The following is a 144,179-nucleotide window of genomic DNA, read 5'->3' as shown; positions in this document are numbered from 1 at the left end:
GCAATAGCGGCGGGTGAAATCGCGATCACCCGCCGCTATTAACTAGTTAAATGCCGCTGTCAAACGCAGACAGCGGCATTTAACTACCGCATCCGGCCGGGCGGCCGGAAATGAGCGCATCGCCGACCCCCGTCACATGATCGGGGGTCGGCGATGAGTCAGGAAGGTAACCATAGAGGTCCTTGAGACTTCTATGGTTACTGATCGCCGGTGGCTGTGAGCGCCCCCCTGTGGTCGGCGCTCACAGCACACCTGCAATTCTGCTATATAGCAGCGATCTGATGATCGCTGTTATGTAGCAGAGCCGATCGGGCTGTGCCTGCTTCTAGCCTCCCATGGAGGCTATAGAAGCATGGCAAAAGTTAAAAAAAAAAGTAAAAAAAAATGTGAAAAAAATGAAAAAAATATAAAAGTTTAAATCACCCCCCTTTCGCCCCAATCAAAATAAATCAATAAAAAAAATATCAAATCTACACATATTTGGTATCACCGCGTTCAGAATCGCCAGATCTATCAATAAAAAAAAAGCATTAACCTGATCACAAAATGGCGTAACGAGAAAAAAAATCGAAACGCCAGAATTACGTTTTTTTTTGGTCGCCACGACATTGCATTAAAATGCAATAACGGGCGATCAAAAGAACGTATCTGCACCGAAATGCTATTATTAAAAACGCCAGCTCGGCATGCAAAAAATAAGCCCTCACCCGACCCCAGATCACGAAAAATGGAGACGCTACGGGTATCGGAAAATGGCGCAATTTTATTTATTTTTTTTTTGCAAAGTTTGGAATTTTTTTTCACCACTTAGGTAAAACATAACCTAGACATGTGAGGTGTCTATGAACTCGTACTGTCCTGGAGAATCATAATGGCAGGTCAGTTTTATCATTTAGTGAACCTAGCAAAAAAAACAAACAAAAAACAAGTGTGGGATTGCACTTTTTTTGCAATTTCACCGCACTTGGAATTTTTTTCCCGTTTTCTAGTACACGCCATGGTAAAAACAATGGTGTCCTTCAAAAGTACAACTCGTCCCGCAAAAAATAAGCCCTCACATGGCCAAATTGACGGAAAAATAAAAAAGTTATGGCTCTGGGAAGGAGGGGAGTGAAAAACGAAAATGGAAAAACGAAAAATCCCACGGTCATGAAGGGGTTAAATCACCCCCCTTTCGCCCCATTCTAAATAATTCAATAAAATAATAATCAAACCTACACATATTTGGTATCGCCGTGTTCAGAATCGCCCGATCTATCAATAAAAAAAAGCATTAACCTGATCGCTAAACGGCGTAAAAAAAAAATCGAAACGCCAGAATTACGTTTTTTTGATCGCCGCGACATTGCATTAAAATGCAATAACGGGTAATCAAAAGAACGTATCTGCACCGAAATGGTATAATTAAAAACGCCAGCTCGGCACACAAAAATAAGCCCTCTGCCGACCCCAGGTCATGAAAAATGGAGACACTACGAGTATCTGAAAATGGCGCAATTTTTTTTTTTTTTTTTTTTTTTTTTTTAAGCTAAGTTTTTTTCACCACTTAGATAAAAAATAACCTAGTCATGTTAGGTGTCTATGAACTCGTACTGACCTGGAGAATCATAATGGCAGGTCAGTTTTAACATTTAGTGAACCTAGCAAAAAAGCCAAACAAAAAACAAGTGTGGGACTGCACTTTTTTTTGCAATTTCATCGCACTTGGAATTTTTTTCCCATTTTCTAGTACACGACATGCTAAAACCAATGATGTTGTTCAAAAGTACAACTCGTCCCGCAAAAAATAAGCCTTCACATGGCCAAATTGACGGAAAAATAAAAAAAGTTATGGCTCTGGGAAGGAGGGGAGCGAAAAACGAACACGGAAAAATGGAAAATCCCAAGGTCATGAAGGGGTTAATCTTTAAAGAGTCCATAATAACAGGGTCTGTACCACAGAACTGGCGTATAGGAAATGTGGTGCCAATATTCAAAAAGGGGACAAAAATTGAAATCGGAAATTATAGGCCAGTAAGCTTAACCTCTACTGTGGGTAAAATCCTGGAGGGCATTCTAAGTGATGCTATACTGGAGTATCTGAAGAGGAATAACCTCATGACTAGGGTTGAGCGACTTTCATTTTTTTAAGATCGAGTAGGGTTTTGGGAAACCCGATTTTGTCCAGAGTCGAGTCGAGTGCAGTCGGCCGATTATCGCTAAAAGTCGGGGATCGACCGAAACACGAAACCCAATGCAAGTCAATGGGGAAGCATAGTCGGCAGTGAGTGGAGGCCAGGAAAACACCTACAGTGCCCATTTTAATGCCAAAAACATCCATTCTTGTTTCTGAAGCTTGCCAATCTTAATTAACTGTATAATAATAGTTGGGCATAGGGAATTGGGGGAAAGTTGTGGGGGGAGTAGGGCTGGCTCAAGTTTTTCGTGGGCCCAGGAAATGCGGACTACGTCACGGCGGTGTTGCAGGGAAAGGTAAGTATTTAAAAGTTGCAAGTGCTGTGATCCTGAGCAAGCAGGGGGGGGCCCACTCGTTCGCATTGCCACTGGCACAGGGCCCCTCAAAGTACGGCGGTGTGTTTGCATGGCGGGGGCGCCTCCCACCAGCAGCGACACTTTTGCGTACTCTGAGGGGCCCTGTGCCAGTGACGTCGCCAACGAGTATGCCCCCCCACCTGATGAAGGAACCTGCACTTTCATCTGCACCTTCCTCTTTGTCCCTGTGTAAGGTGGTATAACATGCGGGAAGGGGAACCTTACTTTCAGCAGGGTCAGATTCTGGCTGTGTAGAGTACAAGGGGAATGTAGTGGTCTAGGTCAATGTACCAGCAGACTCATTTAGCAGTGGCTGGGCAATGGGCAGGATGAGGAGGAAACAGATATAGGGCCAAAGAATAAAGTAGGCTACATGCAGTTCAAAATTGGTAACAGGACTAAACAGGCGGCATTGCTTTGTTCAGTGGAGTAGCAAACCCAAGAGCAGCAGACACTGTTTCAAGGGCCTAACCACACTAGTAGGCCAAATGCAGTTTAATATCTGATAGTATAGGACGAAAGCCAGAATGTGGAAGCTCAGCTTTGTTCAGTTGAGGACAACACCAGGGAGGGGCAGACACCTTTAGTAGGCCGGAAAAGCCTATTGCATTTTTTAAAATGGTAATTTGGAGCAGAAGGTTGAAGCTCAGCTTTATTTAGTTGAGGGCAACACCAGGGAGGGGCAGAAGCCGTTAGTAGGCCCTAACCAAAGTTGAAGGCCAAATGCAGTTTAATTTCTGATACTATAGGCCGAAAGCCAGAAGGTGGAAGCTCCGATTTAGACAGTGGAGGGCAATTTGAATTAGGGACTGCAGACAGACTTAGTAGGCTGTCCCCTGTGGACCATGCATCCACCACATTAACCCATTGCGCCGTAATGGACACGTAATCTTCCGTGGCCATGCCTACAGGTCCATGCGTCTGTTGTCAGGTGCACCTTTGCACTCACAGATTGCCAGAGTGCATGGACAATGCGGTCTTCTACATGCTGGTGGAGGGTTGGGATGGCTTTTCTCGCAAAAGAAGTGTCGACTGGTTAGCTTGTAGCGTGGTACAGCGTAGTCCATCATGGCCTTATTAATAGTAAATAAAATATATAACTAGGCTCTATGAACTTTTAAATAGGTTCCAGGGGTACACGGGCAGCATTGGTGTGGTCAGTGGAGGAGTATTGCAAGTAGGGGCTGCAGACAGGCTATCAAAGGCCTAAAATAACAAACAGTAGGCAGTCATGGCAGTTTTACATCGGTTACATGGATACACAGGCAGGCACTCCAGGCAGCATTGTGGTCAGTGGAGGAGTATTGCAAGTAGGGGCCGCAGACAGGCTATCAAAGGCCTAAAATAACAAACAATAGGCTCATTGCAGTTTTACAGCGGTTACATGGATAGACGGGCAGGCAGCTTGGTGGTGAGTGGAGGAGTATTTAAAGTAGGGACCGCAGACAGGCTATCAAAGGCCTAACATAACAAACAATAGGCTCATGGCAGTTTTACAGCGGTTACATGGATACACGGGCAGGCAGCTTGGTGGTCAGTGGAGGAGTATTTAAAGTAGGGACCGCAGACAGGCTTCAAAGGCCTAACATAAGAAAATGGGCTGGCTGTAGGCACTTTATAATTGGTTCCAGGGGTACACGGGCAGCAGTGGTCTGGCCAGTGGAGGACTAGTGGAAGGAGGGACCGCAGACAGGCTTCAAAGGCCTAACATAAGAAAATGGGCTGGCTGTAGGCACTTTATAATTGGTTCCAGGGGTACACGGGCAGCAGTGGTCTGGTCAGTGGAGGACTAGTGGAAGGAGGGACCGCAGACAGGCTTCAAAGGCCTAAAATAACAAACAATAGGCTCATGGCAGTTTTACAGCGGTTACATGGATACACGGGCAGGCAGCTTGGTGGTCAGTGGAGGAGTATTTAAAGTAGGGACCGCAGACAGGCTTCAAAGGCCTAACATAAGAAAATGGGCTGGCTGTAGGCACTTTATAATTGGTTCCAGGGGTACACGGGCAGCAGTGGTCTGGCCAGTGGAGGACTAGTGGAAGGATGGACCGCAGACAGGCTTCAAAGGCCTAACATAAAAAAATGGGCTGGCTGTAGGCACTTTATAATTGGTTCCAGGGGTACACGGGCAGCAGTGGTCTGGTCAGTGGAGGACTAGTGGAAGGAGGGACCGCAGACAGGCTTCAAAGGCCTAAAATAACAAACAATAGGCTCATGGCAGTTTTACAGCGGTTACATGGATACACGGGCAGGCAGCTTGGTGGTCAGTGGAGGAGTATTTAAAGTAGGGACCGCAGACAGGCTTCAAAGGCCTAACATAAGAAAATGGGCTGGCTGTAGGCACTTTATAATTGGTTCCAGGGGTACACGGGCAGCAGTGGTCTGGCCAGTGGAGGACTAGTGGAAGGAGGGACCGCAGACAGGCTTCAAAGGCCTAACATAAGAAAATGGGCTGGCTGTAGGCACTTTATAATTGGTTCCAGGGGTACACGGGCAGCAGTGGTCTGGTCAGTGGAGGACTAGTGGAAGGAGGGACCGCAGACAGGCTTCAAAGGCCTAAAATAACAAACAATAGGCTCATGGCAGTTTTACAGCGGTTACATGGATACACGGGCAGCTTGGTGGTGAGTGGAGGAGTAGTGCAAGGAGTGTCTGTCCCAGTACTCCCAAAATATAAATAGATGTTAATGTCTCGCAAAACAACCAAAACAAAAAAAAAGGTGGCATACTTAGGTACAGGGGTGGGCTCATCTGCTGAGTTTCTGACATAGTAATTTGGCAGTAACTATTTAATGGTGCCAATATAGGACACAGACACAGACTACTTTAAGTTGCATCGTAGATGTCTACAAATTTGTATTGTCAGTGCCAGACATTGAATGATGTCAGCGAATAGACTAAAGATTGGTGGAGCTGTGCGACATAATTTTGCATGTGGTAGAGCACATTTTGAGCTGGGGTAGGGGGGAACTCTCTAGAGGCCGGCGGGACCGCCCCAGGGCCCCTCATGTTACAACGGTGTGTCTGACGTTGGGTGTGCACCACCACCGCCAGAGACACTACATTGTACTATGAGGGACCCAGTAGCAATGCCGTCAACCAAAAGCGAGCACACCCACCTCTTCAGACAAACAGCAGTCTCACGGGTGCTTGCGCCAAGTCGCGATACCACGGCCCCGTGTGGGGAGTTTGGCCATTTAGGGAGGTGTAAACATGTCGTATGCTGTACAATCAGCTGCAGCAAATTAGACATTAGAAAAGTAATTCACAGGCAAGAGCCTTTCATAGGAAAGCTAGGTGTCGGCCGGGCAAGGTGGGGCAAAAGATTTCGAAATCCAGTTGTGGTTCATTTTAATGAATGTTAGATCGTCAACATTTTGGGTAGCCAGACGAGTCCTTTTTTCGGTTAATATTGAACCTGCAGCACTGAATACTCTTTCTGATAGGACACTTGCTGCCGGGCAAGCAAGCTCCTGCAATGCATATTCTGCCAATTCTGGCCAGGTGTCTAATTTGGAGGCCCAGTAATCAAATGGGAATGACGGTTGAGGGAGAACATCGATAAGGGATGAAAAATAGTTAGTAACCATACTGGACAAATGTTGTCTCCTGTCACTTTCAATTGATGCAGCAGTACCTGTCCTGTCTGCGGTCATAGCAAAATCACTCCACAACCTGGTCAGAAAACCCCTCTGTCCAACGCCACTTCTGATGTGTGCACCCCTAACACTCCTAGTCTGCTGCCCCCTGGAGCTCGTGTGAGAACGATCACGTGCGCTGTGTGCTGGGAATGCCTGAAGCAAACGGTCAACAAGAGTTGATTGTTTGGTTGCTAATATTAGTTCCAAGTTCTCATGTGGCATAATATTTTGCAATTTGCCTTTATAGCGTGGATCAAGGAGGCAGGCCAACCAGTAATCGTCATCGTTCATCATTTTCGTAATGCGTGTGTCCCTTTTTAGGATACGTAAGGCATAATCCGCCATGTGGGCCAAAGTTCCAGTTGTCAAATCTCCGGTTGTGATTGGTTGAGGGGCAGTTGCAGGCAAATCTACGTCACTTGTGTCCCTCAAAAAACCAGAACCCGGCCGTGACACGCAACCAATTTCCTGTGCCCCCGGGAAAGGTTCGGCATTAAAAATATACTCATCCCCATCATCCTCCTCGTCCTCCACCTCCTCTTCGCCCGCTACCTCGTCCTGTACACTGCCCTGACCAGACAATGGCTGACTGTCATCAAGGCTTTCCTCTTCCTCTGGTGCAGACGCCTGCTCCTTTATGTGCGTCAAACTTTGCATCAGCAGACGCATTAGGGGGATACTCATGCTTATTACGGCGTTGTCTGCACTAACCAGCCGTGTGCATTCCTCAAAACACTGAAGGACTTGACACATGTCTTGTATCTTAGACCACTGCACACCTGACAACTCCATGTCTGCCATCCTACTGCCTGCCCGTGTATCCTCCCACAAATAAATAACAGCACGCCTCTGTTCGCACAGTCTCTGAAGCATGTGCCGTGTTGAGTTCCACCTTGTTGCAACGTCTATGATTAGGCGATGCTGGGGAAGGTTCAAAGACCGCTGATAGGTCTGCATACGGCTGGCGTGTACAGGCGAACGTCGGATATGTGAGCAAAGTGCACGCACTTTGAGGAGCAGGTCGGAGAACCCAGGATAAGTTTTCAATAAGCACTGCACCACCAGGTTTAAGGTGTGAGCCAGGCAAGGAATGTGTTTCAGTTGGGAAAGGGAGATGGCAGCCATGAAATTCCTTCCGTTATCACTCACTACCTTGCCTGCCTCAAGATCTACTGTGCCCAGCCACGACTGTGTTTCTTGTTGCAAGAACTCGGACAGAACTTCCGCGGTGTGTCTGTTGTCGCCCAAGCACTTCATAGCCAATACAGCCTGCTGACGCTTGGCAGTAGCTGGCCCATAATGGGACAACTGGTGTGCAACAGTGTCATCTGCCGATGGAGTGGTTGGCAGACTGCGTTCTGTGGAAGAGCTGTAGCTTCTGCAGGAGGACGAGGAGGAGGAGGGGGTGCGAACGCCTACAGCCAACTGTTTCCTAGACCGTGGGCTAGGCACAACTGTCCCTAAATTGATGTCGCCTGTGGACCCTGCATCCACCACATTCACCCAGTGTGCCGTGATGGACACATAACGTCCCTGGCCATGCCTACTGGTCCATGCATCTGTAGTCAGGTGCACCTTTGTACTCACAGATTGCCTGAGTGCATGGACGATGCGCTGTTTAACATGCTGGTGCAGGGCTGGGATGGCTTTTCTGGAAAAAAAGTGTCGACTGGGTAGCTCGTATCGTGGTTCAGCGTACTCCATCAGGGCTTTGAAAGCTTCGCTTTCAACTAACCGGTAGGGCATCATCTCTAACGAGATTAGTCTAGCTATGTGGGCGTTAAAACACTGTGTACGCGGATGCGAGGATAAGTACTTCCTTTTTCTAACCAGAGTCTCATGTAGGGTGAGCTGGACTGGAGAGCTGGAGATCGTGGAACTTTCGGGTGTGCCGGTGTACATGGCAGACTGAGAGACGGTTGGAGACGGTATTGTTTCCGCCGGTGCCCTAGATGCAATATTTCCTCCTACAAAACTGGTGATTCCCTGACCCTGACTGCTTTTGGCTGGCAAAGAAACCTGCACAGATACTGCCGGTGGTGCGGAAAATGGTGGCCTTACAGTGACGGAAGGGATGTTGCGTTGCTGACTAGCTTCATTGGCCGAGGGTGCTACAACCTTGAGGGACGTTTGGTAGTTAGTCCAGGCTTGAAAATGCATGGTGGTTAAGTGTCTATGCATGCAACTAGTATTTAGACTTTTCAGATTCTGACCTCTGCTTAAGCTAGTTGAACATTTTTGACAGATGACTTTGCGCTGATCAGTTGGATGTTGTTTAAAAAAATGCCAGACTGCACTCTTCCTAGACTCGGATCCCTTTTCAGGGATTGCAGACTGAGCTTTAACCGGATGGCAACGCTGTGCTCCAACAGGTTTTGGCTTTGACACGCGTTTTGGGCCAGATACGGGCCCGGCAGATGGAACCTGTTGCGATGTTGATGCCTGCTGCGGCCCCTCCTCCACCTCCGCTTCTGAACTACTGCCGCCTGCACCCTGTTCCCCCAATGGCTGCCAATCGGGGTCAATAACTGGGTCATCTATTACCTCCTCTTCGAGCTCGTGTGCAACTTCGTCTGTGTCACTGTGTCGGTCGGTGGTATAGCGTTCGTGGCGGGGCAACATAGTCTCATCAGGGTCTGATTGTGGATCTGTACCCTGAGAGGGCAATGTGGTGGTCTGAGTCAAAGGAGCAGCATAGTACTCTGGCTGTGGCTGTGCATCAGTGCACTCCATGTCAGAATATACTTGTAATGGGCATGGCCTGTTAAATGTTTCACTTTCTAAGCCAGGGACGGTATGTGTAAAGAGCTCCATGGAGTGACCCGTTGTGTCGCCTGCTGCATCCTTCTCTCTTGTTGTAGTTTTTGCTGAGGAGGACAAGGAAGCGACTTGTCCCTGACCGTGAACATCCACAAGCGACGCGCTGCTTTTACATTTACCAGTTTCGGAAGAGGAGGCAAAAGAGCTAGAGGCTGAGTCTGCAATATAAGCCAAAACTTGCTGTTGCTGCTCCGCCTTTAAAAGCGGTTTTCCTACTCCCAGAAAAGAGAGCGTTCGAGGCCTTGTGTAGCCTGACGACGAAACTGGCTCCACAGCTCCAGACTTAGGTGGAATATTTTTATCCCCACGACCACCTGATGCTCCACTACCACTACCATCATTACCAGCTGACAATGAACGCCCACGACGACCTCTTGCACCAGACTTCCTCATTGTTTTAAAATCTTAACCAAAGTAACTTTATTTGTTGCTGTCAAACAACTTACACGGTGAGCTATAACTTCAGTATGATTTCAATATCCCTTAACAGGTTGGTGAGACCACAAGGAAAATCAGGCACAATGTTACACACTCTGTTTTCTGTGGCACAAAATCAGAGATGACACACACGCAGGACTGTCACTCAAGCACTAATGTCAATATTAATCTCCCACCTAATTTATTTATTTTTTTTTCTCAGGGAGACTTTAGAAACCAAATAATATTAAAAAAAAAAAAAAAAAAAAGGCTTTCTATGGCCCACAATTAGAGAGAGAGAGGTGGCACACCCAGGAGTCAAGACTGGCGCACAAGCTGAAAGGGCAATATTACTCTCCCACTGTTTTTTTAAGTTTTTTTTTATTTCAGGGAGACTTTAGAAACCAAATAATATAAAAAAAAAAAAAAAAAAAATAGGCTTTCTATAGCCCACTGAATGAGAGAGAGAGGTGGCACACCCAGGAGTCAAGACTGGCACACAAGCTGAAAGGGCAATATTACTCTCCCACTGTTTTTTTATGTTTTTTTTTTTTTTTTCAGGGAGACTTTAGAAACCAAATAATAAGAAAAAAAATAAATAAATAAATAGGCTTTCTATAGCCCACTGAATGAGAGATAGCACACACAGCAGTGGCACACAAGCCCTGACTGAGGCCAATATTTTTCTCCCACTGATTGATGTAGTGTTTTTGTGTTGAGGTAGATTTTAGAACACAAATCAAGGAAAAAAAAAAAATGCTTTCTATGGCCCACTGAATGAGAGAGAGGTGGCACACCCAGGAGTCAAGACTGGCACACAAGCTGAAAGGGCAATATTACTCTCCCACTGTTTTTTTATGTATTTTTTGTTTTTTAAGGGAGACTTTAGAAACCCAATAATATTTTAAAAAATAAATAAATAGGCTTTCTATGGCCCACTGAATGAGAGGGAGAGAGGTGGCACACCCAGGAGTCAAGACTGGCACACAAGCTGAAAGGGCAATATTACTCTCCCACTGTTTTTTTATGTATTTTTTGTTTTTTAAGGGAGACTTTAGAAACCCAATAATATTTAAAAAAAAAATAAATAGGCTTTCTATGGCCCACTGAATGAGAGGGAGAGAGGTGGCACACCCAGGAGTCAAGACTGGCACACAAGCTGAAAGGGCAATATTACTCTCCCACTGTTTTTTTATGTATTTTTTGTTTTTTAAGGGAGACTTTAGAAACCCAATAATATTTAAAAAAATAAATAAATAGGCTTTCTATGGCCCACTGAATGAGAGGGAGAGAGGTGGCACACCCAGGAGTCAAGACTGGCACACAAGCTGAAAGGGCAATATTACTCTCCCACTGTTTTTTTATGTATTTTTTGTTTTTTAAGGGAGACTTTAGAAACCCAATAATATTTAAAAAAAAAAATAAATAGGCTTTCTATGGCCCACTGAATGAGAGGGAGAGAGGTGGCACACCCAGGAGTCAAGACTGGCACACAAGCTGAAAGGGCAATATTACTCTCCCACTGTTTTTTTAGGTATTTTTTTTTTTTTCAGGGAGACTTTAGAAACCAAATAATATTAAAAAAAAAAAAAAAAAAAATAGGCTTGCTATAGCCCACTGAATGAGAGATAGCACACACAGCAGTGGCACACAAGCCCTGACTGAGGCCAATATTTTTCTCCCACTGATTGATGTAGTGTTTTTGTGTTGAGGTAGAATTTAGAACACAAATCACGGAAAAAATAAATAGGCTTTCTATGGCCCACTCAGTGAGAGATGGCACACACAGGGATGGCACTGTAGCAGAAATGCCAATCTTAATCTCCCACAAAAAAAACAAAAAAAAAACAGGGACTGTCCTACAATTACTATCTCCCTGCAGTAATGTAAGCCAGGTATGGCAGGCAGCAATAGGAGTGGACTGATGCACAAATTAAATAAAAAGTGTGGACAAACAAAAAAGATAGCTGTGCAGAAAGGAAGGAACAAGAGGATATGTGCTTTGAAAAAAGCAGTTGGTTTCCACAGTGGCGTACACACAGCAATACAGCTATCACGGAGCCTTCTAGGGCAGCCCAATGAGCTACAGCGCTGAGGGGAAAAAAAAAAAAAAATAGCTTCCACAGTCCCTGCACACCGAAGGTGGTGTTGGACAGTGGAAATCGCTGCAGCACAAGCGGTTTGGTGGTTAGTGGACCCTGCCTAACGCTCTCCCTGCTTCTGACGAAGCGGCAGCAACCTGTCCCTAAGCTCAGATCAGCAGCAGTAAGATGGCGGTCGGCGGGAACGCCCCTTTATAGCCCCTGTGACGCCGCAGACAGCAAGCCAATCACTGCAATGCCCTTCTCTAAGATGGTGGGGACCAGGATCTATGTCATCACGCTGCCCACACTCTGCGTTCACCTTCATTGGCTGAGAAATGGCGCTTTTCGCGTCATTGAAACGCGACTTTGGCGCGAAAGTCGCGTACCGCATGGCCGACAAGCACAGGGGTCGGATCGGGTTTCATGAGACGCCGACTTAGCCAAAAGTCGGCGACTTTTGAAAATGATCGACCCGTTTCGCTCAACCCTACTCATGACCCAGTATCAGCACGGGTTTACTAGGGACCGTTCATGTCAGACTAATTTGATCAGCTTCTATGAAGAGGTAAGTTCCGGACTGGAACAAGGGAACCCAGTAGATGTAGTGTATATGGACTTTTCAAAAGCTTTTGATACGGTGCCACACAAAAGGTTGATACACAAAATGAGAATAACGGGGATAGGGGAAAATATGTGTAAGTGGGTTGAGAGCTGGCTCAGGGATAGGAAACAAAGGGTGGTTATTAATGGAGCACACTCGGACTGGGTCGCAGTTAGCAGTGGGGTACCACAGGGGTCAGTATTGGGCCCTCTTCTTTTTAACATATTAATGACCTTGTAGGGGGCATTCAGAGTAGAATTTCAATATTTGCAGATGACACTAAACTCTGCAGGGTAATCAATACAGGGGAGGACAATTTTATATTACAGGATGATTTATGTAAACTAGAAGCTTGGGCTGATAAATGGCAAATGAGCTTTAATGGGGATAAATGTAAGGTCATGCACTTGGGTAGAAGTAATAAGATGTATAACTATGTGCTTAATTCTAAAACTCTGGGCAAAACCGTCAATGAAAAAGACCTGGGTGTATGGGTGGATGACAAACTCATATTCAGTGGCCAGTGTCATTCAGCTGCTACAAAGGCAAATAAAATAATGGGATGTATTAAAAGAGGCATAGATCCTCATGAGGAGAACATCATTTTACCTCTATACAAGTCACTAGTTCGACCACACTTAGAATACTGTGCGCAGTTCTGGTCTCTGGTGTATAAGAAAGACATAGTTGAACTAGAGCGGGTGCAGAGAAGAGCGACCAAGGTTATTAGAGGACTGGGGGGTCTGCAATACCAAGATAGGTTATTACACTTGGGGCTGTTTAGTTTGGAAAAAACGAAGACTAAGGGGTGATCTTATTTTAATGTATAAATATATGAGGGGACAGTACAAAGACCTTTCTGATGATCTTTTTAATCATAGACCTGAGACAGGGACAAGGGCGCATCCTCTACGTCTGGAGGAAAGAAGGTTTAAAGGGAACCTGTCACCACGTTTTTGGAAGATGGGATAAAAATAGCGTTAAATAGGGGCAGAGGTGGGCGTTACATTAGTGTGTTTGTTATGCGTTTATTACCCACCTAAGTTGCCGAAATACCTTTGCAAAGTCTCCGTTTTCAGGCTGGTCTGGTCAAAAGGGCGTGTTGTCTTCCCCCAGATTTTGCGTAGTTTTCCGTTGGTGGCGTAGTGGTGTGCGCATGCTCAAGGTCCCGAATCCTCTGCCAGGGGATTTAAAAGAGCGCGCTGTTCGTTATTTCATTGGTGATCGGTGGGCGCGGCCATCTTCCTTTGGCCGCGCGTGCGCAGAAGCGGCGCTCTGCTGGCCGCGGCTTCAGGAAAATGGCCGCCGCGATATCCATCTGCGCACGCGCGGCATCCCGCGGCCATATTTTTATCCCATCTTCCAAAAACGTGGTGACAGGTTCCCTTTAAGCATAATAACAGACGCGGATTCTTTACTGTAAGAGCAGTGAGACTATGGAACTCTCTGCCGTATGATGTTGTAATGAGTCATTCATTACTTAAATTTAAGAGGGGACTGGATGCCTTTCTTGAAAAGTATAATGTTACAGGGTATATACACTAGATTCCTTGATAGGGCATTGATCCAGGGAACTAGTCTGACTGCCGTATGTGGAGTCGGGAAGGAATTTTTTCCCCCAATGTGGAGCTTACTCTTTGCCACATGGTTTTTTTTTGCCTTCCTCTGGATCAACATGTTAGGGCATGTTAGGTTAGGCTATGGGTTGAACTAGATGGACTTAAAGTCTTCCTTCAACCTTAATAACCATGTAACTTTGAATCTCTTGTGATGCCCTTCAGGCTTTGTAACGCCCCTGCAACGTTTCAACACCTTGCTAATGACATTTTCAGAGATTTGTTGGACCAGTTTGTAGTGATCTATTTGGACGATATACTAATCTTTTCTGACTCTCTACAGGAACATGAAGAACATGTCAAAACTGTTTTAAGATGTCTGAAAGAGAACCATCTGTATATTAAGCCGGACAAATGCGAGTTCCATCATTCTGAGATACAGTTCTTAGGTTATATTGTGAAGGGACAAATTAAGAACGATTCTCCATTTTGTGCTTTTCGACTCCATTTTCTTGTTGCTTAAAGATAAATTCTGTTATTTAATTAGGTAAAAGGTTACAGCTGCCATGAAGTAACTTTATCTTGTTGTTTACAAGCCTGTTATTCAACTAGGCTATTGTTCATAATTGGTATAAAGTTGGCGCCCGAAAACGTGGGGCCCCAAACAGGAACGCCTCTGCCCCCCGGAGGACAACAAGACAAAGGACCCTCGAACCGGACACAGGCACTGGAAAATTGGGACTGATCATCCCCCACAACAACCACGGTAAGTAGGCAGTTATACTGTCCAGACTGACCGTTTGGTGAGGTTTTCCTGTGTTTGTTGCTGCAAAGAGGATCTGAGGTTTGTCCCCGATGGTGGGGTGATTTTTGGGTGGAATCATATAGAGGTGTAGTTCCGTTGGGAGCCCAGTGCTTGAACCGTACCTCATAAGGGACGGACACCTCGGATTGACCCGTGATGTAATTCTCTTTATAGTCAAAATATCCTGAATTCTTGATCACTGTTAGAATCAGGCGCGGTGAGGTGATCGAAGATTGGGTAGGATACGTAACTCAGGAATATATAGAAGTATACAGTATATATATCCAGAGGTGTCCGGAGGGAAGTCTAAGACGTCCTCCTCCTTTCACTGAGTACCGCATTTTTGGGCTGTCCCAGCGGGGGACAGGTAGACCCAGTGGAATAGACTATACGGCCGCTCTAGTACTATGCACGACAAAGTAAGGATATTTAGCTCTAAAGGAGAATCAGTTTCCGTGGAAGGAAAAGAAGACTTTGAATTTGTGTGATGAATCTGATATTGTTAGCCCAAAGACGGGGAAATAAATCTATCAGGAACGCAGATAAAATATTCTCAATCATGGGTTTTTCTAAGGTGTTCTGGTATGTGAATTGTGTGATGAAGGTTTTGTAGAAATTAATTAAGTCTGAGAACTGCTGTATTCCGTTTCTGTGTTTATCTCTAAAATACCCGATGGGAGGGGTCAAACAGCTGCGTTATTGCTTTCTCTGTGTTGAGGAATGCTGTGATTTTTCTTATCTTTGCTGTGCCTCTCGTATGGAGGGGGCACATAGCTACGTTCTAAGTTTCTCTATATTTTCTGTCGCGCTGGGAGATTTGTGTTTAAACAATATTTGGAATATGGTACCTAGTTTTAGAAGGAAATTTGTAAGAGATTGTTTGATTATCAGTGTAATTGAAAGATTGGTAAAAGATTCACCTGCTTCAAGTTGAGTGGTTGATATATAGCAAATTGAGGATCAACAGAGGAAGTGAATTACGTTGAAAAAAGGAAAGTTGTCTATTACTATGACAAAAAGCTGGATGTTTTGTGGTGCAAGAAGGAACTGAGAAAGTGACTGAGATTAATGTGTCGGTAAAGCAAACAATCAAAAATTTGGGACAGGGGGTCTCCCTGCTAGATAATATGGTCCCTCCCCAGGAAATTAAGCCTCTACTCCCGACTGTAAGCCCTATGCCCCTTAACCCCATAGCACCAATATATCCTGGACTGCCGAGAAGTTCTATGGGCGTCTTATGGTAGTATTTTAAGATCTGAGATTCTCATTGTAAAATAAAGCCCATTCACACATTTTTGTGGCAGTTTTAATGTTCGACCTTAAATCTGAATTGAAAGAGGCAATAATGTCAGTTAGACCTGATATCGAGACTTCCACTCTGGATGTTGCATTAAAAGTAGTAAAAAAGGTTTTCAAAAGAATTTAGCCCGTTCTGCATCAGCAGGGAAATTAAAGGTTAAATCAGTGGCCGCAGTGATTCCTACTCCAATCTCAGCCCCCCACAGCTGCAAGGACACAGCTCTGTTCCTTATCAGTGGCCCATGTAACAGACTTCAGCTCCTGCCCTCCCCACCTTACACAAATCCAATATTTCTTTTAACCCTATGTCTGAGAATCTCACTCCCCAGCCCCGTCATGTCAATTCTCAGACCAAGAGCTTGTTTTAATCGGTGTAGATGGCAGACTTAATAAATATACTCTTATAAAACCCATCCCATTGGGACCTTTCCCTGAAGTCACGGCTCAGTTCGTAATGTCTCCTATATGTCCGGTAAATTTACTGGGGGCAGATTTATTATCACAGTTCCGCTCCAGAATATAATTCCAAGATGATGGTCAGATGGTACTTACGTTATATAACCCCTATGCAGATGAACACAATGAGATCTGTATCCTACACGCCCTTCCCACGGTTATGATGGCCCTGATAGGCCCAGATCCACCCCCAATAATGCCTGTAGAACCAGTAAAAGTGTTTCTCAAACCTTGTGCCCCTTTTCCCAAAGTCTATCAGTACCCTTTGAAACATGATCAGGAGCAGTGCCTCAAGGGGCAAATACAAACGTTTCTCGATAATGGTGCCCTGGTACCCTGTGTTTCCCCATGTAACACGCCCTTGTTTCCATTAAGAAAAAGCCACCACCCGGCCAACCCCCTGTGTACCGGCTGGTACAAGATCTATGGGCAGTTAATGCAGCTACTGTTCTGGAATCTCCGGTGCCTAATCCACATACTCTTTTGTCCCAGATACCTCAGGATGCTGCTTGGTTCACAGTCATAGACCTCGCCAATGCCTTGCCAGTTTCTGTTTGCATTCACTTATCAGGGACGACAATTGACGTGGACAGTTATGCCACAAGGGGCCCAAAATAGTCCCAATCAGTTTGCAAAAAATATGGGTGAGTGTCTTTTTCCCTGGCAGTTAGATCACCGCTATGTTATGCTGCTTCAGTATGTGGCTGATCTTTTGTTGTGTGCACGAACAGAGCAGGAAGCCATTGTTGCCACTGTTAGCCTCCTCAAGTATCTGGCAGATCTGAACTGTCGGGTTTCGGCCTCGAAACTTCGGTTCTGCCTTGGTCAAGTGATATTTTTGGGTCACTGTCTCCTTCAGGGTGCCAGACACCTCACAAAAGAAAGAAAAATAGCCATCAGCTCCCTTCCTTTTCCAAAAGATGAGACTGAACTCTTGCGTTTTCTTGGACTATGTACTTATTGTCGTCAGTGGACACCGGACGCATCCCGCATAATGCAACCTCTCTACAATGCCCTGAAAGACGGTTCAAGATATGCTGATGATTTTGGCAGATTCCACCCCGGATACGCTGTTACTACGGAAGACACTGTAGTGCACGGAGCTGCACTCCCTCCCTCACTGTCAGCACAAGAAGCAGAACTTCAGACTCTGTCTACTGCATGTGTTCTGGTCAAAGACAGGCGGGCTAATATATACATGGACTCACAGTATGCATTTGGTATTGTTCACGATTTCGGAGCCCTATGGGCCAATCGAGGGTTTATTACCACCGCTGGAACTCCAGTGAAAAATGCTGAAGATGTTAAAACCCTCATGGACTCAATCAAATTACCAAATAACCTACAAAGGTGGCCATTATCAAGGTCAAGGCGCACGGTCCTAGGAAAAGTCCACACACTGTTGGTAACATCTTTGTGGATATGCAAGCAAAAGCTGCTGCTCTCCTACCCATTGAACTGACCATACCAACTATGGTGACCACACGCTCTCAGCGTAAACAGTTACAAGAAACACTGACTCTACAGGAACCTGATGATCTACGCCAGACTTAGGTTTTCTGCCGGACCCCGCGAGACCGCTTAATGACGATGCAGAGAATGTCCCCAAAGGAAGAAGTGAAGCGGTGGAAGGCTGATGGAGCATGTATGGACAATGGTCTCTGGAAAAAGGACCAACTTGTGTGTCTCCCTAAGCGGATGTACCCTGCTATTGCCACGTGGGCACATGGGCCCACACATCGAGGAAAAAAATGTACAAAAATTCTACTGGGCTCCAGGTATTTCTACAGTCCTGACAGCACTCAACCATGCATGTAATATCTGTCAGACCTGCAATCCCGGTCAATTTCAATATGTATCCCCGAAGCACCTTGCTAAGCCCGACTATCCTTTCCAAAGGCTCCAAGTGGACCACATCACGTTGCCTAAGTCTGGAAGGTATGAATATTGTCTGGTGGTTGTCTACATGTTCTCCACTTGGCCAGAAACATTCACTGTTACCAACATGACTGCAAAGACTACAGCGAAGAAACTGGTGATAGAAGTTATATGCAGATATGGTCTTCCAGAAGTCGTCGAAAGTGACCAAGGCCCGGCCTTTTCTTCTTATGTGTATCAGAAGGTTTTGACAAGGTTTGGATCCACTGTAGCCCTCCATACTCAGTACTATCCACAATCTAGTGGGAAAGTTGAGAGGCTGAACGGCACACTGAAGGGACAATTGACCAAAATGATGCAGGAGACTACGGCTCCATGGCCAGGGCTCCTACCCATTGTACTGTACCACATTCGTACTACCCCTAAGGCAAAATATGGCCTGTCCCCATATGAGATATTATTTGGTGCTAGGTCCCCAGTTGCAAATTTCCAGTCTCAACAGTTATTAGAAGAAACTGACCGTGCTGTTTATTATCTTATTCAGCTTAGTAAAAATCTTGCTAACACCCATGTTTTAGTTTTTTTCTTCCTTTCCAGATTCAGCAGAAACCGACACTTGTCACAACTTTAAAGTCTGGTGGTTTCGTGGTCGTGAAAAAGCCATGTCAGAAAACACGGACTAGAACCCTTGTATGATGGTCCCTACCAAGTCCTCAGTATCACTCCTACGTCAGTAAAGCTGGAAGGAAGGTCGACGTGGATCCACGCATCGCACTGCAAGCTGGTCAAACAAACTAGTAGCAAATAAGGGGACATAATGTTTTGGTTTTTCGTATTTCCATATAATAATATTGGTAACCGCATGAGACAGCCTAAATTCCCCAATATCCTTGAGTAATAAGTTTGTACAATATCATGAAAGATTAGTAGTACAGATGGGTATAGCCAATAAAATTGTCAGTTCTGTTTTCATTTACCCTATGATTACACAAATGTGGGATAAATTGTTTAGGGCCACAGATTTTCTAGATGATCAAATTTGGGATATATTGGATATACTTAATACTACTGTAGCTGTCCAAAACCAACTTTTCATAGTCACTAATTAATATACTGTAGTACTGGATTATTTAACAGCAGCACAGGGTGGTATGTGTCAGGTTATTGGACCAGCTTGCTGTCATTATATAGATCCCAATAGCACTATGAAGTTAAAGTTAGAGGATATTCAAAGACTCAGAGACTAATATGATAAAGACAATGACCGTAATAAGGACAGTTGGTGGGCAGACACCTTCTCCTTTCTTAATCCAGCCAATTGGTTTGAGGGACCTGGGGGCTGGATAACTGAAATCTTTTAAAATTTGTTGTATATTGTTGCCTTTATCCTTGTTATGTATGTAATACTAAAACTTGTTCTTTGGTGTATTTCTGTATGTATTAGGAAATTCTGCACTAAGACAACTAATGATGAAACCAAAATCGTTGCCACTCCTGCTCTTCTCTACACCAATTTCACAAAGTTACCTGATGAAGATGTTGAAGCCAAGCGCATGGCTATCTTCAAAAGATCCCCACCATTGTCATCAACAATTGTTATTCGTAAATTCTAGTATACAGGGGGGACGGGTACGCCGCAACAGCCATGGCTGGTAACATGGCACCAGTCATGTGAAGACCAGTACCCCTCGAGCTTAGAGCTTGGGATAGTACCTCTGATGCTGGACATTAATTAACAAAATTTATCTAGGTGGGAATGTGAAGGGACAAATTAAGAACGATTCTCCATTTTGTGCTTTTCGACTCCATTTTCTTGTTGCTTAAAGATAAATTCTGTTATTTAATTAGGTAAAAGGTTACAGCTGCCATGAAGTAACTTTGTCTTGTTGTTCACAAGCCTGTTATTCAACTAGGCTATTGTTCATAATTGGTATAAAGACCTTGAGTCTTCTGACACAAGCCAGATAATAGATTCGGGGGTGTATCGCTATACAAGACTGAGGCACCTGTTAGAAAAACATACTATGCCAAGAAGATATGACCATATATGTAGTTTCTGGTTTTTCTGTATTCTCATGGGGTAAGTTTTTCCTGCATTCTTATAGGTTAAGAACTGTGAGCGTGTTCTTAATGCTGATTGGTTGAAGTATAATTTCTCTGATTATGAAAAGTGATATAGAATAAAACGGGGGCCAGAGATCTGCTCGATCCCCCATACAGAGACACACGTCTCCGTCTGGTCATTTTCAGTTGCCGGCAACGCCCTGTAGATTAATTTGGAAATCACTGAGTTAACCGTGAAGGATCAATTTAGATCCTCCCTCAACAATATCATCTCTCCCCAGGGGCTGAACATGGAATCTGGTAAGATTCAGGCTATCCTTGACTGGCCAGTACCCAAGAACGTTAAGGAGGTTCAACATTTTATTGGTTTTGCAAATTTCTACAGACGCTTCATTTGAAATTTTTCTGATATTGTCCATCCCATTACTTCCTTGACAAAGAAGGAAAAGCCCTTTAAGTGGTCATCACAGGCTCAAGAAGCTTTTGATCGGCTTAAGATCTGTTTCACATCAGCACCGCTGTTGATACACCCAGATCCAACACTTTCTTTCATTGTGGAGGTGGACGCTTCTGATAATGCTTTGGGGGCTATTCTCTCCCAAAGAACTGGAGAGAAGGGTCTGCTACATCCTTGTGCTTTCTTTTCCCATAGACTAACCTCAGCAGAGAAGAATTATGACGTGGGAGACAAGGAATTGCTGGCTGATATTGCGGCTTTCAAAGAATGGAGGCATCATCTGCAAGGAGCTGAACAACAGATCATAGTGCTAACTGACCATCGCAATTTAGAGTTCCTTAGATCCGCTAGATGTCTTTCTCCTCGTCAGGCTCGGAACTTATTTTTAAATCAATTTAACTTTGCTATCTCGTACCGTCCAGGTTCTCGTAATGGGAAGGATGATGCTTTATCCCGAATCCATGCTGTGGATTCCGTACCTGGAGCCCCGTCCAAGACCATTCTATCTGATGCCAATTTCATTAGAGTTATCCACAAACAGGACTTGTGGAAGGAGTGCAGGGAGGCCTATGACGGTGATGTATTTCTGGCCAACCCACCTGTGGATATTAATCTTGTCTTTAAGGGTGGCATGTGGTTCAGAGATCGACGTATCTACGTCCCTGAGGTGGTCTGTCTGCAGATCCTCAAGTTGGTACATGACTCCAAGTTGGCTGGTCACAGGGGGGTACAGAAGACACAAGAGTTCCTGAGCCGATTCTTCTGGTGGCCAACTTGCCTGAAGGATACCAAGGACTATGTTCTCTCTTGCGAGGTATGTGCCTGTTACAAGACTCCTCATGTGGCACCTACAGGTCTTCTACAACCATTACCTGTTCCGTCCCACCCTTGGGGGTCTATATCAATGGACTTTATTGTGGAGCTGCCTACATCGGGGGGCATGAATACAATCATGGTGGTAGTTGATCGCCTGACTAAAGCTGCTTATTTTGTTCTGTGCACCGGCCTCCCCTCAGCTAAAGATACAGTGAACTTGGTTATACAGAATGTCTTTCGGTTGCATGGAGTTCTGGATGAGATCATCTCTGACCGTGGAGAGCAGTTCACTTCAAGATTCTGGAAGGGGTTTTGCTCTGCACTCAATATTAATGTCTGTCTCTCTTCCGCTTACAATCCCCAGACAAATAGTCAGACTGAGCGTACGAACCAGACGCTGGAACAATATCTAAGATGCTATGTCAGCCATCTCCAGGATGATTGGTTGGAGTTGCTGCCATTAGCCGAAATTTCATATAACAATTCTCAGAGCGCCTCCACTAAATTTACACCTTTCTTTGCCAATCTGGGTTATCATCCATGTATCTTACCTATGTCTCCAATTAATTCTCCGGTTCCGGCAGTGGAGGAAATGCTGAATGCGATGAGGCAAAATCTGGAGGTTCTGAAGGAACTGATAGATTCCGTAAACCTGCACCCATGTTCAAGGTAGGAGATTAGATTGGTTAGCAACTAAGAATCTGAAGTTAAACGTTCCTTCACAAAAACTTGGACAGAAATTCATCGGCCCTTTCAAGATCAACAGTATTGTGAGCTCTGTGGCCTGCCGGCTGAAACTGCCTAGGACTATGAAGGTACACCCAGTTTTTCATGTATCTTTACTAAAGCCTGTATCTCCTAATACCTTCCAGGGACGTGTTGTGCCACCTCCGCAGCCTGTGGTGGTTGATGGGCAAGAACAATTTGTGGTGGAGGAAATTGTTGATTCCAGGATTCGCAGGAATCGGCTTCAATATCTGATAAGATGGCAGGGATATCCCCCTGAGGAAGACTCTTGGGAACCTGTGGAAAACATCAATGCCCAACAGAAGATTTCTCGTTTTCATCAGAGATTCCCTGAGAAACCAGGTCCAGGATCGTCCTGAGGCCACTTCTAAGGAGGGAGTAATGTCAGGACTCTGAACATTTTTTATTACTTTTTGTGCATTACTGCCCTTTTCCAAGATGGCGTCTTTGGTCTCATGTGCACTGTCTTCCTGCTATAAAACTCCACCCCAGCCTTCAGTCTGTGCTAGAGTATTCCGCCTTGCATCCAGCTCCTGACATCTGGTGACTCCATGGCTATATACCTGCTCCTGTGAACCTGTGGGGTTATCCTGCTACTCCTCTCTGAGTTCCTACTGCATACACCAGTTCCAGTAATCCTCCTTCATCTGCTGCTCGTGTTTACTTCCATCTGCATTCGCTGGACATGTAAGCTGTTGCTGCTCTGCAAGAACCTGAGACTGTTACCAAGGCCTCCCTGGTTGAGCTAAGATATTATTTGAACTGCCTTATAAGCATATCTATCTGTGTTTTGGACTAAGCAAGGACTAATTTGTGTCAAGTATCCTCAAGAATAATTGTGCTTCATAGACTTTCTGCGTGATTGCATTTTCCTCTGAAGTTTCCTATAGACTGCTAAGCTGCATTTAATATTTACTCTAAGTGTTGTGGACTTGAATTTCTCTCTGCACCTGTTTGAATCACCGTGTAATAATATAGACTTTACCACTTATAAAACTGTGTCCTGTAGTTGTCTTGTTCCACGCAAAGAGTCTCCTGAGTTATCCCCTATAATTATTACACTCTGCCATGCTCCCAAACAGTGGTCCCCACCCCACATATGGAGTATCAGAGTACTCAGGACAAATTACACAACAACTTTTATGGTCCAATTTCTCCTGTTACCCTTGTGAAAGTAAAAATTTGGGGGTGAAAGTATAAATTTTGTGGAAAAAATATGATTTTTTATTTTCACGGCTCTACGTTATAAACTTCTGTGAAGCACTTGGGGGTTCATAGTGCTCACCACACATCTAAATAAGCTCCTTGGGGGTCAAATTTCCAAAATGGGGTCACTTGTGGGGGGTTTCTACTGTTTAGGTACATCAGGGGCTCTGCAAATGCAACATGACGCCCACAGACCATTCCATCAAAGTCTGCATTTTAAAACGTCACTACTTCCCTTCCGAGCCCTGATATGTGCCCAAACAGTGGTCCCCCCCACATATGGGTTATCGGCATACTCATGACAAACTGGACAACAACTTTTTGGGTCTAATTTCTCCTGCTACCCTTATGAAAATAAAAAAATTGCAGGCTAAAAAATCATATTTGAGGAAAAAAAAGGATTTTTTATTTTCACGGCTCTGCGTTATAAACATCTGTGAAGCACTTGAGGGTTCAAAGTGCTCACCACACATCATTAAGGGGTCTAGTTTCCAAAATGGTGTCACTTTTGGGGGGGTTCCCACTGTTTAGGCACATCAGGGGTTCTCCAAACGCGATATGCTGTCCGATCTCAATTCCAGCCATTTCTGCATTGAAAAAGTCAAACGGCGCTCCTTCCCTTCCGAGCTCTGCCGTGCGCCCAAACAGTGGTTTACCCCCACATATCGGGTATCGGTCTACTCAGGAAAAATTGCACAACAACTGTGGGGGTCCAATTTCTCCTCTTACCCTTGTGAAAATAAAAATTTGGGGGGCGAAAAGATAATTTTTGTGGAAAAAATAAGATTTTTTTATTTTCACGGCTCTACATTATAAATTTCTGTGAAGCATTTAGGGGTTCAAAGTGCTCACTAAAATCTAGATAAGTTCCTTAAGGGGTCTAGTTTCCAAAATTTCTCCTGCTACCCTTGTTAAAATAAAAATTTGGGGGAGAAAAGATCATTTTTGTGGAAAAAAAAATATTTTTTATTTTCATGGCTCTATGTTATAAACTTCTGTGAAGCACTTGGGGATCTAGTTTCCAAAATGGCGTCACTTGTGGGGGTTCAGGGGCATCTCCAAATACGATAATACGATCTCAATTCCAGCCAATTCAGCATTGAAATAGTCAAACGGCGCTCCTTCACTTCCAAGCTCTGGCCTGCGCACAAACAGTGGTTTACCCCCACATGTGGGATATCGGCGTATTCAAGAGAAATTGCACAACAACTTTTGTTGTTCAGTTTCTCTTTTTACACTTGTGACAATAAAAAAAAAGGTTCTGAAGTAAAATGTTTGTAAAAAAAAAGTTAAATGTAAATTTTTTCTTTCCACATTGCTTCAGTTCCTGTGAAGCACGTAAAGGGTTAATAAACTTCTTGAATGTGGTTTTGATCACCTTGAGGGGTGCAGGTTTTAGAATGGTATCACTTTTGAGTATTTTCGGTCATGTACACAAAAAAAAATGGTTTTGTAAATTTTGTTGTAAAAATTAGAAATCGCTGGTCAACTTTTAACCCTTATAACTTCCTTTTTTTTTTTCAAAAATTGCGCTGATGTAAAGTAGACATGTGGAAAATGTTATTTATTAACTATTTTTTGTGACATATCTCTCTGATTTAAGGGCATACAAATTGAAAAATACAAATGAAAAATTTTAAAACTTTTTGCCATATTTCCGTTTTTTTCATAAATAAGTACGCAAGTAATATCGAAGTAATTTTGCCACTAACATGAAGTACAATATGTTACGAAAAAACAGAATCAGCGGGATCCGTTAAAGCGTTCCAGAGTTATAACCTCATAAAGTGACAGTGGTCAGAATTGTAAAAATTGGCTTGGTCATTAAGGCTACTTTCACATTTACATCTTTCTGCTACCGTCGCAATACGTCCATTTTTTGAAAATGCAGGATCCTGCAAAACAATTTGCAGGATCCTGCATTTTCCCATAGACTTGTATTAGCGACGTATGGACTCACGTTTTGTCCGCCGTGCACTGGATCCTGCAAAATGTGACGGCCCCTCTTTTGCAAAAAACGTTCAAGGGAACGTTTCTCTGTACGTTGTATCCTGTGTTTCCGACTGCGCATGCCCGGCAGGAAATCTCGCTCTCTCTCTCTTTCCTCCACGAGACTTTAGACTGGACAGCGGACGCGTTAAAAAACTGTGTCCGCTGCTCACGATATACACTATTTCACAAACGTCCGTCGGTACGTCGCGCCAACGCTTTTTGATGGCCGACTACCGACGGAAATGTGAAAGTAGCCTTAGCTGCAAGTTGGTTCCGTCACTAAGGGGTTAAGTACCATATGTCTCCCATGTATTGACTGGGGACATCTTAGGAGTGCACGCATGATCTCTTTAAGAACCAGGAAATTCCCGCTTGTGCACCCTACGTATGCTGCCAGGAAACATGCCGAGCAAGAAGAGGACACAGAGCTAATAGCATGCTAAGGAGTGGTGAGTACGCCGGCTTCCCTGCCAGGAGGAGGCATGCAGGGACGCTGGAATTACAATGAGGCTGATCACTCTGTCTTTCTAATAGTGAAGATTCTAGGGGTGCTGTTTATGAATAGGCTGCTCAAAATGTCTCTCAGCTCTAATACTGGAAAAACAAGATTGTTAAAGCATGCAAAGGCTACACACTCCGCCACCCACCTTTTTTTCTGATCTAATACTGGAAATTTCTGGTCTTCTATGGTAAGAAGAGGCTGCTCACACAGCTTTCCACCCTATCTTTCTGATCTAACAGTGGAGATTTCATGGGTACTGGATATAAGAAGCTGCTCAAATTGCTATCAGCCCTATCTTTATGATCTAATACTGGAGATTGCAGAGGTGCTGTGGTAAAAAGAGGCTGCTCCCTCTGCTGTCCATCCGGTTGTTTTGATCTAATACTGGAGATACCAGGAGTGCTGATGTAAGAATATGATGTTCACATTACTGTCCACCCTGTCTCTCTGCACCTCATGATGACCTACACTATGTATTATCAAGCTACCTCCAGGTGACAGCAGCGCAGGTTCCTACTACACATGCCTCCTGTCACATTAACAATCTTGTGAGAAGCCATTTTAATGTTATACACTGATTAACTTTGCATTTAAAACAATTGCTAATTAAAGGATTAAAGGTATTTAGGAGCTTATATGTAAGAGAGTTGAGCAAAAAAATTAGCGCTGCCCTGGTTCAGCCTCTAGTTCTGTCCTCGGAGGCAGCTGAACCAAGGCAATCTGTATATTTGCAGCCAGCACTCTTGTGCCAGCATCTCGTGTGCCTCATGCGCTTACTAGGCCCCTTCATGCCATGACTCATGAGTCACCCGGCTTTGCGGTGCTTAGTAAGTGCAGTAGGTTCCCAGGATGCCAATGCTGGTGGTAGGAGTGAAGACTGCCCTGGTCCTGCTGTTATGGAAGACAAGACTGGACGATGGTCAAGGACAAACCTTTTTGCTCAACTTTAACTTATAATGACATTTTTTTTTATATTTTTCTATTGGTTTTGAAACTTCCTGGTATTTTGCTTTCACAGATTTTAAAGTTATAGTCATATGTGGATTACTTGCATTTTAGTATGTCTACACAGTGGAAATGCACTGAAGTCTCAAATGAATTTCTTTAATTGCCAATCTTCTGCTTCTGATGCAGTTCTACGGTGAAAATCTGCATATAAAATAAGGCTTACCCACAAGAGAAGTTGACATATTGTAATTTTCAAGGTCAGGTTAAGCAGCATAAATAAAAGCACAGTGAGCAGGAGATTTCTGTAAATCCTAGCCTCTTTTCTGGAGCTGTAAGACACTGCGTTTTCTGCTTAATGAAAATAATCAGCGTCAAAAACTCATTGTAGTAACTTAACTATACACACCTGCTCACAGTGAAATATTAAAAAGAAAACACAACCACATTCTTGGTATTGATTTTTTATAAATTATGTACAATATAAGAGTAATAATGAAAACTAGGACAAATACAAGGACATTGACATAGTTCTTAAAGGAAGTATATCTGCCAAAACTGACTATAAACTTATAAACATAGCCTTATAGACTTTGGTGTTCTAATTGGTGCCTTGGTCCTGTAGAAACTGAGGCAATGAAATATCCTAATTAAGCTGCTCAATGCACGCTTGGCATAGTGCCCTGATTTGCCCACTAGCTTTGTATGACTTCTCCTTCCTCACTGGTGAAAGACAAACCAGTGGTCTGAAATTTGCACTGAGCCTGTAGGCCACACTGGGTGCACTGAGCACCTTAATTAGCATATTAGTACCCAGCGATTAGTATCCTATGTGCGCAGTCAGTTGGCCATATAACATGGACGACGATCACATTGCAAAGCTCTGACTGGCTGGCGGCTCTCCTGACCCGAGAATGACAGCATGTATTTCTATGCAGCTGGCATGCTTGGGTCAGGAGAGCCGCCAGCCAGTCCGTGCACTGCGATGCGATCCTCACCCGTGTTATACACGCTAAAAGTGAGAATTTCTTTATAGAGGCTATATTCCCTACATGGCTACTTGTATGTACATAGTTTATACTGTCAGTTTGGGCTGACAGATACGCTTTAAAAAGTGGTTTTCAGAAACCCCCCAATAAAAGCATAAAAAGTCACATTTATAAATAAATGTACAAAAACAGACCAATAAACATCTCCCATAAATAGACAGAAGAACATATGTATTAATAAGAGGACTGTTCACTTCCAATAATCTTTTACCTCATTTACTGTAATCTATACATGTACTGATACATAAAGATCATATCAGTTGTCAGGTGCAATGTGCATTAGAGGAGCAAGCGATGGGGACCACATGGGCCGCACAGCATTGCTTATGTACAATACAATGTCCAAAGCAACTTATAAAAAGTAGTATTGTATGATTGGAAGGGGGCTTGTTAGAAAAGTTTAGACGTTACAGCAGTTCTTCATTTGTGTCGGCTTTTTGGTAATGGCTCCCGAAAGGTTGGTTACAGATCCTCTGTCATCTTCATTATCGCTGCGCTTTCTTACTTCCCTAAACAAACAGAGACAATAGAAAGTAAATCTTCCAGCACACAGGGCTGCAGACAGTCCCCAATGGTTAGATCCCAGCAGCGGCCCACTCAAGAGTGCGCGCAGTATTTCAAACCAATGTGGAGGCTTACATCATAGGAAATACCTATTGCTAATAATGCCCTTCACCCACACTTTGTCATTGTATTGCTTTATTGCCAGTGCACGCAATGACCCAGTTTACCTTGAATGGTTTATGTTAGCTCCTGCTGTAATCTTCACACTGTTGTAAGCAATATACATACCGTGCAAGATGAAGGACGGCCTCCACAATATTTGATCCTTCTTTGGCACTAGTTTCACAGAATAAAGCTCCATACGTCTATATGTGAGAAAGAATAAAAAATTGCTGCATGAATCCAAAATTAGATTACAATGTTGTTAAGTCCGTATCTCTTTTTTTCTTTTTAAGTTTTTTTTAAGACGTTTTTAACAATAGTGATATAAAGAATAATACACCACTGTGTACCCCAGTAAACAACTTTGCAGGGGTTGCACAAGAATACTAGTACACTATATTATCACTTGACATGAAATCTGTAAAATAAGAATTGACAACGATACATGAAGCTTGTGTAATTGTAATGCAACAAAAATGTTAAATATTTCAGTATGACTGACAATCCATTCATACAGTTACACATAGGAATATTCTCACACACTCCCTCCCATGAACACAATAGAGTATGAAACTTGAGACTATTCACCAGCCGCCCAAGGCTCCCATAATCAGATTACTGGGAGTCCATGGCATTGTTGGATATCCATTCCACCCAGATTTCGTTAAATTGCTGTGGGCACTTAGGAATCATATAAAATATCTCATAGCATGCCAGTACAGGGTGCCAGTACAGGGGTAGCACTGCTGCAGCCAGGCATGTCCTCTGAAAGCCGGAGGAGTGACTGCTCCAGTAAGGAGGGAAAAAGGAGAGCAGGGCAGGCCAGACAGGTGCTGGTAGTGGGGGACTCAATTATTAGGGGAACAGATAGGGCAATCTGTCACAAAGACAGGGATCGTCGGACGGTGTGCTGCCTACCTGGCGCTCGAGTCCGACACATCGCTGATCGGGTGGACAGATTACTGGGAGGGGCTGGTGAGGACCCAGCGGTCATGGTGCACATTGGCACAAATGACAAAGTTAGAGGTAGGTGGAAGGTCCTTAAAGATGATTTCAGGGAATTAGGCTGCAAGCTGAAAGCAAGGACCTCCAACGTGGTATTTTCCGAAATACTGCCTGTACCACGTGCCACGCCAGAGAGGCAACGGGAGATTAGGGAGGTTAATAAGTGGCTCAAGAATTGGTGTAGGAAGGAGGGGTTTGGGTTCCTGCAGAACTGGGCCGACTTCTCAGTTGGCTACAGGCTCTACGCTAGGGACGGGCTGCACCTCAATGGGGAAGGTGCAGCTGTGCTGGGGGAGAAAATGGTTAGAAGGTTGGAGGAGTGTTTAAACTAGGGATTGGGGGGGAGGGTATTCATTTTATAGGAGGGGAAGATAGTGCAGATAGAGACCTGGGCACAAATAAGGAAGTTGGGGGTGGCGGTGGCATGGGGGGTGGGGTTAGAACAGTTAGTAATTTAAGAAAGAATAGAGGTACAGAGAGTAACATCAAGTGCATGTATACTAATGCCAGAAGCCTCGCCAACAAAATGGACGAATTAGAACTAATGTTGTTGGAACATAATTATGACATGGTGGGGATATCTGAGACGTGGCTGGATGAGAGCCATGACTGGGCTGTTAACTTGCAGGGCTATAGCCTGTTCAGAAATGACCGTACAGATAAGCGAGGGGGTGGGGTGTGTCTGTATGTAAAATCGACCTTAAAACCCATCCTGCGTGATAATATAGGTGAATCTAATGAAAATGTAGAGTCTCTGTGGGTGGAGATAAGGGGAGGGGGAAAAAATAATAAATTACTGATAGGGGTTTGTTATAAATCTCCAAAACTAATGGAAGCAATGGAGAATATTCTCGTAAAGCAAATAGATGAAGCTGCGACTCAAGGAGAAGTCATTATTATGGGGGACTTCAACTACCCTGAAATAGATTGGGGAACAGAAACCTGCAGTTCCAGCAAAGGTAATCGGTTTTTGACAACTATGAGAGACAATTACCTTTCACAACTGGTTCAGGACCCAACAAGGAGGGGGGCACTGCTAGACCTAATATTAACCAACAGGCCAGACCGCATATCAAATATAAGGGTTGGGGGTCACTTGGGGAATAGTGATCACAAAATAATAAGTTTTCATGTAACCTTTAATAAGATGGGTAGTAGGGGGGTGACAAGGACACTAAACTTCAGGAGGGCAAATTTCCAACGGATGAGAGAGGATCTTGGTGCAATTAACTGGGACGATATCCTGAGACACAAAAATACACAAAGAAAATGGGAGACGTTTATTAGCATCCTGGATAGGACCTGTGCACAGTATATACCGTATGGGAATAAACATACTAGAAATAGGAGGAAACCAATATGGCTAAATAGAGCTGTAAGGGGCGCAATAAGGGACAAAAAGAAAGCATTTAGAGAATTAAAGAAAGTAGGTAGTGAGGAGGCATTAAATAAATACAGAAAATTAAATACATTCTGTAAAAAGCAAATCAAGGCAGCAAAGATTGAGACAGAGAAACTCATTGCCAGAGAGAGTAAAAATAATCCCAAAATATTCTTTAACTATATAAATAGTAAGAAACTAAAAAATGACAGTGTTGGCCCCCTTAAAAATAGTCTGGGTGAAATGGTGGATGAGGATGAGGAAAAAGCCAATATGCTAAATGACTTTTTTTCATCAGTATTTACAAAAGAAAATCCCATGGCAAACAAAATGACTAGTGATAAAAATTCCCCATTAAATGTCACCTGCTTAACCCAGCAGGAAGTACAGCGGCGTCTAAAAATAACTAAAATTGACAAATCTCCGGGCCCGGATGGGATACACCCCCGAGTACTGCAGGAACTAAGTACAGTCATTGATAGACCATTATTTTTAATCTTTAAAGACTCCATAATAACAGGGTCTGTACCACAGGACTGGCGTATAGCAAATGTGGTGCCAATATTCAAAAAAGGGGCAAAAACTGAACTCGGTAATTATAGGCCAGTAAGTTTAACCTCTACTGTGGGTAAAATCCTGGAGGGCATTCTAAGGGATGCTATGCTGGAGTATCTGAAGAGGAATAACCTCATGACCCAGTATCAGCACGGGTTTACTAGGGACCGTTCATGTCAGACTAATTTGATCAGCTTCTATGAAGAGGTAAGTTCCGGACTGGACCAAGGGAACCCAGTGGACGTAGTATATATGGACTTTTCCAAAGCTTTTGATACGGTGCCACACAAAAGGTTGTTACATAAAATGAGAGTAATGGGGATAGGGGAAAATATGTGTAAGTGGGTTGAGAGCTGGCTCAGGGATAGGAAACAAAGGGTGGTTATTAATGGAGCACACTCAGACTGGGTCACGGTTAGCAGTGGGGTACCACAGGGGTCAGTATTGGGCCCTCTTCTTTTTAACATATTTATTAATGACCTTGTAGGGGGCATTCAGAGTAGAATTTCAATATTTGCAGATGACACTAAACTCTGCAGGGTAATCAATACAGGGGAGGACAATTTTATATTACAGGATGATTTATGTAAACTAGAAGCTTGGGCTGATAAATGGCAAATGAGCTTTAATGGGGATAAATGTAAGGTCATGCACTTGGGTAGAAGTAATAAGATGTATAACTATGTGCTTAATTCTAAAACTCTGGGCAAAACCGTCAATGAAAAAGACCTGGGTGTATGGGTGGATGACAAACTCATATTCAGTGGCCAGTGTCAGGCAGCTGCTACAAAGGCAAATAAAATAATGGGATGTATTAAAAGAGGCATAGATGCTCATGAGGAGAACATAATTTTACCTCTATACAAGTCACTAGTTCGACCACACTTAGAATACTGTGCACAGTTCTGGTCTCCGGTGTATAAGAAAGACATAGCTGAACTGGAGCGGGTGCAGAGAAGAGCGACCAAGGTTATTAGAGGACTGAGGGGTCTGCAATACCAAGATATTTGGTTATTACACTTGGGGCTATTTAGTTTGGAAAAACGAAGACTAAGGGGTGATCTTATGTTAATGTATAAATATATGAGGGGACAGTACAAAGACCTTTCTGATGATCTTTTTAATCATAGACCTGAGACAGGGACAAGGGGGCATCCTCTACGTCTGGAGGAAAGAAGGTTTAAGCATAATAACAGACGCGGATTCTTTACTGTAAGAGCAGCGAGACTATGGAACTCTCTGCCGTATGATGTTGTAATGAGTGATTCATTAATTAAATTTAAGAGGGGACTGGATACCTTTCTGGAAAAGTATAATGTTACAGGGTATATACACTAGATTCCTTGATAAGGCGTTGATCCAGGGAACTAGTCTGATTGCCGTATGTGGAGTCGGGAAGGAATTTTTTTCCCCATGGTGGAGTTACTCTTTGCCACATGGGGTTTTTTTGCCTTCCCCTGGATCAACATGTTAGGGCATGTTAGGTTAGGCTATGGGTTGAACTAGATGGACTTACAGTCTTCCTTCAACCTTAATAACTATGTAACTATGTAACTATGTATAGCATGGTACATATCGGTAATCAGATTAAGCCACTGGGACAGGGTAGGGGTGTTAGGTTATGTCCAAGCCACAATCACTATTTTCTAAACACAAAAGAGAAGAAATCTAAGAACAAAAATCCTCTCATGTGCTTGAAACAATGATGTCTAAAACACCTAGAAAAAAGGTTTGTGGGGATAACACTTGGGAAATCAAAATGTGTATTGAGGAACCTAAAAGCAGAGGAGCAAAATGGGAGGATCATGGGACAGGACCACTGAGTTGAAAAAGAAATCAGTAAAATCCTCCCAGTCATCATCGGAAAGATTCAGCATGGTATCCTTCTACCTCTGGTGTGCCTTTATAACTAGAGCAGGCCAACAGACTGTAAAAGACTATATATATTGGAGAAGGGTTTAGAAAAATCTGATATACACACCAGGAATTCTACCTGGACCTCCAAAGGACCAAATTCTGACTGGGTAACATGCCCAAGTTGTAAATGCTGGAAAACCTGGATTTAGGTACAGTATATGGTATACAGTAACCACTGCATTCCCAGGAAAGAGGGAAATCTAGATTAATTAGGAAATAATTGATCACGACATCTGATTCCATAAGAGGTCCAAAAAGAAATACCATCAAAGTTATAAATGTGGAAGGTTTCGATTAAGCCATAGGGGAGGTTTAGGACACACTGCATGGATTGAAACAAATCAATTCCCAGGCCATTGTTCCAACTCTCATGGGGCCTATTTCAGAGACACGTAATGGAACTGGAGCGGGACCAGGAAAGAATGAAAATGGCGGCTGGTAAGCATAAGACTTGGGTCAAGCAACTTAGATTAGCAGCACCACTCCAGCACTGAAATAAAGAAAAGCACTGGAGTGGTGCTTTAAACAGCTTATTTCAGTTTTTCTTTGTTTTTTTCTTGTTTTGCTTTTGACACTTACCATGGATAGCTTCTCTCCATAACTGGTTGGTACACATTTATGACCTTGTTCTGAGAGTGTTTGTCGGAGATCAGCTTTATTCCCAACCATCATGATAGGTATACTATCATTTGTTGAATCCTGCAAAGCAACATGACAGCTTAAATGATATAAACACCAATAGTGGTAATTAAAATAAAATACATTTGACAACAGACACTCCAATCATTCAGCATAAATACATAAGGTGCACATTACCACAAGACTGGAACTATCCCTTTAGACATCCAAAACATATGGTAAAAGTAACACAATCAGGATTTGAGAAACACTGTCACGATTTTTTTCAACACCACACATGTAAAATAATTCAGCAGAAAATTCATACACGTGACGTGAATAAACTCGTTGAGCCTTCTGGGCCCTATTCATCATTTGCATTTTTTTTAAGTCATTTGGTTTTCATATGTGTTGACGACCAAATTCTTCAAACTACCACAAGTGATTCCTAAATTTGGCGCATTTTTAGCACAAAAAGTTGGATGTTCAGGTAAAAGGTCACAAAGTTTTGGCAAAAATGGCGGGCGCTCATAAAACCACTCTGGGGGAATGGATTGCAATTGTGCAAAAATATGAAATAAACGGGTGCAAATTGAAAGAAGCAATAAGGTGCAAATGAAAAACAGTTGAAATACACCAAAAATGAGACAAAAAAAGCACAAATGCAATAATGAATCAGGCCCTATGTTGCAAGTCCTGGTGCATTACTTTTTCTATGTTTTGGACTTAATTGGCGAAAAAAAATTTAAATGCCTTGGATGACTTTTATAAACATACATGTTTGTAAATTTTTCAGATTTACTGTTGTGTAAAAGTTAATGCCACAATTTAGTTGAATAATGCATGTCTATTTTTACTGAGTCTGAAAAACCTTTAACTAAAAAGGAATCTGATTCATGGTGACCGGTTGCACAATTGCAGCCAGTTATATTATTATCCCCGTGACTGACAGGTTTCTACCTATGTACATGTCAGGAAGAGACCTGTTGAGCACCAGCAGGAGCGCTGGAAGAGTCAGTTGGGGGTTGCGCCTGACTAGTTTCATCTCCAGCTATGCCCAATGGCCAGATCTTTAAAGTATACCTTCTCTGAAATGCAAGAGCGCATCAGTGAAAACTATACAGTTTATATAAAAATTCTACACACCCAGGTTTTTCTCATGTAAAAAATATCATACTAATAAGTATGGTTTCCGAATTTTTTCCACCTTTAATGTCACCAATAATCTGTACAAATCCATTGGGAAACAAACTGAAATTATTTTGAAGGGAAAAATTAAAATATCAAAACTAAAATAATGTGATTGCATAAGTGTAAATGTAAACACCCTAGTATAATTGGGGATGTGGTGGTATTCAGAAATAGCCACTCACATTTACACTCATGCTAAATAGCAGTCAGTACGCAGCTGCTATCATTTACTGTGATGCTGATTAACACCATATAAAATTATAAAATTTAGCCAGGTACGAGAAGAAGAAATAGAAGTGGCACTCACCCAAATGTTCCTGTAATTCAATGTCCTTTATTCATGTTATGAAAAAACAGACATGGTGTGGAGAGGCGGCTCGTGAGAGTTGCGGTGAGGGGAGGAGGAAAAGGACACCGCAACTCTCACCAGCCGCCTCTCCACACCATGTCTGTTTTTTCGTAACATGAATAAAGGACATTGAATTACAGCAACATTTGGGTGAGTGCCACTTCTATTTCTTCTTCTCATACCTGAGTATTACTTGGCGTTGAGCACCACTCGCACGTTACTGGTCTATATGTGCTGCATGTGTCCTAATTAGGATCCTACGTCTGCTATTGAACCGCTTGTAGCCATGCTGCCTAGTGCCGTTCATACTTCAAGCTTCTTTTGTGCTACATATACTATGAAAATTTAGCCGTTTTCTAGGATTTTACTCACATTTTCTTAGTTGCATTTTACTGCAAAATCAATCATCTGTACACAGCTTACAACACAACAAAAGGATCTCATTGTTGAAAGTTATCAGTCAAGAAAATGGTACAAAATAATTTCCCAGGCATTAAATATGCCATGGAACACTGTGAATATAGTCATCACCAGTGGCTTAAATTAGCACAACAGTGACATTACCCAGACCTGTACATACCTCAAAAATTGACAAAAAGACAAGAAGAAAATTGGTTGATGAAATTACCAAGAGGCCTACAGCAATAATAAATGAGCTGCACTAATTTCTGGCAAGTACGGATGGCGTACTGCAATTGACAACAATCTCCGTATTTTTCATATGTCTTTCCTATAGGGTAGGGTTGCAAAACTGAAGTCTTTTCTGACAAAAAAACCATCCAAGTCCAGCTATATTTTGGCAAAACCTACAAGTCTGCCAAAAGCATGTGGGAAAACATGTTATGGGCTAATGACAACAAAGCTGAACTTTTTGGTCATAATTGCAAAAGGTATGTTTGCTGCAAAGCCAACAATGTACATCTTCAAAAAAAACACCATACCCGAAGTGAAGCATGGCGGAAGCCGTTTTTTGTCAGCTGGAACTCGGGCTTTAGTTGAGCTGGAAGGAATCAGGAACAGTTCCAAATATCAATCAATTTTGCAAAAAACTTTCAGTCCTTTTCTAAAAGATGAAGATCAAGAGGAATTTCATCTTTCAGCATGACAATAAGACAATGACCCTAAACATACCTCCAAAGCAACAAAAGAATGGCTTTGCCAGAAGAAGATCAACGTTTTGGAATGGTCCAGCCAGAGCCCAGATGTGACTCCAATTGAAACTTTATGGGTTGATCTGAAGTGGGTTGAACATAGGAGATGTCCTTGCATTCTGACAAATTTGGAGTGCTACTGCAAAGAATGGGCAAAGGCTGACAATTCTAGATGTGCCATGCTTATAGATTCCTACCCAAAAAGACTGAAATATTTTCAATTGAATTGTACAGATTATGATTGACAATAAAGGTGGAAAAACATTTGAAATTATTCTTCTTAGTATGATTTTTTAACATGGCAAAAACCTAGAATTTTAACAGGGGTAAGTAGACTTTTTATATCTACTGTGCCTGGCTGCAATTGTGCAGCCAGTATCTGATTACTGCTGCCTGTGGTATATGCAGCATGACATGTTACATTTAACTTTAGGTTCAACTATACATCTGTACATAAGGGTGTACATGCCTATTTATATTATGCCGCTAAGATATTACCTCAATCATATCTATCCATTCCCTCACATTCAAGAAGCTCTTCTCACAAGTCACGTCATAGAGAAGCAAAACTCCATCTGCTCTTCTAAAGTAAGACTTTGCAATGCTCCTAAACCTGAAACAACAAAGTTGGTGATTTTGTTATTGTTAATACTAATAGTTGGAAATCTAAATTGTTTTCCAAAGTTGTATAATAAAATGTAACCTGTCAATTACTCAGGATTACTGTATTTTTTGGACTATAATATGCACCTTTTGACTTATACCAAAAAAAATAATCAACATCTCTCCTACTAATTGCAAATTGTCTCTTCAGAGAGGAAGAGGACTAGAACTCGAGTGCCAACTATTGGAAGAAGCAATCCTAACAGTCGATGTTGACCCTTTAACGAGCCTTGTCACATGACTTAGGATAAAAGCCAAACCAGAATCTCAATTTGCAGACACTGTGTTTCGGGGTACTGCCCCTCGTCAGTGCAAAGTGGAGATCTGGTTTGGCTGATTGAGAGGTGTCTGACCGGGATCCAAGAAGTATCGTTTCTCCTTGTGGAGAGTGACATGTTAAGCATGTCGAGGTGAGGAGGCTTAAAGCCGCAATGCTCCTCTGGGAAATATGCAAATTGTCTCTTCAGAGAGGAAGAGGAGAGGAGCATTGCGGCTTTAAGTCTCCTCACTTCGACAAGATGTGTGTCAGCTGCTGTTGCAGGACATCCCTCCTTTAAAATGCGCCATACCAAAACACCCAACCAAGTAGTGAAGATAGAACTCTCCTAGTCTTCAAAGTTCATACTAATCTTCAGCAGTAATCTCCAGGTAGTGGCAGTTGTAGATAAAGCTGACATCACTGTGACCGCCCTGTGATGAGTTCTGGTCTCTGGTAACCCATTGCTTCTTCTCTTGGTTACTGATATCTTAATCACTAGCACTGTCGTCCAGCCGGTGGGACACACGCGTCACTGGCAAACCAAGTGTCTGACCTGACTATAAACGAACTGTAAGAACCACAGTTTTAATCAAGATTTATTCTTGTGAACAACGGCGTCTTAGTGTCCGAAGAATACGGTACTTAATAAATTAAGAATAACAAAACAATAAAGTGGACACTGTGGACTGGATCTTTGAAATAAATAAATATAATGAGCTATAGCCATAAAACTTTGGATGCTTCACCTTTCTTGACCTGCTGTATCCCACAATTGAAGTATTGCCGGTTCCCCATCCACCACCAAAGTCTTCATTTGAAAATCAACGCCTAATGTTAGAAAAGAAATTGAAAAAAATTGAAGTTATTTCTTGTAAAACAGAAAAAAAAGCGTCCTTTTAGTTTTTACTCCTTGAATCAATATTACATGTGAAAATAAGAGACTTTGCAAAATATCTTATCAGAGAAATCTGCTTCTTTCTCCTTCTGGATTGATCTTTCACTCTCAAATAATGGGTAAAAGCTGTAACATCTGTACTCAATTAACACAGATTTTCCCATTATTGAGATAAGAGATGACAGACAGCTAGTGCTTTCAAAGTTCTATGGAAGGGAAATGGGTAGGGAGTGATGAGCAAACATGCTCAGGTGTTACCCCAGCATGCTTGGAAGCTAAATGATGGTCTTCAGCATTCTCGAATAATATGTTTGAGCCCCCGCAGCTGCATGTCTCGCGGCTGTTGGACAACCGCAACGCGTGAAGGGATTGTCTAACAAACAGGCAATCCTCACGTGCTGCGAATGTTGAACAGACAAGAGACATGAAGCCGTGGTAACATATTTTTCGAGCACACCGAAGCACACAAGCATGCTTGGATAACACCTTATCACTAGTAGGGAGTAGTTAGAGAAGGCAGACATTCTGCTGGAAGGTCTCATAAAACTAAAGTTACAGTTTTTCATATAACTTTATGAGCACCAACTCTCATCTAATATCTCAGTTTAGGGAAAATCTGTATTAACTAAAGACAAATTTTATCTTTGACTTCAGAATTTTGAGAATGAAAGATCAGTCCAGGAGGAGAAAGAAACAGTACTATCCAATAAGATATATTACATGTTCATGTGTACTATTGATGAATGGGAAAAAAATAAAATGACAGTTACTCTTTAAGCCTCTATATTACTATTTTCTTCTGTTTACAACTACAGCAAAGGATGGAAACGACAGCAATTTTTTGATCATCACTGCCTTCCTCAGTTCAAGCAGATACCAGAAACAAGAAGTGTGGTGGAACTTTGAACAATATGTGATATAGTGTTGAATTACACTACTGGTGGCAAAGTGTGTGGCGGGTAAGTGACAGCATGATCAGAGAGGAGTGGTATCTGAAAGTGATTAGCTTGAGACAGGCCGATATTGCTCAGGGGATTTGCAGAGGTGAATACAAAGTGCTTCAGTCTCTGTAGAGCATCAGGCACTTTACCAATAATTTCTTCACTCTCCTAGACCACCAGCATAAATACCATTAACCCCACCATTATTTAGGCATTCTCCAACAGTAATATCCATTCACTGATCGGCAGTTTTATTTGTTATTCTATTAGAATGAATTGAAGTTTTATTAATTATATCGCAGTATACAGAATAATAAACACTATATCTTAGTATTACTTGGATTTGGCAGTGTTATTTAGACATTGTATGGTGGTATTTTGAGGCGTTAAATAGTTGCGTTGAGTGTGTGTTGCATAGTCATGTTACTTGGCATTGTATGTCAGAATGCACTCTAAAATTAATGAATTAAATGAATTTATTTTTTCAATAATCATTAAGGAGGTTTTCCACTACTACAGTAATTTTACTAATTTAACCCATAATCATATATCCTAACTATCACTTTTCTAATATACTCTTATAACATGCCCTGCTCCTGTAAGCTTATCTGTATGTGGGTCATCTAGCCTTCTGTTGTGATTCTGGCTTTGCTACTTCCGAGCTGGAAACCAGAATTGGACGTACTCAGTAATGCATGTCATTGGTGGGGAAGGCACTACCTCTGTGAGTGACAGTAGTCTGAGCACACATGACAAGCTGACAAGCTCTGCGATGTGCTGCTGATCATTAGAAAGATGGGATAGGTGAGATGGCATGGAAAAGTATTGGCAGAGTCAGTCTGCACAACGCATGACCGAGCTCAGATCAGGCTTTGCTCTCCTCTCTGCTTGGGTCCTGCAGATGCTTTCAAGTGCCATCCCTTCAACTACAAGCTCAGTGATTTCCTTTCTAATAGCAAGCAGCACATCGCAGAGCTTATCAGCTGAAGGCACGGAACTCCAAAACATTGGCAGGATCTGTGCAGAGGAAGGGAGCGAAGTATGATTTGAGCATGCGTGCTCAGACTACTGTAACTCACACAGAGATGAACTTACCAGAGCAGGGCAGGTAATTAGAAAAGTGCCAGTTAGGACATATGAAACGGGATTAAGTTAGTAGCGGAAGACCTCTTTAATTATTTATTAAAATACTCATTAAAATAATGAATTACAGAAAAACTAATAAGAAATGATGAGAGAGTGGGAAAATTTTGCTTGTTGTCCTGGGCTTCATTTTCTATGTCTCTGAACTACATTCATAAACTCATTGCAGTCTTACCTACCAGAGCTCCGCTACAGTTACAATACATCGTCTGGGTGTAGTAACATACCTAGTGTTGCACTTGTGTTGCCTCGAAACTCATTTTTACAAAGTCTCATGAGAAAACTAGACTTCCCGACGGCAGCATCACCAGCGAGGACTATCTTGTACGCTTTCTCTGTGTTGGAAAATTTGCTTACATTATCTTCAGTAGTATCTGCCTGGAAGGAGAAAGAACATTTTATTCAATGCTAAAATATTTTTTAATAAAAAGATAGAGGAGACACTTATGCCTGTTCTTTTATTTCTACATTAAAATAAGCCCTGGGAACTATATACTGTATTCTTCTTCACTTGGGGAAATCTGAGTAAATAGAGTTGAGATGCGAGGTCAAATTTTTAGGATCCTCATGTCTTGGCTTGAAGTGAGAATTGCAATTAGAGTGTCTAACTCTTGAGGACCTGTCCTGTCCTGAATTACACAGACAACACAGTGACTTGAGTGAGAACTATGAAATACGTAAAAGGGTGCCATCAAGTTTGAAATTTATCTCTCCAAAGAAGAGGGGATAACTTTTTGAGCGCTGGGTGTCCGACCGACATTGCACCCATCGATTTAATGAAGTGGGGGTTGACCATGCGCATTTTAAAGTGCTGCACTCGGCAAACTCTAGCGCTCCCATTCAGAATGAATATAAGGGTAGGGCACATGAAGCACCTCTACTCAATTTGTCGTCTCTCTCTACCCAGCCCTATAAGGCCCTTTAATGGGAACGTGTGGACTATTGTCCAGAAAAAAAATACCAAAAAGTACCACATTTCTGTACACCAAACTGGGTGTGCCACATACATAATTAGATAATGTACTACTATTTTATAAAGAAAATACAACAGTTTACTATACAGCTCTGGCAAAAATTAAGAGACCACTGCACAGTTTTATAAAAATCAGCTTCTCTACATATCTGACAGTCATTCAGTCTGTCAAGTGCTAGTAATATCCCAAAAGTAATAAGAATGAAAAAATAACTTTTAAACATGCCAAAGGAGTTGAAAAGAAAAGTCTTGAGTGAGGAAAAGTAGGGCTTAATTGTGGCATTACTAGCAGAGGGACACAGTGAGCATCATGTTGCCTTCATCCTTAAAATTTCTAAGACAGCAGTCCATTACAACAAGGTCAAGCAGCAGACATTGGGGACAACAAAGCTACACACCGGCAGAGGGCAAAAACAACTCTCCACTGACCGGGATGACCATCATATCTTATTCGAATGTCACTCAGCAACCGCAGGATGACATCAAGTGACCTACAAAAGGAATGGCAAATGGCAGCTGGGGTGAAGTGCACAGCAAGAACAGTTCGTATCAGGCTCCTAGAGGCAGGACTCAAGTCATGTAAAGCTAGAAAAAGCCTTTCATCAATGGGAAGCAAAGGAGAGCCAGGCTGAAATTTGCCAAAGACCATAAGGATTGGACCATAGAGGACTGGAGTAAGGTAATCTTCTCTGATGAGTCTAATTGCTCAACAACTGGTCGTCTAATGGTTAGACGGAGACCTGGAGAGGTGTACAAGCCACAGTGTCTTGTACTCACTGTAGAATTTGGTGGAGGATCGGTGATGATCTGGGGATGCTTCAGCAAGGCTGGAATTGGGCAGGTTAATCTTTGCGAAGGACGTATGCATCAAGCCGCATACAAGGTTATCCAGTTGATTCCTTCTGCTCAGGCAATGTTCCCCAACTCTGAGGACTGTTTTTCCAGCAGGACAATGCACCATGCCACACAGCTACCAAGATGTGGATGAAGGACCACCACATCAAATCCCTGTCATGGCCAGCCCAATCTCCAGCCCTGAACCCCATTGAAAACCTCTGGAATGTAATCAAGAGGAAGATCAATAGTCACAAGCCATCAAACAAAGAAGAACTGCTTGAATTTTTGTACCAGGAGTGGCATAAGGTCACCCAAAAGCAGTGTGAAAGACTGGTGGAAAGCATGCCAAGACGCATAAAAGCTGTGATTAACCCCTTTACCCCCAAGGGTGGTTTGCATGTTAATGACCAGGCCAATTTTTACAATTCTGACCACTGTCCCTTTATGAGGTTATAACTCTGGAACGCTTCAACAGATCCTGGTGATTCTGACATTGTTTTCTCGTTACATATTGTATTTCATGATAGTGGTAACATTTCTTTGATATGTCTTGCGTTTATTTGTGAAAAAAACAAAAACCCTAACCCTAATCCCAACCCTAACTTTAGCCCCAACCCTATCCCTAACTTTAGCCCCATCCCTATCCCTAACTTTAGCCCCAAACCAAACCATATCTTTAGCTCTAACCCTAACTTTAGCCCCAACCCTATCCCTAACTTTAGCCCCATCCCTAACCCTAACTTTAGGCCCAACCCTAACCTTAACTTTAGCCCCAACCCTAACCCTAATGGGTAAATAGAAATAAATGCACTTTTTGGTTTTATTATTTTTCCCTAACTAAGGGGGTGATTAAGGGGGGTTTGATTTACTATTTGTAGCGGGTTTTTATAGCGGGTTTTTATGTTTGGCAGCTGTCACATGTTAAATGATGCTTTTTATTGCAAAAAATAGTTTCTGCACCACCACATTTTGAGAGCTATAATTTTTCCATATTTTGGCCCACAGAGTCATGTGAGGTCCTGTCGCTTTTTATTAAGATTTTTGGGAGGCAGAATGAACAAAAAAACAGCAATTTGTGAATTTCTTTTGGGTGGGGCGTTTATACCGGTCCACGTGTGGTTAAATTGATAAGGTAGTTTTATTCTTCAAGTCAGTGTTTTGGCACTTTTATACAATAAAAACTATTTTATATAAAAAATAATTGTTTTGCATCACTTTATTCTGAGAGCTATAACTATTTTTACTTTTTCGCTTATCACGCTGTATAGCAGCTCGTTTTTTGCGGGACAAGATGACATATTCAGCAGTATTCAGCCACGTTTTGTTTGGCGGTATGATGATAAAGCATTGCTTTTTGCCTCAGTTTTTATTTATTTTTTTTACAGTGTTCACTGAAGGGGTAAATAGAGGGACAGTTTTATAGGTCGGGTTGTTACGGACGTGGCGATACTAAATATGTGTACTTTTATTGTTTTTTTTTATTTACAGAAAGAAATGTAGTTATTGGAACAATTTTTTTTTGTATTTATTTAGGAATTTTTTTAAATATATTTTTACACAGTATAATATTTTTTTTTTACTTTTTTACATTGTCCCAAGATGGAATGCAGCGCCCCAGAGTCCTGGTCGTTGCAGTACTGTGGCTCCGCCACTATGGGGAGCTACGGTGCGTCCGATGGCACTGAAGGAGTTCATCTGATCAGGTATCACAGACACCAATACATTTCACAGCCGGGCCTCCGGGGGGAGCTAAGGGTTCTATTCATTAGGCCACTCCCCACCATAGTGGGTAAACTGGGGGTCAGGCAGGAAGTTAGATCAGAAAGCTGACTGGATTGGACGAAGCAACACCTAGTGGCAGAGGGTGTTGTGGAGGAAGAGACAGTAGGGTCTCTGTCAGGGGTGGGATCCTGACAGAGGCTTGGCATTGAAAAGAACGTAACGGGTCCGCGCCAGCTCCGGGAAGCGGCGGGACCCAAGAAAGGACTAGAAGCGAGATAGATTGTGCTGAGTGAGAAACGAGATCAAGCAATAGGAGAATTCCAGTAGGGGTCGTGCTGTAAGACCGGAGCAACACCCTACTGAGGCGCACTACCGGTGGCCGGAACGCCGAGGGAGTATTATAACATTCAGCTTCAAGCAATACTCTAAACAGCGGCAGGACAGTCAGTTTAAGGCGGGCTGTCTAACACATATCACCTATGAAGTCTTGGGAGGCAATTGCGGGAGAGGGGCGTCTCTAGGGTCCCGGAAGAACTCCAGGCCTATCCGACAAACGGGTGCCGTTCTAACTGTAACATCAGGAAGGGACGGAAGATTAGAAGAACATCATTTAATCGAGTTGTGAGGGAACTTAAGAAACAGACACAACGGTTGTGGGGTACTTTCCGTAAGCACAGCAGGGAAGGACTACAACACATAGCGCTAAGAAGGAAGGCACCGATTTCCACCTGTGAAGTGAACTCTGGAGGTGCCATTGGACCGGCCGGACTTGCGCAGCCTGGTGAACCGTATTCTGGACTGAGGACTCAGAGATCTCCAGTAAAGAGGTAAAGAGACTGCAACCTGGTGTCCTCGTTATTTACCGCAACCTGCACCCCACAACTGCACCACCAACATCCACACCTATTATTTACTGTGCGCCCCACGGCAGGGTCACGGACCGGGGCCTAGCCGCCGTGACAACCCCCAGAAGCAGAGACTCGTAGGCCCGGTACCGGGTACCCCTCGGCCCTGCGGCGGTGGGGGCGCTACAAACTTGGCGTCACGAACAGGATCTACTTAAGCCTGAAGAATCAGGTCATGTGTGCCTTGGAACTGTGATTTGTCGTGCTTGGACTGTGCTTTATTACAAGGACTGTGTGTTGCCACTTGCCGCCAGAAGTTCCCGCCAAAACCGCCGCCATTACAGCGCTAAGGAGAGCGCAGGAGAAGAAGAAGGGCGTGGAAGTGGGCGTGAACAAGCCGAAGAGCGCGAAAGACAATGGCCGCCCAGTCTAAATATCTCGGCCCCTTGAGGACGTGTCCGTCAGCAGCCGAGATCCGCCTCCTGATCCTTAATGGTGGGCAGAGACAACGAAAACGAAACCGCCCACGAAGAAGAGAGCGGGAAAAGGACCAGGAAGAAGGTGCGAGCGACATGGAGGACGCCATGGCGAGCCGCCCGGAGCCGGAGCGTGGGGTCGGAGCAGAGGACTCCCCCAGCCATCCGGAGGGGCACCGCAACCAGGTCTCCACCGCTGATGCTGAATTCCTGCAGGCCGGAGTGGACGAGCTCAGCGACCGACCCCGGCGGACGCAGCTGAGCACTGAGGCCGGGCGGAAGAAGGCAATCATCAGGAGCCTCACCGGACATCTGTCGGCAGCCTCATCTGGTCCGGAGCAGGGAAGAAGTCCCAGCGCTCCGAAGCTGGAAAGCAAGGCCCTGCCGGAAAGGGGTATGCTGCAAGCAGAGATGACAATGTCGCAGCACAAGGCCCTGCAACCAGCGTTCCAGACCCCAGCGGAGGCAGAGCAGACCGGCACCGGAGGGACCGCATCTGAAGCAGGTATGAAAGACGACCCTGCCCTGACGACCGACACCACTCCAGTGACTGCTAGTGCCACAGCTGCTGACTCCGTTCCAGTGACTGATCTTGCAGTGGCCGCTACCTCTGCTGCAGCAAATGCCCATACTCAAGCTGCGCAGACCTCCATCGCTGCGCATGATTTAACCATACATGAAGGACGGATTAACGGCGTTTGTCCAGCACTGGGTGTAACCCTGGACCTCACTTTGCCCAGGCCAAGAAGGGTTAAGTGCCAGGTGCAGCCCTGGAAGCCGTCCAACTAAACCTCGGAAACCTGAAACTGTAAATAGTTAACTGTTTATTTCCTTGCTGTTTTGCTGCTAAAACCCGTCCTGGGTTAACTCTTAAAGGGATCCCTTTGGTTACCCGGGATCCCTATTGCTTTTTATTTTTGCTTTCACTTTCATTTTTGCTTTTTGGTTCACAATGTTATAAAAACTGCTGAATCATGAACAGTGCATGATACAAACTTCTTGTAAATAGTTTGCACCTTCTTAAAGGCGCTTCCTACTGGTCTTACTTGGAAAGAGACTCTTTGCGAAGATACCATACCAGAGCCTTTGCTGAGTATGGACTGGTAGCTTGAGAAGATATGCTACCTCACAGAGACTTGGTCCCCTCTTAAAGGGGATGTTCATTTGCCGCATTTTGATAGTAATATTGCTTAAGACACGTAGCAATAATGTTGATGAAGAGAAAAGTGATGATAATGTTTATATGAGAAAAGTTATATGTGTTTAACTGGTTAAATGTGAAGAAATATTGATAATGTGCTCTGAGAAGAAAAAGGTGAAAGATAGAAGAAGGATGAAGTGGACCCGTAGAGATAGACGTGGTGTCCAGCATGCATAGTAGACAGAAAGATAATGAGAAGGCTAATGTTCGATAGAAAATGTTTTTTGATAATGCTGATGGATAGTTAATGGGGATAGAAGGTAAACCCTGAGTTCTCATAGGAGTCAAGAAGAGATGGCTCAGTGCTCTAAAACTGAAAGTAATGTTATGTTCTATACTGTGTATAGTAGTTGAAAAGGCAGTAGGCCCTGGCTGAACGGGGCGGTCCTGTAACTGAAAGGAGAGGCAGTAGGTCTGGTGCTGATAGGACAGGCGGTCCTGCAGATTTAAAGAAGGAGAATGAAAAAGTTAAAATACCTTATAATGTGATTATAGGAAGGTCTTTAGTGGACTAAGAGTGTATGTCCTTAAAGGCGATGTTAAATTATTGTCCAACAATTTTGCACTTAGTAGAATACCCGGTTGGGTAACAGGAGTTATTTATAGCCTGTAATTTATAATGTTAACCATGTTTGTAACGTTCAAGTGTCCTCACCTCCCATAAAGGGAAGCCTGTTCAAATATGCCTATTGTTATTGCACTCAACAAAATTGTATGTCTTTTTGCTAACTTGTATTGTTGTTTTCTTCCCAGTCCCGGAGTACTGTGTTTAACCAGGGGGGAGTGCAGCGCCCCAGAGTCCTGGTCGTTGCAGTACTGTGGCTCCGCCACTATGGGGAGCTACGGTGCGTCCGATGGCACTGAAGGAGTTCATCTGATCAGGTATCACAGACACCAATACATTTCACAGCCGGGCCTCCGGGGGGAGCTAAGGGTTCTATTCATTAGGCCACTCCCCACCATAGTGGGTAAACTGGGGGTCAGGCAGGAAGTTAGATCAGAAAGCTGACTGGATTGGACGAAGCAACACCTAGTGGCAGAGGGTGTTGTGGAGGAAGAGACAGTAGGGTCTCTGTCAGGGGTGGGATCCTGACAGAGGCTTGGCATTGAAAAGAACGTAACGGGTCCGCGCCAGCTCCGGGAAGCGGCGGGACCCAAGAAAGGACTAGAAGCGAGATAGATTGTGCTGAGTGAGAAACGAGATCAAGCAATAGGAGAATTCCAGTAGGGGTCGTGCTGTAAGACCGGAGCAACACCCTACTGAGGCGCACTACCGGTGGCCGGAACGCCGAGGGAGTATTATAACATTCAGCTTCAAGCAATACTCTAAACAGCGGCAGGACAGTCAGTTTAAGGCGGGCTGTCTAACACATATCACCTATGAAGTCTTGGGAGGCAATTGCGGGAGAGGGGCGTCTCTAGGGTCCCGGAAGAACTCCAGGCCTATCCGACAAACGGGTGCCGTTCTAACTGTAACATCAGGAAGGGACGGAAGATTAGAAGAACATCATTTAATCGAGTTGTGAGGGAACTTAAGAAACAGACACAACGGTTGTGGGGTACTTTCCGTAAGCACAGCAGGGAAGGACTACAACACATAGCGCTAAGAAGGAAGGCACCGATTTCCACCTGTGAAGTGAACTCTGGAGGTGCCATTGGACCGGCCGGACTTGCGCAGCCTGGTGAACCGTATTCTGGACTGAGGACTCAGAGATCTCCAGTAAAGAGGTAAAGAGACTGCAACCTGGTGTCCTCGTTATTTACCGCGACCTGCACCCCACAACTGCACCACCAACATCCACACCTATTATTTACTGTGCGCCCCACGGCAGGGTCATGGACCGGGGCCTAGCCGCCGTGACAACCCCCAGAAGCAGAGACTCGTAGGCCCGGTACCGGGTACCCCTCGGCCCTGCGGCGGTGGGGGCACTACAGGAACATCACTGTATAAAGTCAGATCGCTGATCTGACACTTTGTACAGCACTGTGTCAGATCAGCAATCTGACAGGCAGTGAAGGAGGCTTTTCAGGTCTTGCTCTCCCTGTAGGACCAGGAAGGACTCCATGGCCATCTTGGATCCGAGGGTCTGCAGGCAGGGAGAACCTCAGAACAACGCGATCACATCGTTCTGAGGGAAGTACAGAAGGAGCCCCCTCCCTGCGCGTTGCTTCTCTATGCCACCGGAACACTGCAATCTTGTTTGATTGCAGTGTCCCGGGTGTTAAAGTGACCGGCTGCGATCGGTCACGCTCCCCCATGAGTGCAGCTGATCGCACGTCACATACTATTCCGTCCATGGGGATTAAGTCCCAGGTCACATGGACGGAATAGTACGTCGGATGGCAGAAAGGGGTTAAAAATCATGGTTATCCAACAAAATATTGATTTCTGAACTCTTCCTGAGTTAAAACATTAGTACTGCTGTTTCTAAATGATTATGAACTTATTTTTTTTTGCATTGTTTGAGGTCTGTAAGTAATGTATATTTTTGTTATTTTGACCATTTCTCATTTTCAGAAAATAAATACAAAATGTATTGCTTGGAACTTCGGAGACATGTTGTCAGTAGTTTATAGAATATAAGAGCAATTTTCATTTTACTCAAAAATATACGTATAAAGAGAAAAATCAGACAAACCGAACATTTTGCAGTGGTCTCTTGATTTTTGCCAGAGCTGTATATTGTATTCACATGGCCAGGTAGGGAGAGCCGACGATAAGCAAGGGCGTCATTTGCGTTTTAAAGGGTGGCACCCTCCATGGCAAGGTAGGGATACTATTGCTATTTATCAGGGTAAGCACAGTCCCTATTATTTTGTATGTGTCCAGACAAGTATATTTTATCGGCTAGACATTTTTGTGTTTAATTCACTTCCGAAGATTTTAGAAGTTCATAATAAAAATGATGTTTTATCATAAATATTTTTATATAGTGCTAAGGTGGTGAATTGGTATATGAATTTCTTGCACTAATCTGACCTTTAGTCGCTGAAAAAAAATATGAAGAATCAGTTGTAGTAAAAAAAAATGAAAATATTCATACATGGTCTATTTTTAAAATTAAAGATCAATATCTCACAACGGTTCTGATCCGATTCTTCACTTTACCCACAGAAACAGATAACCGTCATGCCAGTAAACATGCGGATATATCCAAGGACATGCTGATGTGTTTCCTACTTCAAGAGCTCTGGCTTGCACATCGCCGCCTTTAAAGAAGAAATGGTTCAACCATCTAGTACTCTATCTTTAAATATAATTAGACAGGATTACATTTAAAACATTAATCTTAATCTGAAGGTTTGTAAGCAGTCAAAGACACTTACATTTGTAATGCGTGCAGGCAATGCTGAGATACATTTTCTCGATGATGCACCTGAACTGCTCCTGCTGACTGGTCGCGATGGTTTCCAATCTAGAAATGAGCCACCAGATTCAGGAGCATAGGATTCTTCATCACGAATTTCAGGAACCTGTGGAGTTAACATAGAATACATACTACATTAGTACTCACTGCACTGCAAAATATATCACCCAGATTCATGTTGAAAATAGGCACAGTTAAGTTTACAACAGTTGTGGGAGGAACCCCTTATGTATTTGACTAGTACTAGTCAGGATTGAGTTATACCAGCAGAGCTCCTACCCACACCGCATGTACCTGTATTTTATATGAGAAGTCAAGTTGCTGAAAATTCAAGTAGAAACGCTCTAATAGAAGTAGAAGGCTACTGTATGTCGTATGGATGAAAAAGAACCCCAGCTAATGGTATTGTTGGATGCAAGATATGCATCATATGAGACTCATAAATTGGCCAAATTCCATGCAGATCTGTATGGAACAAGGTCTGTTTAGGCTGATTACAGAAAAATGCTTGTGCCCACAAGTAATGGGCCACTCAAAAAAGAGATGTCTACTCTGCAAATATGATTCAGTCATGCCCAAGAAGAAAAAAATGTCTATGCTATAGAAGAGGCTGCAAACTTCCTTAGGGTAAGGAAGGTGATAGTGATAGGATAGTAAGAGGAAGATGAAAGACACCAGACCCAACAATGCAGACGAGCTGAAGGCTGCTATCAAAGCAACCTGGGGTTCCATAACACCTCAGCAGTGCCACAGACTGATCACCTCCATGCCACACCTCATTGATGCAGTAATTGATGCCAAAGGAGCCCGACCAAGTATTGAGTGCATTTACTGAACTTACATTTCAGTAGGCCAACATTTCGGATTTTAAAATCATTTTTTCAAGCTGGTGTTATAAAGTATTCCAATTTACTGAGATAATGACTTTTGGGTTTTCATTGGCTGTAAGCCATAATCATCAACATTAACAGAAATAAACACTTGAAATAGATCACTCATAATATATGAGTTTCACTTTTTGTATTGAAGAACTGAAATAAATTAACTTTTTGATGATATTCTAATTTTGTGAGATGCACCTGTATATCAGACAAAAATGGGCCAACGAAAAGTCGTTCAATAGAAGAAAAAGAAAAAACATTTTAGACTGGATTGGCCTTCATGGATTTTTTCAGCCAATAACGTAGCCAGTGTTTATCATCGGCCAAAAAAAAATCAATATGCCCAACCAGTAATTTGAATGATGATGAGTATTTGAGGGTCGATCACTGATCGAAAATGAACAATTATTAAAAACAAAACAGCTGACGATCTTTCGTTATGGTCAAACTTGTCCATCTTCTAACGAAACGTCTTGTATCTAATGTGTGTGGGTACCATAGCAGTGGCTGTCAGAATATATTCAGTGTCCAATATACAGTAGCAAGTTATATACATACTGTATGGGCCTAAAATAAATGTTTCAAATCCTGCTGCACATGTTTTTTTTCACTAAAAATGCTGCAAAAACTGATGGCAATGTTTTTTGCTGCATTTTTGCACTTACTCATTGCTTTCTGTGAGTGAAAAAAGCAGCAAAAACAGTACAAATACGCTGAGAGAAGTTGTATGCTGCAGTTTTAACAAATAAAGCAGCAGTTTCCCATTTCAATCAGGAAAAAGAAAGCTAGCGTGTGCATGAGACTTCTGCAAAGACAATATTTACAGGGCTGACCTTTAATTTTCAAGACTTTTTCAATTTGCTCTGACATGCTGGATATAAGCTCCTGGGCCAAATCCTGACTGATGACATTACCAACTCATTCTGGTCTAAGCAGTATTTGTCAATAAAAGTGTAAAACTTATGAAATTCTGATAATTGTATTTCAGTAATCATAGAAACATCTGACTAAAGGATCTAAATAGACTAAGGCTACTTTCACACATCAGGTTTTTGGTTTCAGGATAAATCCGCCAAATTTGCAAAAAACGGATCCGGCGTAAATTGTGAAAAACTGATGCACCGGATCCGTTTTTTAGCTGGATCCGGCTTTCTTTACTGCGCATGTAATTTTGACTTCCTGATGAGAGAGTGAGAGAGAGAGAGATATCCCATGGCAGAATCAAAAACAAAGCTTCTGGGCATGCTCAGTATACAAAAAACAGATTTGGTAGCCGGAACTGTTCATTCACACATCCGTTCCATGCGTTTATTGCCGCAAACGTCCCTTCAGGCTTTTTCGCCGAACAGAATAAACGTTGCAGGGGACGTTTTTCGTGTCCGGCAAAAAAGCCTGAAGGGACGGATCCGGCACAAAACGGATGAAACGCATGTCCTTCAGGCACAATCCGGCGCTAATGCAACTCTATGGGAAAAAATCGGATCCGGCGTGTAAAAAAACTGGATCTGTTTTTTTCAAAAATTGCCGGATTGTGCCTGAAACAAAAAACCTGATGTGTGAAAGCAGCCAAAGGCAGCAAACAGTGTGAAAACCAAAATTTGAGGCAGTCTTAACATTTTTGGCATGACTGTACATCATTGTTCACGTGAATAGCTACTTGCATTTTGCCGACGTGAACTCCACCTTGACAAAACCCTGCAGTCACGCCTGTATATAATATTATTAACAGAGATGTACAATGGTATTCCACACAGCCGAGGGAATACATTCATATTATAGATATAATTAATCCGTCTTTATGATTCAGCTCATCATTAGATATAAAGAGATGAAGAACAACAACACATATGACTCCTGTGGAAGCGCTTACTGGAAAAACTCTATAAGCATGGCCTCTACATGGGAAAGTTAGTAAGCCCCCTTTAAAGAATCGTCTGTTCTGCTGCAAGTACTCACATCTGTATCTGAAGCATCACCACCATAAACTTCATGAGTAAATCTTGACCGCTGAAAGCTCCTCGGAGGCCTGTACTCCACCTCTGAATCATATTCATTGGAGTCTCTCAGAGTGGACAGTCCACTGTCTATACAACTTTCAGGAAGGCTGTCAACCTCACAGTTTATTCTCTGCATGGGATCACACACTGCCAAAGTATCGTAGTCCTCATCTAAGTAGGATGATCTAGGAGACCTTGCCAAGAAAATGGTTATCATTAGGAAATCAGTGACATATTAGTTACATATTTTCAAAGTACTACAGAGGCAAAGTAAAACTACCATTTTTTTCTAAATAGATCCAAAATGTTATGCTGATTGAATTAACGCCATTTCTTTTCATGATTAGAGCTCTTTTTGTAATGATAGAGATCTTATAATCCCCTACTTCCCTTCCCAAGGTGCTGCAGTTAACTACTAACATGTCTGTTTTATTAAAGGAAACCTGTCATATGATTTCTGCTGAATGAGCCAGAAGCAACAACGGTCAGAGACAGCTACATTATTACAGCCTGTCAAGATGCTGACTCACACGGTTTGTAATTGCCGTCCTACTCACTGCGTGCAACGCTCTGCTCCTCCTAGTGTCAGGCCATCTCGCTGAGCTTCCTCAGTACTGCTACAACCTCTGTTTGCTGGAGAGTCTCTACTCGTGTATAGTGCAGCACGGCCTGACTTTGAATGAATTTAAAAGCACTGTGTCGTGCAGAGTTTTGTTTCTCTGGCCTCTCACCTGCCAACAATGGGTTTGTTAGGCCGCTCTACCATCCACACTTTACCTGACCTTAAGTTCTATTTTGCAGTCATTCTCTAGTAACCTGTCTAAGTGCAATGTTGTTTTGTCTCTCCTGTTACTGACCTGGCTCATTTACTCATATAGTCTGATCTCTCTGCTCCTGCCCACGCCTTCGTATTTTGAACCTGTGCTGCCCACCCCAACCTCAGACTGTTTGACCACGTCTCTATCTTCACCCTCTGTGCTATATATTTGTGCCTCTGACCCCTTAGTCAGCTAATGCAGGTCCAGACACTGACCTGCAGTGGCACCTAGTGTCTACCCTAACGCCCAAGCCTATCCTCATCACCAGAGGCTCAAGTGAACACCAGATAGTCACGCCCCTCCAGGGTAAGCCAGGCTAGGTTCCACACCCACCGTCGTCTCACAGCCGTGTATGTTTCAGACAAAACATACTTTATAACGTGGGCCGAGAACAATACAACTACAAAAACTAGTCCAAGAGACAGGTCCCCAACAACTTCTCCTCTCCCCGCTCTCCTTTACTCACAGGACTTATACATACCCATAGGACGAGACCTACCAGACTAGTGGAGCGGGAGAAGAAGCCACCAGGGACCTACCTCTGGCTAGTCATACTAGTTGCACCATCCTCATCAGCATAATAACATAGCTGCGATAATGAAGCCGGTTTGGACAAATTCCCTTTAAATGCTTGCATTCCCCTTGGATAACAATTCTGGAGCATCTTTTCTCATAACTCTGAGTTGTGCCTCTTGTCTGTCATTTCTTCTGAATATATATAAATAAATAAACTGGCAACTACGTGTTATGATTACACCACTACACAGCCTAACACTGTCAGTACTGATTGCACAGTGCCACATTGTGTAGGGTCCCCCATCAAATAGTAGATTTCTAGACAGAATTACAGAGGAACAGCGCAAATTGGTGTTCTAGGAAAAGATTCTCCAGAATAGTTATTTCTTGAAGAACACAAAACATAAAAATAAAAAGCAAACACATCAGGAATGGTAATAGGTTTCTAGTAAATAACGGTAGGATTTACAGCGGGTGAAATAAGTATTGAACGTGTCACCAATTTTCTAAATAATATATTTCTAAAGGTGGTATTGACATGAAATTCTCTCTAGATGTTGGTAACAATCCATAATCCACACAAAGAAAATAAAACCATAAATGTCCATAAATTAAGTTACCGTATATACTTGAGTATAAGTTGAAATTTTCAGCCCATTCTTTTAGGCTGAAAGTGCCCCTCTTGACTTATACTCGAGTCATTGTCCCAGGGGTTCGGCAGGGGAGGGGGAGTGGCAGGAGTGGCGGCTGTCACATCATACTCACCCCGTCCTGGCGAGGTCTCTGCTTCTCCAATTGTCTCTGGTGCTGGCAGCTTGTTCCTGTGTTCATCAGTCACGTGGTACTGCTCATTAAAGTAATGAATATGGACGCGACTCCACTCCCATAGGCGTGGAGCACATATTGATTACTTTAATGAGCGTTACCACGTGACCGCTCAACACTAGAAGGAGCAGCCGGCCCGGGGATGAAGCAGGGAAGTGCAGAGACCGCGCCAGGAGCGTGAGTATAACGGGGAGGGTTAGCCATGCGATATTCGCCTGTCCCCGTTCCACCGCCGGGCTCTGTCTTCCTCATCCTCTGGCTCTGACGTTCAGGTCAGAGGGCGCGATGATGTATTTAGTGCACGCCCTCTGCCTGAACAGTCACTGCAGAGACCCGGAAGACACAGCGGCGCACGGCGATGGAACGGGGACAGGTGAATATCACAAGTGTCGGGGGCCTGAGCCAGTGGCGACTCTGGCACCTGGCCCCCCATAGCGTGCCAGTGTCCCCGCCTGCTCAGGACACCGGCACCTGGCCAGGTGAGTATGTCATTTTATTTAATCGCAGCAGCAGCATACGGGGCATATTATTCTATGGAGCATCTTATGGGGCCATCAACCTTTATGGAGCAGCATATGGGCATATTATTCTATAGAGCATCTTATGGGGCCATCCACCTTTATGGAGCAGCATATGGGGAATATTATTCTATGGAGCATCTTATGGGCCATCAACCTTTATGGAGCAGCATATGGGGTATATTATTTTATGGAGCATCTTATGGGGCCATCAACCTTTATGGAGCAGCATATGGGGCATATTATTCTATGCAGCATCTTATGGGGCCATTATTAACCTTTGTGCAGCATTATGTAGGGCATTTTATACTATGGAGCATCTTATGGGGCCATCAACCTTTGTGGAGCAGCATATGGGGCATATTATTCTATGAAGCATCTTATGGGGCCATTATTAACCTTTGTGCAGCATTATATGGGGCATATTATTCCATGGAGCATCTTGGGGCCATCAATTTTTATGGAGCATCATATGGGGCATATTATTGTATGGAGCATCTTATGAAGCCATCATTAACCTTTTATGCAGCATTATATGGGACATATTTTAATATGGAGCATCTTATGGGTCCATTATTAACCTTTGTGCAGCATTATATGGGGCATAGCTTTTCTATGGAGCATCTTATGGGGCCCATCATGAACTGTATGGAGCATTATATGGGGCTCCTGATTCAATATGGATATTCAAAAACATTTAACCTAATGATGTCTCAATTAATTTACCATTAGCTGCTGCATTTCCCACCATAGGCTTATACTCGAGTCAATAAGTTTTCCCAGTTTTTTGTGGCAAAATTAGAGGTCTCGGCTTATACTCGGGTCGGCTTATACTCAAGTATACACGGTATGTATAATAATGAGAAATGACACAGGGAAAAAATATTGAACTCGCATCCTGAAATGTATTTAATACTTCCTACAAAAGCCTTTGTTGGTGATGAGAGCTTCAAGACGCCTCTTGCGTGGGGAAACTAGTCGCATGAATTGCTCAGGTGTGATTTTGGCCCATTCTTCCACACAAACATTCTTTAAATCTTGAAGATTCCATTGGCTCCATCTATGAACTCTGAGCTTTATTTCCTTCCATAAATTTTCTATTGGATTCAGGTTAGGCGATTGGCTCGGCTGTTCTAGCATTTATTTATTTATCTAGCTTTATTTTCATTTTCTGAAACCAATTGAGAGTTTCCTTGGCTGTGTGTTTGGGATCATTCTCTTGCTGAAATGTCCACCTTTCATCTTCACCATCCTGGTAGATGGCAGAAGATTTATATCAAGAGTGTCTCAGGAGATTTGTCCATTCATCCTTCCTTTAATAATATGAAATTTCCCAGTGCCCTACGCTGAAAAACAGCCCCACATCATGATGTTCCCATCTCTAAACTTCATTGTTGGTATGGCATTTTTGGTGTGATATGCAGCGCCTTTTGGCCTCTAAACATAGTGTGTATTATGGCATCCAAAGAGTTCAGTTTTGGTCTCATCTGACCAGACTATATTCTACCAGTATTTCACAGGTTTGTCTAAATGTTGTTGAGCATACTTTAAATGCATTTGAACATGCTTTTCGTTCAGCAATGGAGTTTTGCGTGGTAAGCGTACATTCAGGCCATGGAAGTTGCATACATTACTTATACTTTTCTTTGAAATAATTCCAGGTCTTTATGTAGCTCTCCACAGGTGGTCCTTGGCTCTTAGAAAATTCTACTCATAATTATTTTCACTTCCCTGTCTAAAATCCTGCAGGGAGTATCTGGTCTTGGTCGGTTTATGGTGAAATTATGTTCTTTCCTCTTTCGGATTATGGCCCCAAGAGTGCTCACTAAAACCTTCAGTAGTTTAGAAAATCTTCTGTAACCAATGCCATTAGCATGTTTTACAACAATAAGGTTGCAAATGGCTTGAGACAGCTCACTGGTTTTACCCATCATGAGATGTTTCTTGTGTGGCACCTTGGTAATGAGACAACTTTTATAGGTCATCAGTTAAACCAGCTAATATTATTTTTCACTAAGTGACAGGATTGCTTTCTAATTACTGATAGATTTCAGCTGGTGTCATGACTTTCCATGGCTTTTTGCACTTCTCTTTCCTCATGTGTTCAATACATTTTCCCTGTGACATTTCTCATTATTACACATTACTTAATTTATGGACACCTATGGTTTGATTTCTTTGCCTGTGTAGATTGGGTGGGTCATTACAGAGTTATGAGAATTTCATGTCAGTAGCACCTTTAGAAATATATTTACTTAGAAAATTGGTGACGCTTTCAATACTTATTTCCCATTGAGCTCTCATATTTACCTTTTGTGAATACATATAAAATGAATTTAAAAAAATCAACCAGGATCGATTTTACAGAAAATATGGCCATAAATATTAAGGTCTCCTGCACACTATATCTATTTCTTGTATTTCTAGAAAGTTAGAATCTATTTTAGTAATCTATAAAGTTATTAATAAAAACTAATACCCCCATGCATTATCCAAACAATACTAACGTATAGTGTCTCTATACCACTCTCTTATAAGCCATATTACTTCAATGGCCAAATAATTCCCATACAGTCTCCAGACAGTATCACCATACCATAAATAGATAATATTCCTATATGGTATTTCAATGCTTATACCACTTACACAGTACCACCAATATAGATCAGTGTAAAGAAGAAGACAGAGAGGGCTGCACAGTACTCTATTGTTGGGTGCCCAGTTTCCTGGCTACTGGAACTCACATTGAAGCACAATGGAACCCCGTTCTATTCTACGGTTAACCCTAGTAGTCCAGTTCTTGGGAGCTTTCTACGTATCGATGGCCCAGTTTATCAGCCCACAAAACCAACCTTGATCCAACCATAGAATAGTAATAAAAAAAGAGATATCATTAAACATGATACTGACCGGTCATATGGAGAGTTACATCTGTTCATCTTGGGACTGTGGCGAGAAAGTGTACTTCCTGGTGAAGTGTTTTTTGTGCTCTAAATAGACAAAGTACAACCTGCTTTACAAATCTGCCATGAAAAATTAGCTAGTGGGTGGTTGGACATATCGTAATACGATTTTGCATTGAAACTTTACATTGAAATATTTTAAATTACAAAATTTCACAAAAAGTGACCCTATTCCTCCCAATGCAGAGAGGTGTGCCTCTTAATGTATAGCCAGACCCATACCCAGATATATTAGCAGATAAAAGCAAGATTCAAAAATTGCAACTGAACAGCATTGTGTGAACGTAGCCAAAAGATTACTTTAGAAAACTGCACAAAGGTCAGTATTTTGATATAATGACATTATCTTTTTTATTCCCTTATCCATTGTTATTTGGCCACAGCGTGTGACTGCAGAATACAAGCTATCAATCATGATTCATTGTATACTGCCATTAGCTGATAAAACAGTCTGCTGCAAAAAAAAGGTGGGTGTACACCAGTCGATGATGGTTACTACATGTTTGCCAATCAGCGGTCAATTAATAGCCTGTTTTGAGCAATAGACTTCCCATGCTCTCAGGAGTATTGGTTGTGTTCACATAACCTGTCATTATATTCGGCAGCACAGGGTTCTATATGCAGAGGATGATGTGCTGCCGAGGACAATGATTTCTAAGCAATTTAAAATATCGTTTCAGCCAATAAACAAGCTCATTTGGCTCGTTCGTCAGGTGATGTGAAGCCTGATTATCATGAAACGAATGGCCTGAGAATGCTTGTTCCCGATTGGCCAATATACAGTAAATACAGCCTTAGCTTTGCCTTCTAGCAGGTTTTATTAGTTGGCCTAAAATTCCTTCAATTTCAATAGTCGCGAACTTGCTTTATTATTAAAGCTGATATTACACAATTGCAAAGGCCAATTTGAGCAAAAAAGTGCACTGATGAAAAGAATAAACCAAGAAACAAACTTGTGCCATTTCTGTGTGTTGTGAACATTACCGATTGGCTTTTTTTAGTTACGGTACTTTTCTTTTTTGTCGTGAGATATTTGTTCTTTTTTGCACCAAATTCTTTAAAATGGCGCACGCAGTTCATGAATTTTGCGCAATGTAAACAATGTTTCTTATTTTTGTCTTCGAAGAGTAATCGTCATTTTAATTTATATTTCATAAATCAATAGACAGAAAAAAGCAACTTTGTAATATATCTTATCAGAGAAATCTGCTTCATTCTCTGCCAGGACTGATTATTCATTTTCAAAATTCTCAATTCCCAGGTAACATCTGTACTCAGTATAGACAGATTGTTATGTTACTGAGACAGGAGGTGACAGTTGGTGCTTATAAGATTCTATATAGACTGGAGGAAATCTCTCTCTAGCTCTTCCTCCCCTTCACCACCTCTCTTCTACATAGAATGTTATCAGCACCAACTGTCGCCTCCTGTCTCAGTAATGGGAAAGTCAGTGTTCACTGAATACAGATTTTACCTGTGAATTGCGAATTTAAAAAATGAACAGATAGGTCCGAAGTGAACATAAAAGCAAATTTCACTAATAGATATATTACAAAGTTTCTTATTTTCATGTGTCATTCATTGATTTATGAAATAAAAATTAAAACGCCAGTTACACTTTAACCTTCACTGCGATTTTTTAATGCAAAAAGTTGAACATTTTGCAAAATTGAATTAAAAAATAATGCCAAAAAAACAAACGTACATAAAATTACTCCAGGGAAGGACAGGGGTACAGTTGCAAAAAAAATTCTGCAACTTTTCCTAATAACCGCAAATAGTGAATGAGCCAAAAACTTCTTATACCCTAAACTTTGCTCACAATGTTGAACATTAAAAAAAACTGACAAACACAAAAAATAGACTTTAAAAAAGGTGCAAATGGAAAGAAAAATATGGGGCAAACAAAAAAATGGCAAAAAAACCACTAAAACTTAATAAAAAAACAGGCACAAATGGAATAATGAATCGGGTCCAGTGTTTGCATGTTGTTATGGGGGTTAGCTTCTCGTTCTATAGTTTTTTGTTTTTCTTTTATTAGTTTTTTATGTTCCCCTGTATCCAGAAAGTCTGATCATTTAGCACCTTCTATGTCACATTTGAAACAATTTTTCTCTATTTAGTGAGTTCTATATTTCAATTTGGAATAGAAATGACAAGGCTCCTAGCAAAGATTGGGGGCAGAATTGTGCGGCAGCCGTATAAAGCGTCTTAGACTGAAGATAAACTTGTTCTTCACGTAATGATATTTTTCCTTACTGCTGAGAGAAACCAGGAGAAAAGATGAAACTTTGATAAAGATGTGGCTGCCCTAAGCCGTGCTCATGTTCTCAGGGCAGCGCTGTTATCCTAGCGGGAAGCGCATCATTACACACAAGAGTAGCAGGAGCCGGTGCCAGGAAAAGGAACGTACCAGTGATCTGTTGTACTTTATCAGACTGTTCTCCAGCACACTCCGCAGTCCATCATTACTGTCATGCAGCTTTCTATTAGCTGTCCTGTAATCAGAAGGTAGAAAACATCAACTAAAGAAACACCCGAAGATCTTTTCTGCTCCATTTAGGCAGTTTAAAACCTAATTATAAACTAACATTTCCATCTTATAATTAAATCTATGGAAGCAGTGTCTCCTCAATTAGCGCACGTACACTTACACACAATGGAACGGTGCTCGGGTAATCTTTTTCCACTTTGTCTAGTGATAATTGTATATTTTCTCCTTACAGAATGATTTAATTCAGTGGTATAGTATTAATGTAAAGAGGTCTGCAGGCACTGTATTAATGATGCAGTTTTCATGGATCCCAGCTAGCTCGCTCCGATAGCTTTTGTTAGAGATTGGTACTGGCTGTATAACACTTCAAAGGCCACGTTCACACGTTTAGTATCTGTAAGCCAAAACCAGGAGTGGGTGATAATACAGAAGTGGTGACGTGTTTCTATTATACATTTCCTCTGATTGTTCCACTCCTGGTTTTCTCTTAGGCCGGTTTCACACGTCAGTGATTCCGGTACGTGAGGTGACAGTTTCCTCACGTACCGGAGACACTGACACACGTAGACCCATAAAAATCAATGCATCTGTTCAGATGTCATTGATTTTTTGCGGACCGTGTCTCCGTGTGCCAAACACGGAGACATGTCAGTGTTCGTGGGAGCGCACGTTTTACACGGACCCAATAGAGTCAATGGGTCCGCGTAAAACACGGACCTCACACGGACATTCTCCGTCTGGGGTCCGTGTGCGTGCAGGAGACAGCGCTACAGTAAGCGCTGTCCCCCCCACATGGTGCTGAAGCCGGTATTCATATCTTCCCTGCAGCAGCGTTTGCTGTAGAGAAAATATGAAGAATAGTGTTAAAAATAAAGATTTAGGTGTCCGCCGCCCCCCCACCCCCTGTGCGCCCCCCCCCCCCCCCCCGCTGGTCAGAAAATACTTACCCGCTCCCTCGCTCCTTCCTGGTCTGGCCGCGCCTCCTACTGTATGCGGTCACGTGGGGCCGATCATTTACAATCATGAATAGTCGGCTCCGCCCCTATGGGAGGTGGAGCCACATATTCATGACTGTAAATGATCGGCCCCACGTGACCGCATGCAGGAGAAGCCGTGGCCAGACCAGGAAGCAGCGAGGGAGCGGGTAAGTATTTTCTGACCAGCGGGGGGGGCGCACAGGGGGTGGGGGGGGGCGGCGGACACATGGATCTTTATTTTAAACACTATTCTTCATATTTTCTCTGCAGCAAACGCTGCTGCAGGGAAGATATGAATCGCAGCTTCAGCACCATGCAGAGTGGGTACCACACGCTCCGTGTGGTACCCACTCGCCATACGGGCGGCACACGTGTGCCGCACGTATGGCCTCCGTGAGTTCCCAGGCACACGGACACGGATAACTCCGGTACCGATTTATTCCGGTACCGGAATTATCTGGACGTGTGGGACAGCCCTTACAGATACTGAGGTAAAATACTGACCAAATACTGATAGTGTGAGAGTAGCCTTAGGCCACGTGCACATGTTGAGTATTTGGTGAGTTTTTTACCTCAGTATCTGTAAGCCAAAACCAGGAGTGGGTGATAATACAGAAGTGGTGACGTGTTTCTATTATAATTTTCCTCTGATTGTTCCATTCCTGGTTTTCTGTTACAGATACAGAGGTAAAATACTGACCAAATACTGATAGTGAGAGCATAGTCTTAGGCCACGTGCACACGTTGAGTATTTGGTGAGTTTTTTACCTCAGTGTTTGTAAGCCAAAACCAGGAGTGGGTGATAATACAGAAGTGGTGACGTGTTTCTATTATACTTTCCCTCTGACTGGTTTTGGCTTACACATACTGATAAAATACTGACCACATACATCACATGTGAACGTGGCCAAACTCTCACGTATGTCACATATATCACATGTTGGGCCTGGATTAAATAGGTCATCCTACTATAGTACAAAGGATAAATTAAGCTAAGACCTCTATAATTCCCACTATGGCTGCATTACTTACTATAAGCCCCAAAGGGGGTGTGTAATTACAAAAACATACCTAAATATGCTTAGCATTAGTGATGAGCGAGTATACTCGTTGCTCGGGTTATCCCGAGCACGCTCGGGTGGTCTCCGAGTATTTGTGACTGCTCGGAGATTTCGTTTTTGTTGACACAGCTGCATGATTTATGACTGCTAGCCAGCCTGAGTACATGTGGGGGTTGCCTGGTAGGGAATCCCCACATGTAATCAAGCTGTCTAGTAGCCGCAAATCATGCAGCTGTGTCAACAAAAACTAAATCTCTGAGCAGTCACAAATACTCGGAGACCACCCGAGCGTGCTCGGGAAAACCCGAGCAACGAGTATACTCGCTCATCACTACTTAGCATAGCAAATTATACAACTTATTGATACAGATCAGTGATCAAGTTGCCCCGATCTGTCTGGATATCCGCTCTGCACTGTAGATCCTTAGCACAGTCTTACTGCTTTCTAACCTCCAGAAATACAAACCCTGGTACTACTCCCTCCCACAACTCACTGAACAGCAGACATGGAGCCCCACAATTCTGTGCCCTCTGCACTTAAAAGGGAACCTGTCACCATGAAAATGCAGTCATCATGTTATAAAGCAGGGAAAGCTGAGTACATTAATTTATAGTTTGTGAGAAATGATACAGTCTAATCTGTGTTTTCATCATTTAACCTCTGCTCTTTCTGGGACGTTTGGTCCGGTGGGCGGTCCTATCAGTGACTGTCAGCTTCCTCCCTATGCACTATTATACAAAGATAGCTGTCAGTCACTAATAGGACCGCCCACCGGACTGAAAAATGAAGGGTTTGTACCAAGTTATACTTAGAGTCACACATCTTTTCAATATTGTTATTTTAGACTAGCTTGTCCCTCTTTGCTATGTGAAAATTTACTACTTAGATCACGAAGTCCGCATTATCTGACTGAGTGCATAAACATTTTCTGGAATTGTAAGATGTATGAGAAAACCTGAACAATAAATACATACTGAAGTATTTCAATTTGCCGAGCCAAATTCTCCCGTTCATCTGTATATTCCCTGATAATTTCCATATCTCTGGAAGGGAGAATAAATCAGTACTACATTCCATCCATAAATTTTATTAAAACATTTCTCAAGAAGGAACACTGGTTATATACCTTTCAGAACTCAGGCTTTGATCCGCATAATCACTTTTCAGAGCATCCAGCTCACTCTGGAGGAAAGAGATGCTGGTTTGAGCCTCTAGGAGATCCTTTTTAAGTTTTTGATTTTCCTGGTAGAAAGGTAGAGTCACATTTTTAAAGCTTAATGAAAAACCTGGAGATACCACACATTATTTTGTAAAAATGTATGCAATGTATTTATAAACAAATATTATTTATGTTGTATTTATTTGTAAATATATACATTTTTAAGATTGATAAAAGTGCTATGATGCATCATTTTATCAGTAGTCATCAAAGTGGCTTGTATGACTACTTGTCTACCCAAGACAGCGAGATGCCAGGACTTGAGGATTCACTTGATTAAAATTATAGTTTAGCGCTAAATATTAGCACCAATTGTTGTTTTTTTCTTTGCTCTTCCAAAAGTGAAAACTCACCATGGTCAGTTCATGCAGACGTGTCTTCAGGGCAGCCACATCTTCTTTTAAGCTTATGTTCTTTGACTGTTCTTCCAGCTAGGTAATGACACAAATTAATATCATAGATTATCCAGACTTACATTAAAGGGAATCTGTCATCAGGTTTTTACCATTTAATCTGAGAGCACCAAGATGCAGGGAAAGAGAACCTGGTTCCAGTGATCTGTCACTTACTGGGCTGCTTGCTGTAGTTTTCATAAACTCAGTGTATTATCGGCAAGTCATGAACACTAGAGGACTAGATGTCTCATGTCATGTAGTCCTGCTTTGTGCAACTCCGGCCCATACCACTGATTGGCAACTTTTCGCCTATGCACAGTGTACACAAAAAGCTGTCAATCAGGGTTACACAGAACTCAACATTTAGAGAACTGCTAGACCAGCAGAAGATAAAAAATGGATATTAAGTAGCCCAGTAAGTGACACATTGCTGCATTCAGGGTCACTACCCCTATATCATGCTGCTCTCAGATTACACAAAAAAACAGGGGACAGATTCTATTTAAATCTTTCACATATATTACAATGTAGTGAAGCACATATTACAAAACGCATGGTTAAACAATAATACAAAAAGTGGAGCAATTGCCCACACCAGTCAGTCACTTCTCAAATAGTCCCAAGCATTTACTTATTGCATTAAACAAATATCTACATAAAATATGTCTATTAATTTATGCAAATTGTTATCCATTGTCAGCATTTTATTCATTCTCTTCTGCTTAGAAAATATTATATAGTAAGTGTTTGATCTGTTAGTCACAGAAGGAAACAGGGAAGTTTAAGTGCAGTCAATAGGTAAAGTTGATTGTATTTGCCACATGAAATATTTACCGGATATCTACAGTACACAGCATCAATTGGACTAAAAAGAGCCAAATACATTGTACACAAATGCTCACACATTCAAAAAATATCCACAAATCTGTGTACGTTTTATCTACAGCTTGTGTACGGATTTTTGCCAAACCCCATTCACATGCATTGTACTTTACTCTGGAGAAGAAGTCTTTGCTAAAATTCCAAAGCTAATTTGTTTCATGTGAACCAAGTTTTCAGAATATCCATGGATAACAAGCTGAGATAAAGCAGCCAGCGCCAGTTTATTGACACACTCAAAATGCACAGGCTCTGCTCATGACCACAGGACATGGCTATACATGTTTTTCAACTATGACTCAAAGGAATTCATTTTTTATGAACTTTTTGGATTCATAGTTTTCTCTAGTCAAATCACAAGTGATATTGTGTCCAGTATACACCAGATAGCACAGAAAAGTAGCTGGAGCACCAAGAAAGGTTGGTTAAATTGGGAAGAGTTAATCAGGAGAAAAATTTGATAGGGGGTGACCTAATCAATACGTGTTCTTCGTTAAAACAGAGGTAAGTTAGTAATATCTTTAAACATACAGTGGGTACGGAAAGTATTCAGACTCCTTTAAATTTTTCAGTCTTTCATTCATTGCGGTCATTTGATAAATTCAAAAAAGTTTGTTTTTTTCTCATTAATGTACACTCTGCACCCCATCTTGACTGAAAAAAATAGAAATGTAGTAATTTTTGCAAATTTATTAAAAAAGAAAAACTGAATTATCACATTGGTCATAAGTATTCAGACCCTTTGCTCAGTATTGAGTAGAAGCACCCTTTTGTGCTAGTACAGCCATGAGTCTTCTTGGGAATGGTGCAACAAGTTTTTCACACCTGGATTTGGGGATCCGCTGCCATTCTTCCTTGCGGATCCTCTCCAGTTCCGTCAGATTGGATGGTGAAGGTTGGTGGACAGCCATTTTCAGGTCTCTCCAGAGATGCTCAATTGGGTTTAGGTCAGGGCTCTGGCTGGGCCAGTCAAGAATGGTCACAGAGTTGTTCTGCAGCCACTCCTTTGTTATTTTAGCTTTGTGCTTAGGGTCATTGTCTTGTTAGAAGGTGAACCTTCAGCCGAGTCTGAGGTACAGGGCACTCTGGAAAAGGTTTTCATCCAGGATATCTCTGTACTTGGCCGCATTCATGTTTCCTTCAATGACAACCAGTCGTCCTGTCCCTGCAGCTGAAAAACACCCCCATAGCATGATGATACCATCACCATGTTTCACTGTTGGGATTGTATTGGGCAGGTGATGAGCATTGCTTGGTTTTCTCCACATATGCCACTTAGAATTATCACCAAAAAGGTCTATCTTTGTCTCATCAGACCAGAGAATGCGGGCTTTCATATGTCTTGCACTGAGGAGAGTCTTCCATCGGGCCACTCTGCCATAATGGCCAGACTGGTGGAGGGCTGCACTGATAGTTGACTTTGTGGAACTTTCTCTCATCTCCCTACTGCATCTCTGGAGCTCAGCCACAGTGATTTTGGGGTTCTTCTTTACCTCTCTCACCAAGGCTCTTCTCCCACGATTGCTCAGTTTGGCTGGATGGCCAGGTGTAGAAAGACTTCTGGTGGTCCCAAAACTTCTTCCATTTAAGGATTATGGAGGCCACTGTGCTCTTAGGAACCTTTAGTACTGCAGAAATTCTGGCCAGATCTATGCCTTGCCACAATTCTGTCTCTGAGCTCCTTGGCCAGTTCCTTTGACCTCACGATTCTCATTTGGTCTGACATGCACTGTGAGCTGTGAGGTCTAATATAGACAGGTGTGTGCCTTTCCAAATCAAGTCCTATCAGTTTAATTAAACACAGCTGGACTCCAATGAAGGAGTAGAACCATCTCAAGGAGGATCACAAGGAAATGGACAGCATGTGACTTAAATATAAGTGTCTGAGCAAAAGGTCTGAATACTTATGACCATGTGATATTTCAGTTTTTCTTTTTTATTAAATTTGCAAAAAATTCTACATTTCTTTTTTTTTCAGTCAAGATGGGGTACAGAGTGTACATTAATGTGAAAAAAATGAACTTTCTTGAATTTACCAAATGGCTACAATGAAACAAAGAGTGGAAAAAAAAATGTAAAGGGGTCTGAATACTTTCTGTACCCAAAGTACCATACATGTAATAACTGATGCAAGGGGACATCCATTTGAGATTTCATTACTGTACGATCGGTTTGAATATATTGTTAAATTATTTTACATGAGGACAATCAACAACTGTCAGAAAAGTCCACCACTGAGATAAACTCCTGATAATATCTAGTGTGTAAGGACAAAACCTTGGAATCCAATCTGCCGTCTTCATTTTGCATAAAAATCCTTACAGAAGCACTCCTCCTCCTCCCATCAAAGTTTCTATCCTCTTAATATATTGCAGCCATCATATTATATGGCACTGTGTACTTACAATTGCTCATTTTGTCCTTCTACCCATCTAATTGTTTTCTTTTCCATTTGGTCTATGTCATCACAAATTTAACCCCTTCATGACCCAGCCTATTTTGGCCTTAATGACCTTGTCGTTTTTTGCAATTCTGACCAGTGTCCCTTTATGAGGTAATAACTCAGGAACGCTTCAACGGATCCTAGCGATTCTGAGACTGTTTTTTCGTGACATATTGGGCTTCATGTTAGTGGTAAATTTAGGTCGATAATTTCTGAGTTTATTTGTGAAAAAAATGGAAATTTGGCAAAAATTTTGAAAATTTTGCAATTTTCACATTTTGAATTTTTATTCTGTTAAACCAGAGAGTTATGTGACACAAAATAGTTAATAAATAACATTTCCCACATGTCTACTTTACATCAGCACAATTTTGGAAACAATTTTTTTTTTTTGCTAGGAAGTTATAAGGGTTAAAATTTGACCAGTGATTTCTCGTTTTTACAACAAAATTTACAAAACCATTTTTTTTAGGGACCACCTCACATTTGAAGTCAGTTTGAGGGTTCTATATGGCTGAAAATACCCAAAAGTGACACCATTCTAAAAACTGCACCCCTCAAGGTGCTCAAAACCACATTCAAGAAGTTTATTAACCCTTCGGGTGTTTCACAGCAGCAGAAGCAACATGGAAGTAAAAAATGAACATTTAACTTTTTAGTCACAAAAATGATCTTTTAGCGAAATTTTTTTTATTTTCCCAAGGGTAAAAGGAGAAACTGGACCACGAACCTTGTTGTCCAATTTGTCCTGAGTACGCTGATACCTCATATGTGGGGGTAAACCACTGTTTGGGCGCACGGCAGGGCTCGGAAGAGAAGGAGCACCATTTGACTTTTTCAATGAAAAATTGGCTCCAATCTTTAGCGGACACCATGTCGCGTTTGGAGAGCCCCCGTGTGCCTAAACATTGGAGCTCCCCCACAAGTGACCCCATTTTGGAAACTAGACCCCCCAAGGAACTTATCTAGAAGCATAGTGAGCACTTTAAACCCCCAGGTGCTTCACAAATTGATCCGTAAAAATGAAACGGTACTTTTTTTTCACAAAAGAATTATTTTAGCCTCAATTTTTTCATTTTCACATGGGCAACAGGATAAAATGGATCCTAAAATTTGTTGGACAATTTCTCCTGAGTACACCGATACCTCACATGTGGGGGTAAACCACTGTTTGGGCACATGGTAAGGCTCGGAAGGCAAGGAGCGCCATTTGACTTTTTGAATGAAAAATTATCTCCATCGCTAGCAGACACCATGTCACGTTTGGAGAGCCCCTGTGTGCCTAAACATTGGAGCTCCCCCGCAAGTGACCCCATTTTGGAAACTAGACCCCCCAAGGAACTTATCTAGAAGCATAGTGAGCACTTTAAACTCTCAGGTGCTTCACAAATTGATCCGTAAAAATGAAAAAGTACTTTTTTTTCACACAAAATTTCTTTTAGCCTCAATTTTTTCATTTTCACATGGGCAACAGGATAAAATGGATCGTAAAATTTGTTGGGCAATTTCTCCTGAGTACGCTGATACCTCATATGTGGGGATAAACCACTGCATAGTGAGCACACTTATAACCCCCAGGTGCTTCACCGAAGTTTATAACGCAGAGCCGTGAAAATAAAAAATAATTTTTCTTTCCTCAAAAATGATTTTTAGCCCAGAATTTTTTATTTTCCCAAGGGTAATAGGAGAAATTGGACCCCAAATGTTGTTGTCCAGTTTGTCCTGAGTACGATGATACCCCATATGTGGGGGTAAACCACTGTTTGGGCGCACGGCAGGGCTCGGAAGTGAAGGCACGCCATTTGGCTTTTTGAATGGAAAATTAGCTCCAATCATTAGCGGACACCATGTCGCGTTTGGAGAGCCCCTGTGTGCCTAAACATTGGAGCTCCCGCACAAGTGACCCCATTTTGGAAACTAGACCTCCCAAGGAACTAATCTAGATGTGTGGTGAGCACTTTGAACCCCCAAGTGCTTCGCAGAAGTTTATAACGCAGAGCCGTGAAAATAAAAAATAATTTTTCTTTTCTCAAAAATGATATTTTAGCCCACAATTTTTTATTTTCCCAAGGGTAACAGGAGAAATTGGACCCCAAAAGTTGTTGTCCAGTTTCTCCTGAGTATGCTGATACCCCAAATGTTGGGGTAAACCACTGTTTTGGCACACGTCGGGGTTCGGAAGGGAAGTAGTGACGTTTTGAAATGCAGACTTTGATGGAATGCTCTGCGGGCGTCAGGTTGTGTTTGCAGAGCCCCTGATGTGCCTAAACAGTAGGAACTCCCCACAAGTGACTCCATTTTGGAAACTAGACCCCCAAGGGAACTTATCTAGATGTGTGGTGAGCACTTTGAACCCCCAAGTGCTTCACAGAAGTTTATAACGCAGAGCCGTGAAAATAATAAATGTGTTTCGTTTCCTCAAAAATATTTTTTTAGCCCAGAATTTTTTATTTTTGCAAGGGTAACAGGAGAAATTGGACCCCAAAAGTTGTTGTCCAGTTTCTCCTGAGTACGCTGATACCCCATATGTGGGGGTAAACCACTGTTTGGGCACATGCCGGGGTTCGGAAGGGAAGTAGTGACATTTTGGAATGCAGACTTTGATGGAATGGTCTGCGGGCATCATGTTACGTTTGCAGAGCCCCTGATATGCCTAAACAGTAGAAACCCCCCACAAGTGACCCCATTTTGGAAACTAGACCCCCAAGGAACTTATCTAGATGTGTGGTGAGCACGTTCAACCCCCAAGTGCTTCACAGAAGTTTACAACGCAGAGCCGTGAAAATAAAAAATCATTTTTCTTTCCTCAAAAAAGATGTTTTAGCAAGCAATTTTTTTTTTCTCAAGGGTAACAGGAGAAATTGGACCCCAATATTTGTTGCCCAGTTTGTTGTGAGTATGCTGATACCCCATATGTGGGGGTAAACCACTGTTTGGGCACACGTCAGGGCTCGGAAGGGAAGTAGTGACATTTGAAATGCAGACTTTGATGGAATGGTCTGCGGGCGTCACATTGCATTTGCAGAGCCCCTGATGTGCCTAAACAGTAGAAACACCCCACAAGTGACCCCATTTTGGAAACTAGACCCCCCAAGGAACTTATCTAGATGTGTGGTGAGCACGTTCAACCCCCAAGTGCTTCACAGAAGTTTACAACGCAGAGCCGTGAAAATAAAAAATAATTTTTCTTTCCTCAAAAAAGATGTTTTAGCAAGCAATTTTTTATTTTCACAAGGGTAACAGGAGAAATTGGGCCCCAAATGTTTGTTGCCCAGTTTGTTGTGAGTACAGTGATACCCCATATGTGGGGGTAAACCATTGTTTGGGCGCACGTCAGTGCTCGGAAGGGAAGTAGTGACATTTGAAATGCAGACTTTGATGGAATGGTCTGCGGGCGTCACGTTGCATTTGCAGAGCCCCTGATGTGCCTAAACAGTAGAAACACCCCACAAGTGACCCCATTTTGGAAACTAGACCCCCGAAGGAACTTATCCAGATGTGTGGTGAGCACTTTCAACCCCCAAGTGCTTCACAGAAGTTTATAACGCAGAGCCGTGAAAATAAAAAATAATTGTTCTTTCCTCAAAAATTATGTCTTAGCAAGTAATTTTTTATTTTTGCAAGGGTAACAGGAGAAATTGGACCCCAACAGTTGTTGCCCAGTTTGTTCTGAGTACGCTGGTACCCCAAATGTGGGGGTAAACCACTGTTTGGGCGCACGTCGGGGCTTGGAAGGGAGGGCGCACCATTTGACTTTTTGAATGCAAGATTGGCTGGAATCAATGGTGGCGCCATGTTGCGTTTGGAGACCCCTGATGTGCCTAAACAGTGGAAACCCCTCAATTCTAACTTCAACACTAACCCCAACACACCCCTAATCCTAATCCCAACTTTAGCCATAACCCTAATCCCAACCCTAACCCCAACACACCCCTAACCACAACCCTAACCCCAACACACCCGTAACCCTAATTCCAACCCTAACCCTAATCCTAACCCTAATCCAAACCCTAACCCTAATCCCAACCCTAACCACAACTGTAACCCCAACACACCCCTAACCCTATCCGTAACCCTAACCACAAGCCTAATCTTAACCCTATTTCCAACCCTAGCCTTAATTCCAACCCTAACTCTAATTCCAACCCTAACCCTAAGGGTATGTGCCCACGTTGCGGATTCGTGTGAGATTTTTCCGCACGATTTTTGAAAAATCTGCAGGTAAAAGGCACTGCGTTTTACCTGCGGATTTACAGCAGATTTCCAGTGTTTTTTGTGCGGATTTCACCTGCGGATTCCTATTGAGGAACAGGTGTAAAACGCTGCGGAATCCGCACAAAGAATTGCCATGCTGCGGAAAATACAACGCAGCGTTTCTGCACGGAATTTTCCGCACGGAATTTTCCGCACCATGGGCACAGCGGATTTGGTTTTCCATAGGTGTACATGGTACTGTAAACCTGATGGAAAACTGCTACGAATTCGCAGCGGCCAATCCGCTGCGGATCCGCGGCCAATCCGCTGCAGATCCGCAGCCAATCCGCTGCGGATCCGCGGCCAATCCGCTGAGGATCCGCAGCCAAATCCGCACATGCCATAACCCTAACCCTAACCCTAACCCTACCTGTAACCCTAACCCTACCCCTAACCCTACCCGTAACCCTAACCCTAGTTCTAACCCTAGTTCTAACCCTAACCCTAGTGGAAAAAGAAAAAAAAAATATTTTCTTTATTTTATTATTGTCCCTACCTATGGGGGTGATAAAGGGGGGGGTTTATTTATTATTTTTTTTATTTTGATCGCTGTGATAGAACCTACCACAGCGATCAAAATGTACTTGTAATGAATCTGCCGGCTGGCAGATTCGGCGGGCGCACTGAGCATGCGCCCGCCATTTTGGAAGATGGCGGCGCCCATGGAGAAGACGGACTGACACCGGGAGCCTCGGTAAGTATAAGGGGGGAGATCGGGGCACAGGGGGGGGCGTCGGAGCACGGGGGGGTGACATAGGAGCAGGGGGGGAGCGGACAGGAGGACGGGGGAGCGGAGCACAGGACGGAGGGGACCGGACCCCATAACGGAGCACTGGGGGGGCGATCGGTGGGGTGGGGGGGGGTCACTTCAGGTTTTCCAGCCATGGCCGATGATATTGCAGCATCGGCCATGGCTGGATTGTAATATTTCACCAGTTTTTTAGGTGAAATATTACAAATCGCTCTGATTGGCAGTTTCACTTTCAACAGCCAATCAGAGCGATCGTAGCCACGGGGGGGTGAAGCCACCCCCCCTGGGCTGAAGTACCAGTCCCCCTCTCCCTGCAGATCGGGTAAAATAGGAGTTAACCCTTTCACCCGATCTGCAGGGATGCGATCATTCCATGACGCCACATAGGCGTCATGGGTCGGATTGGCACGGGTTTTCATGACGCCTACGTGGCGTCATGGGTCGGGAAGGGGTTAAAAACTGAATAGCTGAATTTTCTACGCTCTATGTACAGATGGTTAGTTTTCCCTATATGAGTCACTGCTAAAGTCCCCGGCAGGGAGGAGAATGGAGCAGCTAGGTCAGGAGGTGAAGCGAGGAATGATTAATGCAAGGACAAAATACTTCCTGTTTCTATATAGAGCAGAAAAAAGAGAATAATTAGTTGGGTAGAAAGGCAAAATGAGCAATTGAAAGTACACAGTGCTATATAATATGATGATTGCAATGCATTAAGAGTATAAAAACTTTGACGGGAGGAGGAGTGCTTCTTTAAAGGGAACCTGTCACCTGAAAAAAAGGTTTTAACATGCAGATATGGCGAAGCTGCCCGTCGCCAGCATTTAGACCCACCCTGCTGGGAGGAAATTAACTTTATTCCTCAAGGCAGCATTCTGATTTCAGTCTTGAGGGCGGCACCTTTGCTGGTTCAGTCACTGCTCACAGTAATGATCTCATGAACTATTGCTCATAGAAAACCCTCACGGTTATTGCTACATGTTAGGGCTTATATAGACACCAGTTTTTCACATAAAAGTTCGATCAGTGTATTTTTTCACGTTGAGTGGTCCGCACCAAAAGACGGAGACATGTCCGATTTTGTTTTGGATCATCGATCATCAAATTCACCAATCTAAAAAAAAAAGATGGGACATCACTCGGATGCCATCTGTGTGTTGTTCGTTCTCACTGATAGAAGCTTAAGAAACCGCCATCAGTTTTTTTTGCATATGAGAAAAACTGAAGAAGCTCTGATGGTAAAAACTGACACACTGACCAAACACTGATAAAAATCTGATCCTAAACACTGACATTGGTCAATTGTTTTGTATACAACGGATGGTGACAGCATTCACGGTACAAACCATTCCTGTATCCTTCCATCACCAGTACAGGGGAGACAGGCCACGCTTCAACCTCGAAACATACAGTAGGTCTTTTTCACGCCTTATTTTCTCTGTTCGATACGCTGCTTGTCTCCCCTGTATTGGTAATGGAAGGAATTATTTTTGAACCATGGATGTTGTCGCCATCCTTGTCTCTCGTTTGGATTTGATTTTGGTCTGGGGGTCTTCTTGCCTTTTGGGGTACGTGCGTGCCATGATTCTATACAAGTGCAGGAGGTTGTTGTGATCCTAATTGATTGTTGACAAGTTTTTTTGCATACGAGAAAAAATCAGTGATGTCTGAATGAGCCTTAACACCAGCATCAGCTTGTCGGCAATTTTTTGCCTGGTGTACAGGGAACCATAGCTATTACCAGGCCAATGACCCTTATCTAAAAGGCATAAGATGGCTGATTGCATTATCTGCAATTATCTGGCTTTTAAAGTTTGTTCTTGATAAGATGCAGAATAGCTGGTCTTTCTTTGGTATATGTCTACTTGGAGCCTCATCTCCAGCTCCTCTGCACACAAGTGGATTTTCCACCTTGTGAAATGGCAGCTGACTAGTTTGACAATCGAAAGATGTGTTAGGATATGTGCACACGGTGCGCTTTTTATGCATTTTTGCAGCTTTTTTCCGAGCGGAAATGGGCCAAAGACACTATGGAAGCTAATTCAATTACAACCCTGAAGTGTTGTGCACATGATCAGTAAATTTCCTTTGAGTATTTGCAGTGTGTTTTTTTCTGCAGCATGTCAATTCTTTTTCACCTATTGACTTCAATTGAGTCAGTCAAATCCGCAGCAAAGATGCAGGAATAAAAATGTTTGCAGATTTTCTGAGTTTTTGTTCGCGTTTTCACATGTTTCATCATCTGTGTGACAGCATGGGAAACACCGGAGTGGAGGTTCTTATCAGCGGTAATGGAGATGACACTAAACTCTGCAGGGTAATCTACAGAGGAGGACAATTTTATATTACAGGATGATTTATGTAAACTAGAAGCTTGGGCTGATAAATGGCAAATGAGCTTTAATGGGGATAAATGTAAGGTCATGCACTTGGGTAGAAGTAATAAGATGTATAACTATGTGCTTAATTCTAAAACTCTGAGCATAACCGTCAATGAAAAAGACCTGGGTGTATGGGTGGATGACAAACTCATATTCAGTGGCCAGTGTCAGGCAGCTGCTACAAAGGCAAATAAAATAATGGGATGCATTAAAAGAGGCATAGATGCTCATGAGGAGAACATAATTTTACCTCTATACAAGTCACTAGTGCGACCACACTTAGAATACTGTGTACAGTTCTGGTCTCCGATGTATAAGGCCGGGGTCACACATGCGAGTTTTACGGACGTAAGAGCGCAGAAACTACGTCCGTAAAACTCGCATAACATACAATTATTCTCAATGGGGCTGCTCCTATTAGCCGTATATTACGGTTCAGTATTATACGGCTTTCTACGGCCGTACAAAATCGCAGCATGCTGCGTTTGTCAGCGTATTGCGCAAAAAAATCGCCAATGAAAGTCTATGGGGGCGAGAAAAATACGGATTCCACACGGACCTGCAGTGTGACTTGCGAGAAATACACAGCGGTGTTAGTGAAAAGTCGGTAATTCAATTGCCGGCTTTTCATTTCTCCTGCACAAACCCGACAGGATATGAGACATGGTTTACATACAGTAAACCATGTCATATCCCCTTTTTTTTTTGCATATTCCACACTACTAATGTTAGTAGTGTGTATGTGCAAAATTTCAGCGCTGTAGCTGCTGAAATAACGGGTTAAATGGCGGAAAAAATTGGCGTGGGATCCCGCGCAATTTTCTCCGCCAGAGTGGTAAAGCCAGTGACTGAGGGCAGATATTAATAGCCAGGAGAGGGTCCATGGTTATTGGCCCCCCCGTGGCTACAAACATCTGCCCCCAGCCACCCCAGAAAAGGCACATCTGGAAGATGCGCCTATTCTGGCACTTGGCCACTCTCTTCCCATTCCCGTGTAGCGGTGGGATATGGGGTAATGAAGGGTTAATGTCACCTTGCTATTGTAAGGTGACATTAAGCCAGATTAATAATGGAGAGGCGTCAATTATGACACCTATCCATTATTAATCCAATTGTTTGAAAGGGTTAAAAAACACACACACACATGATTTAAAAGTATTTTAATGAAATAAACACAGCGGTTGTTGTAATAATTTATTGTTCTCTCAATCCATTTCCAGGCCCTCGCTTGGCAAAATAATAAACGCACAAGATACATACCTTCTGATGTCAGATCACTTCCCATGATGTAATCCATCTGAAGGGGTTAATAATTTTACAGGCACGAGCCCTGCTAATGCACTCGCTCGTGCCTGTAATTCCCCGGCGAATGAATGAAATGTAGGTCATTGACCTACATTTCCTTCAGTCGCGGTGATGCGCCCCCCTGGTGGATGTCCTCATATGACCTGGAGCGTGGGAAAAAGTTCCCAGGCTGCAGTTCATGAGAATATCCAGCAGGGGCGCATCACCGCGACTCAATGTAAGTACAGATCCAGCTTTCCTTTCAGCACCCGGGGGATTACAGGCACGAGCGAGTGGTTTATCGCAGCTCCTGCCTGTAATATTAGTTAACCCCTTCAGATGGATTACCTCGTTGGACGTGATCTGACATCAGAAGGTATGTATCTTGTGCGTTTATTATTTTGCCAAGCGAGGGCCTGGAAATGGATTGAGAGAGCAATAAATTATTACAACAACCGCTGTGTTTATTTCATTAAAATACTTTTAAATCATGTGTGTGTGTGTATGTGTTTTTTAACCCTTTCAAACAATTGGATTAATAATGGATAGGTGTCATAATTGACGCCTCTCCATTATTAATCTGGCTTAATGTCACCTTACAATAGCAAGGTGGCATTAACCCTTCATTACCCCATATCCCACCGCTACAGGGAGTGGGAAGAGAGTGGCCAAGTGCCAGAATAGGCGCATCTTCCAGATGTGCCTTTTCTGGGGTGGCTTGGGGCAGATGTTTTTAGCCACGGGGGGGCCAATAACCATGGACCCTCTCCTGGCTATTAATATCTGCCCTCAGTCACTGGCTTTACCACTCTGGCGGAGAAAATTGCGCGGGAGCCCACGCCAATTTTTTCCGCCATTTAACCCGTTATTTCAGCAGCTACAGCGCTGAAATTTTGCACATACATACTACTAACATTAGTAGTGTGGAATATGCAAAAAAAAAAAGGGGGATATGACATGGTTTACTGTATGTAAACCATGTCTCATATCCTGTCGGGTTTGTGCAGGAGAAATGAAAAGCCGGCAATTGAATTACCGACTTTTCACAGATATCGCGCTGAATGAAATCTAAATACAGAATATATATATATGTGTCTCAATGACATATATATATATATACTGTATATATGTTTTCCCTAACATTTGAGCACATAAATCCATTAGATGTCGGTTTTGCAAGCCTGCGCGAAAATCTCGCAGTACGGATGCCATACGGATTACATACGGAGGATGCCATGTGCAAAATACGCTGAAACACCCTGACTACGGATCAATATTTTGGGAACATTTCTCCGTATTACGGCCGTAGTACGGACGTATAATACGTGGCGTATTGTCTTACGCCAAGTGTGACCCCAGCCTAAGAAAGACATAGCTGAACTGGAGCGGGTGCAGAGAAGAGCGACCACGGTTATTAGAGGACTGGGGGGTCTGCAATACCAAGATAGGTTATTACACTTGGGGCTGTTTAGTTTGGAAAAACGAAGACTAAGGGTGATCTTATTTTAATGTATAAGTATATGAGGGGACAGTACAAAGACCTTTCTGATGACCTATTTACTCGTAGACCTGAGACGGCGACAAGGGGGCATCCTCTACGTCTGGAGGAAAGAAGGTTTAAGCATAATAACAGACGCGGATTCTTTACTGTAAGAGCAGTGAGACTATGGAACTCTCTGCCGTATGATGTTTTAATGAGTGATTCATTACTTAAATTTAAGAGGGGACTGGATGCCTTTCTTGAAAAGTATAATGTTACAGGGTATATACACTAGATTCCTTGATAGGGCGTTGATCCAGGGAACTAGTCTGATTGCCGTATCTGGAGTTGGGAAGGAATTTTTTTCCCCAATGTGGAGCTTACTCTTTGCCACATGGTTTTTTTTTGCCTTCCTCTGGATCAACATGTTAGGGCATGTTAGGTTAGGCTATGGGTTGAACAAGATGGACTTAAAGTCTTCCTTCAACCTTAACAACTATGTTACTATGTTACTATATTACCGCCAGTAGGACCGTCAGTCAAAGCGCTGCGGGGTCATGCTGTCAGATGTCAGCTTAACCCCGCAGCTGTGACTGTGACCCGCGGTAACGCTACCGCCAGTAAGACCGTCGGACGTCGTACTGTGGGTTCAAAACTAAAATAAATACATATTCAAATTAAAAAAAAATTGTACTCACCTAACACCAAATCCCCGATGCCCTCGTCTCCTAGAAAAAAATTTAAATAAAAAAACAACAAATACTCACCTTAACACAGAATCCCCGATGCCCTTATCTCCTAGAAAAAAAATCAAAATTAATAAACCACCATATACTCACCTGCCTGCCATAGTCCATGTAATCCTGAGTGTCCCACGGCGATCTCATGTGTAGAACAGTCACATCTGGAGATGTGACCGCTCTACTAGGCCGCCAGCTATACACTGACAGGAGGTAATCACTCCCACAGTGTATCACTGAGAACCGAAGCTGATCAGCTGATGAACTCCGGTGAACTCTCTCACAGCAGCTCAGTGATACACTGCGGGAGTGATTACCTCCTGCGAGTGTATCGCCGGCTGTCTTTGAGAGCAGTCACATCAGTGACTGCTCTCACAGTGATCAGGTTCATCGTGTGACATTAAGGGTTATCTTCTCTGTGGACAGGTGAGGAATATTGTGGTTTATTATTTGATTTTTGTTGCAGGAGACGTTGGCGTCAGTTGATTAGGCGTTCGGTGAGCATGGTTTAATTAATAGTCATTAAAAGAGTCTGTGTCATTGTTTCAAATAAAGGACTTTATTCTAGGTGTGTGTTTTTTATACAACATCACTATGGGGTTACTAATGGATAGGTGTCTTATAGACGTCTCTCTATTACTCACCTGTGGGCTTGATGTCACCTGACAATACAAAGGTGACATCAACCCCACAAATATAAACCCTACTAGCCACCGCTACAGGGCAAGTGGGAAGAGCAAGGCTAAGCATCAGATTTGGTGCATCTTATAGATGTGCCTATTCTGGGGTGGTTGAGAGCTACTGTTTTTAGTCTGGGAGGGGGCCAATATCCATGGCCCCTTCCTAGGCCATTAATATCAAGTCAGCCTAGGCTTTGCTGGTTAAATGTTATAGGGGGACCCTATGTCAATTTTTTTCTGGGGTCCCCCTGTAAACTAGCTGGTAAAGGCTTAGCAAACAGCTGTGAGCTGATATTAATAGCCTGGGAACCTTTATGGTTATTGGCTTCTTCCCAGAATATTAACATCAGCCCTCAGCTGTCGGCTTTCCCTCTGCAGGTTATTAAAATTATGCGGGAGCCCATTTTTTTTTCTTTTTTTTCTTTAAAATTAACAGTTGCTGTTTGGTTGCAGCCTATGTACGTTTGTTCTGGTAACGCTCCTGCATAGGATGGTGACAATGTGTGTTTGTGAGTGTGTTTGTGTTTACTTACCAACTTAGTAATGGGGGTGTCTGGTTGACAGCCTAAAGGCTGAGTCACACATAACGATATCGTTAACGATATCGTTGCAACGTCACACTTTTGGTGACGTAGCAACGATCCCGCTAACGATCTCGTTATGTGTGACAGCGACCAACAATCAGGCCCCTGCTGGGAGATCGTTGGTCGATGGGAATGATCAGGACCTTTTTTTGGTCGCTGATCACTCGCTGTCATCGCTGGATCAGCATGTGTGACGCCGATCCAGCTATGTGTTCACTTGTAACCAGGGTAAATTTCGGGTTACTAAGCGCAGGGCCGCGCTTAGTAACCCGATATTTACCATGGTTACCATTGTAAAAGTTAAAAAAAAAAACAGTACATACTCACATTCTGATGTCTGTCACGTCCCCCGGCGTCCACAGGGTTAAAACTGCTTTCGGCAAGAGCGCTGCTAATATGCACGCTCTGCTGCCGAGAGCTTCCCTGCACTGACTGTCAGCGCAGGCCGTAAAGCAGAGCACAGCGGTGACGTCACCGCTGTTACTGCCGGCGCTGACACATTCAGTGCAGGGAAGCTCTCGGCAGCAGCGCGTGCATATTAGCAGCGCTCTTGCCGAAAGCAGTTTTAACCCTGTGGACGCCGGCGGGGGACGTGACAGACATCAGAATGTGAGTATGTAGTGGTTTTTTTTTTTTTTTTACTTTTACAATGGTAACCAGGGTAAATATCGGGTTTCTAAGCGCGGCCCTGCACTTAGTAACCCGATGTTTACCCTGGTTACCCAGGTGCTGCAGGGGGACTTCGGCATCGTTGAAGACAGTTTCAATGATGCCGAAGTCGTTCCCTGATCGTTGGTCGCTGGAGAGAGCTGTCTGTGTGACAGCTCTCCAGCGACCACACAACGACTTACCAACGATCACGGCCAGGTCATATCGCTGGTCGTGATCGTTGGTAAGTCGTTTAGTGTAACAGTACCTTAAGGCTTGGTGTCAACAGCAGCTGCTGACACCAAGCCCTAATCCCATTACCCTGATGCCACTGCATCAGCATGGAAAAGGTGGTGTTGAACCAAGAAATTACATCACAAAACTTTTTTTTTTAAATATCTTTATTTAGCTCAAAAAAACATTCATTGCTGTACAAAAAATGCAAGCAAAAACGTATGCAATAACCGCAGCAACAAATGCGCGTTTTGCAGCAGTGTCAAGAGATGCAAAAACCTTGGAGAAATTTCTGCAAGCAAATACTCAACATGCGCACATAGCCTTACATGGATTTTTCATTCTTCTAGACAAACTTGGCATCTAGGTCAAGCTAAGATGAACTCATGAATATTGTTACAATTATGATGGAGCTCGCGATAGCATTACTTGACCTTTCAGGGCACATGAGTAGAAAGCAGTTAGCTCTATAAATACCGGCAATAATAATGGTGAGATAATGATTCCATTAGCCAAACATCAGGCAGCCAACTGCTTTCCCAAAAGATTAATCATCTACACAAATGCTATGTTCACTTTATACCCAGCTAGAAAAATGTCTGTCTGTCAGCTTTATCCACACCAACCCTCCTTGCAGTGCTGAAGTTACCTTTTTTAGCTTTTTAATTGCGACCTGGAGTTCAGCTACTTCTGATTCATGTTGGCGCTTCAAGTCATTGAGGGCTTCCTCTGCCTTTCTCTTCTCCTAGAATAGTAAAAAAAATTGAAATGTATTCTTGTTCTCGTTAGGGTTTTGCTGCATTATAAGTGAGAAACCATAGCAGACGGGATATATTTGATTGCACTGCTGTCCTTCCCAGTGGCACAGCATGAGTGGTCAGTGCCCTGGACAGGCAAGTATTCTGAATCTTCTAAGTAGTGAACTATTAGCACTTCCTGAGTCCATGCCATCAGTCCAATGATGAACGCCTTTTTTCACCAAGCACATTTACTGTATTTTTTACGAAAATACTGATGTAACTAAAGTAAGGCTAAGTTCACACTGACGTACATTGCGCTTGTCTGTTAATTTGTATCAGCTATGCAACCATAAGCAGTGTGGCCCCATTGATTATTATGGGTTCTATTTTGTGCCAGTTTTAAGAATGGACTCAAAAGAGAACCCAAACATCATAATAACCATAAACCCCTGCTTACGATTTTATCATTAATGCTACAGATCCTTTTTCATATGAATTCCATTTGTGTGTTCCTCGGGGGCCATACAAATTGCAAGCCAACTCCGCCCACAAATTACGTCCTGACACTGGCATTGGTGTCAGGATGTAATCATTCACTGCATGCGCCTCAGCGTTTAATAGTGAACACTGCTTGCTCTGGTCACAGAGCAAGAACAATTTAATGGGCCGGTCGCCGTCAAAATACAGCTGAAGGCCCAAGCATTGTGGTCTCTGGGAATCTGCCTGGGTGGGCGGATAAAAGGAGATTGCCGAAATTGGCCATAGGGCCTGAGGTTCCCCACCCTTGCTTTCCCTCCAGCCCAACACCAACCTAACCACATTTCTAGTCATTGCAGTCCTCCTGCCCCGCAGTCTCTATGTATAGACTGAAATCTATTGCACAGAAATCATTGGCTGCTCTGCACGTGAATACTCAGTGTGCCCTAAGCTTATTTCCCTGATTGCGTATATAGCTAATGCCCTGAGAATAGTGCCCGCTGATCCATTCACTGTTGTCTACAGTATCCACTCTTAGTTTTTATTTGAAAGAGCTATAGAGCTTGTAATACAGTAACTCTGTTGCTGCCTATGCAGAGTGCAGCATTCAAGCTGTTGTGTGTTCTGCATAGGCAGCAACCGAGGTTAAAAAGCGCTCAGTATAACGATTACACTGCCTAAGGCAAAATTATATCTACCGTTGTGCTTTCCTGTGATCTGCATAGGTACTGTAGTTGCATGCAAAAAGGTTGCATTATTCTGGAAAGTGCTTGCTGGGTGCCAGACAATCACTGCTCCCATGTGCTTTTAGTAGAATCGGCGCTTGCTGGTGGCTCAGTGGAGATTCCTTATAGGCTGGTCTTGCCATTCTGGATCATCTTGAACAAGGGGCGGATTCTCTAAATTGACACCCAGGGCATCCACCCCTATGGCATTACGATACTGATCAAGAATAGAAAGTGCTTGATTCAGGAGTTCATATGCTTATCATATCATCTAAAAAAATAAACCCCAAAGTGTCACATTAAATCTGTATGCATTCTATGCTCATGACATATCCGATACCAATGCTGCAAGTTATTAGAATATTAATATGCAAGGCTATGGGCTGAATGATTTATACTACAGAAAACCAAATTCCCAACACTGTACAGTCTGGTTGCTGCAGAACCTCTTGATTAACAAGAAGCTCAGTGCAGAGTGAGATCTACAGTACATCAGTGAGGTGTGCATTATACTGCCAGCCAGAGTGGCTCAAGCCACAGTGCAGGGTGGAAATATTGCCTGCCTCCGGGTCAGGATACATTGCAGAAATATACAGCATTCAATGCAGCAAGCAGCGCTTTTTATATATATATAAACTCCGCATAAAGACACATCTGTTATGGCAGTGTGCACACCCCATGTTTGTGACACCCATATTCAGAACCCATGTGATAAGAATCCTAAATAACCTGATGTGTATGAGCCCTTATGTCTGATACACTGTTACTGCACAAATCCTTCAGTCTACGCTGCACATACTATTCTCCACTAGGGGGTGCTACAGGCGCATTTTGGTTTTAATCAGCAGGGTTTTTTTGATGAGCAGATATAAAAGCTACAAAGGAAACTGCATATATGCAAATCTGCAGAAAAACAAATATACTTTACATACATTGGTTCGTTACAGCAGCAACACTCACATTAACACAGTATGTGCGATTGTCTTATAGAAACATGGCAAAAGGTTAGAGAACATTTGTAAAAAGGATCAGTACGGGGTTTTTAAATAACAAAATGGAAGCACTATTATTATTATTATTATTTATTTATATAGCACCATTGATTCCATGGTGCTGTACATGAGATGTGACATGCAGCACGTTCCTGAACATGTTGCATGAACCTACATGAATTTCTCCCTTTTTTGCAGTTTTTATGACTGGTCTGACATGAGGATATCTGATATAGGCAGGCAGACAATATATGTCACTGATTGGCAGCTTTCTGCCTATGCAGTGTACACAAAAGCTGCCAATCAGTGTTGTGGGCGGGGTTATACAGAGCTCAGCATTCAGAGAGCTGCAAATAAAACAGTGATTTTATTAAAACTGCAGCAAGCATTCCAGTAAGTGATATATAGCTGGAATCAGGATCTCTGCCCCAACATCTTGCTGTTCTCAAATGCGATAGCAAAAACTTGCTTACAGATTTCCTTTAATGTTTAAAAATATTTAAAACGGAACATTAGGGGGATTCCAAAGATGAAAGTATAAAGTGCAAAACTTTTTTCCTTAAACCCCATTCGTTATGTAGGACACGGTATTGTATTATAACGAATGTGACATGACAAGTCTGCGGTCACACTAGCAGTATTTGGTCAGCATTTTATCTCAGTATGTGTAAGCCAAAACCAGGAGTGGAACAATTAGAGGAAAAGTATAATAGAAACATATGCACCACTTCTGCATTTATCACCCACACCTGGTTTTGGCTTATAAATTCTGAGGTAAAATACTGACCAAATACTGCTAGTGTGACGGCAGCCTAATTCTGAATACACTGGATAGCGAGTAAACGTTGAGAACAGGGGGTGCAGGTTATTCCATCACAACTTTCCTTAGACTAACTCATTTACTTCTACTCTATAAATGGTCTCCTCACATTTTACATAACCGAAGTGACAAAGAAAAGCCAAAATCCAGGGGAAGCCTGTGAGGCCAAAGCTCCTGCGTGCTGGAAACACCTCCTGAAGTGACCAACCTCCGTGCATCTAGAATCAGACACGTCACGGTCAGTACAAGGCAGCCATGCATAGCTAAACCAATTCACCTGAGAACATAGCAGGCCATGGAAATGTTGTGCTGTTTCTGTGTGAGCAGGACCCTTGTGGGGAAAGTCGTATACAGTTATTTCTCATGAGACAAAAACCTCATCCAAGCAGTTCTACCCTCAAATCAGCCAAAAAGCAGCAGCAGTCCATCAGTGGCAAAACGCTGGTTTACTCACCCACATTGTACAAATGTACGGTATATCACACAGCTTCACAGAATTCCATAAATCACTCATTATATTTAAAGAAAGTGACGCATTATGTTGTTAAAATCTAAGACTTACCAATCTGAGACACATTTGTCGGACCTTAGACTGTTTCCCATTTTATGCCACCTCTTGACGCACACTAGTAATAAATCTGCTCAATAAAGGCTATATTCTCGCACGGTTTCTGTCTGAATACCCCAAAAACTGTATTCCAACGGGAAATTCAACAGAGCTATTAACTTGGCTGACTACCTGTTTGTGCATGTCTTAAAAAGATGAATATTACCAGGACAAAGGCCAAACTGTGCCCACAGTGATCCCATTGGCTTCCTTCCATAGAATGGTTGTATCAGAGGTTCCCCTTGGAAAACAATTCATCAAGGATTGTGACAAAAACCCAAATTAGTGCTCTGCGGAGACCACTATATTAATACGACCCTAGCCACAGACAGGTCCCATTTTATTGACAATTTTACACTGTGTCTGGCAAGGTTCATCATTCCTAATAAATATGTCGAAAATCATGACAATGATCTGTGCACAAATTTTGGTGATACAAAAGCTAGAATTCTGGTGCAATGGTAACATTGTCAGGGGAATGTATCAAAGTATGGAGATCTCACAACAGTAGTGGGTGGACTATACAGTGGAAAAACAGCTGTGTTATATGTAAAGATGTGCCAAATTTAGGAAACATTGATACATTTGTTGGAAATAATGGTAACACGGTCAGATGCAAAACTGACTTTAAAAAAATCGTCATATGGCAATGTCCCCTTGCGTCTTGGCATGAAAAGTATTATTCTTCCATGAAAGGTTCACCCAAACACAGGCAACATTGACCCAAACACAGGTAATGTGCCACAGCTACATCGTAGCATAGTGCAGCTGAATGGGATCTTTACACCGCGCACACTGCACACCGTGAGGATTCTTCAGTGTCGGCACTGGGAGCGGGCTTTCATGCATACAGTACTTCCAGCCACATTCCAACTAGACATACTTGCAATGAGCGAGGTCATGCATGTCTAGTAGGCATGTGAGCGCATGTATGCAAATCACATACATGCGGTCACGTGCCCGCCACACCCAGCACCAGCACCGGATAATTCTCACAGCGTGCAGTGTGAGCAATGTGAGAATTCATAAGTCTGCAGTCATATAAAGTGATGGCAGACTTGTAGCCTAAGACCAGACAACGCTTATAAATGATTTGTATATTGTATGTTAGCAGTTTCTCCCCACAATAGAAACCTCAGTGGTTTCTCCATATGCCTTTCTACATTTGTTTCCCTTCAACTTCAACTACCAGATTGGGCCCTATTTTGGAATTGGGCCTCAATAGCGGTACTGCCCTGAAGAAGACCCTTAATTGGTGATCCAAATACATCCATACATCAATGGTATTTTCTAGACCTCTAATATAACAATATATAATTAGTATAAAATTGTGCCGTATTTTAGTTCCCATAACGTGATCAATAATGCTATCTAGAAGCCTTTCATTGTAATTTTAGTTATACCACTTCATCCCTGAAAAGAGCACATAAAACATGTGGTGGGTAAGAACAAATAAAATGGATTGTTTAATGGTATATACAGTATACAGTGATCCTGAAAATCCAACATACGCTGTATCTTATGTAATCTAGCAACAGTTCTTGTGTTTTTGTATAAGAGAGGAGTTTCCTAGGCTCACACAGATGTGCAGCGTATTATCAGCCCACAAAGTAAAGACTAAGCAGGCACGCAGAATTTGCCTTATAGGTGTATTTGTTTATTCTAAGAAATGTATCTAGAAAAAACACCTTTTCTAAGCAAAGCCTCTGACACTGCTGTTCAGGTACTCATCCTACGTCATAGTGATTCAAAGAGATTTTCCTCAACATTGCCAATGGACATGGCATGGAAACTGGCCATCAGTGGACAGTCTATAGTTGGTCTGCTAGGTTGAGATTGCTCAACTCTTTCCAGACAGCTAGAAAATATATTTTTACACATTATCTCACTTTATCTTCAAATCTGTCTCCTAAGCTCAGTATATTATTAAAAGAAAGAAAGGAGTCATTTCTCTTGGTATACCAGAGATTGGTGAAACCATGAAAAAAACTGTGAAAATGATCGCTTCCTTCAAAAGTCTCTCCAGCCCTGACTCAACAACTGGGGGCATCTCAGTAAAGATTGACAAGCATGGTGTCATCATGGAGCATGACGGATTTGCTCTGTAAAAACAAAATTGCAGGACAATTTATGTGGACATCTTAAATGGAACCTGTGACCAGAAAAACTGCTATAGACCTGCAGATATGGGGTTAATCTGCAGGTTATTGTGTTATTATGCTGGCTGACACCTGCACTTAGGTAGAAAATGAGCTTTATTCTCTGTAATAGCCAATCGGATGTGTACTGAACCGTTCAAACCAGTGCACCCTATTGGTGGCCGAGTAGTTCAGTGCACCTTCCCACCTACTTGTTTTTATCTATCTCCACCCTCCTCTTTCTTGACTGACAGCTCTGGCTTTATAGGAGCGAGTAGAGGGCGGAGACAGATGAAAAACTAATATGTGGGATGGTGCACTGAACTGTTGGGCACACCAAGGGCGCACCAACTTTCATCTACGCTTTGCCGCTGTTCTCTTGCATAGTGAGGGGTAACAGGTACCACTGTACAGTGAAGAACATTGGAGGAACCACAGCTCTGAATCAGCCCCTTCCTTCACATCATCAGTGCCAATCCCAGAGGTTGATTACCATTTCCCACCCACCAATCACAAAATAATGCCATATTCTAGAAACATGCCACCTTCTCCCATCGATGCCCAAGCAATGCTCTAATATGATTCTGTTTACCTACATTGCATCTTCATCGATATGGAGTCGATCAGTAAGTGACCGTCACTGTTATGATATGTTTTATGACCCGTTGTTCTGTATTTGGTCTAGTTTTCTATCTTACGCATGCCATCACCTTTTTGTCCCAAATGCCTTCTTGTTTGCTGTGGTTTGTAGCCAAAAATAAATGGAGCATATGCAGAAAAGTACCAAAGACACTGCCCTCAGCACATAGCAACTAGTAAATTGTTTGTGTTCATAGAGGTAACAAAATTCGCAATTCTGCAGATGCAGTCAAGCAGGAACTCCACATTCAGGGATGTTTACCTTCTAGGCAGATTTCTGTATGCTTGTTGTCTTTGGATGCACCAGCAGTTACCCATCTGGGTAAGATGGAATGACTGTCTATCCTATGAGTACAAAATGGCAATAAAGACATATAGACTATTGTGTACAAATAAATTGGAACATATTGTTCATTTTTATGTGCACACAAAGCAAATGCACAGTGGGTTTTTCATCCAGATTTTCCTGCGTATTACACTACCTGCATTGTGGGTGAGTAGCACATTAACATGTGCTGTGGATTTTTAAAATGCAACATGTCAATTTTTCCTGCAGGCCCATCACCATAGAATTCACCCTTTGCAACGGACAGGGTGACAGCGGCGTCCAATCCTGCAGCATTTTTGCAACAATAATTGAAATAAAATCCACTAAATTTAATCTGGATTTTGCCACTGTGGAAATTCAGCAGTAAAATAAGTTCCATGTGGCCATGACCAAAGGATATCCCTACTGTAAATAGGAATTCCATAAGGAGTATTTGCCATTTCAGATATTTTCAAAACAAACTCTCCTGTGTGTGTACATGATGTGAATCCTGCTTTTTTCACCAGTTTTCCCACGACAGGCTCTGTCTTTAATTTTCTGTTCTCTCTTAGCTGATGAGTGAAGACTAGTTGTTATGATGTCTCCTATAAACGGTGTACAGAGAGAGATTCCTACTCTTGTTTTTCTTTAGCACATGAGATAGAAGCAGCATTGTCATGGAAGATAATCTACAGTACTACAGAGCAGTGTGGCTGTGAATCCAGCACTGAAGTGAGATAAAGCAATTGCTCAAAGCTGCAGCTCTATCTGCCTGTGTTCTTGTCTTTCACTGTGCTGAGTACTCTTCACTCCTTGTCGATCGCCCATTAACAACCGAAGTACTCAGAGGAAGCCCATTCCAACACCAATGCATGTAGACAGTGGCTTAGTTGCTGTGGAATGAGCCAGAACATTCTGCATGTGATGTTATAAAGAATGCTGTCCATATTTTTACTCGATTAAATTCACAAGTGTCTGTTGAGATCATAATGATCAAAAATCTTTATGGTATAGCTATTTAGCTGGGTTTTTTATTTTTTTGGCCGTGATTTTCATAAACCCTATTTTTTATGCTGCAGTTATGTCATAATTATCAAAATCTCTGCAACAAATAAAGAAAGACGTATGGAAATACACCGATAATGCCTAGTTCACCCCAAAAAATTTACTGAAAGCCAAATGTAGTAGAAATATATTAGGAAATCCTTTTGTGAACACGAACAATTGAGGATTAAAAATTGGAAATGGAAGAGGTAGAATCAAAGACTCATCTGGTGTGGGAAAGATGTCCTAGATAACAGGACATTGACCATTACACCCAGTGACCTAGTTGGCTTTCAAAGAAGCTGACACAATCTATCTTGGTTCAAGGAACTTCCAAATTGGAGATCGCTGTTGTAGACCCAATATCAAAAAAGTTGGGTTGGGGTGGATAGCGGTATAAAAATGTGAAAAGGAAATACTAGTGCCCAGAGGTAGAAAATTTCTAAGGTGCCATGAGATATGGGGATGTACAACTGGATGCACATTGACCTACACTCCTTATAATAATATAATAATAATTTTTATTTATATAGCGCCAACATATTCCGCAGCGCTTTACAACTTATAGAGGGGACTTGTACAGACAATAGACATTACAGCATAACAGAAATCACAGTTCAAAATAGATACCAGGAGGAATGAGGGCCCTGCTCGCAAGCTTACAACCTATGAGGAAAAGGGGAGACATGAGAGGTGGATGGTAACAATTGCTTTAGTTATTTGGACCAGCCATAGTGTAAGGCTCGGGTGTTCATGTAAAGCTGCATGAACCAGTTAACAGCCTAAGTATGTAGCAGTACAGACACAGAGGGCTATTAACTGTATAAAGTGTATGAGAACATGATGCAAGGAACCTGATGTGTTTTTTTTTTTTTCTATTTTTAATAGGCCACACAGGGATAGTTAGGTTAATGCGTTGAGGCGGTAGGCCAGTCTGAACAAATGCGTTTTTAGGGCACGCTTAAAACTGTGGGGATTGGGGATTAATCGTATTAACCTAGGTAGTGCATTCCAAAGAATCGGCGCAGCACGTGTAAAGTCTTGGAGACGGGAATGGGAGGTTCTGATTATTGAGGATGCTAACCTGAGGTCATTAGCGGAGCGGAGGGCACGGGTAGGGTGGTAGACTGAGACCAGAGAGGAGATGTAGGGTGGTGCTGAGCCATGGAGTGCTTTGTGGATGAGGGTAGTAGTTTTGTACTGGATTCTGGAGTGGATGGGTAGCCAGTGTAATGACTGGCACAAGGTAGAGGCATCGGTGTAACGGTTGGTGAGGAATAGGATCCTGGCAGCAGCATTCAGGACAGATTGGAGCGGGGAGAGTTTGGTAAGAGGGAGGCCGATTAGTAGAGAGTTACAATAGTCCAGACGAGAATGAATAAGTGAAACAGTAAGAGTTTTTGCAGAGTCGAAAGTAAGAAAAGGGCGAATTCTAGAAATGTTTTTGAGATGCAGATAAGAAGAGCTAGCCAGTGATCGGATGTGGGGGGTGAATGAAAGCTCGGAATCAAGGATGACCCCAAGGCAGCGGGCATGTTGCTTTGGAGTAATGGTGGAACCGCACACGGAGATGGCAATGTCAGGCAAAGGTAGGTTAGTAGAGGGAGAGAACACGAGGAGTTCAGTTTTTGACAGGTTCAGTTTCAGATAGAGGGAGGATATGATGTTAGAGACAGCGGTAAGACAATCACTGGTGTTTTCTAAGAAGGTCGGAGTGAAAGCAGGAGAAGAAGTGTATAATTGGGTGTCATCAGCATAGAGATGGTACTGGAACCCAAATCTACTGATTGTTTGTCCAATAGGGGCAGTATACAAAGAGAAGAGGAGGGGGCCTAGGACTGATCCTTGAGGAACCCCAACAGTAAGGGGAAGGTGAGAGGAAGAGGAACAATGCCACTTATCACCCTGAAGGACAAATAGTCACACCATCCATGTTGAAGACACTTGCAATGTACGGTATGTGTGTCCTCCCAAGAAATCATAAGCATTCTTTCACACCCAGACTGCCCTTACAGTGAAACTTGTGTCTTCGAGGGTCTTACTTTACAATGAATATCTACAGGATAAAATGACCTGCCAACCTCTTTCTTTATTCTGCTCTCGGCAGCCTGTATCCGATGATCCATCTCTTCTTCTAGCTCACTCAGCTGCATGGCTGCTTTGTCCTGGGCTCTACAATTGAAAATCAAAACCATCAGCAAACAAAAACTGTCAGATTCTTCCCATACTTTCATTTATTGACAGAAAAGAGGGCACAAAATGGGTTTTTTTTGCAATGTAACTGGATATTATTTTCTCAATGTAATACTGTAGCGCTCACTGTGAGGTTACAGAGGGTGTGAATACAAATGCTATCAGGGAGACAGAAAACAAAATCAGGACCATAATACTACCAGCCCTTTAGTGTAAATCCAAGGATTTGCCTACGTTACTCCATGGGCATGTTAAATTTGGGCACCATGAACCTTATTTTGGACAGGTCCACAGGTTCACCTAGCAATAAAGCTGGCACCTTAATACTTTTAATAATAGCTATCCATGCTATCATACATACATTACAGGGATGTGCGTGAGTCCTCCATTTACACACCGGGCCCGATTCATCATTGCATTGCCACCAGTTTTTTGGCGTGAACGCCTCTCAATTACTAATTTTGGATTCACGAAGATTTGCGCCTTTTTAAGTTGTCTTTTGTGGTTTAGTTGGTTATTTTATATTTACGTGAATGTGGCTTCTAGATATTTTAGACAGATGACTGAAATGTGACATTAAAAAAACACACCAATTTAGCAGAACTATACTCCAGAACCTCCTCCCCGCCCAGCCCAAGTGATCTGCATGGCAGTTATTTTGGCATATTTTTAGTGTCAATTTATGAATGTGCAACTTTTGTAACTTTCTCTGTCGGGCTGTAGAAATACCACTACAAACTTTGCCCCACAGTTTACTCCAGAAAAAATGCTTGGAGTGATTTCTGATAAATCTTTAAAAGCTTCCCAGTCTTCTTAATGTAGATAGGACTGTCTAACAATGACAGAACTCATATGATCTCTTTAACCCCTCAACAACCACTGCATAGTCTTTACTACAGCAGCCCATAAGGGGTATTATTCTGAAAGCTCTCAGTTCCACATGTTGCACAGTCCACATGCTGCTCAGTCCACATGCTGCTCAATCCACATGTTGTACAGTCCACATGCTGCACAATCCACATGCTGCTCAGTCCACATGTTGCATAGTCCACATTTTGTACAGTCCACATGCTGTTCAGTCCACATGCTGCTCAGTCCATATGCTGCTCAGTCCATATGCTGCACAGTCCACATGTTGCACAGTCAATATGCTGCTCAGTCCACATGCTGCTTAGTCCACATGCTGCATAGTCCACATGCTGCTCAGTCCACATATTGCTCAGTCCACATGTTGCAGTCGATATGCTGCTCAGTCCACATACTGCTTAATCCACATGCTGCTCAGTCCACATGCTTCACAGTCCATATGCTGCTCAGTCCACATGTTGCAGTCGATATGCTGCTCAGTCCACATGCTGCTTAGTCCACATGCTGCACAGTCCACATGCTGCTCAGTCCACATGTTGCACAGTCCACATGCTGCTCAGTCCATATGTTGTACAGTCTACATGCCGCACAGTCCACACGTTGTACAGTCCACATGATGGTCAGTCCACATGTTGCACAGTCCACATGCTGCTCAGTCCACATGCTGCTCAGTCCACATGCTGTACAGTCCACATGCTGCTCAGTCCACATGCTGCACAGTCCACATGCTGCACAGTCCACATGCTGCTCAGTCCACATGCTGCTCAGTCCACATGCTGCTCAGTCCACATGTTGTACAGTCCACATGCTGCTCAGTCCACATGCAGCCCCCCAGAGTCCTGGTTCCTGCAGTAATATTATTCCTCCACCAGGGGGAGTGATATTACGTCTGAAGGCAATAAAGGAGATCTGTCCAGGTATCACAAACACACCACACACTTCACACTCCAGTCCACTCCACTAGGGGGAGCAAAGGGTTCTATCTACTAGGCCACTCCTCACAGTTAGGTAAAACTGGTGGGTTGGTTAGAAAGTTAGAGAGTTCCTGGCTGGAGATTGAGAGAGAAAGGTCTCCAGGCCGAGCTGTCTGGAGTGACCTCCAGCAGGTCCAGACTTCGGTCTGAGGAGGATGAGGGTACACAGAGCTGCGCCTGCACCCCATGCGGCAGCATCCTAGGAAAGAAACATTGAAAGGAAGCGTGTTCTAGTGAGTGAGAAACGAAGGCATAGCAACAAGTGGACACCAGAGAGGATAGTAGACGTGAGGAGCTGCATTCTTCTGGTGCACGTTCCGGTAGCCAGGATACCGAGGGAGTAAAGTGCTCTACGCCATTGCTTCAGAGACTGGCAGGACAGTCAATTCCAAGTTGGCTGCCCGACCTAAAATACCTAAGAAGACAGGTGGCAACTTGTGGGGGTCGGGGCGTCTCTAGGGTCCATATAAACAAGCCTCAGGCCATCAGTCATACGGGTTTTGTTCTATCCGACCACGGGGAACAGAGAGAGAAGAGTAATAACAGTGAGGACTTCATTAGAGCTTAAGCAAGTGAGGACCTACTGTGTTACTGTGCGCATAGGAAGGCTATTGCATTCCACCTGGATAAGGAGACTCTGGATTTACCTTCAGACCGGCTGGACTCTGCCTACCCTGTGATTCGGCGCCCAGGACTGTGGACACTGAAGCCTTCAGTAAAAGGTAAACAGACTGCAACCTTGTGTCCTCGTTATTCACCGTGCCTTACACCATCACCATCTACACCTCTGGGAAGCCCTGGGGATACACTCCACCTGTGGGGAGGTATACCATCTAGCTGCCATTCCATCACCCCAGCGGACCCCTAAGCAGCGTCGGTCACCCTGACCGAATACCACAGGTGGCATCACGAACATCATACAAACTTCACCTTTAATTGGACACCCCTCAAAGGGCCACGGACCGGGTCGGGTCACCGTGACATTCCCCAGAACTGAGAAGGACCCGGTACCGAGTACCCCATTGCCCTAACGTGGGGGCGATCCATCTTTGGCGTCACGAACAGGATGTAGTTAAGCCTGAAGAATCGGGTCATGTGTGCCTAAGAACTGTGCCCGAGCTGTATTTGAACTGTGTTTCATTGCTGAGCTGTGTATCGCCATTACCGCAAACATTCCCGCCAAAATTGCCGCCATTATAGCGCCACGAGGAGCGCAGGAGAAGAAGAAGGGCGTGCCATGGGAGGAGACTACCAAAGCGGCGCCAAGAGTGACGACCGCCCCCTCCGACTACTGCTACGGGATGACAACGTGCTCAAGAGCCAAGGAGGACCGCCCCCTGATTTGCAACGGCAGGAACCAGGGCAAGAAGGAGCTCCACCCCGAGAAAATGGAGAAGCAGCGTGCGCGTGTGGCCGCAGAGAACTGGTAGTCAAGATGGCAGAGGGAGGTGAGCAGACCCCGGAGCGTGGGATGGAGCACGAGGACTCTCCCAGCAAGGGCCTGCAAGAACTGCACCCTTCACCGACGATGAATCCGGACCTCCTGCGGATAGAAGAGGAAGAACGCACCTGTCAGCTCGTGCGCCAGGAGCTGGAAGCTGTGGCCGGGTGGAAGAAGACCTTCATCGGGGGCCTCACCAGACATCTGTCGGCAGCCTTGTCTGTTCAGGAGCAAGAAAGAAGTTCCAGCGCTCCGAAGCCAGAAAGCAAGGCCCTGCCGGAAAGCAAGATGTTGCAAACAGAGATGACAATGCCGCAGCACAAGGCCCTGCAGCCAGCGTTCCAGACCCCAGCGGAGACAGAGCAGACTGGCACCGGAGGGACCGCATCTGAAGCAGGTATGAAGAACGACCCTGCCCTGATGACCAACACCACTCCAGCGACTGCTCGTGCCACCGCTACTGACTCCGTTCCAGTGACTGATCTTGCAGCAGCCGCTACCTCTGCTGCAGCAAAAGCCCATACTCAAGCTATGCAGACTTCCATCGCTGCATATGATATGACAATTCACGAGAGACAGACCAATGGGGTATATTTGGCACCGGGTGTGACCCTGGATCCTACCTTTCCCAGGCCAAGAAGGGTTATGTGCCAGGTAAAGCCCTGGAAGATATCCAAATAAACCTCGAAGAAACCGGCCATAAAATGTAAATAGTTAACTGTTCTTTGCTTTGCTGCTAAAACCCACCTTGGGTTAACTGTCATGATTCCCCAATGGCATGGGAACATCAGAAGCACAAAATAACAGACTAGCTCTCGGGTGATGGAAACTCAAGCTGACCGTGACCTAAATCTACCACACAACTAACAGTAGCCAGGGAGCATGCCTACGGCTGCCTAAATGCCACGCGCCAGCCGGAGAACTAACTACGCCTGGAAGAGGAAGGAACAGACCTGGCTTACCTCTAGTGAAATTCCCCAAAGATGATAGTAGCCCCCACATATATTAACGGTGAGTTCAGAGGAAAAGACATACACAGTATGAAGGTAGATTTAGCAAAGCGAGGTCCACTTACTAGATAGAGGAAGGATACAAAAGAGGACTTCACGGTCAGCTGAAAAACCCTTTCAAAAACCCATCCTGAGATTACTTTAAGACTCCTGTGTCAACTCATGACACAGGAGTGGCAATTTCAGTCCACAAGAGCTTCCAGTAACAGGGAATGAAAAAACTGTAAACTGGACAAAAAATACAAAACAAAAAGGACAAGAGTCCACTTAGCTGATCAGCAGACTAGTAGCAGGAACATGCAACTGAATGACTCAGGTTACAATGATGACCGGCAAGGAAGTGACTGGAGAGCAAGGCTAAATAGGGAACTCCCAAAACTGATGGAAACAGGTGAGCTGAGGGAGAAAAGCACACACAAGCCTCCAGTACCACCAGCCACCACCAGGGGAGCCCAAAAAGTGGATCACAACAGTTAACTCTTAAAGTGATCTCTTTGTTTACCCGGGATCCCTGTTGTTTCAAGTTTTACACAAGTTTTCTATTTCTCCAAAAGAACATTTGAATCATGGACGGTGAATGATTCACAAACTGTCCCTGTATATAGTTTGCACCTTCTTAAAGGTGCCCTCTACTGGTTTTACAAAGAACAGCTTTTTAAAGAGACTGTTTCAGATGACATCGTGAAAGTTCTTGCTGTTTTACAAGTTAATGATTGACTTGCAAATTGAATGTTTGCACTACCTCAGAAGAGACTTGGTTTCCTCTTAAAGGGAATGTTAGTTGTTGCACTTCGCCTAAAAGTGATAATGTTGCCTTAAATAGATAGATAGTAATAATGTTTTTACATAGTGATAGTATGTAGCCGAGAGTAAAATGTTTAATGATGTACTTTGAATAAAATTGAAGTTAAAGTAATTGCTAGGTTTTATAGGAATAAACTGAAGGAAAGATGCAGTAGGCCCGTGAGGGGTAGACAGATAGTCCTGCATATGTAGAAGAAGTGAGAATCAGGTGCACTTTGAAGTTTTATAGTACACCCTTAGAGGGTATTTGCACTTAAAGAAAGAAAGATACTGTTTTGTACTTGCACTTAGTAGATAGCATACCTGTATGGGTGATAGTCGTTCATAGTCAGTTAGTTAATAACTGTTAATTACTTAATTTAAAGTCATACGCACAATATAAATATGTTCTTAATTGTTTGCAGCGTTCAAGTGTTCTCACCTCCCATAAAGGGAAGCACTGTTATGTTAATTTCTTTTATAGCATTTCAAAAATTTTGTATGTCTTTTTTTTGCTAATGTATTTAATGTTTTGTTTTCCCAGCCCGGGGGTGCTGGATTTAACGGGGGGGGGGAGTGCAGCGCCCAGAGTCCTGGTTGCTGCAGTAATATTACTCCTCCACCAGGGGGAGTGATATTACGTCTGAAGGCAATAAGGGGGATCTCCTGTCCAGGTATCACAAACACACCACACACTTCACACTCCAGTCCACTAGGGGGAGCAAAGAGTTCTATCTACTAGGCCACTCCTCACAGTTAGGTAAAACTGGTGGGTTGGTTAGAAAGTTAGAGAGTTCCTGGCAGGAGACTGAGACAGAAAGGTCTCCAGGCCGAGCTGTCTGGAGTGACCTCCAGCAATCCAGACTTCGGTCTGAGGAGGATGAGGGTACACAGAGCTGCGCCTGCACCCCATGCGGCAGCATCCTAGGAAAGAGACATTGAAAGGAAGCGTGTTCTAGTGAGTGAGAAACGAAGGCATAGCAACAAGTGGATACCAGAGAGGATAGTAGACGTGAGGAGCTGCATCCTTCTGGTGCGCGTTCCGGTAGCCAGGATACCGAGGGAGTAAAGTGCTCTACGCCATTGCTTCAGAGACTGGCAGGACAGTCAATTCCAAGTTGGCTGCCCGACCTAAAATACCTAAGAAGACAGGTGGCAACTTGTGGGGGTCGGGGCATCACTAGGGTCCCTATAAACAAGCCTCAGGCCATCAGTCATACGGGTTTTATTCTATCCGACCACGGCGAACAGAGAGAGAAGAGTAATAACAGTGAGGACTTCATTAGAGCTTAAGCAAGTGAGGACCTACTGTGTTACTGTGCGCATAGGAAGGCTATTGCATTCCACCTGGATAAGGAGACTCTGGATTTGCCTTCAGACCGGCCAGACTCTGCCTACCCTGTGATCCGGCGCCCAGGACTGTGGACACTGAAGCCTTCAGTAAAACGTAAAGAGACTGCAACCTTGTGTCCTCGTTATTCACCGCGCCTTACACCATCACCATCTACACCTCTGGGAAGCCCTGGGGATACACTCCACCTGTGGGGAGGTATACCATCTATCTGCCATTCCATCACCCCAGCGGACCCCTAAGCAGCATCGGTCACCCTGACCGAATACCACAGGTGGCGTCACGAACATCATACAAATTTCACCTTTAATTTTACTCCCCTCAAAGGGCCACAGACCGGGTCGGGCCACTGTGACATTCACCAGAACTGAGAAGGACCCGGTACCTAGTACCCCATTGCCCTAACGTGGGGGCGATCCTCACATGCTGCTCAGTCCACATGTTGTACAGTCCACATGCTGCACAGTCCACATGCTGCTCAGTCCACATGTTGCATAGTCCACATGTTGCACAGTCCACATTTTCTACAGTCCACATGCTGTTCAGTCCACATGCTGATCAGTCCATATGCTGCAGTCAACATGTTGCACAGTCAATATGCTGCGCAGTCCACATGCTGCTTAGTCCACAAACTGATCAGTCCATATGATGCAGTCGATATGCTGCTCAGTCCACATGCTGCTTAGTCCACATGCTGCTCAGTCCATATGATGCAGTCGATATGCTGCTCAGTCCACATGCTGCACAGTCCACATGCTGCTCAGTCCACATGCTGCTCAGTCCACATGCTGCTCAGTCCACATGATGCAGTCGATATGCTGCTCAGTCCACATGCTGCTCAGTCCACATGCTGCTTAGTCCACATGCTGCACAGTTCATATGCTGCTCAGTCCACATGTTGCAGTTGATATGCTGCTCAGTCCACATGCTGCTTAGTCCACATGCTGCACAGTCCACATGCTGCACAGTTCACATGTTGCACAGTTCACATGTTGTACAGTCCACATGCTACTCAGTCCACATGCTGTACAGTCCACATGTTGTACAGTCCACATGCTGCTCAGTCCACATGCTGCACAGTCCACATGCTGCTCAGTCCATATGCTGCACAGTTCACATGTTGTACAGTCCACATGCTGCACAGTCCACATGCTGCTCAGTCCATATGCTGCACAGTCCACATGTTGTACAGTCCACATACTGCTCAGTCCACATGCTGTACAGTCCACATGTTGCACAGTCCATATGCTGCTCAGTCCACATGCAGCACAGTCCACATGCTGTACAGTCCACATGTTGCACAGTCCATATGCTGCTCAGTCCACATGCTGTACAGTCCACATGTTGCACAGTCCATATGCTGCTCAGTCCACATGCTGCACAGTCCACATGCTGCACAGTCCATATGCTGCTCAATCCACATGCTGCACAGTCCACATGCCTTGGCTATTTCTAAAAGTCCTGGACATCAGGCACTGGTCAGAAACCAATAATGATCATTTAAAGGGGTTGTCCACTCCTGGACAATCGAACCTGACTGCCGATCTATGGGCAGCAAGTATTAGGTAATGGATGTATGATTTCAGCCATGTATAACTCTGAAACACTGCGGAATATCATAGAAAAACAGTTTAAAATCAGCTAGTTAGACAGGCGGATCCCCGGCGGCTTCTCCCCGCCCACTACCCTGGAGTGATAGGTCTCTCCCTCTCTCAGCCTGGATGTAATGTAAATAATGCATCAGGTGTTGCTCAGAACAGATCAATGGGGGGTAAATCACTGAGTACGGAGGAGCAGCAATAGTCTGAGAGATAAATATGATTTAATTTTTTTTTCACCTTCATGGCCACATTAAGGATTATCTATTATTGAATAACCATATTAAAACTTTAATGGTCATGGTCTATGGTGGTATCTAAATTGTTTCACAGAAGAAGGAGCCTCACTGTGTCAACCAATTGCCCCCTTTGCAAAGTGATTATGGATGCTTTTCTATGGCAACCGGGGGCCTATATATAATATTCCTGCCTTAAAGCAAATCTATCTCCTGGTCTGTATTCTGAGAGCAACATCATTTTGAGATGGAGATCCCTTACTGGATTGTTTGCTGTAGTTTTGACAAAATCTGTATTATCAGCAAAAAGTTTTCACTTGGAAACAGTGCTAGAGAAACATCGCTGGAGTAGGGCACCATAATTAGCATACATATATGTATACATTGAATTTGATCATTGAAACATTGTATAAAACACATCATTAACGTGTCACTGCACAGATCTAAAAGGAAACGAAAACAATGGTCACCATCAACATGGTTCATATACAAGAAGGTCACGACAGCCACAATATCAGTTTCCATTCACAGCAATTATTTATTGTGGTAGAAAAACATATTTGAAACACAGTTTGAAGGAGCAAAAAGTACCTTTTAACAGCAATAGCCAAATTCTCCATTTCTGAGCTTTGAAGTCTGATCTCCCGAACAAAGTTTCTGATGACATGTTCGTATTGCTGAATTAGGAGAGGTTCTACGATGGTGATGTTCTGGTACAGCACATTGGCTTGTTCTTTCCTGCAGAGTAAAAGAAACCTCAAGTAATTCCAATACACAGTATGGTCGGCCATATCCACCCTCACTGAATATAAAGAAAAATCTGTTCCTGGACAGTAGAAGGCTTATATAGGGTGCAATAACGCTGGAGTGGCCAAGCTGGAGAGATCAATACATACAGTAAGTTATTTATATAATCCTAATAAATGCTTGGTGGCCGGACGTCCGCCGCATCATACTAAAGCCTTGTCCACTGAGCACAGATAAAATTTAAATGTCATGAAGGAGCCGGGAGTTCTCTATTCGTAGCATCTCCATTCAACCTACAAGAAGGGGGATTGATTATAGGCTATTGCACAAAGGGGTCCTAATTAGTGATGAGCAAGTGTGATTCTTACTCGATTTTTCTGAGCATGCTTGGGTGTTCTTCGAGAATTTTGGGTGTGCTCAGAGATTATGTTTGAGTCCCCGCAGCTGCCTGATTTGCGGCTGCTAGACAGCCTGAATACATGTGGGGGTTGCCTGTTTGTTAGGGAATCCCCTCATGTGTTCAGGCTGTCTAGCAGCCGCTAATCATACAACTGCGGAGACTCAAACATAATCTCCGAGCACGCCTAAGATACTCGGAGAAGACCCGAGCATACTCGTAAATCTTGAGTAACGAGCATACTCGCTCATCACTAGTCCTAATTATTGTATAGAAGCACAAGCGAGATCATTATTACTGCAGGCCATTAAGGGGCAATTATGACCCCCCACCTACCCAACCACACCTCTTCCTGCTCCCTCTCTCCTCCCCCCAGATGGCTTGGTTATAGTCACCCTACTAAATGCAATAACCCTCGCTGGATTGTTACTTTATTTGTTTATCACACCCAGACTTTGGCTATCAATTACTGTCCAAAGTAAAGAAAAGATCTATCATAAATGAAAAACAATTCTTTATTGATGATAATAATAATAAAAAAAATCAGAGTGCCTCATGTAGGGGACGCTGCTGTAACCTGACAAAGATAGTATTATTTTACTGCTGATATAAAACAAAGTGATTTATCAAAGATAGGGTGCTATATAGACAGAGTCAAGTGACGCACTCATTAGAGTAATCATGAGTAACAAATTATTTATATCCTATGTACCTTATAAGCTAAAATGTGCACATGTAATACCAATTGGCCATTTTCGCGTGTCCCTGGTACACTGTATATTATTATTATTATTCATTTTTATTACAGCTCTATTTATTCCATGGCGCTTTACATGTGAAAATAGGGGCATACATAGACAAGTACAATAAACATGAGAAATACAAGGCACACACAAGTACAGAAGGAGAGAGGACCCTGCCAGCGAGGGCTCACAGTCTACAGTGGATATGTGGAACCCTAGTCACTACTTACAGACAAGCCATGTGGCAGGTTAGTCAAGAGGGCCGGAGTCATGGTCCACCAGTTACACTGACTTTGGGGTCCACTTTTCAATATGCAAATATTACATTAACCTCATTCACAAATTTACCTTTGCCTCTATATATTAATAAAGTGTGTTTTTCAATTGAATGATGAGTTGCTTCCTGTCCCGACATAATGAATCAAGTGAATTGTGCCAGCTACACATATAGGTGGAGTAGAGGGCCCACCCCTGCACACGGGCCCACCGAGGGGCTTCACCTAGTCCGCTGTTGGCCAGTCTAAGCCTGGAAACATTGTAACAGCCAATCTCCTCCTACTAGCTCAGAAACAACTGAAAACTAGAGAGAGACTAAAATAGGAGAACACTGGTAAAAAAAAAAGCAGGGTACAGGTCATACAATGGCCAGCGATAGTACTATTCTGCAAGTATACACATATAACAGCTTATTGTGAACAGTTACCCGAAATGACAAGTTTGCTTTCGCGTATTTTATGGCCGAGTGCTATCCAATGTTTTATCGGACAGCACTCGGCCCAATGTCCTACCATGGGGCAGTGCAGTTCTGCGATTGTTTTCTCATGCCGATTCATCATGAGGAAAAAAATCACAGCGAGCTGCAAGGGCCTCTGGAATTCGGATCACGAGCACCCATACAAGTCCATGGGGGGCATGGGCAAAATCGGACTGCACTCAGATGTCATCCAAGTGCAGTCTGACATCCACGGACTCAAACAATGGAGAAGATGTGAATGTGTACACATGGCCTGTCAGTAGATAAATACATTGATGCTTCATATACAGTTGTGCTCAAAAGTTTACATACCTCTGCAGAATTTTAGCTTTCTTGGCCTTTTTTCAGACAATATGAATGATAACACCAAAACTTTTCTCCACTCATGGTTAGTGGTTGGGTGAAGCCAAACTACCGTGGTTTCTCTTTTTAAATCATAATGTCAACCCAAAACATCCAAATGACCCTGATCAAAAGTTCACATACCCTGGTGATTTTGGCCTGATAACATGCACAGAAGTTGACACAAATGGGTTTGAATGGCTACTAAAGGTAACATCCTCACCTGTGACCTGTTTGCTTATAATCAGTGTGTGTGCATAAAAGCTGAGTGAATTTCTGGGATCCAGACAAACTCTTGCATCTTTCATCCAGCCACTGACGTTTCTGGATTGTGAGTCATGGGGAAAGCAAAAGAATTGACAATGGATCTACTCGTAAAGGTAGTTGAACTGTATAAAACAGGAAAGGGATACAAAAAGATATCTAAGGAATTGATAATGTCAGTCAGCGGCGTTCAAACTGTCAAAAAATTGTTCTGGATGCAAAGAAAAACCCACAAATAACATCAGCTGAAATACAGGACTCTCTGAAAGCACAATAAGGAGGCACTTCGAGAAAAATGGGCTGCGTGGTCGAGTTGCCAGAAGAAAGCCATTACTGCGCAAATGCCACAAAGTATCTTGCCTATAATACGCAAAACAGCACAGAGACAAGCCTCAAAACTTCTGGAACAAGGTAATTTGGAGTGATGAGACCAAAATTGAACTTTTTGGCCACAACCATAAATGTTACATTTGGAGAGAGGTCAACAAGGCCTATGATGGAAGGAACACCATTCCTACTATAAAGCACGGAGGTGGATCACTGATGTTTTGGGGATGTGTGAGCTACAAAGGCACAGGAGACTAGGTCAAAGTTGAAGGAAGGATGAATGCAGCACGTTATCAGCAACTACTGGAGGCAAATTTGCAATCATCAGCTCAGAAGCTGTGCATGTGAAGGACTTGGACGTTCCAACATGACAATGATCCAAAATACAAGGCCAAGTCGACCTGTCATTGGCTACAGAAGAACAAATTGAAAGTTCTGGAGTGGCTAATATCATTGAGCCACTCTGGGGAGATCTCAAGCGTGCAGTTCATGCTAGACAGCCCAGGAATTTAATGTAACTGGAGGCTTTTTGCCAAGAAGAGTGGGCAGCTTTACCATCTGAGAAAATAAAGAACCTCATCCAAAACCAACACAAAAGACTTCAAGCTGTCATCGATGTTAGAGGGGGCAATACACGGTATTAAGAAATGGGGTATGTGAACTTTTGATCAGGGTAATTTGGATATTTTGGGTTGTCATTATGATTTAAGAAGAGAAAACACAGTAGTTTGACAATAAATGGCTTCACCTAACCACTAACCATGAGTGAAAAAAATGGTTTGGTGTTATCATTCATATTCTCTGACAAAAGGTCAAGAAAGCAAAAATTCTGCAGGGGTATGTAAAATTTTAAGCACAACTGTATCTTTCAGCGTGTGCTGAACCATTATAACATACGTTGATACAATCACCCCTCAGACAAGCACCGTTTCAGCAATGTAAAGCCTATGTCTGCCATCACTCACATGATATTGTTGCATCACTTTAGCGTTGCAGATCGCTGATTCCTTCCTTCAGAAATGACTGTTCTGTCTGGGGTTTTTTTCAATTTACACTTGGGGCTATAGCATTTAAGAAGGGGATATCTAAGTAGTGGACCACGCTTCCAATTGATCAGAAAAGCTGCAGTTTACTTACGTGTCACAGCTTAGAAACTTTGCTGAAGATAGCAGACAATTGCCTGTAATTATGGACTCCATGTGACGGCTCTGTAATTAGCGCTAATGACTATGGTAGTAAAATTAGTGGATGCCTGCATAAGGAAGGATGGAGGACGGGGTGCTAAGGTTGACCAGAGTAGATTATCTCCTTCTCTGCCCTCATTAGTAAATGGCAAGGCTATTAAATCTGCCCTGTTTTACTAAATATATGAAGTTGTTACTTGAAGAATAGCTGTAACGTTTTGAAACCAATAAGAAAGATTTGCCCGCCACTCTTGGACCACTCTAATTTACTCTCCCACCTATTATAATCCTAAATCCAATGTAAATTCCTAGAGGCATTGTAAGTTCGTGATTGCGCAGAATGACATTTTAGGGCATCCAAGGTGGCCACAAGGTCCTAATGAGCTGACATTGTGGAGTATTGTATCCATCCATTGTCTATTACTGTAGAGTGGAGAGTTCAGTTGGTCTCAAACATTACAGAATAAAGCAGATATCATAATTAGGCTGGACTTTCTAAAAGTATCCCACATATGTTCTCTATTACCGTATATATGGCTACTCTTACAATTAAGTATTAAATTACAGGAACTGTCGTGGTGATTTCCAGATCTGATGTTCTGGCATTCCAGCTACAATACTACATCACAATGATCACCTGTTTGTTCATTTGACATATGATCCTGTGAACTTGCAGATCACATATGCTTGCCTACTTTGGTTTCATTGTTTTAACAATGGTACGTAAAATGAAATGAACGCATCTTCTGAAAGTACTTTGCTTATGAAAGCTCCATTGATGTCCCATTGCAGATGGGACATCACTTGACCATGCTGTCCCAGCTGATTCATGTCTGAGCCACGGGCTTCCGAATCGGAGACCAGCTCCTACATACTAATCGCATATATTTTATACTAAATGGATGCTCCGTTTCAGAAAAATAATCAGCTGAAAGTGTGTCTGGGAACGAGATGACTAATCCAGGAGGGAAGACTCATCTGGCATAGATATTTAGAATATAGGAGCCTGTGGCATGAATCAGATGGCGGGTTCTGTTGTGAATTCCGTTCTCGGACTCCCTCCTGTGGTCAGGAATGGTATTTTGGTTAGTTCTGCTCTTGGACTCCCTCTGGTGGCTTCGAGCGGAACTGCTGGTCAGAGGTTGGCTTTATCAGCTGCTCTCGTTTATTGCTATGCGGGCTTACCTATTTAACTCCACTCAGATCGTTACTTCATGCCAGCTGTCAATGTATCAGTATTGGCTCAGATCTCTCTTGGACTTCTCTGAGGACCTGTCTACTCCAGCAGAAGCTAAGTCCCTGCTAGTTCATTTGTTGTACTGCTGCCTGAATATATTTCTTAGTACTGCTAAATTCTAGTCCAGCTTGCTATCATGATATTTCCTTGCTAGCTGGAAGCTCTGGGGTGCAGTGTTGCACCTCCACACCGTGAGTCGGTGTGGGGGTCCTTTTGCATACTCTGCGTGTTTTTTGTAGTTTTTTGTGCTGACCGCATAGTTTCCTTTTCTATCCTCTGACTATTTAGTGAAGTCTGGCCTCCTTTGCTGAAACCTGTTTCATTCTTGTGTTTGTGACTTTCCTCTTAACTCACAGTCAATATATGTGGGGGGCTGCCTTTGCCTTTGGGGAATTTCTCTGAGGCAAGGTTAGGCTTCTATTTCTATCTTTAGGGGTAGTTAGCTCTTAGGCTGTGAAGAGGCGTCTAGGGAGAGTTAGGTACGCTCCACGGCTATTTCTAGTGTGTGTTGATAGGAGTAGAGTTTGCGGTCAGCAGAGTTCCCACTTCCCCAGAGCTAGTCCGATTTTGAGTTTACTCATCAGGTCATTCCGGGTGCTCCTAACCACCAGGTCCATAACAGTACAGCTGGCCCATAAAGTGTTAATTCATCTCAATAGAGGGATAAGAGAAGTTCTGAACCCATTTTTTTTTCTTTGCAGTGTGTTTTGTCTCTCTTTTCCCCTTAACCTCTGGGTGGTTCAGGACTCAGGTTTAGATATGGATATTCAAGGTCTGTCCTCTTGTGTGGATCATCTCACTGCAAGGGTACAAAGCATTCAAGATTATGTAGTTCAGAATCCGATGTTAGAGCCTAGAATTCCAATTCCTGATTTGTTTTCTAGGGATAGATCTAAGTTTCTGAATTTCAAAAATAATTGTAAACTGTTTGTTGCTTTGAAACCCCGCTCCTCTGGTGACCCCATTCAGCAAGTAAAAATTATTATTTCTTTGTTGCGTGGTGACCCTCAAGACTGGGCATTCTCCCTTGCGCCAGGAGATCCTGCATTGCTTAATGTAGATGCGTTTTTTCTGGCGCTTGGATTGCTTTATGACGAACCGAATTCAGTGGATCAGGCAGAGAAAATTTTGCTAGCTTTGTGTCAGGGTCAGGATGAAGCGGAGATATATTGTCAGAAGTTTAGAAGATGGTCTGTGCTTACTCAATGGAATGAGTGTGCCCTGGCAGCAATTTTTAGAAAGGGTCTTTCTGAAGCCCTTAAGGATGTTATGGTGGGATTCCCCACGCCTGCTGGTCTGAATGAATCAATGTCCTTGGCCATCCAAATTGATCGGCGTTTGCGCGAGCGCAAAATTGTGCACAATTTGGCGGTGTCCTCTGAGCAGAGGCCTGAGCTTATGCAATGTGATAGAACTTTGACCAGAACTGAATGGCAAGAACACAGACGTCAGAATAGGCTGTGTTTTTACTGTAATGACCCCACTCATGCTATCTCTGATTGTCCTAAGCGCACTAAGCGGTTCGCTAGGTCTGTCACCATTGGTACTGTACAGCCTAAATTTCTTTTGTCTGTTACTCTGATTTGCTCTTTGTCATCCTACTCGGTTATGGCATTTGTGGATTCAGGCGCTGCCCTGAATTTGATGGACTTGGAGTTTGCCAGGCGCTGTGTTTTTTTCTTGGAGCCTTTGCAGTATCCTATTCCATTAAGGGGAATTGATGCCACGCCGTTGGCCAAGAATAAACCTCAGTACTGGACTCAGTTGACCATGTGCATGGCTCCTGCACATCAGGAAGATATTCGCTTTTTGGTGTTGCATAATTTGCATGATGTGGTCGTGTTGGGTTTGCCATGGCTACAGGTTCATAATCCAGTATTGGATTGGAAATCAATGTCTGTGTCTAGTTGGGGTTGTCAAGGGGTACATGGCGATGTTCCGTTGGTATCAATTTCTGCTTCCACTCCTTCTGAAGTCCCTGAGTTTCTGTCAGATTAACAGGATGTATTTGATGAGCCCAAATCCAGTGTCCTACCCCCTCATAGGGATTGTGATTGTGCTATAAATTTGATTCCTGGTAGTAAGTTTCCTAAGGGCCGACTTTTCAATTTATCCGTGCCAGAGCACGCCGCTATGCGGAGTTATATAAAGGAGTCCTTGGAGAAAGGGCATATTCGCCCGTCTTCATCACCATTGGGAGCAGGGTTCTTTTTTGTGGCCAAGAAGGATGGTTCTCTGAGACCCTGTATAGATTACCGCCTTCTCAATAAAATCACGGTCAAATTTCAGTACCCTTTGCCTCTGCTGTCTGATTTGTTTGCTCGGATTAAGGGGGCTAGTTGGTTCACCAAGATAGATCTTCGAGGGGTGTATAACCTTGTGCGTATTAAACAGGGCGATGAATGGAAAACAGCATTTAATACGCCCGAGGGCCATTTTGAGTACCTGGTAATGCCATTCGGGCTTTCAAATGCTCCATCTGTGTTTCAGTCCTTTATGCATGACATCTTCCGAAAGTATCTGGATAGATCCATGATTGTATATTTGGATGATATTTTGGTCTTTTCGGATGATTGGGAGTCTCATGTGAAACAGGTCAGAATGGTATTCCACGTCCTTCGTGCTAATTCCTTGTTTGTGAAGGGGTCTAAATGTCTCTTCGGAGTTCAGAAGGTTTCCTTTTTGGGCTTCATTTTTTCCCCTTCTACTATCGAGATGGATCCTGTTAAAGTTCAGGCTATTTATGATTGGACTCAACCTACATCTGTGAAGAGCCTCCAGAAATTCCTGGGCTTTGCTAATTTTTACCGTCGCTTCATCGCTAATTTTTTTAGTGTGGTTAAACCTTTGACTGATTTGACAAAGAAAGGTGCTGATGTGGTGAATTGGTCCTCTGCGGCCGTTGAGGCTTTTCAGGAGCTGAAACATCGTTTTTCTTCGGCCCCTGTGTTGCGTCAGCCAGATGTTTCGCTCCCTTTTCAGGTCGAGGTTGATGCTTCTGAGATTGGAGCAGGGGCTGTTTTGTCTCAAAGAAGTTCTGATGGCTCTGTGATGAAGCCATGTGCCTTCTTTTCTAGAAAGTTTTTGCCTGCTGAGCGTAATTATGATGTTGGCAATCAGGAGCTGCTGGCTATGAAGTGGGCATTCGAGGAGTGGCGACATTGGCTTGCGGGAGCCAAGCACCGTGTGGTGGTCTTGACAGATCACAAAAATCTGACTTATCTCGAGTCTGCCAAGCGGTTGAATCCTAGACAGGCTCGATGGTCGCTGTTTTTCTCCCGTTTCGATTTTGTGGTCTCATACCTTCCAGGTTCTAAGAATGTGAAGGCGGATGCCCTTTCTAGGAGTTTTGTGCCTGATTCTCCGGGAGTCCCTGAGCCGGCTGGTATTCTCAAAGAGGGGGTAATTCTGTCTGCCATCTCCCCTGATTTGCGGCGGGTGCTGCAGGAGTTTCAGGCTGATAGACCTGACCGTTGTCCAGCGGAGAAACTGTTTGTCCCTGATAGATGGACTAGCAGAGTTATTTCTGAGGTTCATTGCTCGGTGTTGGCTGGTCATCCTGGGATTTTTGGTACCAGAGATTTGGTGGCTAGGTCCTTTTGGTGGCCTTGTCACGGGATGTGCGTTCTTTTGTGCAGTCCTGTGGGACTTGTGCTCGGGCTAAGCCCTGCTGTTCTCGTGCCAGTGGGTTGCTTTTGCCCTTGCCAGTCCCGAAAAGGCCTTGGACGCATGTTTCAATGGATTTTATTTCAGATCTTCCTATCTCTCAAAGGATGTCTGTCATCTGGGTGGTTTGTGATCGCTTTTCTAAGATGGTCCATTTGGTACCCTTGCCTAAATTACCTTCCTCCTCTGATTTGGTGCCATTATTTTTTCAACATGTGGTTCGTTTGCATGGCATTCCGGAGAACATTGTGTCGGACAGAGGTTCCCAGTTTGTCTCTAGGTTTTGGCGGTCCTTTTGTGCTAAGATGGGCATTGATTTGTCCTTTTCTTCGGCTTTCCATCCTCAGACAAATGGCCAAACCGAACGAACCAACCAGACTTTGGAAACCTATCTGAGATGCTTTGTTTCTGCTGATCAGGATGATTGGGTGACCTTCTTGCCATTGGCTGAGTTCGCCCTTAATAATCGGGCTAGTTCGGCTACTTTGGTTTCACCTTTTTTTTGCAATTCTGGTTTTCATCCTCGTTTTTCTTCGGGGCAGGTTGAGCCTTCTGACTGTCCTGGTGTGGATTCTGTGGTGGACAGGTTGCAGCAAATTTGGACTCACGTAGTGGACAATCTGACGTTGTCCCAGGAGAAGGCTTAACGTTTCGCTAACCGCCGTCGTTGTGTTGGTCCCCGACTTCGTGTTGGGGATTTGGTTTGGTTGTCTTCTCGTTATGTTCCTATGAAGGTTTCTTCTCCTAAGTTTAAGCCTCATTTCATTGGTCCTTATAAGATTTCTGAAATTCTCAACCCTGTGTCATTTCGTTTGGTCCTTCCAGCTTCTTTTGCCATCCATAATGTGTTCCATAGGTCGTTGTTGCGGAGGTACGTGGCGCCTATGGCTCCCTCCGTTGATCCTCCTTCTCCGGTGTTGGTTGAAGGGGAGTTGGAGTATGTGGTGGAAAAAATTTTGGATTCTCGTATTTCGAGATGGAAGCTTCAGTACCTGGTTAAGTGGAAGGGCTATGGTCAGGAGGATAATTCCTGGGTTGTTGCCTCCGATGTCCATGCTGCCGATTTAGTTCGTGCCTTTCATTTGGCTCGTCCTGATCGGCCTGGGGGCCCTGGTGAGGGTTCGGTGACCCCTCCTCAAGGGAGGGGTACTGTTGTGAATTAAATTCTCGGACTCCCTCCTGTGGTCAGGAATGGTATTTTGGTTAGTTCTGCTCTTGGACTCCCTCTGGTGGCTTCGAGCGGAACTGCTGGTCAGAGGTTGGCTTTATCAGCTGCTCTCGTTTATTGCTATGCGGGCTTACCTATTTAACTCCACTCAGATCGTTACTTCATGCCAGCTGTCAATGTATCAGTATTGGCTCAGATCTCTCTTGGACTTCTCTGAGGACCTGTCTACTCCAGCAGAAGCTAAGTCCCTGCTAGTTCATTTGTTGTACTGCTGCCTGAATATATTTCTTAGTACTGCTAAATTCTAGTCCAGCTTGCTATCATGATATTTCCTTGCTAGCTGGAAGCTCTGGGGTGCAGTGTTGCACCTCCACACCGTGAGTCGGTGTGGGGGTCCTTTTGCATACTCTGCGTGTTTTTTGTAGTTTTTTGTGCTGACCGCATAGTTTCCTTTTCTATCCTCTGACTATTTAGTGAAGTCTGGCCTCCTTTGCTGAAACCTGTTTCATTCTTGTGTTTGTGACTTTCCTCTTAACTCACAGTCAATATATGTGGGGGGCTGCCTTTGCCTTTGGGGAATTTCTCTGAGGCAAGGTTAGGCTTCTATTTCTATCTTTAGGGGTAGTTAGCTCTTAGGCTGTGAAGAGGCGTCTAGGGAGAGTTAGGTACGCTCCACGGCTATTTCTAGTGTGTGTTGATAGGAGTAGAGTTTGCGGTCAGCAGAGTTCCCACTTCCCCAGAGCTAGTCCGATTTTGAGTTTACTCATCAGGTCATTCCGGGTGCTCCTAACCACCAGGTCCATAACAGGGTTCCCTTTAAAATATATTACTAAGTTATAGAAATTTTATTTTTAAACATATCTGGGGCCATTTTCATTCAGCAAGGCAATCCTTAAACCTTTGTTAGTTCGTGAACATAGGACTTGTTTATATTATGGGTTTAAACAGAATAATTAAGAGAAAAAGCAGGGATGGATGATGTGAACATATAAGTACAGTATATCTGGTGCAAGAAAAATACTGGTCATACATTGGCCATATTACCATCTGTTTGTAGCCAGAGAATGGAATTAGAACTTCTAACTTTACTCTACGTTACATGTTGTATATCCAGGGATATTCACCAGGCCGGATTCTTTGTTACCTGAGAGGATATACAATAAAATAGCGGTTTATTTTTTCCTGGATGCGTTAGTGGTCTGGTATTGACTTTAAAAAGTTGTTGAAGCGCTTACTTAGTGCTTATGTCATAGTTATTGCTACTTTAATGGTAGGGCGCACAAGCCCCAAGATAAATATTCTTCCACCTCCCATAAACAGAAATATAGGAATTAGCATCAATGTTACCTCTGAGCCTGTGTAACAGTTATGGAAGCAGTTAGGGACCTCACATACAGTAATTGAGCATCCTAAAAGCGTGCATTGGGGAGCTATTTGTCTATATACCTTCCATTTTTTTACTCTATGGAATAGCATAGTAGCTTTCTAGATATTCCATAAGGAGGCTTATACAGTTGCATATGTCGGAGTCTTCTGTCAGAGGTATACGCCATGATATATTCCCAAATCACAACATACCTCCAATGGAAGCCAGTGTTGCAGTACTGTACGAAGCTGCTCTGCCCAATCATTATTGTTGGGGGATACTCAGAAAGACAGCACAGGAGCAGAATTCCCTGATCAGAGACAGCTTGTAGTGTCACTCTTCAGATCTGATGAACTCACATCCGGTGGGGAAACGCGTCTAGATGCGGAGGTATCACATCCATCCAAGGATGAGTAGCATGACTGGTTTACTTGTCTTCTATCTTTACTTGTACCATATATATAACTTAAAAAATACGGAGGACACTGATGCTTAGACTGCTCCCTCTCACAGCATATGCATCATATCATTAGGTATTAGAGCCTGACTCTTACCTGTGCTCCCCTCTGGGGGGGGATATACATTTTTGTTTGGTGCTCTTGGTGGCACAATTTGCACTACTGAATATTATTTGTAGTGAAGAAATAAATGTGATGCTGTATGGGCAGACTTTCAGGATTGATTACTGTGCCTATCTTTTTTAACAGATCTATATATGAGATATTATTATGGCGCTTTATATCACTGTCTATAAGAATCTGTTTTTGTATATATGATACAACAGTGTGTCGGTATGGACGCCCATTACGGAAATATAGAGTAACTGTATTTCTCTCAGTGACAAACTGATACACCCTGCAGTGTTTATATACGGTATAGTGAACTAGGGAGCGTTGATCTCTGTCCATCTTTGACCGGGGTATTACAGGGAAGCCCAGGGAAAGACGACGTACGAGTGGAGGCGCCACTCAGGCTTATCTCTGCAGGCTGCCAACCTCCGCAATAGGAAGGCATGCAGTAGGAAGCAATAGGGAGAGAGCACGCCGATATGTATAGGCCTATGCATATAGCTCTAGGATCGTGCACTGGTTCACTTGTTTGCAAATGCATCGTATGTACTATTTTTGTCTGGTTTTGATTGAACAATTTTAGGGTTTACCGAATAAAGGTTATATTTTAATAAAGTTTCTCCTTATTAGTCTGGGTTACAAATTATGTCAAAGCCTAATGGAATCTATAGCACATTAAATTGGTGCGGTTCTCAAAGCCAAAGAGATCCTCCTCCACGCTAAACTATTACTATCTCTAGTACTTGTACTGGGACAGCTATTACTCTAATAGGAGAACCTGGGACATATTTCCTTTTTGTCTTTATTTTACCACTGAAATCAATAAGCAATTGTAATCTGATGTGCAAAACTGAACTCAAACCAACACATAAAATAGTAAGGATTGCCGATTTACTGTCACCGCAATGTCACCATTCTAGCATTATGTGCTTTGGCTCCTGTGCAAGAATCACATGGCACTTACGTCATGTTGCGTTATCAAGTACTAAACATGATTGTGTGTTATCAGGTTACTGTAATTGCTCTGCAACTATTGGGCTGCTGCTAAAGTGCTTATTGCAATCATCTGTGAAGATGCCTGTGAACAGGAACCATACCCATCTAATATTACAGGCCACAGTTACATAACAAGCCTCTCAACGGACTACAGCTATGTAAGGATTAGAGTTTATCAAAATGGTTTGTAGGACTCTGGTCCAGCCATGATGGTAATCCATGGCCACAAGACCAGAGCTATGGAACTTCCTACCAGTGAGATCCCTGACATTCCTTCTGAATCCTTCAAGACGTCATTACACTGTGGCGCAGTCTATTACAGTGTTGTGGTGGCCTATAGTCAGATGCCGGTTATCGTAGGAGGAAGTTCACAGTGCTCCAGTCCAGTGGCCTTAGAGTACTGATGTGGTTGGTGCACCCGGGCCAAAAGTATCAATTTGCTCAAAGTTGAGTTTATCTGTCTCAGCCACACTTCCCGCAAATAGGAGCATAATAGGTTCACATTGCGTTAGGGCAATCCGTTAAGCAATCCGATCTGCGCTAGAGAGGAACGGACCTCGGGCGCACCTCGGACGCTGCAAGCAGCGTCCGAGGTCCGTCAGAAAATAACGGCACATCGCTAGCGCGTGCCGAAAATGGCATGCGCTAGAGATCAGATTCACATTGTCGTCAATGGGTGCGCTACACGGACCCGTTGCATGGCGTTAATTGCGACAATTTCGCCATGCAACGCAGTCCGTTAGCGTTAACCCATTAACGCAATGTGAACCTAGAAACTCTCCATAGACAAACGCTGATAGTAGTATGGGTTGTACTGCAGAAGTTAATGAGGTAACCTAAATTGTGGCACTGTCTGCCAGATCTTCCGGAGTTGACTGTCAATAACACTGCTGGGAAGATTGAGAAAATTGTCCACTATCTTGAATGTTTTCCACTTATGAATAATCATTCTCACTGTAGAATGATGGACTACAAATTGTTTAGAAAAGGCATTATAACACTTTCCAGATTAATGGACAGCAACAACGGCTTCTCAAAAGGTCTGTTTGCATGGCTGGACCGGTAGCACGAAACAACCACCGATCGGTAAACTTTCAGCAATCAGATTTGAATTATTTTTTTTTGCACTGCACAAATGGTCATTTCACGAGATTAGGTGAATGGTAGGCTGCTTACACGGCAAGATAATTGTGAAACAAGCATTATGTAACAACGCTCGATCACAATTATCTTGCAGTTTAAATGTAGCTTTACATCATTGCTGACGTATTTCCTACTTGGCATTGTGTTGACACCTGACTGTATGCTCCAAAGCAGCAAACTAATAAAACTTCTTCCTTTTTAAGGAGTGGTTATATTTGCTAAAGAACAATTAATCAAGGCCATATGAATAGCAGCACTTTACTGCTACTTATCCTTGTAATTCCTATGGAATCAGTAAAGGTGTACTTAATTTTTCATACACTGCTTCTGCATTTCGGCCTAGTTTTTGCTAAAGAAAATTAATAACGGTGTTATTTGCCATGTGATCTTGTTCATCTGAGGTTGCATTTACCTAATTTTAAACAGTTCCAAGGACGTCAAAGAGGGGGAACTTAGTTTTTTTTAAGACTGTAATTACAAAAGGGGGCCAAACTGGATTTGGAGTGTTATGGTGCAGAGTCCACATCCAGCAAAAGTACTAAAAATCTAACTTATTAAAATGATGTTTCCTTTACCAAGTGAAGGCAATCAACTATCTAGAGGCCTCATACACATCTTCAATGGATCTTTACTAAATCAAGAAGATCTTCGCGGTAAAATTAATGTAAATGTAAGTCTTATATCCCACTGGGCTCATTCAGAAGTCAGCGTTTTCACATTCAAGAGAATCAGTCCAAGGAACATTAGTATTTGTCTATCAGAGTTTGTTCAGTGTCATTTTTTACCATCAGAGTTTGGTACAAGTTTCATTACGAATTTTATTGGATGAGAAACCCCCCAAAAAAATTTCACAACCTTTTCTTATCTAGTAGTCTATGAAAAATCGACGGCACTAGGATGGCACCCGAGTGCCAAGTTTGTCAATTTCCAATATAATCCAATATGAGCACATGTTGTGACAGCCACATAGTTGACAACAAATCATGTCCATTGAAATGTCCCATTTGCTAGTATTGGTACGAGTACTCACCGTGAAAAAACACTTCATGCTGAATTGCTGAATTTGATAATCCCATCCCTCGTCCCCCATAACTCTGCCCATATTGCTTCAAATTGGCGTGAAAATGACAAAAGTTGCAAAAACATTGCACAACTGCCTGTTGCAAAAAAAATAGAAACTGTCTAAATTGTTTTACAACAGTTTTCTGGCATAACATCTTTGATCAATTGGGAACAATATATTCTTTTTCTGCACTTTCTATGTATTAGTCCTGCTATTTTTAGGTTGGGGAGGTCAATATCCATGGCCCTTTATCAACCTGAGAATACCAGCCCCCAGCTGTCAGCTTTAGCAAGGCTGGTTGTCAAAAACGGGGGGGACCCCCTTACTGTTTTTTAAAATTATTTCAATAATTTTAAAAAAACAGCGTGGGGACCCTTCTATTCTTAATAACCAGCCTTGCTAAGGCTGACAGCTGAGGGTTGCAGCCCCCTGTCAGTTTTGCCTGGCTGGTAAAAAAAAATACAAGGGAACCCATGTCATTTTTTTTCATTTATTTATTTATGCACAGGCAGCGGGTGATGAATACTCCCATCAGCTGCTCCTGCCGTTACTGTTATTAGTGGCATCAGGTGTAGGCTGATGGGAGTAATAGTCCCATCAGCCGCTGCCTGCTGTCATTGTTATCACTTGAATATAACTTTCATCATTCGCCCCTGTTCACGCTGATACCCGACAGAGCACGAGGGAATAATGAGAGCCATCTTCAGCACCCGGCACTGGGGAACAGAGCTTACTGTACCGCTCCTTCCCTGGCACCCGTGTGTGTGGTACTGATGTGTCACACTGATGTGTCACATGGTTTCCACACTTGTGCCACAAGTATTACACACACAGACGCACGGACACTGACATTTCCGGGACCAGAAATATCAGGATGTTTGAAACCAGCCTAAAAAAAATAAATTCATAATTTAAAAAATGACATACGTTCCCCATATTTGTATAAGGGAAATCAGGCTGTGAGCTGATCTTATTATGATTGGAATAAGCCAATATCCAAGGGCCTTCCTTGCCTGTTAATATCAGCCTGCAGCTGTCTGCTTTGCCTTTGCTAGTTATTAACAACAGGGAGGACCCCACATAGTTTTTTTTCTTTTATTTATTAACCAGTACAGTAAAATACACACTCCTCCTCTTGGAGCTCTGCATCCTGGTTCAAGATTATTATTTTTTTTTTTTATTCTATGTTATTTTAAGTCATTTTCCTATTCACATTTGTTTGTAGGGAAATTCTCCTGCTCTTATCCCCATTTTGTTTCCTGTTGCAGCTACCTAACCCTTGCAACGACCATTTTACAGCACCAAAGTTTGGGTCCCCATTGATTTATATGGGGTTCAGGTCTGGAGTCAAGTTCGGGTACCCGAACCAAACTTTGGACTCAAGTTCAGCCGAACCCAAGCTTCCACGGTTCTGCTCTTTCCTAGTTATGTTTCAATTTTCTGGAAGAGAGAAGTGGAATGTAAAACGCTAGTGTGAACCCAACTCTGCTAAGCTTTTGCACTGTAAATATTCTTAGCAATGGTACAGTTACAGCTTTTGTTGGCAGAATGTGAAGACCTTTGAGAGATATTTTTCTTGAAGCAGCCATTACAAAGGAAAAATATAGTATTATATGTATTCTCGCCATGCTCAGGCACATGGTAAGGGAGTGATGGAAATGAAATAGAAGTGTAATGGCAATTAAGTAAGTTGTACTAATTTATTTGCAACTTTTGTCGTAGTTTTTGCCTTTGAAATCAGAAGTTTAGTTTCTGCTCTTAAACACAATACAGAGCTAGTTTTTCCTTCTTCCTTATTTAGTGAAGGTTGCATCAGCCAACAGAACACTGCTGGGAGTGAAAATATTATCAGACAGAGATAAGTCATATTTGCCTGAGTTAAAACCTGTGGAAAATGAAACCAAAATACTGATCACCTTTAATGCCTCTGATAAGTTTTCACCAGGTTTTCATGTGTGTTTTTTGTTCAGTATAAACTAAGGGAACTGGATAAAAAATGCGAGGCATGTTACCAGGAATCTCATAGCGGGCATCTGTCAGTAGGATCAACCCTCCTAAGCCGACTATATGAGCATGTTGGCCATAGGAAGTTGTAGAAGATGATATCTTGAGATCTGCAATCCAATGTTTTATTCCACAGAAATCTATTTTTTCTGTATGTAAATCAGCTGTTAAGATCTATGTGCCAGACACAAATCTCCCTGAGAATCTGCCTCCAGGACAAATTTTAAGTGAAAGGCATGTAATAACTGACAGTCTGCTCTACTTATCTACACGTCTCACACTAGTAATGGCCTCTTTGATTATTAACCCCTTCATCACCCAGCCTATTTTGGCCTTAATGACCTTGCCGTTTTTTGCAATTCTGACCAGTGTCCCTTTATGAGGTAATAACTCAGGAACGCTTCAACGGATCCTAGCGATTCTGAGATTGTTTTTTCGTGACATATTGGGCTTCATATTAGTGGTAAATTTAGGTCGATAATTTCTGAGTTTATTTGTGAAAAAAACGGAAAATTTTGAAAATGTTGCAATTTTCACATTTTGAATTTTTATTCTGTTAAACCAGAGAGTTATGTGACACAAAATAGTTAATAAATAACGTTTCCCACATGTCTACTTTACATCACCACAATTTTGGAAACAAATTTTTTTTTTACTAGGAAGTTATAAGGGTTAAAATTTGACCAGTGATTTCTCATTTTTACAACAAAATTTACAAAACCATTTTTTTTAGGGACCACCTCACATTTGAAGTCATTTTGAGGGTTCTATATGGCTGAAAATACCCCAAAGTGACACCATTCTAAAAACTGCACCCCTCAAGGTGCTCAAAACCACATTCAAGAAGTTTACTAACCCTTCAGGTGTTTCACAGCAGCAGAAGCAAAATGGAAGTAAAAAATGAACATTTAACTTTTTAGTCACAAAAATGATCTTTTAGCAACAATTTTTTTATTTTCCCAAGGGTAAAAGGAGAAACTGGACCACGGACGTTGTTGTCCAATTTGTCCTGAGTACGCTGATACCTCATATGTGGGGGTAAACCACTGTTTGGGCGCACGGCAGGGCTCGGAAGGGAAGGAGCGCCATTTGACTTTTTGAATGAAAAATTGGCTCCAATCTTTAGCGGACACCATGTCGCGTTTGGAGAGCCCCCGTGTGCCTAAACATTGGAGCTCCCCCACAAGTGACCCCATTTTGGAAACTAGACCCCCGAAGGAACTTATCTAGAAGCATAGTGAGCACTTTAAACCCCCAGGTGCTTCACAAATTGATCCGTAAAAATGAAAAAGTACTTTTTTTTTCACAAAAAAAATATTTTAGCCTCAATTTTTTCATTTTCACATGGGCAACAGGATAAAATGGATCCTAAAATTTGTTGGACAATTTCTCCTGAGTACACCGATACCTCACATGTGGGGGTAAACCACTGTTTGGGCACATGGCAAGGCTCGGAAGGGAAGGAGCGCCATTTGACTTTTTGAATGAAAAATTATCTCCATCGTTAGCGGACACCATGTCGCGTGTGGAAAGCCCCTGTGTGCCTAAACATTGGAGCTCCTCCACAAGTGACCCCATCTTGGAAACTAGACCCCCCAAGGAACTTATCTTGAGGCACAGTGAGCACTTTAATCCCTCAGGTGCTTCACAAATTGATCCGCAAAAATGAAAAAGTACTTTTTTTTCACACAAAATTTCTTTTAGCCTCAATTCTTTCATTTTCACATGGGCAACAGGATAAAATGGATCCTAAAATTTGTTGGGCAATTTCTCCTGAGTACACCGATGCCTCATATGTGGGGGTAAACCACTGTTTGGGTGCACGGCAAGGCTCGGAAGGGAAGGAGCGCCATTTGACTTTTTGAATGGAAAATTAGCTCCAATCGTTAGCGGACACCATGTCGCGTTTGGAGAGCCCCTGTGTGCCTAAACATTGGAGCTCCCCCACAAGTGACCCCATTTTGGAAACTAGACCTCCCAAGCAACTAATCTAGATGTGTGTTGAGCACTTTGAACCCCCAAGTACTTCACAGAAGTTTATACTGCAGAGCCGTGAAAATAAAAAATAATTTTTCTTTCCTCAAAAATGATTTTTAGCCCAGAATTTTTTATTTTCCCAAGGGTAACAGGAGAAATTGGATGACAAATGTTGTTGTCCAGTTTGTCCTGAGTACGATGATACCCCATATGTGGGGGTAAACCACTGTTTGGGCGCACGGCAGGGCTCGGAAAAGAAGGCACGCCATTTGGCTTTTTGAATGGAAGATTAGCTTCAATCATTAGCGGACACCATGTCGCGTTTGGAGAGCCCCTGTGTGCCTAAACATTGGAGCTCCCCCACAAGTGACCCCATTTTGGAAACTAGACCTCCCAAGGAACTAATCTAGATGTGTGGTGAGCACTTTGAACCCCCAAGTGCTTCACAGAAGTTTATAACGCAGAGCCATGAAAATAAAAAATAATTTTTCTTTTCTCAAAAATGATTTTTTAGCCCACAATTTTTTATTTTCCCAAGGGTAACAGGAGAAATTGGACCCCAAAAGTTGTTGTCCAGTTTCTCCTGAGTACGCTGATACCCAATATGTGGGGGTAAACCACTGTTTGGGCACAAGTCGGGGCTCGGAAGGGAGGTAGTGACGTTTTGAAATGCAGGCTTTGATGGAGTGGTCTGCGTGCGTCACATTCCATTTGCAGACCCCCTGATGTGCCTAAACAGTAGAAACCCCCACAAGTGACCCCATTTTGGAAACTAGACCCCCCCAAGGAACTTATCTAGATGTATAGTGAGCACTTTGAACCCCCAAGTGCTTCACAGAAGTTTATAACGCAGAGCCGTGAAAATAAAAAATCATTTTTCATTCCTCTAAAATTATGTTTTAGCAAGCAATATTTTATTTTCGCAAGGGTAACAGGAGAAATTGGACCCCAATAATTGTTGCCCAGTTTGTCCTGAGTATGCTGGTACCCCATATGTGGGGGTAAACCACTGTTTGGGCACACATCGGGGCTCGGAAGGGAGGGAGCACCATTTGACTTTTTGAACGCAAGATTGGCTGGAATCAATGGTGGCGCCACGTTGCGTTTGGAGACCCCTGATGTGCCTAAACAGTGGAAACCCCTCAATTCTAACTCCAACACAAACCCCAACACACCCCTAACCCTAATCCCAACCCTAACCCCAACACACCCCTAACCCTAATCCCAACTCTAGCCATAACCCTAATCACAACCCAACCCCAACACACCCCTAACCACAACCCTAACCCTAATCCCAACCCTAACCCTAATCCCAAACCTAACCCCAACCCTAACCACAACTTTAACCCCAACACACCCCTAACCCTAACCATAACCCTAACCACAAGCCTATTCTTAACCCTATTTCCAACCCTAGCCCTAATTCCAACCCTAACTCTAATTCCAACCCTAACCCTAAGGCTATGTGCCCACTTTGCGGATTCGTGTGAGATTTTTCCGCACCATTTTTGAAAAATCCACAGGTAAAAGGCACTGCGTTTTACCTGCGGATTTACCGCGGATTTCCAGTGTTTTTTATGCGGATTTCACCTGCGGATTCCTATTGAGGAACAGCTGTAAAACGCTGTGAAATCCGCACAAAGAATTGACATGCTGCTGAAAATACAGCGCAGCATTTCCGCGCGGTATTTTCCGCACCATGGGCACAGCGGATTTGGTTTTCCATAGGTTTACATGGTACTGTAAACCTGATGGAACACTGCTATCAATCTGCAGCGGCCAATCCGCTGCGGATCCGCAGCCAAATCCGCACCGTGTGCACATAGCCTAATTCTAACGCTAACCCTAGTTCTAACCCTAAACCTACCCCTAACCCTAACCCTACCCCTACCCCTAACCCTACCCCTAACCCTAACCCTAGTTCTAACCCTAGTGGAAAAAAAAAATATTTTCTTTATTTTATTATTGTCCCTACCTATGGGGTTGATAAAGGGGGGGGGTCATTTACTATTTTTTTATTTTGATCACTGTGATAAGTTTACCACAGTGATCAAAATGTACATGGATCGCATCTGCCGGCCGGCAGATTCGGCGGGCGCACTGCGCATGCGCCCGCCATTTTGGAAGATGGCGGTGCCCAGGGAGAAGACGGACCGACTTCGGGAGGCTCGGTAAGTATGAGGGGGTGGTGGGGGGGTGGATCGGAGCACAGGATGGGGGGATCGGAGGACGGGGGGAGCGGACAGGAGCACGGGGGAGCGGACAGGGGGACGGAGGGGGGTACCGGACAGAACGGAGGACTGGGGAGGAGATCGGGGGCGGTGGGGGGGGGGCAGAACATGATTTCCAGCCATGGCAGATGCTACTGCAGCATCGGCCATGGCTGGATTGCAATATTTCACCATTTTCATAGGTGAAATATTGCAAATTGCTCTGATTGGCTGTTGCACTTTCAACAGCCAATCAGAGCGATCGTAGCCACGTGGGGGCAAAGCCACCCCCCCCTGGGCTGAAGTACAACTCCCCCTCTCCCTGCAGATCGGGTAAAATAGGAGTTAACCCTTTCACCCGATCTGCAGGGACGCGATCATTCCATGACGCCACATAGGCGTCATGGGTCGGATTGGCACCGACTTTCATGACGCCTACGTGGCGTCAAAGGTCAGGAAGGGGTTAAGAAAAGCATGGATTTCTCTGGAATAAGACATCAGATCACAGATATCAAGATACAATTTTATTCAGCTTTCTATGACCTACATGCCCATATAGACGGCTTAGGAGGGGTGATCCTACTGACAGATTCCTTTTAACAACTAATCCCCGCTCAAGCAAAAGTCTATTCTTGTGCAGACTTTTAGAGTGCTCCTCTTCAAGGAGTTTCACAAGTTATTCAAAACATGTGACCAAAACAAGGAATAATCATAATTTGTCACAACAAATCCATTTTATTCCGGATAATACAAGCACCACGTCTCCGCATACCATGCCATACCATGTGGTCCCCCATCACTGTGAACTGGTTATGAGGGAGGAAAAGGATGCTGCTTGCCGTGGGAGTATGAAGAAGTAATAATCTGGGTTGGAGGAGAATCAATATGGGGAAGAATATTCAAGGGGCCAGAATGGGGGACATTATTAGATAAAGGTGCCATGATGGGGGATGTTATTAAAGGAAGCAGCCCGGTATGGAGGGCAGTAATTAATGAAGGGGTGTGGATGGATGACATTTTTAAACAAACAGGCCAAAATGGGAGACATTATTAAAGGAAGGGGCTCAGGTTGGAGGACACTATTAAAGGAAGGCACCCAGGTTTGGGGACATTGTTAAAGGAAGTGACCCGAAATGGAGGACATTATTACAAGATCGGTTCGGGATGGAGGAAATTATTACAAGATTGGTTCAGGATGGAGGACATTATTACATGAAGTGGCCCAGGATGGAGTACATTATTACAGGAATGGGCCAGGATGGGAGATATTATTATAGGAAGAGGCCCAGGATGGAGGACATTATTCCATGAAGGTTTCAAATGGAGAACATTATTAAAGGAAGATGCCCAGGAAGGAGGACATTATTCCATGAAGGTTTCAAATGGAGAACATTATTAAAGGAAGAGGCCCAGGATTGGGACATTTTACAGGTAGGGGCCTAGAATAGGGAACATTACTAAAAGACGGTGACATTGTTAAAGGATGGTTGCTTTGGGGGCTCCAAGTACCCAATTTGCATATAAAGTTAAAGAAGGTTTTCTACAATGTTTAATCTAAAGGTATAGCTGTTTATAGTACACTGTCAACTAAATGCACAAGATTTCAGAAAAAAAAACAGATTCACATTCAAATTTTTTACACTGATAAAATAAAAACTTGTTAAAAAAATAATATATTTTCATTATCTGGCATGTGTGATACATTACTTTTAAACATGCACAGTCTTTAAGAAAAATTAGGTACAACCTGTTTGAATTTCATGATGTTACATCAGGACATAATGAAAGAAACATCTAGACCCTAATACAACCTCAGATGAACAACACACAACAAATTACACCATATCATCATTTATTTAAAAAAAGCCAGGCCAAAACACAGAAGAAGAGGGGAAAATTAAGTACACCCTTACTGCTGCCAGAGGAATTAATTATGACACAGCATTTCAACTAGGTCTAGGTCTGGACTATGAAGACCTTGATTCTTTTCTAAAACATGTGACCAAAACAAGGAATAATCATAATTTGTCACAACAAATCCATTTTATTCCGGATAATACAAGCACCACGTCTCCGCATACCATGCCATGCCATGTGCTCCTCCATCACTGTGAACTGGTTATGAGGGAGGAAAAGGATGCTGCTTGCCGTGGGAGTATGGAGAAGTCATAATCTGGGTTGGAGGAGAATCAATATGGGGAAGAATATTCAAGGAGCCAAAATGGGGGACATTATTAGATAAAGGTGCCATGATGGGGATGTTATTAAAGGAAGCAGCCCGGTATGGAGGGCATTAATTAATGAAGGGGTGTGGATGGATGATATTTTTAAACAAACAGGCCAAAATGGGAGACATTATTAAAGGAAGGGGCTCAGGTTGGAGGACACTATTAAAGGAAGGCACCCAGGTTTGGGGACATTGTTAAAGGAAGTGACCCGAAATGGAGGACATTATTACAAGATCAGTTCAGGATGGAGGAACCCTAGACCCTAATACAACCTCAGATGAACAACACACAACAAATTACACCATATCATCATTTATTTAAAAAAAGCCAGGCCAAAACACAGAAGAGGGGAAAATTAAGTACACCCTTACTGCAGCCAGAGGAATTAATTATGACACAGCATTTCAACTAGGTCTAGATCTGGACTATGAAGACCTTGATTCTTTTCTCTTCAAGCAATTCTGATGTGGATATGCTGGTGTGCTTGGGATCACTGTCCTGCTACATGACCCATAACAGTTTCAGCCAAGCTTTAGCCTTAGTATAAATACTTTGATATACCGAGTGGTTCATGGTCAACTCAATCAAGTTCTGTGGCTGCAAACCCGCCCAAATCATGACCCCTCTAAGGCCTCGTTCACATGTCCGTGTTCTGTTTTTTTCACTAACCCATTTATCTCTATGGGCCTATTCACACGTGCATGTTTTTCACAGACTGTGTGTGCATGCAAAACTCTCCAAGACATATCCGTTTTTTTTCCGGTATCACGGATAAAAAGGGCCAATACAAGTCTATGGGCCTGTGAAAAACACATACAGCACACGGATGGCTTCTGTCCTGTCCGTATGTAATGTTGCAAAGGATAGGAGAAGCTTTAGCGTTTATTTATCTATACCTGAAAAACACTGACACTGATGTTAAAAACAGAGACACGGATGACACACAGATAATATAAATGAACACACTGATGACACGCTAATGGTAAAAATGGAAACACGGACCGTACACTGATGCAAAATACTGATGACTCCGGTACCATTTTTTCACAAACGCGTTTAACCAGGGACATGTGAATAAGGCATAACACCATGCTTGTTATGAGATGTTTGTGCTAATATGATGAATGTTTTTTTTTTAAATGTTACAGACGGCATTGTCACCAAACATCCCTACTTTGGTCTCCTCGGTCCAAAGGACATGGATCCAGAAGTCTTGTGGTTTGTTCAGATGCAACTTTGCAAAATTTAGCCATTCTGCCATGTTCTTTTTAAAAAGAGGAGATTTCTCCTGGCAATCCTTACAAATAAGTCACAATTGTTTAGTCTTTTTCTCATTGTACTGTCATAATATTTAACATGTAAAATACTAACTTAGGCCCTTAGAGTCTGAGCTGTTGCTCTTGCATTTTATCTGACCACCATTGCATGGTCTGTCCTTGGGGTGAATCTTCTGGTACATCTACTCCTAGAAAGACTGCAGTTAACAGTTTTGGAAAGCTTTCCACTTGTATATAGTGCTTCTCGATACTGAATGACGGATTCCAAATAGCTTGGAAATGGCATTATAACTCTTCCCCGATTGATGAGAAGCAGCAATTGCTTCTCTAAGATCATTACTGATGTATTTCCTCCATGGTATTGTTTTAACACATGTCTGAGCGCTTCACACCAGCAAACTCCCAAAATGTCTACTTTTATAGCTGTGGTCACACATGCAGATGAACAATTAATCAAAAGTTTTTGTTTTCCAGCACTTAGCTGCTACTTACCCTTGTAATTCATAGGGAAGAAGTGAGGGTGTACTTATTTTTTCACACACTGCTTCTGCATTTGGGCCTAGTTTTTGTTAAATAATGATATGGTGTAATTTGCAATATGTTGCATTCATATGCTATCCAATATTCCCTGACAAATTCACACTAGGAAAATGGATAGCATATGGACCAAAAACAGATTAACGTTAGATACAGCAACATGATGAAAATTAGTTAGTATTTTTTTTTGTGTAAAGGAAAAAACCTGACATGTCAATTTAGCCTAAGCCTGAAAGCCATGTTATTGGACCATGCCTCTGGCAAGTCTAATAGGAGAAATAGGATGGAAATCTTGAGGCCAAGGTTAGGACCCTGACTGCCATGACAATGTATCACTTCCTGATAATGGGATTATGAATATTTGGGCTGAACCCTCTCCTTCTGTCTAACCAATTAGATGTTGTGCTGATGATTGACATTAGCAACTGAAGGGTAACTTGTGGGGATCAATGTTATCACTCCTGCTCTGGCCGCTGATTACATGGGTACATCATTAGTACCCAAATGATTAGCATAACGCACAGTATATGTATCCATCATAATGTACAAACTTAGTAAGACTCATGGTGAATATACGCAACTTGGGGCTAGAATGGACAACCACACTAGACAGTTGTTGCAATGGCCAACAGCTACCTCCTCCAACGCTCCATCCCCACCCTATACACATAAACACTTTGTTCAGCTAAGTGTGCTTTAGCTCTGTGGAAGAAGAGGGTGAGCAGCAGCTAGACACCTATGGGGATGGCCTATCTTACCCTAGAACAGGAAAGGGTTGACACTTGAATTTGAACTATGCTTCTTTCCCCGATATCTTTCAGGAAAAAGTTGAGAAACCCATTCACATTGAAGTATTTACTCTCATATTAAAAGAAATATATGGCGTTAGTTCCAAAATGTAACATTTCATTTCACCATCTCCATTAAAGGCATGTAATAGAAAAAAAGGTAAAAAAAAGTCTGTCAATAGATAAAAATAGCAACAAAATAGCAGATTCACACTTAGTTTATTTGATAAACTCCTCTCCAGTCCATCCTGAATGCAGCAAACAGGACTATATTTCTGTCCAGCCACTACACCATTGCCTCCTCTCTGTCTCAGTTATTGAACTGGTTTCCCATCTGCTACAAAGTACAATATAAAATTATCATTCTCACCGATAAAGCTTTCCACATTTGGGAACCACACTACATGTCCTACCTTTTCTCTGTCTACCACCCTGACCGTGCTCTTCGTTCCACCAATTATATTAAGACCCCAATCCTCTACAATCCGAATCTCCTATTCCCAGCTCAAGGACTTCTCTTGTGCTGCACCAGTTTTCTAGAATGAACTACCCCAGGCATTCCAGTTAATGTCCAGTATCCACAGTTTTAAGTATGCTCTAAAGATGCATTTCTTTACACTGGACTATCACCTCACCTCATTAATCTAATTATTCCCTGTACTCCCTTCCTAAATTTTTCTCAGAATCGGATTCCTATAATCTGTTGCTACATGCTCCATGCACTCTAGCACTTTCTATCTGAACACATACAGATACTAACTGATGAATGCACTTTGGCATTGCCTTTTGAGTCTCCCCTATTTCCTCATAGATTATAAGCTTGCGAGCAGCACCCTCACTCCTCTTAGTAATTGTTGAATACCGTAATTTGTTACTTTGTAATGTCTCCTTTTGTTTGGTACAAGTGCCATCTTAGGCTTCTTTCACACTTCAGTAGTTTGGCGTCAGTCACTTCCGACAAAGTGACGGATCGACGGATCCGTCACAATTGTTGAAAAAACGGATGTAACGGATCCGTTTTTTGACGGATCCGTTACTCGGGGGTTGTATATACTTTTTGGAGCATGCGCAATTGAAAAAAATTGAAAAAACGGATTGGGGCGACGGATCCGTCGAAATAACGGTTGCGACGGATCCGTCGCCCATAGGTGGCCATTCTATGGAATGACGGACGCGACGGATCCGTCGCGATCCGTCATTTCAACGGAGACAAAAAACGTTGCAATGACCGTCAATGTCTAGATGACGTCCGCTAAATTTTGACGGATCCGTCGCATGACGGATGGAACGGACGACCATCCGTCACAATCCGTCGCTAATGCAAGTCTATGGGGAAAAAAACGGATCCGTAGAAAAAAAAAACGTATCCGTTTTTTGAGGAAAATGACGGTTTTAGACTGACGCCAAACAACTGAAGTGTGAAAGAGGCCTTAATTGTAAAGTGCTGTGGAATATGTTGGCGCCATAGAAATAAAAATTATTATTAATAGTGGAAATACTGGGACTGCACATATCAGTGCTCAACCAAAGCATTTCACTGAATCATAGTATATATGTGGTAATTTACCAAATACACCCCTCTAAGGGAAAGCACATGAAAACAGAAGGATTGATGCAGTAATCTCCCTAAATCAGCTGTGCTTCCAAGTGAATATAATGGAAGTTACCAATACACAAGCAAGAAACTACTGTTACCAAGCTTATTTCTTAATCCTCACCATGAAATAGATTTATGGGCTGTGGATTTAACAAAAGGGGGTTTTCAGTTTTGTCTACGTAAATCCTAATCATTATACAATGAACAGTAGTTTAAGTCTCCAAATCATTTTGGTGTGACTTCCTCAACATTTCCAGATTCATGCTTGACATTCGTGAATGGAACAGTACATGGAGAGGCGGATAAACCTGTCTATGATCATGTCCAGCACAGGTCGGGTTCAGACAAACGCATGTAAAATCATCTGTTTTTCGCTCAATTAAAAAATCCATGTCAACCTTATGTCATCTGTATATCAGTGTTTTGCTTATATATGACATCCATGTTATACACCAGCATTTTAAATTATGATAAAAGGCCAAATGTAGTTTTCTCTGTTAATAAATGCAACAAATCCATGAAAAAGACATGGCATACAGATGGTAACCCATATGTGATCCATTGTTTGAGCACAAATTGACTTATAATGAGTGAATCAGGTGCAAAATACAGGTCAAAGTACTGAATGCTGCGATTTTTTATACATGGTTCCCTGAACCGCTTCTTGCATGATGGCATCCATGGCTCCTCTTAGCCGGGCTGGTGGGACATCGGTGCCACTACAGATAATCAAAAGAGGAGACATAGATTCCATCAGATAATAGGCGATCACAGCCCTCTCATAAATGTAGTCACGGAATAGTGACATGGTAGCTTGACGGGGATCCTGCTAATCGATTTTCCCATCTCTAATAGGTTCATATGTCATGTATTTGGTGCACATACATTGCACATAGCGGTGGGGGCTTGGGGTTCAAATCCCACCAAGGACAACATCTGCAAGGAGTTTGTATGTTCTCCTCGTGTTTGTGTGGGTTTCCTCCACTTTCCTCCCAAGCTCCAAAGACATACTGATAGGAAATCTAGATTGTGAGCCCCATCAGGGACAGCGATGATAATGTGTGCAAACTGTAAAGCGCTGCGGAATATGATGGCGCTATATAAGCAAAGTATAATGAATAAATAAACTGAAATCTGCAGCCTTTCTGCACAGATTTTCCCAAGTGACAACTCATTTTTTCACTGTTTTTGGCTGCGGATACGCACTAGGAATCACAGCCAAACAATACCGGGCCAGTAATTTAACCTGTGACTTTAGGGTCTCCACTGATATAAAAGGGTAAAATGTGCAACAAAATGGTGCATTCCTGCAACAGAAATTGAAATGCGACACTTTTAAAAAAATGCAACAAAAACAAAATTCTGCTCAAATTCACAAAAAGTGACACGTGGAAGAGATTAAATGGAAACGCATCAACTTCACAGGTAACTTCACAGGTAAAATGCTGCTGAATTTACAGGCAAAAAATCCAGTTGGAAGATTCGCACCAAATATGCATTATATGATGATGTGAGATTCACAATGAATATCCCCCTGCTACACTGAAAATGACAGAACATTCCCAATTACCATAACAGCAGCTTAGAAAATCCAGGACACAGAAAAAGTCTGCAGAATCAGGGGAAAAGTGACCCTGTATGAATCAAAGGGTGTGCCAGTATCTCAGGTAAAGTGGAATCCATCCACAATTATAAGTGGTATCCATCCACACCGTTACATGCAATCTAAGAGCCAGTAGGTTTCTGTTGGGGATCATGCCCACTTGCGATGAAATCGGACGAATTCAATCCGATAAAAAATCAGACTGAATTTGGACCAATGTTAATCTATGATGGTGTGCTCAGCTGCGTTTTTTTTCCAGCTCGGATCGGATCACGATCGGGCTGGAAAAAAATCGCAGCATGCTGCAAATGTGATCAGAAAACGGATCGCATCCTGCAATAGAAGTCAATGGGTGCGATAAAAAATCGCACCGCACTCGCACCACCCTTTGAAAATCCGGCATTTCATATGTGGCTAATGTAAAAACACACTGACAGGTTATAATAGAAAATATAGATTACATATATACACATAGAATACATATATATATACCGTATATATATCAGTGACATACAAATACAGTACGTATATACATATCTTTATATTTCATAGACAGATAGATGGAAGAATAGCCGTTAATTTATTTGCCGGCTTCTGTAATATGAATGCAGAAGCCGACTGGATAGGAGACATGGATTACACACTGTAAATCCATGCAGAATAGTTAGATATATAGATGTCAGTGATCAATATAAATAGTATAGTGTGTATGCAAATTATGGGACGTGTGTATTTAATAAAAGAATTTCAGGGAATAAAATGGCGTGGGCTCCTGCGCAATTTTCTGCGCCAGAGAGGGAAAGCCAGCGACTGGGGACCAATGTTTGAAGCCTAGGAAGGGGTTAATACCCATGGATCTTTCCAGGCTATGAATCTCAGCCCGCAGCTGTATATTTAGCCTTTACTGGCTATTAAAATAGGGGGACCCCCCAAAAAATGACGTGGGGTCTCCCTATAACTAATAGCCGGGAAAGGCTGTGCAGACAGCTGCGGGCTGAGATTCAAAGCCTAGGAAGGGACCATGGTTATTGTCCCCCCACCCCCGGCTACAAACACTAGCTCACACCCGCCCCAGAAATTCTGGCACTTAGCCTCTCTCTTCCCACTGCCATGTAGTGGTGGCATATGTGGTAATAGGGGTTAATGTCACCTTTGCATTGTAAGGTGACATTAAGCCAGCTTAGAATTGGAGAGGTGTCAATAAGACACCTATCCATTACTAATCCTATAGTTGTTAATGGGTCAAAAAAAGACACAGCCAGAAAAAAGTATTTTAATGAAATAAAACACTAAACACAGTTTAACCATTTTATTGTTACTGGTAATCCATGCAAAGTTCTTGATCTCCTGTAAAAAATACCCAAACCTGTCCGGGGTACAGTCAGTCCCACGCAGTAATCCATATCTGGGGTCTATAAAGTTTACAACCGGGAGCGGTGCTTATGCGACCGGCCCGGCTGTAAACTGCTGGGGAATGAATGAAATGCTGGGAGCGGAGCTGCAGAGACTAGCGGTGACATCACTGAAGCTGGACTCTCTCACAGCCTCAACTCAGATGAACTCTTGAGCATGGGAAAATCAATTGGCTGGTAAAAAAAATTCAACAAAAACTCATTGTGGGAACATAGTCTATCTAAGGCCGGAGACACACTGGTGCGAGAGACGGCCGAGTCTCGCTGGTTAAAAGCAAGCTGTGGCACCTGCATTCCGGAGCTGAGCGTGCAGCTCCATGTATTGCTATGGAGCCGCACGCTCCGCTCCGGAGTGCAGGTGCCACAGCTTGCTTTTAACCAGCGAGACTCGGCCGTCTCTCGCACCAGTGTGTCTCCGGCCTAAATGCCTGACTCTTACAGGCAATGCTCCATAGGGGAAAAGTATGCAAATTAACACTTTCACAATACCAAAGACCTAATAGTAATGATCACGTTGTCGGATTTGTTAAAGGATCAGGCATTGACTAATCGGATTTCTACATCTCCTAGATAATACTTGCATACCTTCTTAATTACTGTATTATGACTGTAAGCTCCTAGGCAGCGGCACATATGAATCTGTTGTGTACTTTGGCTCAGCATTAGGAAGGCATCTGCAAAATGCCCAAAAGTAAAGAGATATGTCAGACTCTTTTAGGAGTTTGTTCAACACAGCTTACACTGCCATGCCGCATGTTGCTCGTTCTACTGTGAGTTATCTGCATGGCCAAAACCTGCTACAATGGTCTGCAGCAGCTCCAGACTTGTCACTCATCAAGCATCTGTTGGACGTCATTGATCAACAATTGGGAGCTGCCTGCAGCAGATCTTGATGAGTTGTGTGTCCAAGTGCATTCAGAGTGGCAGAACATTTCTCAGACAATCATTAACAATCCCATTGATAGCAGCCACGCTGTGTAAGTGCGTGCATTTTGTGCGTGCATATCTGCATGTTGTGCTCATATTCAGTACTGAATAAATCGGGATGTTTTGAAAATTTTGTTTCCATTTTTCATCATTTGCATATTTTTAACATGTCATTGATTTACATTATTCCATGACTTTTCCTTCCTGGTGTTACAATTTCAATGTTAAGGAGTACAGATTTCTTAGACCTGGTGAGACTGGCATATGTAAAAGTCATGTCAGAATGGCACCTAATCCTGATGTCAGACTGAACATTATTTTACTCCATCTCTAGTTCAGACTGGACTCACAAAATGTTCATTGTATTATCAGAGGGGAAAACTTTCAAAAAGGTTAATACAGGTAATCCGATTTGGCTTTACAAAGAAAGTACACTAGCCTCACTAGGTCTGATTGAATTTAAGATTTTGGCTTTGAGCAAATTATATAATAATAATAATCTCTTATTTATATAGCGCCAACATATTCTGCAGCGCTTTACAGTTTTTGCACACATTATCATCCATATATAGCAAAACTTCAAGTTCAAAAAGGCCGTGCTAGAGGCTCCGTCACAGATCCAGCCAAAATTACGGGACAATACTGTGATATTTTGGCTGGTAAAATGATGAAAACCTGATATATCGTCCATTGGGCACAGCTGGTTTCCATTGTGTGACAGATCCTGCACTTCCGTTAACGTTGTTGTCCTGCTCCCATGATGCCGCATCTACTGAGTAACCCCCCTGACCACTCTTACAAGTCTAAAGTGGACATAGGCAGGCAGATGTCTCATCAACTATAACTAACTAGACTATTTCCTGGAACGGGACGAGAAAGACAGCGTGGATTCAGAATCAGGGCAATGTGTGGGCATTAATATGAAGGTAGTCGCCTCTTTGTAGCAATAGGAGCTTCAGCTCTTCTTTGCCTTTCTTGCCCTTTCAGCCAGAAGAACATCTGTGAGGTCAGACACCAATGTTGGACTCGAGGGCCCGGCTCACAATCTCCCTTCTAGTCCATCCCAATGGTGTTTGAACCCATGAAAAACAGCCCTTTGGCATCATACCCTCACCAAACATTAGAGCTGGCACAAGGCACTCAGCCAGGCAACGTTCTCCTGGCATTCACCAAGCCCGAATATTTAAGAATGAAGATTCTTCATGAACTGACTTGCTATACAGTGGTAACACCCTAGGACCACCCTGGTATCGGTGGTCTGTAGTACTAGCCATTCTTTCACAAATGTCTGTAGAGGCTGACTACATGGCGAGGGGCTGGGTTTTATACATCTCTGGCAATGGGACCATATGAGAAACCTGAATTCAGAGACTGAGGGCTGTCCTAATGCCTACACCCATATAATGTACTATATGTTTGGCCGTCTATAATAGGGGCGGCGGTATTTTCTCTGTATTCTCTATGTATGCAGGGCTGATGTGTTTATTTCTATGAATGTTTGCACCTAGTTGTAATCAAATGATCTGATTTACAAATAAATGTGACATTTCTGCCCCCATAACTTTAGCAGGTGATCCTTGTGCATTGGTGTCAGCGCTCAGTCCCACACGCCCGGTACACAGCCGCTCTGCCACTACCCTGGGGCTGGTGACGTGGGGACAATGTGTGTCCACATACAGGATCTGCAGCTTGGAAACTTTTCCTTCTGGATTAGACGCCTGCAGCGTACTGTGCACCACAAGTCCCAGCTGCCAGCAGTGCAGAGTCCTGGCTAACAAGGTGAACTAGGGCTACTACTGGTACTAACCCAACTGACTGGTTCATAAGGCAAGAAGATGGAGAAGGCTGGACAGTGGGGGCAAAAAGAAGAGCCCCAACGGAATGGAGGTCTAGTCTGCCCACCACTGCTCCAGTCATTGTCTATAAGTCTGCAACAAACCTGCCATGTGTGAACAGGTCCTTATGGTGTGCTCATAAGTAATGATCCAAAGGAAAACTCAAACACTGCCAATCTGACATGTCTGATCCCATGATGGCGTCTATCAACACCAAACAATTGTAATTATGCCCAAAGTATTGACTAACAGATGGAACACATTACCATGGCTGGTCATACTGGTCAGGATGGCAGAAAATCACCAGTACCCTATATAAAGGCAGTGCTCTCCTCAGTGGGTGACCTCCCTGCCCACACAACAGTAATATCTGTCTATGCAGAGTCTGGGAAAGCTGGGTGACCACCCCTGAGGGAGCAGCATGTCGGTGTCACCCAGCTCTCCCTGGTGCCGGCAGCTGGCACTCACCTGGGGATGTAGTTGGACTCTTCCCCCAGACGGAGTTGGAAGTCCTTCCAGGCTGGGCTGAAGTTCTCTTCTTCCAGGACTTCTCCTTCAGATAACCGGTGGCTTCTTTTGGGCACAAAGGTGGGTACATCCTGCGTCCCTTCTGGCACCTGCAGACCCTGAGACCCCCGGAAACCCATGACAAAATCCTCAAAGGTTATGCAGCCGTCCCTGTCCCTGTCCAGGCGCCTGAAGATGTTCTCCACCTCGGATGGAGTGACCCGGAGCTCAGCGCACAAGGACGAGAAGTCCTCCCTGCCCAGGCGCCCGGAGCGCTTGGCGTCATAGGAGAGGAAGAGGGCACGGAGCCGGGACAAGTCCTCCTTCTCGTCCATCCAGACTGCAGGGGGCCAAGAATGAGGAGCCGCGGACTGGCACTCTTATACCGGGAAGTCCACAGCTGGTGACTGGGCGAGGGCTGCACCTAGCACCTCCCTGTGCCAGTCTGGCCAGCTGCCCGGCAGCCGCCTCCTCACCGGCCGGTGGGTCTAGTGCGCACAGCTCCGGGTTGTGTCCCCTCCAGTCTCCTCTGCTCAAACCTCTGCATGGCATAGATGAGAGGGCAGGACTATAGACATGGCGACACCCCCCTCCTACCGGTAGCCTGCTCCTAAACTTCTGTGAGAAGGTTACCTGACTACCCCTAACTGACAACCCCTAACTGACAACCTAAGGTGCCCCATATACAGTGAGGAGCCAGCTGTGAGTACAGAACTACAGTACCTGAGCTGCCCCATATACAGTGAGGAGCCAGCTGTGAGTACAGAACTACAGTACCTGAGCTGCCCCATATACAGTGAGGAGCCAGCTGTGAGTACAGGACTACAGTACCTGAGCTGCCCCATATACAGTGAGGAGCCAGCTGTGAGTACAGGACTACAGTACCTGAGCTGCCCCATATACAGTGTGGAGCCAGCTCAGCTGTGAGTACAGGACTACAGTACCTGAGCTGCCCCATATACAGTGAGGAGCCAGCTGTGAGTACAGGACTACTGTACCTGAGCTGCCCCATATACAGTGTGGAGCCAGCTGTGAGTACAGGACTACAGTACCTGAGCTGCCCCATATACAGTGTGGTACCAGCTGTGAGTACAGGACTACTGTACCTGAGCTGCCCCATATACAGTGTGGTACCAGCTGTGAGTACAGGACTACTGTACCTGAGCTGCCCCATATACAGTGTGGAGCCAGCTGTGAGTACAGGACTACAGTACCTGAGCTGCCCCATATACAGTGAGGAGCCAGCTGTGAGTACAGGACTACAGTACCTGAGCTGCCCCATATACAGTGTGGAGCCAGCTGTGAGTACAGGACTACAGTACCTGAGCTGCCCCATATACAGTGAGGAGCCAGCTGTGAGTACAGGACTACAGTACCTGAGCTGCCCCATATACAGTGAGGAGCCAGCTGTGAGTACAGGACTACAGTACCTGAGCTGCCCCATATACAGTGTGGTGCCAGCTGTGAGTACAGGACTACAGTACCTGAGCTGCCCCATATACAGTGTGGAGCCAGCTCAGCTGTGAGTACAGGACTACAGTACCTGAGCTGCCCCATATACAGTGTGGTGCCAGCTGTGAGTACAGGACTACAGTACCTGAGCTGCCCCATATACAGTGTGGAGCCAGCTCAGCTGTGAGTACAGGACTACAGTACCTGAGCTGCCCCATATACAGTGAGGAGCCAGCTGTGAGTACAGGACTACTGTACCTGAGCTGCCCCATATACAGTGTGGAGCCAGCTGTGAGTACAGGACTACAGTACCTGAGCTGCCCCATATACAGTGTGGTACCAGCTGTGAGTACAGGACTACTGTACCTGAGCTGCCCCATATACAGTGTGGTACCAGCTGTGAGTACAGGACTACTGTACCTGAGCTGCCCCATATACAGTGTGGAGCCAGCTGTGAGTACAGGACTACAGTACCTGAGCTGCCCCATATACAGTGAGGAGCCAGCTGTGAGTACAGGACTACAGTACCTGAGCTGCCCCATATACAGTGTGGAGCCAGCTGTGAGTACAGGACTACAGTACCTGAGCTGCCCCATATACAGTGAGGAGCCAGCTGTGAGTACAGGACTACAGTACCTGAGCTGCCCCATATACAGTGAGGAGCCAGCTGTGAGTACAGGACTACAGTACCTGAGCTGCCCCATATACAGTGTGGTGCCAGCTGTGAGTACAGGACTACAGTACCTGAGCTGCCCCATATACAGTGAGGAGCCAGCTGTGAGTACAGGACTACAGTACCTGAGCTGCCCCATATACAGTGAGGAGCCAGCTGTGAGTACAGGACTACAGTACCTGAGCTGCCCCATATACAGTGAGGAGCCAGCTGTGAGTACAGGACTACAGTACCTGAGCTGCCCCATATACAGTGTGGTGCCAGCTGTGAGTACAGGACTACAGTACCTGAGCTGCCCCATATACAGTGAGGAGCCAGATGTGAGTACAGGACTACAGTACCTGAGCTGCCCCATATACAGTGAGGAGCCAGCTGTGAGTACAGGACTACAGTACCTGAGCTGCCCCATATACAGTGTGGAGCCAGCTGTGAGTACAGAACTACAGTACCTGAGCTGCCCCATATACAGTGAGGAGCCAGCTGTGAGTACAGGACTACAGTACCTGAGCTGCCCCATATACAGTGTGGTACCAGCTGTGAGTACAGGACTACAGTACCTGAGCTGCCCCATATACAGTGTGGAGCCAGCTGTGAGTACAGGACTACAGTACCTGAGCTGCCCCATATACAGTGAGGAGCCAGCTGTGAGTACCGGACTACAGTACCTGAGCTGCCCCATATACAGTGTGGAGCCAGCTGTGAGCACAGGACTACAGTACCTGAGCTGCCCCATATACAGTGAGGAGCCAGCTGTGAGTACAGGACTACAGTACCTGAGCTACCCCATATACAGTGTGGAGCCAGCTGTGAGTACAGGACTACAGTACCTGAGCTGCCCCATATACAGTGAGGAGCCAGCTGTGAGTACAGGACTACAGTACCTGAGCTGCCCCATATACAGTGAGGAGCCAGCTGTGAGTACAGGACTACAGTACCTGAGCTGCCCCATATCCAGTGAGGAGCCAGCTGTGAGTACAGGACTACAGTACCTGAGCTGCCCCATATCCAGTGAGGAGCCAGCTGTAAAGTACAGGACTACAGTACCTGAGCTGCCCCATATACAGTGTGGAGCCAGCTGTGAGTACAGGACTACAGTACCTGAGCTGCCCCATATACAGTGTGGAGCCAGCTGTGAGTACAGGACTACAGTACCTGAGCTGCCCCATATACAGTGAGGAGCCAGCTGTGAGTACAGGACTACAGTACCTGAGCTGCCCCATATACAGTGTGGAGCCAGCTGTGAGTACAGGACTACAGTACCTGAGCTGCCCCATATACAGTGAGGAGCCAGATGTGAGTACAGGACTACAGTACCTGAGCTGCCCCATATACAGTGAGGAGCCAGCTGTGAGTACAGGACTACTGTACCTGAGCTGCCCCATATACAGTGTGGAGCCACCTGTGAGTACAGGACTACAGTACCTGAGCTGCCCCATATACAGTGTGGAGCCACCTGTGAGTACAGGACTACAGTACCTGAGCTGCCCCATATAAAGTGTGGAGCCAGCTGTGAGTACAGGACTACAGTACCTGAGCTGCCCCATATACAGTGTGGAGCCAGCTGTGAGTACAGGACTACAGTACCTGAGCTGCCCCATATAAAGTGTGGAGCCAGCTGTGAGAACAGGACTACAGTACCTGAGCTGCCCCATATACAGTGTGGAGCCAGCTGTGAGTACAGGACTACAGTACCTGAGCTGCCCCATATACAGTGTGGAGCCACCTGTGAGTACAGGACTACAGTACCTGAGCTGCCCCATATACAGTGTGGAGCTGAAGTGTCCGAGGGCAAGGCCGCCCATGCATATCCATGATCTGGCCCAGCAAAACCTCCACACCCAGATTCCATCTTAACAAACGTATCTTTACTGTTATACATTTTTCTTAACACAGCAGAACACAATAATAAACAGTACAAAGTATGCTTATTCACAGAAATAACGTGTAATAACAAACTATCCCTCACTGTCCCTATCCACACGTTACCAGTTCCTTTGCTCCAAGAGGTTATCTTCCCACGTCGCAGGCCTGTCGGTCACAGCAGGGAGACGCTCCAGCCGAAGAGAAAAAAGGAATTAAACAAAACTTTGTCTCTCAGGTCCAGACTGTAGTCCTTGGGGTTCAGCAGGTAAGGGTGGAATGTTCGGCCTCTCAACAGAGGACCCGCTTACAGTTCATGGGCTCCAGAATCTGTGAATATGTCACCGCTGAATGCTCCGCAGTGTGGAAGCTGGGAACAATCTGGATGTCAGCTTCCAAGAGAGAGAGGTCATCCAGGCAATCTTTTATATCGCATCTACAGGAGGACGCCAGCACACACAGACTTCTCTCTGCACCCAAAAGTTTCCCGGGCTCTTTCTCTTCTCCCTCCCCTTCCTGTTCACATGACATAACAGGGGGGAGTTTAGCCAATACAGTTTGTTTCTCTGTAATCACATTCGGCATAGGTATAACTTTTGGCCACACGGGGGCAGTGTCTGTCACAGATTCTATGTCAATGATAACGAAACAGCCACAGCCGGCCAGCTTACTACACGCCCCCCCGCTTAAAGGTTGGCAGTCCCTGTCAATGACTGTCTCCAGGGCGGCGATGGCTGTGGAGGTTGTAGGACCCGGCTGTGAAAAGGGCCACACATATTGGTCTCTGTAGGACTGTCCCGGGGGCACTCCTGCAGTGGTCCTCGCTGTCCGCCTAACGGGTGCTAGTCTCTCTCCCCGATCAGTCACCCCACTCTCCGCCCCAGTCGGTAAGTCAGTCGAGGAGGTAAGGGGTTCAGACGCGTCAGTCAGGCGAGCAGGGGTAGGGATGTCTTCCACCTCTACATCCCCCCGGTATCGGTGTCTCCCACAGTATTAGTGATATCCGTCTCTCTAGGCATTATAGGAGGGGAGTCAGGCTGAGAACGACAGGGGCGCAACATGTTACGGTGCAGGGTGCGGAGGCTGCCGCTGTCTTCACCTTGTACTTGGTAGACGGGGCCACCAGGGTACGGGTGTCCAATTATTCGATAGACTTCGGTCTCCCACTTGGGCCGGAGTTTTCCTTGCGGTTTCTTTATACGAACTAGGACTAGTTGACCCACACTCAGTAGGTCTTCTTGTACTGGAAGTGGATCAGCGTGGACCTGGTCCTGGATCTGCTGTTCCACCAGCCGGTAGACAGTTTCCATCCTTTGGCGGTGCGCTTGTAGCCAGGAATGATAGGTACTACAGGTGTCTTCATCAGAGTTAGACAGGTGTAGCTCATGGATGCCTTTGCCTGGGCAGCCAAAAAGGAGGGTGTAAGGCGTGTATCCGGTGACAGAATGGACTTGATTGTTATAGGCCCACAGCAGTTCTGGGAGGAATCGAGGCCAGTTGGGCTTTTTGTCTTCTGCTAAGGTTCGGATCAGTTGTAAGAGGGTCCGGTTGAAACGTTCACGCGTGCCATTCCCTTGTGGATGATACGGGGTGGTCCTGGACTTCTTGATTCCATACATCTGCTGAAGTTCTTTAATGACTCGCCCTTCGAAACACGCCCCCTGATCAGAGTGCAGCCGCTCCGGACACCCGTAGACCCGAACGAAGTGTTGACAGATGGCCTGTGCAGCTGATTCGGCAGTCTGATCTTTGGTAGCAACAGCGACGGCGAATTTCGTGAAGTGGTCCACCATCACCAGACAGTACTGGTAGCCACTATTCGCCGTTCCGATCAACAGATAGTCCACCATCAACAACTCGAGGGGCCTGGATGTGCTAATAGTCTGGACGGGTGCACGCTGCTCAGTAGACTTGTGGAGTTCACATGTACGACATCTTAGGCAGACGTTTTCAACCAGCTTATGGAGTCCTGGGCAAAAAATGAATTGCTGGGTCCACCGGAGGGTCTTGTCTATGCCGAAGTGGCCATTCCTTCTGTGGGCTTCAGCCACCATCTCATGGGCTAGCTGCACCGGGACGACAATCTGCAAACATTCTTCCAGCATATGGGATAAAAGGGCCCTGCGATACAAGACTCCATCCTTCACGATCAGCCGATCCCATTGGGCAAGTAGGGCAGAGGCCCTGGTTGATAGTCGGGCTCTTACTTCGGAGGGTGGTTTCTCTTGTGTCTTCACGTACTGTTTCAGTAAGACGTGTTCAGGGTCTCGATCTTGAAGCTTGGCCCATTCTTGTTGGGACAGGGGGGACCCCACTACGGCTTCGATCCCACCTACAGCATACTGGCGGCTATCTTCTATTTGTTTAGCTAGCCGGGCAAAGTCAGGCAGTTCATCTTCCTCCAACTCTTCATCCCGGTCCCCTACTGGCGGGGATGATGTCACTCTGGAAAGGCTATCAGCATTCTGATTCTCCGTCCCCGCTCTGTATTTAATTTTGTATTGGAATCTAGAGAGCCTTGCCATCCAGCGCTGTTACATTGCCCCTAGTTTGGCATTTTCTAGGTGGGCAAGAGGATTGTTGTCTGTCACGACCAGCACCTCCGCCCCTGTCAGGTAGCCAGCAAATTTCTCTGTCATAGCCCAGGTCAGGGCCAGGAGTTCCAGGCGGAAAGAGCTGTAGTTGACGGGGTTCTTTTCGGTGTCACGGAGGGATCTACTGGCATAGGCTATTACGCGTTCCTTGTTATCTTGGACTTGGGAGAGGACCGCCCCGAGACCTTGAAGGCTGGCGTCGGTGTATAACTGGAACGGCAAGGTGTAGTCTGCATATGCCAGAATAGGGGGTGATGTCAGAGCAGCTTGAAGCGCCCGGAAGGATTTTTCTTGGTCGGGCCCCCAGCTGATGCGTTGTCCTCTGGGACTGTTCGCGGTCCCTCGGAGGGTCTCATGCAGTGGTTCCGCAAGCCGGGCAAAGTACTTGACAAATCAGCGGTAATAGCCCGCTAGCCCCAGGAAAGCCTGGACTTCTTTGATGGTAGTTGGCTGTGGCCACTCTTGGACAGCTGCTGTCTTCTCTGGAGAGGGTTGGACACCTTCGGCCGAGATCCGGTGTCCCAGGTAATCGATCTCCTGCTGGAATAGACGGCACTTGCTGGGCTTCAACTTCAAGCCGTGTTTCTTCAAGCGCTGGAACACTTTGCCAAGCTTGTGAAGATGATCCTCGAAGGTGGCGGAGTATACCACAATGTCATCAAGGTATATCAGCGTGAATTCGAAGTTGAAATCTCCCAGACAGCGTTCCATCAGTCTCTGAAAGGTCCCTGGTGCGTTATTCAAGCCGAATGGCATCCGGTCAAACTCGTACAGGCCCATGGGAAGGATGAAGGCGGTCTTTTCTCTGTCCTTCTCACTCATGGGGACCTGCCAATATCCACTGGCCAAGTCTAGAGACGAAAAATATTTGGCCTTTTTCAGGGCGGTCAGTGACTCTTCGATCCGGGGGAGTGGATAGGAGTCCCGGATCGTGCAAGCGTTCAACCGACGGTAGTCCACGCAAAATCTCAGGGATCCATCTTTCTTTTTGACTATCACCACGGGTGCAGCCCATGGGCTCTGGCTTTCCCGCACCACTCCGGCGTGTAGCATAGATTCTAAGAGGCTTTTCACCTCCTGGTATTGTTGAGGTGGTATTTGTCGGTACCTCTCGCGAATAGGGGCAGCATCGCCCGTGGGAATCTCGTGTTGGATACTGGTGGTGTACCCGAAGTCGGTGTCATGCTTTGCAAAGGAGTCTTGGTGTTCTCGCAGTAGTTTCTCCATTTGAGACACTTCCTGTTTGGTGTACTGGGACGGGTCCAGTTGCACTTTTTCCAGTAGTTTTCGCCCAATGTCTTCATCATCTGCTTGAGCATTTATGGCTGAGGCAGTTACTGTCCAGCCATCTTCTGTAGACGGGGTGAATTGTAAGGGTCCCATGGGGTTCACTTCTATACTCTGGCAAGTTGCATGCCAGCCTCAAGAGCTACACCTACGTCTGCGGTGTTGTTTAGCCTGACAGGGACTCTTCCGTTCCTCACGACGGCTAGGGTGCGGGCGACTAGTGGGTTTAGCTTACTCCCACTTGGAGCCCTCGGCTCGATTAACACTTCAACTCCTTCAAGTTGTCGGTTGGTGTTAAGAGGCAGGGAAATGACTGTCTCTTTTTCAGCGGGCAAAGTAATCCGGGTACAGCGGGGCACTTTAATGGCTGCTAGGGGTAGTTGTTCCTTTGCCATCTGTTGAAGTCCAACGGTCCGGATTACGCGTTGGAACGCCAGACGAGTCGGTTTATGTTTGGTAACTTTCTGCCAGTACTTGGGCCCTTTTCTTGTCAACAGCATAAGGTCCAGGTCTTTCAAGATATTCATTCCGATTATCACTGGGGTCTCGGAGCCGAAGCCTTCCTTGACAATGACGATTCCTCGTTTCCCTAGGTCTTGTCCGCAGGCCTTCGTATCCATCCAGGCGATTCCGGTTACTGGAATAGGTAGGTTATTAGCCGCAATAATCTTAATGGTGGTATCTGGATCACAAGCAGTTCTTGGTTTGAGGTACTTTTCATAAAACTGTTCAGAGATCGTGGTCACTTGCGACCCAGTGTCCATCAATCCTTGCACTGCAACTCCCTCCAGAATAACTCCAAGTGTAGGACTACTCGAGGAGAGAGTACTCCGTTGCTGCCTCTGTTTTTCTACACCCCATTCTCTGTCCCCTACCGGCGGCCATTGTGGTGAGACCTGGCGTGGTGGCTCTGCTTGTGGATGTAGCTGATATTCTGTTCGTCGTGGTAACTGATGGTTTGTTCGTTGAGGACAACGATTCGCCCTGTGGCGAGGGTCACCACATGACCAACACGGTCCCGCGGGACGGCTAGGTCGTATCCGCTGGTCTCTCTGTCGTTCTAGTGTTAACTGTGACACCTGTTGCTGTAAATCTGCTACCATCTGTTTCAGCTCCTCGGTGTCACTGTTGGGCTGTTTACTGTCTAATATGGATCTGCACGCAGCGCTTTGAGTCCCCACATCCATGACGGGTCCCCTAGAACGTTCTATGGCTTCCTGCTTGACTTCAGCGAAGGTGAGAGTCGGCGTCATCCGAATCAAGTCCTGTAGCGTACGGTTAAGATACTGGTCTCTCAGCCCTATAACGAATTGGTCTCTCAGTACCAGGTCACGAGGAGCTATAGTAGCCAGTTGTTCCCCTTTTGCACAGACTTGTTCAAGGAGTACCTGAAGGGCATTTGCATATTGGGGAATGTCCTCCCATTCCAGCTGTGTCCGTCTGAAGAACAGGTATTGCAG

General features: G+C 43.7%; 1 protein-coding gene across 1 annotated transcript; it reads right to left on the bottom strand.

Annotated features, from left to right (window-relative positions):
• Positions 1 to 27,271: 27,271 nt before the first annotated feature.
• On the bottom strand, positions 27,272 to 135,396 carry RASEF (RAS and EF-hand domain containing). The gene is made up of 18 exons (XM_077248990.1): positions 134,815 to 135,396; positions 100,577 to 100,723; positions 91,614 to 91,704; positions 81,693 to 81,788; positions 64,647 to 64,724; positions 64,201 to 64,316; positions 64,049 to 64,117; positions 60,955 to 61,039; positions 58,489 to 58,568; positions 52,861 to 53,095; positions 49,983 to 50,129; positions 40,829 to 40,979; positions 38,369 to 38,450; positions 37,199 to 37,313; positions 33,971 to 34,090; positions 28,660 to 28,736; positions 27,800 to 28,376; positions 27,272 to 27,709 (listed from the first exon to the last, which is right to left on the bottom strand). Exons 1-17 carry the CDS (start codon positions 135,186 to 135,188, stop codon positions 28,268 to 28,270), a joined length of 2,172 nt encoding a protein of 723 aa, XP_077105105.1. The 5' UTR covers positions 135,189 to 135,396; the 3' UTR covers positions 27,272 to 27,709; positions 27,800 to 28,267.
• Positions 135,397 to 144,179: the final 8,783 nt, after the last annotated feature.

This window comes from Ranitomeya variabilis, chromosome 1 (assembly GCF_051348905.1).
Source record: "Ranitomeya variabilis isolate aRanVar5 chromosome 1, aRanVar5.hap1, whole genome shotgun sequence".
Taxonomy (NCBI): Eukaryota; Metazoa; Chordata; class Amphibia; order Anura; family Dendrobatidae; genus Ranitomeya; species Ranitomeya variabilis.
Note: the sequence above shows the minus strand (reverse complement) of the source record. Positions and strands in the feature narration are given on the sequence as shown.

What these genes read in the sequence shown, in the direction of transcription:
- RASEF (XM_077248990.1), bottom strand. Translation starts at nt 135,188, where the DNA reads ATGGACGAGAAGGAGGACTTGTCCCGGCTCCGTGCCCTCTTCCTCTCC. An exon ending in AGAGCAGAATAAAGAAAGAG is followed by an intron (nt 81,789 to 91,613) that starts GTTGGCAGGTCA and finishes TTACTATTCTAG; the next exon opens with GAGAAGAGAAAGGCAGAGGA. An exon ending in GTGATGCTTCAGATACAGAT is followed by an intron (nt 50,130 to 52,860) that starts GTGAGTACTTGC and finishes TTAACTCCACAG; the next exon opens with GTTCCTGAAATTCGTGATGA.